Here is a 122,791-nt window from a genome sequence, read left to right as displayed (position 1 = left end):
GTGTCGAGCGCCAGTGCATTGCAGTCTGCCAGTGTCCGGTGCCCCCATCTACGAGCCACCGTCCACTGCCAGTGTCTGCAAAGACACATCCCAAGGACACTCATGCGCCTGGCAGTGCAGCTTGCGGCTGCACTACAACCGGCTACACTGAGTACACATGCGTGCAATGGCGAAGGACTATACCAAGGACTGTATGCACAAGGACATCGTTGGCTGTGCGCTGCCAAGATGGTGTACTCAAACGAGAGTGCATTTATCTAGAGTTTAGTATTGACTTATTTGCTATTTGTATACTAATCTACTTTTGCGGTACAGCGGGTGTTTCTGGCGGAGGCTGCTCAACACTTTGCGTTTTGACGCCTGCCGCTCATCAGAGAGCAGCAAGAGAAGAGCAGCCTCGCCAGACACCGCAGTCCTGTCGCGGCCTTTTGCCCGGCACTTACGTGTTTACGTTACTTCCTAATTAGTTTCCTAAAGTTGACATTTAAGTGTATTTACATTTAAATGGCTCCTACTCTTAGAAGCGATCGACACATGGAGAACAATCCCCCCGTGACGAACCCTACGTCACCACTGGTTATGAGCCCAATCAGCGACTGACGTGGCTGCTGGCGTTCCAGACACAAGTTCTGGAATTTCGACCAATCAAGATCAAGCTTCAACCCCATTGGCAGGAAATTCAAGCTTGAACAATGACGCAACACTGTCGCACAGTGATGCAGAACGACTAATTCGTTCATTGGCTGGAATCCCGGGAGGCCGCCCGTTATTCCAAATGTTACTCGAAAGTATGCATAAACTTTCGTCGACGAACACGGAAGAATCCGTGCCAGTTGACAATCCTCCCCAGTCGCCGCTAAACCAACAAAACGGCGACCGAGACCCTGACGATCCGTGGCGCCCTCTAGACAACATGAACCCTACTGGCCGCTACAACGACGGCGAGCTGGCTGAGTACACCAAGGTCCTTATCAACTCGCCTCCGATCAAGCTGCCCAAGCTACATCTGAAAGGCGACTACAAGGCCTGGAAGAGCGAGGTGCCGTTGCACTTCGAGCCGAAGATGCTGGGAGACATCACCTATGGCCCTGAACGTTACGATGCAGTAGAAGGCATGCGTCGTGACAAATATCGCGTGTGGTATAAGTCGCGCAAGAACAAGGCATTCTCAGCACTCGCGTTGTCGCTGTCTGTTGACCTACGTACGACGTTCAAAATCGACGACATCCACGACAACATGGACGCCGCCGCTATGCTCTACGATGCGATTACGCAGCACTTTGAGGCTGGAGATGGTATTAATCCTGATTACCTACTGCAAGAGCTAGTGACGCGCCGGCTCAAGCCAAACGAGTCAGTATCGCAGTATGCTGACGACATTGCAAAGAAGGTGACACTTCTACATCAAGCTAATGGTGAGTTTGCTGAGTGGCAACATGCAAGCCTACTACTATCGAACAGCGTGGAAGCGTTTAAAGATCTCGCCCGTGAACACGGCGATTGGCTTAACAACCATGATCGTAAGACACTTACACTTGCTGAAGCTTTACAACGACTACGCGCTGCTGAACACCAGCGTGACCAGCTGCGTGCACAGACCAGACAACCGGTCGCGCATTCAATGCAAATTGCTCATGTCGGAACGGACCAAGGACAAGGTCAAGCCCGAGGACGCAAGCGCAACAAGCAACAGCGCAAGCGATCTAAGGGCGTTGCAGATAAGAAGCAGCGCACAAACTGCGCGAACTGTCAAGGAGAAGGACATTGGTATGCCGAGTGTACGGCTCTCACTGGCCAGCAACTGAAGCCAGAGCTCGCGAGAAAGCTGCAAGAGAGACAACTAAGGGCTCCCGTGTCGCTGGTGAACTCTGTACGTCGTGTGGATGCGGTAGCGTCGGAAGAAGATGGCCAAGGACTGTTTGCTGGCCTATCACTATGCGATGCGAATGCGATTGACCTTACGGATGGTGCTGCCCTATCGTCTACGGCTACGCAATCACCTGCATGGTCACTAACGTCTCCTGCAGAAAGTGAAGAAGGAGGAGAGCGTCGTGTTGTTGAAGGGGTGCGGGCAAGTACGCAACGAACTCAATCGTCGGTTGCGCAAGCAACGCAGCGACTGCAGCTGCAAGTTGGAGTTCCTGTTCAACACATACAAGTTGGAGGACAAGGACTACAACAACGACAATCAACCTCACTGCCTACACTGCAAGCACCAGCTGTAGCTGTGCAAACTGCCATACAATCTGCGATACAACCTGAAGTGCAACCTACTGGACAACCTGCTGTTCAACAGGGTGTACAAGCTACTGTACTGCAAAACATGCAACCTACTGTATCGAGTACTGCGCAGACTCAGTGGGAGGGCAATCGGTCTACAGCTGGATTGGTGCCTACGTGGGAATCAGTCATCTACTACTTGGGGCAAGGACTGTCGAGTAACTCGAAAGGGCCTACACTTGAGCCATGGCGCAATCAAGCTGAACCACAAGGGGGTTCGGCTGTGCCGGGGGATAGCTGTCGAGGTCCTGATGTCGGGTTTAACAGACGCCAAGAATCAGGGATGCGCAATGATTGCAGACCTAACTTGGAGAGTGCGTACGAGAGAGGACTCTGGAGTCAAGATGTTGGACACTTTGACCCTCCTATTCAAGGACGAGGACGAAGTCGTTCACCACCCCGATTCTTCAATCGAGAACGAACTCCACCAAGAGGAAGAGGCCGTTCTCCGTCAATGCGAGGGTGTGAACCAAGAGGAAATCCAGGGCGTTATCGATCTCCACCGCGTCAGCAGCAGTGGCGTAACGAGAGACCGAGTCGCTATGAGCCGCCACCTCAACGTGATGATCGACTGAGTCGCTATGGACCGTCGTCTCCGCAGCAGCAGTAGCGTGACAATCCTTCGAGAGGACGAGGACCTTCACCTCGACGTGACAATTTCCAAGGGCGGAACATGTCTCCGCGTCGATTTGAAGACCGTCGTGAGAACAGACCACCCAACTCTCGTCAAGTCAACGCTGTGAACCAGAACCAAGGTATGCAATCAGCTCAGTCTGAGTTTGTGGAGTGGATACTTGATTCAGGATCCCAGGCAAATGTCTGTGGTGACCTGTCATTGTTTACTACCATAAGGGAAGACCAAGCTAGTCGACTTGACTTTGCGAATGGCACAACTGAACACACTTCTGTTTGTGGGTCTGTGCTATTGCGTGTTGTTAACCAGGCAACTGGCCAGCTCGAGGACCGTCTCCTGGACGACGTGGTGTACACACCGAACGCGAAGGTGAACATCATTAGTTTGGGCTACCTACAAACGAAGGGCAACTTCAAGTTGACATGCTCAGAGGACCAACAGACTGCTTGGATCTCCAAGCCAAGCACATCACTCAAGTTCATGATGCGTGACAGTATCTACCGACTACGTGCAGAAAAAGTGACTGGAGTAATGGTGATGGCGGCTCTAAAAGAGGACATGGACAGCAAGAAAGCCATGGAGCTGCTTCACCAACGATTTGGTCATATGAGCATGGAGACGGTGAAAGTGTTGGCAAACAAACTCGATGTTGGAGTTAAGATGAATGCAAAAGGTCTGACTTCCTACGAGTGCGTTGCTTGTGCTGCCAGTAAGGCAAAACGAATGTCTTATAAACGGATTCCATCGCGGAAGTCCGAACCTCTGGAAACTCTCATGATGGACATTTGCTCTGTGAACGAACAGTCTGTGGATGGAGCTACAATGTTTCTCTTTATCATAGATGAGTCTACAAGGTACAAGTGGCCGTTCCTACTCAAGAAGAAGAGTGAAGCAACGTTTCACATCAAGGTCCTACTGAACAGGCTGCGAACTCGTTTTCCTGAGAAGAAGGTGCGACGACTACACTCTGACCAAGGAGGTGAATTTGCAAGCAAGGAGCTAAGTGACTACTGCGTCGACCAAGGGATTGAGCAGCAGTTTACGAACGCCTATTCTCCTCAAGAGAACGGCATTGTGGAGCGTGCTAATGGTGTGGTTCTACCAAGAATCAGAGCGATGCTGATGGCTACACACATGCCCAACTCCTTGTGGGGAGAAGCCTTCCTGCATGTGGTGACGACGTTAAACTGGCTACCCACCAAGCCTTTAGGATTGGTGTCCCCGCACCAGAAACTGTACGAATCGGAACCCATGCTGGATGATTTGCGTACTTGGGGCTGTCTGGCACACGTGCGTATTCCCCCTGAGTCAAGACAAGCGAAAGAAAAGCTGGAAGCAAGGGCAAGACTGTGTTTATTACTGGGTTATAGCGAATCGACCCTAGGCTACAAGTTCATTGACCTGGTGACAGCTCAAGTGGTGACAGCTCGTAGTGGGAATGTGAAGTTCCATGAAGAGTTCACAACCGATGGCATCTACATGAAGCATCTATTAGAGAACGCATTCTTTGATGGTGATCATACTCTACGCGAGACTGTACCTGTGGCGCGCATCAAGACCAACATGGAGACGTACCTTCCAGGTTGGAGTGACGGCATCTCTAATGCGGAGAAGCCACTTGAGGCGGTACCACTTGCTGACGAGCCTGCAGAAACTGAGTTAAGTTCAAGTGGAAGTTTGTCAATCGTTGACGCACCTGTGAGCAAGGACAGTGCGGAGACTGCTGGTGTTGCAGCACCAGCCATGTTGCAGGATCCTACTGAAGAAACCGAGGAAGGTTTGGAAGTGAGGAAGCGCAAGAGACGCAGAACAAAGAAGAAACCTGCAATGGTGGAGAAGGAGACAAGTGGCTTCGAGATTCAATCTCCATCAAGAGAGCCCTGCCTAAAGCGACCAAGAAGGAAGCAGAAGGCGAACGTTCGATTGTCGGATTACGTGGTAGGCCTAGTGCAGGCTATGACTACGGATGTGCAGATTCCGACGACGTACAAACAAGCACGTGCAAGCAAGTACTGGCAGCAGTGGAGAGCTGCAATGTTGGTGGAACTTCAATCGTTGAAGGGTCACAAGACCTGGAAACTTGTACCCCGCAAAGATGCCAAGAAAGTGAAGGTGATAACGTGTAGGTGGGTCTTTGCTGTGAAGCGAGATGAGCGTGGACGAATCAAACGTTTCAAGGCGCGACTAGTGATCCATGGATTCAAACAACAACTTGGGATTAACTACTCTGAGACCTATGCACCTGTGATCCGGTTCGAAACCATACGTGCGGCTATCTACTACGCTGTACAAAGAGGTTGGGAGGTGTTGCAATTTGACGTGAAGACGGCTTTTCTGTATGGAGACTTGGACGAGACTATCTTCATGGAGCAGCCTCCTGGCTTCCAGGTGGATGGACCTGGGTCCATTTGCAGATTGTTGAAGAGCCTGTACGGACTGAAGCAAGCACCGAACGTTTGGAATCGCACGCTTCATACGAAGCTTGTTGCGATGGGGTTTACTAGGACGGACTCTGACTACGGCCTATATGCATTGAGGAAGGATGGTGAAGTCAAGTTGCTATTGACTGTATACGTGGACGATCTACTGCTGATGGGTTCACGTGACCTGTGTGCCACAATCGCTGCCTCACTGCAAGAGACATTCGAGCTCACGACGATGGGCACAGTCAAATATCTCTTAGGCGTCGAGATCCTGATTGACCGGCCGCGCCGGCAAATAGTGTACTGCCAGAAGCAGTACGTACTGGAGGTGTTGAAGCGTTTTCATATGGAGAACTGTAATGGCTGCGCTACACCAGAAGCTACGACGCCCTCGAAGACAGACGTGCCTGCTTCGAAGGAGTATCTTCCCTACAGAGAACTGGTGGGTGCTCTCCAGTACCTCGTTAGTGCATCGAGACCTGACATAGCTCATGCTACCCGACACCTGGGCAAGTATCTTGCGAGCTATGATCATATGCATTTCGCACAAGCCAAGAGGGTACTGCGTTACCTGAAGGCTACATGTGACTACGGACTAGTGATGAATGTGAAGCTACAGACTGATGTGCAAGTTAGTGGCTACTCTGATGCTGATTATGCGAACGACCCTGTGGATCGACGGAGTATCAGTGGCTACATCACTATGCTGGACGACAACGTCATCTCCTACGCATCTCGCAAGCAAGAGATCAACGCGCTTAGTACCTGTGAAGCTGAGTACGTAGCAATGGCAGAGGCGACCAAGGACTTGTTGTGGCTTGCTGGCCTATGCAAAGAGTTGAGCTGGAAGCATCCAGTACCTCAACTACTGGGAGACAATCAAGGAGCTATTGCCTTAACTGCGAAACCTGGCAAACATTCGAAATCGAAACATATCGATAACAAGTACCACATGATCAGACGCCACGTGGAGTTGAAGCAACTTACAACCCAACACATCGGAACTGATGATATGGTGGCCGATATAATGACAAAGGCACTTGCAGTGGTGAAGTTCACACACTTTCGCAAGGCTATGAAAGTCTTACCTATTGTGTCGAGCGATGACAACGTATCCGAGGACATGGCTACAACTACGACTACTGCTACTGCGTTGACTACTACTGTTGATGCGGAGGCTGTACCTGAGCGACATTGATGAAGACGAGGGCGATCGAGTGGGAGTACTGTTACTGAGTGGACTGCTATTGTCTTTGAGCTGCGACTACGCTACTACTAGGACTATGGCAGCAACTAGGATGCGCGTGTGTGATCGCGTCGACTTCCAAGTGCGTCGCCGAGATCAAGTGGGAGTGTGAGCTATAAAACTTACCTGCGTGTCGAGCGCCAGTGCATTGCAGTCTGCCAGTGTCCGGTGCCCCCATCTACGAGCCACCGTCCACTGCCAGTGTCTGCAAAGACACATCCCAAGGACACTCATGCGCCTGGCAGTGCAGCTTGCGGCTGCACTACAACCGGCTACACTGAGTACACATGCGTGCAATGGCGAAGGACTATACCAAGGACTGTATGCACAAGGACATCGTTGGCTGTGCGCTGCCAAGATGGTGTACTCAAACGAGAGTGCATTTATCTAGAGTTTAGTATTGACTTATTTGCTATTTGTATACTAATCTACTTTTGCGGTACAGCGGTGTTCTGGCGGAGGCTGCTCAACACTTTGCGTTTTGACGCCTGCCGCTCATCAGAGAGCAGCAGAGAAGAGCAGCCTCGCCAGACACCGCAGTCCTGTCGCGGCCTTTTGCCCGGCACTTACGTGTTTACGTTACTTCCTGATTAGTTTCCTAAAGTTGACATTTAAGTGTATTTACATTTAAATGGCTCCTACTCTTAGAAGCGATCGACACATGGAGAACAATCCCCCCGTGACGAACCCTACGTCACCACTCGCAGGTGTCCGGGAGGAATCGTGAGGTCGAAAATTGGCATCTCAGCGACACAAGACTTGTCCATTTTCTTCAGATTGCCGCCACTTTGCACGTACGACAGGAGCAGCTTCGTCCCGCACGTTACACTGCTCGGATCACCCGCCACCAAATGTGTGGACGAAGTGATGCCGCGAGGAGCGTAGTCGAACGAGATCAGCTCCTTATTGTCGCCCTTCAATGCTTTAATAAGGCCGTCCGCGTACTTGTGGTGCGTCTGGGGGTCTAGTTTCCCACTAAGAAGTAACACGCTGGCTTGACTCGGAATCGTAGCACTCTTGTTCCAGTACTGGTCACGCTCGTACATAATGGGATTCGCGTCGTAGCTACTGAGCCCGAACTCAGCGCACGTCTTCGACTTTTCCTTCGAGAATGCACAGTACATTGGGTCCATCGGGTACGTCGGGTCATCCGAAAGTTTAGCGTTGACGAATCGCGCCTTCATTTCTGCCTTGGAAGGGTCGGGATCTCCCCCATTTCCGAGAATACGATCAGGTAAAAGAGCAAATTAGAGAGATACGTTTCTCTTCGCTCTTGCCACCCAAGACACTTGTAGTTAGAGTAGTCACGAACTTTGTAACGACGCGCCAACGTCACAGCCAGCGATGCGTCCTACTTTCTTCTATTTCTTTCCTACATGTCTTTGCTTAAGTTGCCAATGAGCGGCCAGGCAGACACACGCCTGACCGGAAGGCAATCACCATGTTTGGATGAGTATTGCCAAACATGGAACTTCAATGACAGTCATTCTTTTTCATTTGAATTCACTATGGAGATTCTGACCCGGTTCAAATGAGCCGCGGTTCACTACTACGCTACGCTACTTCAAGATTCGACTCAACGACTACTTAGAACATAGTATAGAGAAATGCATATACTTACATAGGATACCAAGGGAATGCTAACAAGCACTTCCTCGTAGCCGACAAACAACTAACCATTTCAATCTCACTTTCCAATTTACCTTCTTCGAGGCACATCAACTGCCTCCTACGCCTTACCTTCGAGTCCCCATCGTTGGACTCTCGCCGCCCTCCTCCGCTTCGCTCCTCGCCGCTGTTCCTCTGCGCCGTGCTCTCACCAGTCGTCACATCTGGTAGCACTTGCTGTTTTTCGTCCGGGAGTATTCTATATTCGCTACGCGACACGTGGAAAGCCGCTCGTTGAGCGTGTGCCGTCGTTCTTCGTCTCCACATTCGTCGAATTTCTTCGCTGCGACCTTATTTCATACGGCTTGCCGTGTTGAAATTTTGCGTGTGTACTGCACTAAGCGTCTGGTCTATAAGAACCGGATCAAGTTAGTACCCGTACCTAACGTCGCATCCTTCATCAGCGTTATCGTTGATTGCGTGTGTACTGTAAGTGTCTGGTCTATAAGAACCGGATCAATCAGTACCTGCACCCCTCGTCGCTGTCCACCTGTACCCGACTACCTTTTTGGCACTTCATCGCTGAATTTTACAACAATCAACCATGACTTCCTTGAATCCTCAAGGATGGTCTACTGACGCTATCACGCAGAAACTCATCGAAATGGTTGACAAGCAGCAACAACTGCTTGAAGCCATGAGTAAGCGTGAAGTGAAAGTGGAAGGTATCCGTCTGCCTGAATTTCATGGCACGATGGGAGAATCTGTTAATTTGTACTTCGAGCAACTTGCTCAGTACTTTGATGCCAAAAACATCGATTGGCAAAACGACAAACAAAGTTCTCGAATTTTGGCCATTACTACTGCGAACCTTAAAGGAGTACAAGCTAAACAAGCGTGATATCAAGGACATGCAGGACCTTATGGCCCGGTTGACCGATGAATTTGTGCCTCCGGATTTGCAAGAGCGTTTGCGTGATCAATTGTACGCGCTCAAGCAGCAATTTTGCTCTAGCTTGGAAGATTACATCTCTCGCTTCCGTGAAGCCATCATGCAAGTGACAGACAGGAGTGAGTTGGACAAGATCACTTACTTCACACGTGGACTAGTCAGTCCTACGCGCGAAGAGGTGCAATATCGTCGCTGTACAACAGTGTCGCAAGCAATGAAGATTGCTTTGGCGTATGATCGATCGCATCATGTCCGCGGTAAGAACTATCGTCCACCGTTCTTTTCGCAGGACCGATCACGCTCTCAGGTCAACAACAATTCACACCAAAAGCAAGCCACGCCTATGCGTGCTCAGGAGAACGAACCCGAGCCAATGGAAATTGACTCAGGTAGTACTAGAAATCGCCGTTCTGCTTCTTCTTCGTCGTCTAACAAGCGATGTCGTTACTGCAAGAAGTCTGGTCATGTCATTTAGCAGTGCTTCAAGTTGAAGAACAAGGAGAAGTATGCTTGAAAGAACCGTCACGAGCAATCTGCCGCGAACTTTAATTCTTCTCCTCATACAACTGCTGCTGCTGCTGAACGAGCGCCTATGACCCGTTCCGATGACGAGGTTGAGGTTGTTGAAGTGGAAGAGATTTCCACGTCCACCTTGTCGTCCATGCATCGTGAGAACGAGCTCATTCGTAAACAAGGGACCTGTGATGGGAAACCTGTCGTCATCATGTTCGACAGTGGTGCTACGTGCAATGTTGCTCGCCCAGGTTTAGTCGCTAACACCGCTACGTCTGGTATCTCACAAGTCACGCGGTTCGATGGAACTTCTACGAAAGTGCGTTCTGTGAAGAAAGGTCAAGCGACTATTGAATTCGGTCGCTACCGTTTCCGCAAACTTCAAGTCATGGAATGGTCACTTGGATCTGCCCATGATGTCATCTTGGGAAAACCTTGGTTTACCAAGTTTCAGCCATGTATCAATTGGCGTTCGCATGAGATTTCGTTTCCAAGTGTGTCTTGTGCACCTCCATCAACGGTTGCTAGTCAAGCAGCTGTGGAGATTGCTGCTGTTGCCTTTAAATGTAACGTGAAGAAACATGTGTACAAGGAAGTGTACCGTGTCAAGATTTGTGCGGTCACGCCAGTTAGTGAGTCGACTCCTGTTCCGATCACTCACTTATTGAAGCGTTTTACTGACGTCTTTCCGGAAACTTTACCGGATGATTTACCGCCTTCACGTCGTGTAGATTTCGAACTCCACAAGAAACCTGATGCTGTTCCAAGTAGCCGTGCTCCGTTCCGCCTGTCTAAGGTTGAGCAGGATGCACTAGATTTTTTCGTTGCAGAGAAGCTGAAGAAAGGATGGATCGAAGTTTCTGATTCTCCTTGGGTGTCCAACATCTTTGGGATTCCAAAGAAAGATCCTACTTCTGGACATCAGCTGTCTCGCTCTGAGTGGGTACGCTCTGGAAACTCGACTTTGCCTATCCGTTGGGTCATCGACTATCGCTATGTGAACTCGCAGTCGATCGTTCCAAAGATTTTACTGCCTCGCATCGACGAACTCTTCGATCAGATGTCTGGTTGTGCCGTCTTTTCAGTTCTAGATTTGGCTCAAGGATATCACCAGATGCGTATCGCGCTCAAGAGTCGCAAGTATACCGCCTTTCGCACGCACGCTGAAACTTACCAGTGGTGTGTAGCTCCTATGGGATTGACCGGTATGCCTGGTGTTTGGACTCGCCTTATGAGGGTACTCTTTGCGAAGTACCGATTCATTGTTGTCTACTTGGATGACATTTGTGTCTTTTCCACCAGTCTGGAAGAGCATGTTGAGCATCTTCAAACTCTCTTCGAGGTTCTACGTCGTGAGAATTTGTTCTGTCATCTCTCGAAGTGTCACTTTGGTCAGTCCGAAGTTAAGTTTCTCGGCTATACGATTTCTGCCAAAAGACTTGCTGTTGATACTCGCAAGACTGAAGCAATTGCAAAGTGGCCTACGCCACTAAACCAAAAGCAACTACAAAGTTTTTTGGGTCTCGTAGGTTATTACCGTCGCTTTATCCGTGATTACGCCATTATTGCGTTGCCTCTTGGTTCTCTTGTCAAGAAAAAACATGTCTGGAGCTGGGGGCCAGAACAGACGCGATCGTTTGAGGAAATCAAATCCGCTCTTCAAGAAGCACCCGTGTTGCAGTTACCGGATTACGAGAAACGTTTCATCGTGACAACAGATGCCTCTGGCTACTGTGTTGGTGGCGTTATCTCTCAAGTTCGTTTCGGTCAAGATCATCCGATCGCCTTCTTCTCGAAGAAACTTGGTCCTCACGAGATTAATTGGCCAACACACGAGAAAGAACTCTTCGCTATTAAATTAGCGTTAGACAAGTGGCGTCACTACCTATATGGTCGTGAATTTGATATCTACACAGACAACACTGCTTGCAAATGGTTTTTGCACCACCCGAAGGTTTCAGCGAAATTAGCTCGCTATTTGACGTTTTTCGCACAGTTTACGTTCAAGTTGCATCACATTAAGGGACACCTCAATGGGGTTGCCGATGCGTTGTCGCGTCAATCTTCGGAGCATGCGATCAATACGGTTTCGTTTCATCAGTGTACCACGCGCTGCCACACCCGTGCAGCTCGAAACCTGACGAATCGACGCGTTACTACCGACTACCGCAGTCTTAACCAACATTTGGTTCGACCACCCTCTCGCCCTCAATTTCGTGGGGAGGATGTTGCTGCTGGTTACTACACGCGCCTTGTTCCAACCTTAGCTCAAGCTTACCGACATGTACCAGTGGAAACTCCACGTACCGTCGCTGCGGCTGAGAATATTGTTGTGGCCACCAATGTGACCCAACAAGCTCAAAATTGGAGTTCGCTCGGTTGGTCTGATTCGGTTAGCAGAGAGTTCGCTGCTGGATATCGCAATTGCCCAGACTACGGAGATCGTTTTAAGCATCCGGAACAACCATTTGTCAAACAAAATGGTTTACTTTTCCGCAAGTATCAGACGATGATGCGCTTGTGTGTTCCGTTTACTCGGGACAATCATCTTCGAACTTCCATCATCTCTTGTTTTCATGACTCCAATATTGCTGCTCATCCTGGAGCTCATCAAACGTACCTTCGCATTTCGCAATGGTATCATTGGCCCACCTTAATCCAAGACGCTCGCGATTATGTGCAAAGTTGTGAAACTTGCACTCGCTGGAAACACAGCAATGCTCGCAAGAATGGCAAGATGATTCCCATTCCGATTCCTGAGGAATGCTGGTCTGTCGTCTCTATGGACTTTATCACTGGATTACCTGATTCCAATGGTTTTGATGCAATCTTGACTGTTGTCGACAAGTTGTCCAAGCGCCCGAAGTATCGTGCGTGCAACCGGACTGATGATGCACAGAAGACTGCGTATCACTTCTTTGATTGCGTTGTTCGCCATCACGGTTTACCATCGATCATCATCAGCGATCAAGATTCCAAGTTCGTCGCCAAGTTCTGGTCATCCTTGGCTAAGCTAATGGGAATTCGTCTGCACACGACAACTTCCTATCGTGCCCAAGACGATGGACAAACCGAACGCCAGAATCTGATTCTGGAAGACGCTCTACGCTGCATGATATCATACCACGGACGTGATTGGTCAGATAATCTCGGAACGATTGAGTATGCTCACGCTACTCTCGTCAGCGCATCTACCGGTATGTCGCCCTTTAAAGCTGATACTGGACGCAAGGAACGGAATCCGTTGAATCCTTTGAGCAATCCCAGTACCATGACTCAAGTTCAGCGTGGAATTGTTGAATATGCGAAACAGTTCCAAGACAAACGTCAAGAGATCATTAAACTGGCAAAGAAGCATCTTCTTCAAGCCCAAGAACGTCATAAGAAGTACTATGACAAGAAGCGATCATCGATCACGTTCAAGGAAGGAGATTTAGTCATGCTGGATACACGTCGCATTCCTTCCGCCCATGTGACTCAAGACATTGATGGGAAACGAGCTAAGCTCGCTGCTCGCAAGATTGGACCATTCGAGATTGTGAAAATGATCAAGCCAAATGTGGTCAAGTTGAATCTTCCGCGAAGCATGAGTCGTCTGAACTCCACGTTCAATGTGGACGTGTTGAGTCATTACGTTGAAAACCCGTCGCGTTTTAAGACGCGGCCTATCTCAAAGGCCTCAAGACTGATTATTGACGACGACACTGGCGCAACGATGCACATCATCGAGAAGCTTCTTCGCAAGCGTCAATTCAATCGCAAACCTGAATGCCTTGTGAAATGGCACAGATTGCCAGATCACGAAGCAACCTGGGAGCGCGAAAAACACATCCGCAATGTGTCGCATTGGAAGGTTCTCGTTTCAGACTTCTACAAGCGTCAACGAGAAGTCAAGTCCGGAAGGATGTAACGACGCACCAACGTCACAGCCAGCGATGGCCATGGCGTTGGTACCAATGCGTCCTACTTTCTTCTATTTCTTTCCTACTTGTCTTCGCTGACTGCCAACTGTCTTCTTAAGTTGCCATGAGCGTTCAGGCAGACACACGCCTGACCGGAAGGCAATCACCATGTTTGGATGAGTATTGCCAAACATTAAACTTCAATAAAAGTCATTCTTTTTCATTTGAATTCACTATGGAGATTCTGACCCGGTTCAAATGAACCGCGGTTCACTACTACGCTACGCTACTTTAAGATTCGACTCAACGACTACTTAGAATATAGTATAGTGAAATGCATATACTTACATAGGATACCAAGGGAATGCTAACAAGCACTTCCTCGTAGCCGACAAACAACTAACCATTTCAATCTCACTTTCCAATTTACCTTCTTCGAGGCACATCAACTGCCTCCTACGCCTTACCTTCGAGTCCCCATCGTTGGACTCTCGCCGCCCTCCTCCGCTTCGCTCTTGGCCACGCGACTCGTTCCTCGTCGCTGTTCCTCTGCGCTGTGCTCTCACTAGTCGTCACAAACTTCTTCAGCACGTTGATATCCTTCGGTCCGCATTGGTTTAGACGATACACCACGGGTAGGATCAGAGTGCGCATGTACGAGCCCTGAAGAAGTATACCTAGAGTATAGCGTAGAGACGACGAAGGTTTACCGTCGACGGCGTCGAGACCTTTCGACTTGACGTTACTTATCAGCGCAGCACAGATGAGGAGGGCTCCTTGTCAAAGCTACTGATTAAAGCTTGCACCGTGTCATTGAGTCTCTTGGTCTGGAAATGAGCCTTACAGCTCTTGTCTTCGTCACATAGAGCGAAAAAGGCTTCGCCAATTTCCCCGTAATTTGTGTCCCAGTCCGAATAGTACGCGGCTTGACTCCCAGAGGCAGTGCTGACGCTGTCTAACACTAACCCGATTACTTCGGGTGGAGCCAAGTGGATCAGTCGTTCCACCAACATGGTACCGTAGCTGACACCGTAAATGATCGTGCTCACCCCATTCGTGTGCTTAGAGATGAACGTCTTGACGTCAGTAGCGGCGCTCGTAACGGAGAATGCTGCAAGGTCGCCACCGTATTTGAACTGTAGATCCTTAGCGCACGTAGGCACTTCAGACGCGATAAAGTCATTCCCCCAAGGAGAACCTGACGCGGTCACTTGAGCTGTCACACAGTTGAGAAGAGTGCTGCGTCCAGTACCACGCTGGTCCATTGTGTACACATTTCACGGCGCCTTTCAGTTGTTGATGGAGACTAACCATGTCACTCTCCACTGTTAAAAAAATAGAGAGTCAGTTGAATGTTACATTGTGGAAGGGAAGTTTGAGGAGGAGCTTACTCGCAGTAGACGAGTAGCCAGGACCACCTTGGAGCAGCCAGAGAGTTGAAGCCGTCTCGGGGTTGCCTGAAGTGGCTAGCAGGCGCTTCACGAAAATCTCGACTTTGGTCGACTCGATGTTATCTGGAGTCTCAAAGATTCCAGAATAGCAGAGAGGTGCGATGTACAGAGCACATTCTGTGTCTTCTCATGGTGAGGATCCCTCGTCAGCAAAAGTAAAGTCATTGCAGGGATACCAGCCATTCAAGTCGCCTTTAGATGAAGTGTTGGAAACCGCAGAGACTTGAGCCGCAGCTACCGCGAGAGTGGCGAAGAGGTAAGACCTCATCCGTTTTCCTGCCGCTTTCGGGGCTTTTACTGTTGCTGGTTGCCAATGAATCCGTAAATGAGGCTCGGTTAGCCACGGAGCCATACGGAGACCGGGACACAGATCTGTCGTCACGACACATGAGCACATCACTAGGATGCGGAGGGCACTGGTTGTTTATGGGTGATTATATAATCGAGATGGTGGTACCTGAAGAAGTTCTAGTACCAAAGCTAAGGCATGACAGCCCCTTAGATGCATACAGTTCAGCGCAATCGTGAACTTACTTCGTGTTTGGTGTTTATTTAAGCTCTTAGCTCTTTTGAGAGCTTATTGCTGATATCCAAAGTATTACTGTACATTCAGTAAAAAACCTAAATTGACGTTGACCACATACTGTACGCAGCAACGTTGTTGACCACATACTGTACGCGGCAACGTTGTTGACGTTGACATGTTATCGACATCGAACGTCAACAGCGATGCCGCGTAAAACTTTGGTTTACGTTGTCCACATCAACGTCAACAACGGTGCCGCGTAATCAATACGCAGGCTCCAATGATGTACAATAACACCCATTTACCAATGCATGTACCGGTAGTCTATCTGGGCAAGAATACACATACATATGAGACCACCCAAAACAAAATGATACTTATGAACCTAAGTACGAATCGCAATTTAAGCACTCGAAACGAAAACGGGGCGCTCCTCTATCTTTTGAGCCCTAATAAGCTACAGAATGCTTAAAACTGAAGAAGTTGTGGTCGCTCAAAAATGTTATCCCCATTTATGGGCCCTCGAAATGACGATACATTTGGGTGAGCCGCCACTTGACTTTTAAAGAGGCAGGCCGCGTAGGAGGACCTACCCAGTAGGAACCACATTATGTTGATAAGGTCTGCATCGTTGTAGTCATCATCCGTCTCCACGAGCTTGTACACCGCTGTGACTAGCGCTAAATTCTTTTTCATGCAAGTTCGTACTAGTTGCGTGAACTCGGTGCCTCGTTTAGCACAGTACTTGTCCAGAATAGAAGCAATCTTCTGCAGTCGCCGTCCTACAAGACTGCCTTGAACCGGGAACAGCTCCAGAAGATGGCTCTTAACATTCTTAAAGGAGCTAGGTACAGTATTTTTTGACGGCAGAGATCCCTTTGACGTTTCCTGGAAAGCCAAAAACATCGCAAACTTGTCAAATATGGTATACAGAGCGCTACCAGCGTCATCGGATTCTACAAATGAGCATTTCTGTTTCACTTTCATCTCTTGTGACACAGCGAATCGCTCAAATACCTTAAGTGCGGTCAGTCTCGCTCGCTGGGAGTTCCCTGGGATCAGAGCCTTCGTTGACATCGTCGATATATCACTGGTAGGGATGTATCATCTGCCATTCCATACACCCTCTCTAAATCGTTTAGTTGTCCGAAAAGACGCGATATTTTGGAAATATTAGAATGAAATAGTTTTGGTAAGGACATATAAAATATTTGTAGATTGATCGGACACCATATGCTCGACTTGTTCAAACCAAATACAGAAATATTTGAGGTGCGCTCATTGATTTAAAGTGTAACTTCGATACATTCAATAGGTCCATTGCTACTGTAATATTTGCTGTTACAATCATCGTGTCCAAACTTTGCTGCTATTCTACCATCTTGGGAGTTTGAGATTCAATTAGGCTTTCCAAAACACAAGATACGCAATTCTTCTACTTATGTAAGTATCGGTATAGTAAACGAGTGCGCTGAAAATCCTGCTCACAGCACGACTGGTCGCTTTGAGGGACGATCTCGTGCCTCACAAGTATTAATAATATGAAGACGACTGCGCGACACTTGATACTGGCTTGAAAGCCTAAAAGCAAAGCTGTACTCGTTATCCATTGAAACCAACAAATCATGTTCTTGATCGGATTCTTACTTTACTTTTACTTAACCCCTTGAACTGTTTTTGGAATCAGGGATTCTTACTTCGACAGATCCCTAAGTGGCAATATAATTTTTCATTAATGTCTGATGTAGTATGCCTTTCTTTAAATCTTTCGCCTCTCTCAGTGCCACGCTTTTTAACCAGACGCTTGTTGCACTTGCAGATGGTACATTGAATACGAAGTTGCAGATTCCGTTTTGCATTTTGGACAACGGCTACAGTAATCTGTCAATACTTTTTAGCAACAGTAATATGTTCGCTTGAATACACTGTAGAAAACGGTAGTGATGATGAAAGCTGAAGATTCAAAGCTATTATCACCCTTCTATTAATATATTTCAATTATATTTTCTTCACATTTGAGCGTGTGTCGGATATCGGTAATGTCACTTGTCACGATGGGAAGCAACGTGTGCGAGTACAATCTCTACATTGCAACCGGCGCTCCGTAGATTCTCCTCAAGATGACATCAACGTTGTTTTGTCGTGATTGCCCATGATCATGTACTGTGCCAGAATATAGGTACAGTACATGACTGTAATCTGCTGCGAGTGAATCCAACTTTGAGCCGGGAAGGTAAGTCATCCAGGGATGCGTTATGTTTGTTCACCCAGCAAAGTAATACATATAATATATGTATTACTAAGTGAGGCTGCGTCAAACAAAATGATACTTACGAACCATTTAGAGATAATCGAGCTTAAAGTTGGCCGATTTAGTTTCGCACTTAACCGAAACAGTGACATTTATTGTAAACTTCTATCGAAAAAACTGTAAAACTACCCTTATTCATTTGCTTTTAACAAGAACTTTTAAATAAAACTTGAATTTTTTTAAAATTGAAAAAATATTGAGCTCACACCACTCCTGGTAATTGTGCTTAATATATGTACCGTAAAACACGGATCCAATGCTACACACGGATCGAGTGCAACAAAGATTAAAAATGCAGATCACACGATGTGCAAAAACAAAAAGGCGAATCTTTAAAGGTTTCACCCCTCCTACTCAGTGTGTCCATTTTATTCTTCTTGATCTACTTCTAGAATCGGTGCTTCTTCTTCTGCATAAGTTGGTACTCTGAAGCGGTCTTCTATATCGCGAGGCCCAGTAGGTAGTATCCCGCTCTTGGCAAAGCCCTTTCGAATCGTCGCCGGCGAGATTGAAGCCCACCCTTCTGCTACAAAGCGCGAAATAAGCTGACGCTTCTCTTGTGGGGTCTTTAAGAACTCATGACCAATGTGGTAAGCCAAGTAGGTATTTCTGCATTTTAATAACAATTAGAAAATATTTATAATAAAGCAAAACGAAAACTTACCGCACATAATCCTTGAATGGCTTCATCACAGCAACGTCCATCGGCTGCGCCAGCCCTGTTATCCCCGGCGGAACAAACTTAACCTGCGTGCAGCAGTCTTCTTCGAGCACGGTACGAACAGAATTCATCTTGTGGACTTTCAAGCTGTCCAACAGGAGTAACCTACAGCCATCTACTGAGGGTTTCAAGATCTGGTACCATAACAATTTAGAAACTCATAATTACAATAAAATAAACCGATATTGTACGTACGCGTTGAATCCACTCTTGCATCACAGCTTCGTTGCAAAACGCTTTCTTTTGAACAGTGTGCTCGCATGATGAGTGTCCAAAGGACGGATTCCAAACGTCCTGTGACACCGGGCCGCCTGGAATGCCCGCAAAAACTACGAGGGGGGGGGCTATTTAACTCCCGTGGCTGATGCAGCTAGAAATACAGAACAGCAAACCCCATTCACCTCGCTTCCTACAATACGCACAGTTAATAAAATATTAATAAAATATTCATAAGTTTGAATATTTTTAGTAATTGAAAAAATACCTTGTCTGACGTCCACAGTTGGAGTTCCAACGAAGTCGATTGTTGTCTTGCCAGTCATGTCAATGTAAATTGAAGTTTGATCCATGTTGAACACAGAGCCGTATTTGGACGGGCCCGTAGCATATGAAAGAGCTCCACACTCTTCAATTGCGTACTGAATTGAGTGACTAAACTTTGAAGCATCAAGCTGAAACACAAAATAAGAAATAGAAGTAAGAAAATAAACAGTATTACGAGCATTACCTCCATGTCAAATCTTATCTTGCGGCCTTTATGAGTAATGCGTCTGATAGAAAGCCTGTTACGTTTGAGAAAGCGGCGCAAAAACTCGATATTTGCACCGCGGGAACGACTCGCAAAGAGCTCTCCATCAAACCTAGAATGCATTAGAAGCAGACATTGCATCGAAACACAGAGAGATCGATTTTTGCGCATTTCTGTAGTCCACGACAACAGTCTCAATCATACACTTTTAGAACAATTACTAGTATTCGGAATTTAATGCATAAATAATAATACCTTTGCTCGAGATTCGGGTGTTTAACGTAGAGGTTTTGGCGGCTTGGTACTGAGGCGTAGTACTTGTTTGGTGCGGCACTGGCAAGGGCATTTTTTTGCCGCATCCACCGGTACATTGTCGTTCGGTGAACGCCTAGCTCAGCAGCCAAGGCGACGACTGAGCTGGCCTCTCCGAGGCGTAAAAGCCCTCGCAGCTTGGACTTGTTTTTGTTCTTCGGGCGCCGTGTCATTTGCACAATGGGGGCGGGTGTCATTTTGGCGCGAAAGTGAGATTGTTGGTGCGCAGTGAACACAAGTTTTTACGGGTGTAAGAAGTGCACACGCCTCTATGCAATTTATACTAGAATTGAACTTTTTACCAGTGTAGCATTGAATCCGTGTTTTACGGTAAGTCTTGTGATATATATCTAATTTATGCTTTGATATGCAGCGATAAGGTGGGTGTTTATACATTCATTTCAAGCGAATGAAGTCTGCATCGTACCAAGGTGCTTCTCTCGTTTACGATTTTAGGAGCTTCATCACGTATCGTGGCACGCGTTGGTTGTCGCGACAATAATACATACAGCCCCAGTGAATTCCTACTGGACCAGGTGCCCCGAGATGCTGATACAACCTAGATAACACTTGTCACTACACGACCTGTCCTCGAGCTACTCGAATCACTGGATCAAACTACGGTGGATAGTGGAGCTCATTGTGAGTTCCATCACGAGCGAACCGGAACTATTGCAGTACCTCGTATACAGGCATATGTCAGCCGACTTCTGCCCAAGTGGGTTGTCGTATGCTTAGCAGGAAGTGTTAGCGTTACTAAAGGTCTATCATCGCACTCGTTTCGGCGTGGAGCAGCGCAGAATGCAAACGGCAACAGCAGTGTCAGCACTCCTTGGATTTTGGATCGTGCTGGTTGGAGTTTGGCGTATATTAGTAAGGCGTTTAACTACATTGTCAGTACGACGCAAGAAGGCCAGCAAGTTGGTAAGGTTTTGTCGGGATGGGACTCGGAAGCCGAGCCCTTGCTTACCTACGCTTCACGCATTTGGCCGCATTGTACTACGAAAGGTTCACCAGCCACAACACAGCCTCTTTCCATGTGCGTTTGGTTTCACCGAAACGCTCAACCTTCGCGATGATGTGCTAGAAGGGCTTACGGCCGTTGTGATTCTTCATTACCAAGATATGCAACATCTCGCACCTCGAGGTCCCTACATCATTAGATTTAGAAGATCACTTGATAAATCGAGTATCACCGAATCAGAGCTTTCTAGCTGGGCACCTACCATTTAGAGTGACTTAGTAAGGAAAAGAAGGCGCCTTGACATCACAAAGCCGGACGCTGTACCGACGGTCGACCACGAAGTTGACAAGCAGACGGCTCTTATTCAGTAGCAAATGAGTTTGATTGATAACTCTCTGCGCAAATTGACCAGTTAAAGCAGCGTGTCACGTCGCTAGAGGATCCCACGGCGAGACCACCGCGAATCAACAATTTCCAGCTCAACTGTGACGAACCTTTTGTAGAATCATCGGCGAAGAAAGCGACACCAGTCAGACGTTCTCGTGCGAAATCTCTATGTGCTGTGTGGTACGAGTGGTTCTCTAACCTATCCTTGATGCGAAGTCAAAACAGGAGATGTTATCACGAGGCGAAAGTTATGGTTGCCGCTCATGCGTCTATTCTTACCTGAAGGATACGACGTAACGGGGGATGGCGCTTTGGCCAAGACTCATATACTGAAGGTTGGACAGGATGCGGAAGAGCAGATGCTTGCTTTTCTGAAAGAAAATCATATACAAACAAAGTCATACGGACCTGTGGTCAAAATTCGAAAGAAGATGCACGCACAGAGAAAGCTGAACGACTAGATTGTACAGTACCAAGCGCGATGTGCTGAAGGTCCTGTGGTGGACGCATCTCCTGATTCTGTTGAAACAAAAACTTCTGCCAAAGCATCCACACCAAACAGTGTGAGCAAAGTAAGTGTGGCGACGGGGAGCATCAAGCTTTAGCGATGCATTATTAAAGCACAAAGCAAAACGATTTGGTTCATTGTATTAAAAGCTTTCAGCGTTAGGAATTTTATCTACACTCTTTTTTTTTTTTACCTATCCATCGCTTTCATCTGATCGTGTTACCCCCCCCCCCTCAGCAGACGTTCGTCTTCGGAGTCCTTCCGTACGGCTGTTACGCGGTGACCGTCGTCCGCTGTCTGCTGCTGGACGCTACTTCCCCGGAGCCACTGCACCGCACCGCCCGTCGTTCGCTGTCATCTGCCGGTCTCGAAGGACACCACTTTTCCGGAGTCACTGGACCGGTATTAGATCACGCTAATAAATAGGTGTCACGAAGAGGCAATGGTGGAAAACAAGCTCCCTTTAGCTATAGCTGCGCATATTTTCTCTTTTCAATAAACTAGGTGGCTGCAATAAAAAGAGATCAAGCCTTTACAGACAACGACAGTGAAATCCGCCATAGTTGTTTTTGTCTGAACGCGTCTGGGTCCATATATGGTCTTCCCACAAAAGAAAACAGTTCAGCCCATCCGTATTCGGGTGTTTTTGCGCATTTAACTCTGGATCTGTTGGTTTCTATATTGTTGCTGTTCTATTTTGAATTGTTGTTGTACTTTGTGTTCAGCTGAAACTACTAGTTTTAGCCAATCAAAACTGTGAGCGGGTCTTCCTGTCGCGCGTAATACTTTTATATGAAGGATATTGTTCTGACACCGGTCTGTATAAGTAATTGTATAAACGTTGGTTAATGGCTTACAGTTGGTCATACATATTGCTATCGTTAAGCTTGCAATCAACCCAAGGTTATTTAAGGTAGCCAATAACGCTTGTATATTTATAAAATCAAGTTAGAATAGCAGGTTGTCCTGCTGAAAAATAAATAGTTTTGATATCTACTGCAGTAGAACTGAGCTTAATACTCGATAAGTGACTCATCGACTTCTAGAAGTCGGCAGACATGGGTAGGCTCTGCAACGGAGCCGAAGCGTGTCCTGAGGGTTTCACCAGCCGACGTGTTTCACATGTCTACACGTACATGGTGACCCATTTGTACATGTGTGTCCACCATAAGACCTGGGAGGCCGACTAGTAGGTCTTCTCATGGTCCAAGTGGCCACTGGAGGGCGCATCAAGCGCCTCCCCGAGGATGTTGAACTTCACATCCTCGTCGCTGGGCACGATAATTGGGGAATATTGCCAGGATCCACCCGACAATAAACTCATATCGGTGGGGACGGGAGCGCTGCCGGGCTCAAAACCATTCGGACTTGGCCTCCGTGTCGGCAGTCAGGAACTGATCGACAGGCGACACAGCCTCGTCGTCCCGATACGCCATGCCAATCCGATCGTTAATATCCGTAGTCGCCCGTGTGATGTGGGCCAGCTCATTGTTTGGACACCGCGACAGGGCGTCGGTAAGCACGTCAAACTTGCCCGGCTGGTTTTGTTTTACGCGGAAGCTGTACTCCGCGAAGATGGAAAGCCATATCGCCATTCGTTGCGAGAGAGGATGCGTGGTCGGTGTAGATCACAAAGGACATGGGGCCCAAACTATGTACCCGAAACTTTACAAGGGCATACTTTATAGCAAGAAGCTCCTTGTCGCGAACGGGGTAGCTTTGTTCGGCGGCTTGAGCTGCCTTGACTGGAGCGAGATGAATCACTCTTGTTCGTCCGCATCGTTCTGCAGCAATGCGCAACCGATCGCATAGCCGGAAGTATCACAGACGACGCTGAACGGCTTCGTCTCGTCCCGGAAACCAGGACAGGCGCTTCTTACAGAGGCTCGGAGGGTTCTTGGTGCTCCTGCTCCAAGTGCCAGGCAGCGTCTTTATTAAGGAGAGCCCACAAAGCTTTGCGAGTCCCGCGTGCCCTGCGCAGTACCTGCGGAGGTAGTTGTCTAAGCCAAACCACTTCCCAAGCTTTTTCTGGGATCAGGGCGTTGCATGCCGCAATGACCTTGACCTTGTCTGGGTCAGCCCGAGCACCGACATTGCTAACGAAGCAGCCAACTTTGGTGACGCGGAGAAGAAACTCCTATTTTGGCGCAGAGCTTGTTAGTACTTACCGGAGGTGCTCTCGAGATATACCTTCATGGCCGTATTGCGCCTTCGGCATAGCTATGAGCGAATATGTCGGCGAAGTCCGTCTGTGCGAACGCACGCATCGGTCTGAAAAGCTGTGTAGCCAAGCGATTGAATGTCGCTTGGGTCTTAGACAGGCCCATTTTGTGGCATGACGAGCCACTTCCAAAGCATGTCGCTTAGAGTGCTCACTGCGGTGACCGCGATGCTGCTCTCGCGCATCAGAATCTGGTTGAAGCCGTCCACCAGGCCAGCGCTGATTGCTCAACTCCTCTCAGGCGCCATCGTCCAAAATAGAGGAGGCATTTAACACTTCCTGAGTGTCCTTTTGTCTGATGAGTACCATTTCGGCAATCTCCTCCAGCTTTGTGATTGCGATTGATCCTTCGCGGGTATTTCCTCGACGGCCAATACCTCTGACACTTCAGGCAGCGGCTCTAAGTGGATGTCATATGTCTTGATCGGTAAACCGGTCTCGCTCTCGAGGATGTGATAGCACTCTTGCACCATCCGCGTCAGAGGCGCATGGGTCCTGAACTCCAAGTCACTTAAAGCGACGTCGATCTTAATAAGGTTCAGCTCCGACTTGCGGTGCGGCAGCGCCTTCGATACCCATGCCGTGTGATGTTGTCGAAACGACATTGGAGGCTCTCATGACCTCGTGTGGAACTGTCTTCGACATCATCTTTGGACTACCCGTCGATGACCACTGAAACACCGGCATCAGGCTGTTCGGGTGTCGGTTGAGCAAGATTGCGCATCTTGCACCGGTGTTCGCTACGGCCACAGATGAACACGTCGCGAGGCGATTCATGGATGGCGTGTTTCTCTATCACGACCTCCCGGAGACGATCGTCTCGGACAGAGATCCGCGTTCGCCGCTTCGCTATGGGAGGCGCTGCTCCTCTTGATTAGAACTCGTCTGGCGGTGTCCACTGCTGATCGTCCACAGGCGGACGGCCAGACTGTGACGGGGTCACACAGCACCTTACACAGAGGAAGTGCTTAAGGGTATTTACTACCCGAGTGAACGTTAGTCCACGTGTTCCCGGTCTGAGTGGGAACGATTTGCTACTTGATAGAGTAGATGCACGACTGATGTATTTATAAGTAAGCTTAGCTTGGGGTCTTTACAAACTATAGGTCACCTATAGTGGAGCTAAGTAGTCATGCCCTGACTGGCTGTTTATGCACCTGGTACCGTGTACCATGTGTTCACAATAGTGACGGGTCACTATTTATGTAACCTAGGGTACAATGGAATGTACCCCGCTACATCTCCCCCACTTAACTGGGAATCACCTGATTCTCCAATCAGAAGTGAGAGAATTAAAACACCCAAAGGTGAATTTTCACACTGAGCAGCCACGAGACTGTTGCGGCTCGGAGTCACACCCACAGTGACTTGTGCTCCCAAAGCTCTCACGGAATTTGCATCCCTATGCTAACAACTGTGTTGGCCGCAAAGCCTACACTCAGAGCTGTTTTAGATCCTGCGCTAGCGCGCGTACAGTTCTTTGGCACATGGTGCAATAGCATCCGAACGTGTGGTATTCGCCCACTGTTTGCACCAGAGGACACGACAGTCCTCACGAACGCGTCCGGAACATGGTGTCTCCGCGAGGGACGACACCGAGAAGGGCAACACCTTCCTCCGCACTAGAGGGGGCTCTCATCTCACCTCGAACCGGTCCTTTGGCTCCATCAAGGATCCATCCTTGCGGGTGGAGCTTCTGCCACGCTTGCTTCGCGTCTTGGCCGTCATTCCAACGGCGCGTGGGTGTCACCGTGTACCGTGATGGCACTCAGTCGTAGTGCAGGTGTCTCTCATCGACACCATGCACATTCTGGTACTAGCCTTTGGTGCGGCACGTCCACCACAAGGTGGCCATGTTTGGCGGCAACAGCTTCTGCTGTGCTGTGACCGGAACTGATTCATGGCCAGTGTTCGCACCATGCACGACGCATGTGCAAGCACAGTGTACATGTCCATGGGCCCGTACACCAGGTGCGCTGTGAGCGACATGTACCACAACAGCCATAAGAGTTCCGTGCACTTCATGTGTGTCATGCACGGCGAGGTAATAGCGCGGAACTCCCGGCAGGCTTCTCGATAGCAGCCTGTGTCGATGCACGGTATGTACGCTGACTCATAGTGTATACGTCCAGAGCAGCATCGGGTCGTGGTATGATGCATATCCTTTGCACCCATATCAGTGTTTGTCATAGACACCATGTACCTTGATGGTACTCGACCGTGGTGAGGCATATCTCACCACCATGTCACTGCGGCGTTGGTGTCTGGCACTGACACCGAGTACCCATGCGGTACCGAACCATGGTGAGGCAAGCAGTCATCACCACGGTGTCATGATCGGCGCGGCACCAGCTACGACTGGGTGCGCTGCCTCGACCACCACCTGGTCAGTTGTGTGTGCACTCGTTCACCACACTGAAGGTTATGACCACACGGTCCATTTTACCCGGCGCGTTGCGTACATCTCGTACCGCAACCGCTTTGTCAGCGGGTGAGACTTTCCGTTGACCCCGCTCGACAGGTCGTTAATGACCTAGAGGCCTGTGCGGTGATCGCACCAGGTCCACGCTTCGCCTCGTGTGTGGTTGCATGCACCACAACACTGCTAATTTGCTCAGCGATTCCAAGGCACCTAACACCAGTACCACTATGGCTTGTTTGGCTAGCGCTACCGCAGCTCTAGCCCGGCTGCTCGCCTCCAGCCTGCATTCGATGTACATCGACGCCTGGTTCCGTAAGGAACTTGGTCTTACCACAAGACCAGGGACGAAAGGTATTTCCGAGCCTCTTCCCCACTTAAACTTGATAGCATTGAGTCTCTCGTGGCTTGTGATAGCCACTGGCAGCACGACGGCTACCTGCCTCGTGGAAAGTCAGGGAGGAAAGGTATTTTCGAGCCTCTCTTCTCTTAGCCTTAATACTACTGAGTCTCTCATGGCTTGTGATGGCCACTGGCTGTCACGACAGGTAACCACCTCGTGCACGGCGCCGGTATGGATGACCACGTCGGCCGTGCCGACCGAAGGCATCCAGCCTTCGCGTCAGTAGCTTGAGTCTGCGCGACTTGACGTCGAGCGAGTTGCTCACGTCTGGCAAGGCCAAGACAGCCTCGCGTCTCGAGCCAATGGATCTGTGTGAGGAATTGCGTTACACGCCTTGGTTGTGTGGAACTATGTTACCACCTTGGCTGCGGAACTATATTACCCGCCTTAATGTATGGAACTATGTTACTCACACCGGAAGCGCATACAGCGACTTCCTTATCAGCTATAGTATAAGTGACCTTGCGTGGAACTCTGTTACCCGCGATCAGAGCATCGAATGTCGGTCTCCTTAAGCAGCTTTGCTGCTTGCGGAGCCTGTTACCCGCAATGTTGACTTATGTTACCCACCTGGTAAATACCCGTCGGTACCACCACTTTCGACGCTCATAAGGCGCGACGACCTTCGGTGTTGGGATCGGCCAGTGTGGCAGACCCGCACACACAATGGACAGAGTTAGTGTCCACCGACCGGGTCTGAGGAGTCTGGGCCCTGGCCTCCGAGTCGCTTGAAGCGACGTTGTCCTGAACAAGGTTCAGACCCGACTTGCGGCTGTTAACGTGACGTGACACCTTGCTACCAACATCGTGATGTTTCATTGACGACATCATAGGCACTTAGGACCTCGAGTGGCACTGTATTACCCACACAGGAAGCGCACCCAGCGGCTTTTTCTTCCGTTAAGGTCGGGGCGACCGTGTGGGCCTAAGTTGCCCACCTAGTTAGTGCTAATAGGCATAAACACTGTCGAAGACCGTACGGCTTCGGCGTTGGACGCTGCTAGTGTAGCAGGTCCACACGCCGGGCAAAAGACCCATGCCCTTGGCATTGCCGCAGCGGAGCATGGTCTTACTGTACACAGATCTATCGGCGCGTTGACAGCTCCGTGACGCTTCTGCATTCTGGCGGTCTGTATCAGGCGCCCAATGTAAGACGGAGGTGGGAGCATGACTCATCAATTCTCCGCCATAGACCTGGACTGGCGGGCCTTTCCCAGCCATGCCACACCAAAGTCCGGGCTATGCCTTATGTTCGGCACAACCATGTTGTTCCTGGCTAGAACTGTGTGACGGGGTCACACAGCACCTTGCGCTAGAGGAAGTTATCTTCCGAGAGTATCCAAACTCTCAGTGAACGGCAGTTCACAGGTCCCCTCTTTAATTAAAGAGAGCGAAGTGACCTAGATAAGGTAGATTGTAAACTGAGTATATTTATAGGTAGGTTAAGTTTGGGTTTAATACAAACTATTAGTTACCTATAGAAATACAATGTCGTTTAACCAATGGTTGGCTTTGAACGACCTTGGTACCTTGTACCAAATATCCTGGAGTATGACGTGTCATACTCCTGAAGTGTGAAGTGTCACACTTCATGTAACCAGGGTACACTTAAGGCTACGTACCCCGTTACATCCTCCCCCACTTAGGTTCGGTTTACCGACCAATCAGAATGAAGAGGTGTTCGTCACAAACTCTCATTCTCAAAGTCGAAAACCATCAACTTGGCCGCGCGAGCGTGGCGGAGGCTCACTTCACAGTTAGAGCCTCGAGCAGCAGCCTGTGCGCTCTTCGTCTAGGTCCCCACTTCGACCGTTATCGTGCCTCGTGGCACTGCAAAGAGCGGTGCTAAGACACGCTCCAAGGCTGCTGCCGGTAAAGCGCAAGCCAAGAGCACTAAGCCTCACGGCAAAGGCTCTGCACTCAAGGAGGCTACATAGGTGGCCTCCGAGGCGATCGGCTCCTCGGGTGACGCGGCTGTGGACAAGCGCGCAAGCAAGCGCCGCAGCCCGTCGCCCTCATCTTCGGACAATCGTCCGAACCCTCGGTTCGTGGAACGTGAGCTCAACTCTGGCAGTGAGGATGAAGCCGAGTCCGGAGCACTCACGACGCTCCTGCGGGCTCTGTGGGAGGACACAGCCCAGTGCCCAGTGAGCACAAAGATGACAGCGTGCAGTCGCTCGCTAGTGATCAAGGTGATCACAGTCCCAGGACCTCTGTGCGCTCTGAGAGTCCGGCCGTCAAGGCTAAGGGCGCTCCCAAAGCCGGTGGCGATGAGAAAGAAAATCCTCGCAAACGTCTTTCGCTTGCCGAGGGTCTTGCAAGCGCTAAGGCTTCTCTAGGCCGAAGGCGCCAAGCCCTCAAAGAAGCGTACCGCCTCTAAGTCTTCACTCCGCGAGGAGAAGGAGACTCGTCGCTCCTATCGGAGTATCTTCGACTCCTCGGATGAAGAGGAGGAGAAGGAGGAAGAAGAGGAAGAGGAGGGTGCTATCGTTGAGCACCGGGAGGTCTTGAATGACCTCGACCAGCAGCAGGAGGATTTCCAAGCTGCCCAGCGTGTGCGTGGGGGCTCGGTGGCGGCACCCGTCAGCCAGGGAGCTGCCATCAACTCAAGAGGGTATTGGCCTGCCGAGGAGAGCTCTGGGGCTGACCTCTTCTTAGAGCTTCTTGTCGCTCCTCGTGGCCTTGTGGGCGGCCACACTTCTAGGGGCATCTATGAGCGAGCCCTTGTTCAGAAAGAACAGTTGTTCGTCGACAACTTGGAGGCTGCTCGGTGTGTGCTTCTCGCGCCACACCGCAGGTTCGGCAATGCGGAGCGCATACAAGGGGCGAATGGCCACGTTCCGATCTGGTTAATCTCTGATCCAGATCGACACATTCATATGTGTCGATCTGGATCAGAGATTAACCTCAAGGACTTTACGACTTGTCGTAAGAAGCCCGAGACCCGGGGTGGTCTCTATCCTCTTTGGGGATACCCCTGGGTGATGCCCGAGAACTGTCCCACGTGGAGTTCTTGTGAGGACTTGTTCTGGGCATGGATGGAGACTCTTAAGTACTCACCCACGGAGTTACGGGAACTCCATGAAGATCAGCTGCTGTCCCGCATCCTGGACCAGCGTGATCTTCGTGTGAGGATTGCCCACTTGTTTAGCAAGCGTATGCTGCCAAGGGACATCCTGAAGCGCGCGGCTTCTAGCGCTCACGATGAGCGCGGTATGTATTCATCGTCCGTACCCCGTTCGGGCAAGAAGCCCCGGACTACTTATGAAGCTGCCGCCGCTTCTGTTCCCAGATTGCGACAGCCTTCGGGCAGTCAATCAAGAGCCGTTCAATCGGCTCCCACGAGTTCTCGGAGTGGGCATAACCCCTCCACTTCACGAGGAGCTGTCGCTTACCGCGACACCGTTGCTCCTGGAGGATCCGCTCCACGTGGAAGTGGACTTCTCCATTCCGGTCAAGCAGGGGCGGAGGTGCCCTCATACGAGTACGAGTACTCGGCGCCTCCCGAGAGCCACTCTCGTCCGAGTGCTCCGACTGCGGGTCCGACACAGGACCCTGAGGTTGACCGCCTCCGTCAACGTGTCCTCGTGCTTGAGATTGCACTTGGCCTTGGGACTGGCGGTAATGCTGCCGCCCAGGCCGGGAATCAGGGCGAGCTCGCTCGTCTTGCGGGTCGCCTGGACCTGGTGGAGCGAGAGGTCGCGAGCCTGCACCTGCGGGTGGATCGCCGGGCCTCTTCGTCCGATCTGGACGAGGCCTTTCGACGGATCGAGGCTTTGTTGCTACGTCCGGAGCCGCCTGCGGCATACTCCCAGACGTACGCGTATGGTGCGTACCCGGCGTACTCAGCGTACTCGGCGTATGGCGCCGGGGTCCGTTCGTATGGAGCCCCTCCGGCGTACGGTCTTGACCGCAGCCTTGCCGTCCCGACAGAGGCTTAGGTGCCTGCTCCGACGCCCTCGTCGACGACTGTGACCGGCCCTCGCTTCGAGGAGCTGGGTCAAGGGGAGACTGCGAGTCAGCAACCCCCTGCGGGTCAAAATACCGCTTAAGACGTCCGACATAGAACGTCGGGTGCGTCGGCATTGACTTTGGAAGGTCGATGGTGTACGACGCACCATGTCTGGCCAGGACTGCAAAAGGTCCGATGAAGCGGTGCTTCAGTTTGTTGCTGCCGACAGAGCTGACAGTGTCTAGAGGTAGGTTCCTCGTGTCTAGCAACACTAAGTCCTCAACCTCAAATATACTTAAGTTTTCTCTTCCTTGTTTGTCTGAGTACTCCTTTTGTTTATCTTGGGCCGCTGCCATGGCATCGCGGACCCTGCTGACAATGTTCAGCTTGGTATCCATAAAAGATTCCACCTGTTTCCGCAGCGAAATTGGTCTCACATCCGAGACCTGGGAGGAAAGGGCTTTCCGAGCCTCTCCCCCACTTAGAATAGAGGAGTCAGTGTCTCCTCGAAGAGTGAGAGGCACTATGGGGTGGCCGAAGCCGTTCAAGTAGAACGGCGTGATCCCCGTGGACGCGTGCACCGCGTTGTTGAGCGCAAACTCAACAACTGGAAGCTGCGTCGACCACGTACGTGGTGCTGCCGCGCACACACTGCGCAGAGTGTCCTCGAGCACTCGATTGACGCGCTCTGTTTGGCCGTCTGTCTGCGGATGGTCCGCAGTGGACATCTGTAGACGAGTTCCAAGTAAAGGTAGCAGCGTTTTCCAAAACGCAGCAGTGAACCGCGGGTCTCGGTCCGAGACAATCGTCTCCGGGAGACCGTGATAGCGGAACACGCCATCGACGAACAACCTTGCGGTTTGTTCGCCCGTAACAGTGACGGGAACAGGAGCAAGATGTACCATCTTGCTCAGCCGACACACGAACATCAAAATTTCGGTGTTGCCGTGTCCGTCGGCGGGAAGCCCAACGATGAAGTCAAGACTCATCGACTTCCAACAATCAGCCGGGACGGGCAGGCTCTGTAGTGGAGCCGAAGAGTGCCCTGCGGGTTTGACCCGCTGACATGTTTCACATGTCTTGACGTACCGGGCGACCCACTTATACATGTGGGCTCACCAGAAGGACTGAGAGACCGACAGAAAGGTCTTATCCCGGCCCAAGTGGCCGCTGGAGGGCGCGTCATGCGCCTCAGCGAGGATGTCGAACTTCAGATCCTCGTCGTTGGGTACGACCACCCGTGGAGGATCAGTGGGCTCCACCCGATAATAGAGGAGGCCCTCCTTCAACTCATATCGGTGGAGCCGTGAGCGCTGTCGCGACGAGAGCCAGTCGGACTTCGCGCTCGTTCCGGCCTTAAGGAACTTGACGATAGGCGCGACAGCCTCATCGTCCTGATACGCCATGCGTATCCGATCATATAGGTCCGTTGTCACCCGCGTGATGTGGGCCAACTCATAGTCGGGACGCCGAGAGAGGGCGTCCGCAAGCACGTTGAGCTTGCCCGGCTTGTACTCGACGCGGAAGTTGTATTCCGCGAAGAAGGACAGCCACCTCGCCATTCTCTGGGAGAGGAGGCGAATTAGTCGCCGTCGTCAAGGACGCGTGGTCTGTGTAGATCACAAAGGGCCTAGAGCCCAGAAGGTGAACACGGAACTTCACAAGGGCATATTTCATTACCAGGAGCTCCTTGTCATGGACAGGGTAGTTCCGCTCGGCGGCTTTGAGCTGCCTGGACTGGAACGAGTGGACTCGTTCGTGTCCAGCCGTGTCGGCCTGCAGCAATGCACATCCGATGGCGTAATCGGAGGCATCGCAGACGACGCTAAACGGCTTCGGCTCGTCCGGCAGGGCCAGGACAGGGGCCTCTTAGAGACTGGCCTTGATGCTGTCAAAAGCATCCTGGTGCTCTTGCTCCCAGCGCCAGTCGACGTCCTTCTGAAGGAGACTCGACAAGGGATTAGCGAAGCCCGCGTACCATGCGCTGTACTTGTGAAGGTAGTTGGCCAAGCCCAACCACTTTCGAAGATCCTTCTGGGATCGGGGCGTCGGCCATGCCGCTATGGCCTTGACCTTGTCTGGGTCAGCCCGAGCGCCCACGTTGCTTACGAAGCAACCGAGAGCTTTAATCTCTGGTGACGCGAAAACGCACTTGTCGATGTTGGCGTAGAGCTTGTTCGCTCGCATTACGTCCAACACTCGACGGAGGTGTCCTAGATGCACCTCCATGGCCGTCGTGCCTCCCTCGGCACGGCTATGAACGAAAATGTCGTCGAAGTACGTCTGTACGAAAGTACGCAAAGGGCGGAACAATTGCGTCACCAGGCGATTGAACGTCGCCGGGGCGTTAGACAAGCCCTGCGGCATGACGAGCCACTCCCAAAGCATGCCGCTTAGAGTGCTTACCGCGGTGAGCGGGATGTCACTCTCTCACATCAGGATTTGGTAGTATCCGTCTACCAAATCCAGCGCACTGTACAGTACGCTCCCGGCCATGTTGTTCAACAACACATCCTTTCGTGGGATTGGTGTTTGGGCCGGCACCGTTGCGTTGTTCAGCTTGTTATAAGCGTGAACCAGACGCCACTTTCCGTTCGGCTTACGAACACAGAAAGTCGGCGTCGAGTGCGGGGATTTCGACTCCCGCACCATGCCTGCCTTCGCTTTCGCGGCGAAGAAGGCATCAATGACCTCGCACTGTTCGCGCGGGAGAGGCCATTGCCTCGTGACACAATACTTTGTGCCGGGCACGAGATCAATCTCGTGCCGTACGCCTCGATCCGGTGGGAGTTGGGTCGGTGGGTGTTTGTTCACCACGTCCGCATACTCCGTCACCAATGGATACACCGGATCCTTAGGGTTCTTGAGAATCTCAGAACCCAAGCGCGCCTGACGCTGTTTGTTCATGTCTTCCAGGACGTTCTCGTCCAAGACAGAGGATGAGTTCAGCTCCTCCTGAGTGGTCTCAGGTCTCATGAGTACCATCTCAGCAATCTCTCCAGCCTCGAGGTTGGTCAGGAAAGACTCAGCAGTCATTTCCTCGAGGTGCAGTATCTCTGCGACCTCTGGCAACGGTTCCAAGTGGACACCAGATGCCTTGACGGGTAACCCGGTCTCGACATCGAAGATGTGATAACACGCTTCCACCGGCCTTGTCGGAGGAGCCCGGGCCCTGGACTCCGAGTCGCTTGAAGCGACGTCGATCGGAACGAAGTTCGGATCCGACTTGAGGCGGCGGCGGCGTCTTTGCCGACGGCGTCTGTGACGGGGAGATTTGCTGCCCACGTCTGGGGATGTCGTCGCTACGACATCCGAGGCACTCGCGGCCTCGTGTGGTACTGTTGTACCCACACAGGAAGCGTGTTCAACGCCTTCCTCTTCAGTTAAGGTCTGGGCGACCGTGAGTGGAACTCTGTTACCCACTCTGAACACGCTGTTCTCAGTGTTCATGACAGCTGCAGCTGTCTGCGGAACTAAGTTACCCGCCTGTGGACCTAAGTTAGCCACTTGGCCGGCGCCTCTTCTGGGCGCGGCCACCATCAAAACATCCTCGGAGTCGTCATATACGTCGACGACTCCCAAGCATCTGCCGGATGCTTTGGTACCCTGGCAGCCCTCGCGGGCGCCCCGGGTCCTGACAGAGGTGGGAACATGACTCACCAAATGCTCTGTCGGACTGCGCAGGGTGGCTGGCACCGATTGCATTACCTCGCCAGTCGATCCAGGGCTCGTGCTTTTCAAGCCAGGGCATGCCCAGGATCATATCATATGGATCCATATCAAGAACAGTGAGCTGTTCGAGGCTGTCAAAGTCTTCAAACTTGACGACCAGATCCACTTGGACGTTGGGGACAGTGACGACACCGTCCCGTTGCCCTTGCTTTCTCTCAAAGCATCGGACAGCTTGTTGCTGTTACGAGCAACCGTCTGGCGGCGTGCGAAATTCTTCGACGCCCCAGAGTCAATCAAGATTCTAAAGGGATGATCGTATCCCCGTACACATCCGTTTACTACGAGCAACCCGCCACTGCTCTTCGCCGACTCGAGAGTGCGAAGACTCTCAGGGGCTAAGTCCCCGTGGTACGCGCCACCCGCGCACCCATCACGAAGACTTAGTTCTTCCCCAGTAGGGCGCCCCGCCCCTACTGGTTCCCGGCGTTCCCCTGTCCCCGGGATCCTGGCTTCTGCCAGCGACCCTTGAGGACGGGCTTGGGGAAGGACCGTCTGCGGAGTCTTTCCGCGGGGCAGTCGCGCTTGAAGTGGCCCATCTTTCCACAGCCGAAGCAGCGGATGTCACGCTGCTCGGCGGACCCGAGTTCCATGGGAACTGGTCCGTTGGGGCTTGTTCGACCGGGAGCCGACAAGGAAGTCCCAGGCCACGCTGAGGCCGGCGTACGCGCCTGGCGATGGCTGTACTCTTCTTGAAGAGCCACTTGAATCGCCTCTTCAAGGGTGCTTGACTGCACCCGGAACAGCTGAGTGCGTGCGGGGCCCGTCCACGAACACAGTCATCTTGATGTGTTCATTGAGTGGGTTTCCCACTGGGGACGCCGTGAGCTCCCGTATCTCTTGCACATACTCGTGCAGTTCGCGCCTTCCTTGCTTACACGCGAGGAAGCGCGAACGCTGGCGGTACTCGTAGTTCGCCGGGAGGAACGCGGCTCGGAGCTGTTCGCACAGCTGAGCCCAGGATGTGAAACATCCAGGGGATGTTGCTTCCCGTGTGTACACCCAACTCTTAGCACGGCCGCTAAGGTTGGAGAGTGCAAAAGCAACACGCAGTTGCTCGGTCGAGATCAGAGCCGCGTCCATCGCGAGCTCTACTTCTCGGACCCAGAAGTGAAGGTTCTCGCCTTCCTTCCCTTCATACGGCTTAAACTTCAGCCGTATTGGCTTCGGGTGAGGCGGATTTGCTTCCGCCGCCGGAGCCTGCAGGTTCTCCCGCACATGCGCGATGAGGCCCTGCTCGTACGCGTCGAATGCATTGAGCCGCTCGAGCTGCTCAGCCGGTGTTGATACCACCAGGCTCTGCAGGGCATCCATCCCGAAGATGCCTGCCATCTTCCGAACCGACTCGAACTGAGAGTCGTTCATATGGGATAAGTCGTTCCTATCCATGACAACGAACTTCGGAGAGGTTCAGGTAGTCTACCCGCGGTGGCGTGGATTGACTACTAGTGCTACCAAGTGTGACGGGGTCACACAGCACCTTGCGCTAGAGGAAGTTATCTTCCGGGAGTATCCAAACTCTCAGTGAACGGCAGTTCACAGGTCCCCTCTTTAATTAAAGAGAGCGAAGTGACCTAGATAAGGTAGATTGTAAACTGAGTATATTTATAGGTAGGTTAAGTTTGGGTTTAATACAAACTATTAGTTACCTATAGAAATGCAATGTCATTTAACCAATGGTTGGCTTTGAACGACCTTGGTACCTTGTACCAAATATCTCGGAGTATGACGTGTCATACTCCTGAAGTGTGAAGTGTCACCCTTCATGTAACCAGGGTACACTTAGGGCTACGTACCCCGTTACAAACTGCGAGCGACACCGCTGTACGCGAGTTCATCGACCTTAAACGTTTAGGTCCGTTGAGGACCACTGGTACTCCCTTTACCGTACCAAAGGCTAGTCCATCAAGCACCAGCCCACGACTGCCACTCTGACGTAGAGTGCGGTCGGGTGTCGCGGTGCCAAGCAACGTTCCGGCGTCGTATCATCTTCCCAGAACTTATCAAACATTCAAGGGGTACCGTACCCCCGTACACCGAGTGTACTACCAGCAGCCCATCACTGCTCCTTACCGGTTTGAGAGAACAACTTCTCTCTGGGCTAAGTCCCGTGGTGTGCACAGCCTGCACACCCATCACAAGAATTTGGCGCTCTTACGTAGGGCATATTGTCTCTACTGGTGGTCGGGGAGTCTTCGTCCACCTGGCCGTGGCCTCCGCCACCGGAATTGGGGTCCACGGGCTGGCTTCTTCCCGAAGACTGGTGGGGGACGTCCACGCTGGTAGTGTCCATGTCTGCTGCCTCCGTAGCAGCGGACCAAGTTCTCGGCTGAGCTTAAGTCCATAGGTTCGGGCTCGCAGTACGCACCAGTATCAACGGGCTGCGTGACAGCAGAAGCAACAACTTCATTGCTGTGATACTCCGCCTCTCGAGGAACGCCATCCTTATCGTCGCGATGTTCCTCTTCCCGAGGAGTCTAGGCCTGCTGGTGGCTGTACGCTTCGTGGAGGGCGATTCGAATCACCTCCTCCGTAGCTGTCGCTTGAACCCGTAATAGCAGGGTGCGAGTAGGACCGACCTTCAGGCCGTCCATGACGACTGTTGTCTTGATGTTTTCAGGCAAGAATTGCCTGCCAGAGATGCCACCAACGTGCCCATCTCTTGCACGTACTCCTACAGCTCACGTTTACCTTGCTTACACGCGAGAAAGCGTGAGCCCTGGCGGAACTCGTTTTTCGCCGGTTAGGACGCGGATCGAGGCTATTCAAAGAGATAAGCTCAGGATGCAAAGCATCTAAATAATATCGTCTCCCAGGTGTATGCTTAGTGCTTGGCACGTCCACTGAGGTTGGTCGGGGAAAAAGCCACCCGAATTGGCTCGTCCGAGAGGAGGACCGCCTTCATGGCGATCTCCATCTCACAGACCCATAAGTGAAGGTTCTTTCCTTCCTTCCCCTCAAACGCGGGGACCTCCAGCCTTATCGGCTTAGACCTGGTTGCCTGGGGAGCGATCATCGAGGGCTCCAAACTCCCGCGAACGTGAGCGATGAGATCACGCTCGTAGGTATCAAACGCCGCCACGCGTTTGTATTGCTCGGCAGGTGTCACTGCCGTCAAGCTGCGGAGGACATCAAGTCCAAAGATGCCTTTCAGCTTCCGAACAGACTCGTACTGTGAGTCGTTCGAGCGAGGAAACTCACTTCGGTTCATCGTGCCTCTAACGTTGAGCGCACAAAGGATTCAGGTAGCTCAATCTACCCGCGAAGGCGTAGAATTGACTACGAGTGCTACCAAGTGTGACGGGTCACACAACACCTTGCACAGAGGAAGTGCTTAACCCCTTGGTTTCCGGAAAAGTGTATCGAAAACTCTCAAATATATGTCGTATAATACGACATAACAATGCCACTTGTGATTTGTATACAGTAGACTTTCCACTTGCGGGAAGGTGAATCAAGTTTAAGCAGGTTGTTTTAGCAATGTCGTAAATTATACACCTTTCCAATCACCAGATTGCACTTAATGTACCATACCACAGCAGAGACGGTGGAAGGTGGTACAAAGAGCTGCCTTTGAATTCTTTTTCAATAGTAAAAGGTGAATCAAAAGGTACATCAATTCAAAGAAGCAAGCATTACGATTTGACATATGCTAACGCTCATCAGCAAGTCTGCAGGACGGATCACTCCGGCTCGCTCTTATTCTCATTATCGACGTCTTCAGCAGCAGCACGAAGGTGTAGCTTCGGCGCGTTCTCTTTCGTGCTTCAGCTTCCCGACCTGGACGCCGCAAGGCGATACGCTTCCCCAAGGTACGTGGAATGGTTTGACCGCAGTCGAAGTCGTCGTGCCAAATCTCGAAGCATGTCTTTGCAGTTCCCTTGTACTGAGGACGGACCATGTTACACAGCCAGCATTTTGCTTCGCCGACGGAGCAGCGCTCGCAGAAGAAGGTCGTCACAAACGACTTCTTCTTTCTGTCCAGTCATAGAAGAGCGCAGACCTTGAAAGACCTTTGACGACGCTTCTGAACTCCGCTGACGGTTACCCAGTCCTCGGACTGCTGAACCGTGTGCGTAATACAGACAGGTGCACGCCTGCGAGTCTGACCTGTGGGTGGTGGCGTTACAGCCATACCGGCGAAGTCCCCAGCTTTTAGCTGAAGGAGCTGGTTCTGGAGGACACCAAACCACTCTCCGCGCGTCATCACTGCTGTTTCCTTCATTGTTGCAGCTTCTTTGTGCGAAATTTAAGAATTCACCAATACTAAATCGAGAAAGCCTAAGAATAAGATTTTGTAGTTTTTTTTTGACAGTTGTAGAGAGTAATTTTAAAGGCGGAGTTGATCGTGCACATCACCTCCGCCCACCCAGCGCTGGTAGTCGCTCACAGCGGCCGGACACGGTACTGTGATAGGTCCCACCTGCTTCACTTTCCGGTTGATTGTCGAAGGTGTCATTACAGAGCCTGTGCACAAGTAGTGCACAGGCTTGCGGTTCCACCAGAGAAACGCGATCATGCTAGGTACCGCAACGGACCGAGAGAAGGTGAAGGACCCACGAGGAATCCTAGCCGGCCGCCTCTGTCACTTCTCAAAGATGTTCTTATCCAAACCCAACCGGTTGATCATGACAGTGCCAATTACGTAGAGGCTCATGCCGAGAAGCTCGATGGCAAGTAAGACGCCGAGTAGAGCCGATCGACAACCACTGCATGCCACGAGTGTCGCGAGTTCGTGCCAAGCACAATCTTCAGATTTCGGATGACCGCTGCAGCACCAGTCTTATGATCAGCTGAGTTGTCAGCGCCGTCACTGACATCGCGTTTTCCAGCGTAAACTTCGAATCTAAAAAGGATACGACATACACAGTTATATTTAGCAAAACACGTCATCAGTTATGACATAGATAAAAGAGTGAGTGCACCTGTGGCAATAAGAAGTTCTTGAGTCGCAGACCATGAGCATCTTGGACCCGTAGCGGTGAGGCTTGTCCGGCATAAACATGCGGGTTGTGTTCCGATTTGAAGTGGCAGGCAAAACACCTTTATCAAAAGAAAGCACGGCTGGGAGAGACCATCCCGTAAGAAATCGTTGCTGTATCTTGTCGACAACAGGCCTGAGCTTCCATAGCTTGTCACGCGTTCGATCGGTCTTGTTGTCAACAAAGTGTAGGTCGCGCATCATGTCTTGGCATCGATTGCGAGCCATGAAACGGCCAAAGGTGCCTGCTGGAACCGCACCGTCCTCGACCATAGACCAATGCGCTGCAAAGCGGCGCTTTTGCGGACACAACATCCGTACCACAAGAAGCCCAATAACGTGCAGAATCTCGTGTGTTTGATAGCCAGGCTTTGACTTCAAACGCCGTCGTATTTGCTTAACTGTCTCGCGACGACTGCCCACGTGCTTGGCTTGAATAGCCTGAGCACGTCTGTCAACTTGCTGAAGGCCGTACCTGTTAGTCTCCACGTTAATATTGACCCACAGTGACTTGAGCATGAGGCAGAAAAAGGTTTGAATAGTGACTGAGGTCACATAGCTCGCGAAGTGGATGAGCGTCTTCATAACTGAGCCCCGAGTACGCGGCCACGCCTTCTTCTAACAACGACGACACAGGCGTCCACGCTATGGCACGTAGCCGCTCCTCGCGCTGCTTTATAGTACGCTTGTCAAGCGCATTTTTACCAATCTGGAGCGAAGCCACGAAAGCTTCGTCCATATACACAGCATCGTCTTCGGAGAAGACGTCATCATCTGCATCTTGCTTACCGCGATCAGCAGGTTCTGCTATCTCGTCTTCATCAAGTGCTCCTCCATCGCTCTCACCGGTACTGAAACTCTCGTAGAAGCTCATCTTCTCGTCCTCCGGGACGAAGTTGATGTCCTTCTTCACATGAACGCGTGGCCGCAAGACGCGGTCTGCAGTAGCAGGTACAAAGTCTTGCTCTGTCTCGCTCTCTACCCCAGGCGCCTCCGACAGCATATGCAAGCTTGCAGCCGCATCTCGATGTGATTCATCCGCGTGAAGGTCGCTAAGCTGCAAGCCGAATGCCCTTGTCACCGCTGACTGAGAGAGATCATCGTCCGACTCGCTCGACGAACCGAGCAACGCATTCAGCATTTCGCTAGAAAACAAAGAGCTCGTGTCAATCTGCGACACTCAAATGTCCTCTCCCATCGAGGCTTGTGTAGCTGGTACAGGACACGTGAGCGGAGCACTAGATTGGCTTACCGTCTCTTCGTACGCTCCCGCCTCCTCGACATCTCCCACCTCCTTACTCGCCGGACTCTCATCCACAACGCTCTTGTCTCCGATGTCTACGTCGTTTACGCTCTCACTCTCGCCCAGCATTCTCGACTTCAGAGCGTATGCGACTAGCGCGCTCTCGCCGATGAGCACGCTGGCTCCATCGGGGCTTGTGTAGCTCCACTCTCTCGCGAGGTCGCTTATTATTTTTGATGTCAAGCCTACCGCCTTTAGCTGCCTCCAGAAATGGCTAATGTCGATATCCCGAGCGACGGTGGCAACGGCTGCGGTCTTTCCGCGTTTGCTGGACCGGATGCGCGCCATCCGGCAAATTCTGGAATGAGTGATTTTACAGGTGGGCGCGGGAAAACATCCAGTGGGAGCTGATTTTCTGCACCCCCTTCCCTATCTTGTTTCTGGATTAACCCCAGCTACCTCTTGAACCTTATTGGATTCAAATGATTTGGTTGAAGTATTGCTTGAGCCATTTCCTAAGGTAAGTCTCATTATATCGTAACATACTTTCCTTGGTCTACCGGGGCTTTTCTTGGTTCCATACGCTTCTGGATCCTTTAGAAAGTTGTTTACTACCTTCCAGGAGCGTCCCACACGCGTAGCAATTGCGTTAGTGGACATGTTTGCCTCCTTGTAGGCCAAAATACTTCGCTTCTCCATGTCCGACAGCGATGCCCCTGTACCCATCGCTAAACAGCACACTATGACACAACAAATGCATAACGACTTCTGTTAGGCCATACTTATTCACTACAAGCCAGGTGGTCCTTGTAAGTTGTCTCCCAACAAGCAGAATTTAGCACTTAGGCTAAAAACTTTTCGCGCAGGGGGTTCCAACACAACAGTAGATTTTAAGGTGTTTCTCAGCCGTTACTTAACGGATTACAACGAGCAGTACCTTAAAAGAACCGTAATGGTGTTCTCCTGATTGGATATGAATCCCAAATTCATTGCTTTTGATTTGACAAAAATCGGCTCGAAATCGAGTTTTCGTCTATCATTTCCGCGCGCACTATACGACATAGCAATTTCGTAATGTCGTAAGTTACGCCGTTGGGAGCCAAGGCGTTAAGGGTATGTACTACCTGAGTGAATGATGGTCCATTCCCGGCCTCAGTGAGAACGGTTTGCTACTTGAAAAAGTAGATGTACGACTAATGTATTCATAAGTAAGCTTAGCTTGGGGTCTTTACAAGCTAGAGGTCACGTTTAGTGGAGCTAAGTAGTCATGCCCTGACTGGCTGTTAGAGCCCCTGGTACCGTGAGCCAGGTGTCAAGAGTGATGAATCATACTTTATGTAACCTGGGGTACACTGGATTGTACCCCGGTATACTGACGGTGTAGATGATTCAACAAGATCAGGTTGCTGTCGTGGCGCTGAGCAGAATCGCTGTCGGACAGCAGTTGTAAGATGAGGACACCGCGCCAGATGCAGCAGGTGCTGATAGTTTCTTTGGGATCTAACTTTTAGCCTTTTTGTCACTTTGAAATACTACTTAAAAGCACTGGTAGCTCCGAGCCATCACTATTCACGGCAGTACGACATGTCCATAAAAAAAACAATTCATTGACGAAGCATTTTTATTTAAAAGAAAGAAACCGATTCGTTCCAAATGATTTTCTTTACTTAAGTAAGAAATTTCCTTACCAGCCGCGATGACGTCGGAATCTCTCGTCTTGATCAAGAATATCCCACACTGACTCCTTCAATGCGATGTTGGCATCAATACTCCCAGTCGTAACTCCAGTTGAACTAACCGACTGGTTTAGCTGGTCCTCTGTTGCCATAAAGTAAGTCAGTCCGTCGTGGAGTGAAGCATTCGTGAAGGGATGAGCCACGAGTGCTGGTGGTACTTCGAATCTGGTGCTCTGGTACATGTCGAACTTGTTCCATTGAGTCACGTACACGCCTTCTTTCTCATAGTCGCAGCAAGGCTGTACACGCCTCTTGTCAGGCTGTGCAGCAATCCACCGCAACGTCTTCAGCATTTCTGTCACTTCTTGCGGCTGGATACCGTCGCGAATCAACGCAGCGGCTGTGGACAGTGAAGTATCCCTAGTTTGGCACCAGGGGGCGATAAAACCTGAGAGAACACTGCATTGGGGAAGTATTTTGGTGGCACATCGAGTTGGTTTCGGCTGCGCAAGTTAACTGATAGCAGTATCTGAGACGATGCTTTGCTTGTTGGCACCATGCCAGTCTCATGCAGACGTGTACGGGCGCGGTAGATGCTCTGCCAGATATGAGCAGCCAAGGCGGAGAAGGTTGAGACTCGTTCACCAATGTTGCTCGCGTTCACCTCATCTTTCAGCGCTGCAAGTTCGTTTGACGAGAAGCGTAGCACACGGCCTACCGCGGGTGTAGGTAGCAGCTCACTAGCCTCACTCGCCGCTTCTGGTGAAAGCTTAAACCCAACAGGCTGGCACTTTAAAGCTTCTTAGCGTTCCTTAAGCGTCATATCGTGCAGCTCCGCCATGCACGACTGGAAATGTGGTACTTTCGACAGCTCGACGCTGCTGTTATTGTTCATGAGCCCATTGTCGAGATCTCCAAAAGCTCGATACAGTTCGGCGAGGTCGCGTACGAGCTGAAAGAACCCAGCAGCATCACAAAAAATATGCCGGATGCAGAGTCCAATCGCCACTCCGCCACACCCAAACCGCGTGTGCTGCACTGTATCAGATATGATAGGTGTAGAGTTTCAGCCAATCAGAGACATGCTCAGTTTAACATAGATTCAGTATGTAGTACAAAAAGGCATATGTAGGGCGGCCGTGGAACCTTCTAGAAGGTTCTAGAAGGTTCCATCCGCCTGAACTGCGGGGGTGGCACTTCTCGTTTCGCGCGCCCTCCCCGAAGCTAGCGTTTCCTGAAATACTGGTAGCACTTGTTGGTCCCAGCAACCTGACCAGAAGGAGCCCATGCCAACAATCGCCCAGCTACGCGCCGAGATCGATCGGCTGAACCAAGCGATGGCCGACCGCACGAAAGTGCCGGGCCATCTGCCTAAGTTCACGGGCAAGAGGGGGGAAGACGTCCGCGAATGGCTGTTCCAGATCGAGAACGTCTGCCGCATCAACAACATTCCAATCGAAGACACGAGCACGCGTCTTCCTGGAATTGCCGGATCGGCAATGGAAAAGCCGGCATCCGGATGGTTCCTGCACTGGTCGTCGACAGCTCGAGCGGAGGAGCACACGTGGAGGATTGTCCGTGAGCATGTGCTCCAACACTTCGAAGCGTCGAATTACCAGTCTGTCCTGAGCGAGAAGCTTCAACGCCTCAAGCAGACAGCGGACATCGAGACCTACAATGGTGAGTATTCAGCCTTGATCTTCAGAGTTGAAGGAATGAGCGTGCTTGACCAAGTACTATACTACGCGAACGGTCTCAAGCCGCGCACGCGTAGCTGTGTCAAGCTCGAGAGCCCAGAAACCCTGAGCGACGCAATGGACCTTGCTGTCAAGTATGAGGTGACACACTTCGTCGACGAGTCGCGCGAACGTCACACTCGCCAAGACAAGCGGAAGCCGTCCACTGAGCACGCGCCGAGTCATGACAAGTCGCTCAAGGAAAAAACGTTTCGTGGTAAAGGGCGTTTCAAGGCGAAGACTAGCTCGAAACGAGCCCAAAGTCGTACCTGTTTCCACTGCAAGAAACCTGGCCACATCAAGACCAACTGCTTCCTTTGGAAGAAAGAGCAAGAGGAGCAGGGAAACGGGCAGCCACGTCAGTGAATGAGGGTCCTGTCGTGGAAGAGAACGTAGCCGGATCAGTTAAGTTTGAGAATGTCAGCCGTAACGTTCTGAGCGAAAACCCTCTCGTCTACAAGTCGCGTCCACTGTTCTCCGTAGAGGGGGAAATCATCGTTAGTGGCGCGACCATTTCGACCCAAAGGATGCTGTTGGACTGTGGAGCAACCACAATCTACGTGTCCAGACAGTGGGTCGAGAAACATCGACTCAAGGCCACGAAGTTCATTGGTAGGAACATTCGTGTGAAACTTGGAGACAACCAGATTGTCGAGACGGAACTGAAGGTACTTCCCCTCGAAATCCTGGTGTCTGGGTTGGGCAAGGCATACAAGTGTATCGCTGTCGTCTACGCCATACCCGACGAATTCGACTGCATCCTTGGAATCCCATTCTTCGAGGATATGCAGCCGCAGATCGACTGGAGAGGTCGATGTATCGAAGGAACGCAAGTGAGGACTCTGCATTGGAAGCGAACAGGGGAAACCAGTGGACCGATCGAGGAAGGCGGACCGGTGATTGCCTCCGGGCTTCGGAGATCTGTCGAGGCGAAAGGCCTATCGGCGAAAAGACCCGCTTCCTGTCGAGGTGCCGCGCTGGAAACGGTTGTGAAGTCCGCGGCTGAAACTGTTTGCGACGCAACGCATAAAGAGAGCCCAGGAGTTGTTTGCGAACAACCAGAAGACGCGTCAGCCGGCAAGGGTTCGGCGGTGAAGGACAACTGGGAATTGTTGAAACGCGGCGGTACTGTACGAGAGGCTGGAGATAGCAGCAGTACTGGGGGCAGAGGCACTGTCGTGGAAAATATGCTCACGATGGGTGTCGTTGACGAGGCTGGTGTCCAGACGAAGCTCATCACTCGCAAGAAGCTACGAAAGTTCCTGAGAATCAAGACCAAGTCGATCGATGAACCTGACTTTATGTTGGTTCTGACGAACGTGACGATCAAGCAAGTTGCTCGCTCACTGCAACGGCAAGATCAACCAAGTACACGGCGACACGTGGTATTGGCAGACCAACCTTCGACAACGTCGGAAGTGCGAAAGCACAACGGTATCTGGATACGGACTGGGATAGCTTCAAGGGGAATCCCGCGTACCAGTTACTCATGGAGTACATGGACAATGTGTTTCGTCCTCAGCTCCCAGAAGGTTTACCCGAGAAACGCGAGATTGAGCATAGGATTGACGTGGAGGATCCGAATCTTGCAATGTATCGGCAACAATGGCGTCAATCACCAGAGCAGCAACACGAGATTGTGCGTTGGGTTGTAGACATGGTGAAGAAGAAGCTCATCCGTCCAAGCATCAGTCCACATGCTGCTCCAACCTTCTGTGTACGAAAACCAGTTGGCTGGAGGATTGTACACGACTACCGGTACTTGAACTCCAACACTGTACGTCAAAGTATCCCAATGACGAGAAAGGAGGACATTCTTGACGCGATGTCCGGAGCGTACTGGTTTTCCACTATGGATTTGATGTCCGCGTACTATCAAGTACGTATGCGTGAAGAGGATATCAAGTTCACAGCATTTCAAGCGCCAAACGGACTCTGGGCGTATCTTGTTCTGCCCATGGGAGTCTGTAATGCGCCAGCGACGATGCATCGTTTAACGTCAAAGCTGTTCCGAGGTTTGGAAACACCAAATCGTTTTATGATGACATCTACGTTTTCGCGAAGTCTCAGAGCATCGATGACCACTTGAAGGCGTTGCGCAAGACATTAAATATCCTGCGTGACAACAAGCTGTACGTCAAGCTTGCCAAGTGTGTCTTCTGTGCCGACGAGATTCCGTGTCTCGGGGACTTCGTAGGACGCAACGGTGTACGGATGGATCCGGACAAGGTACAAACCATCAAGGACTGGCCAGTACCACGAACACAAGAGGAACTTCACAGCTTTCTTGGGTTGACTGGTTACGTCCAACGATTTTGTCCAGACTACGCAGCATTTACTGCAACAATGTTCACTCTCTTGAAGTGAAGACCAAGAGGAGCGCGAAGATCCAATTCAATGATGAGCAGTTGAAGAATTTCAAGGAGCTGAAGAGGCGACTGTGTAATCCTCCAGTGTTGCACTTCCCTAACTTCAGCCAGTCCATGCATCTGCGCACTGATGCGAGCAAATTCGCTGTTGGTGGAGTAATATTCCAGGTCGTGGACGGAGTTGAGCGACCCATTGCGTATACCAGTCGAAAGATGAAATCCGCGAAGCTCAACTATCCAACACAGCAGCAGGAGCTACTTGCTATCGTACACGCGCTAGCAGCTTTTCGAATTTACTGCTTGGACGAACCACCGATCGTCGAGACGGATCACAAAAGTCTCGAAGGGTTGTTCACACAGAAGATGGCGAACCGCCGATTGGCTAGGTGGTACGACATTCTAGCTGAGTACCAGCTAACGTTCTCGTATCTTCCAGGTGCGAAGAACGGTATCGCGGATGCATTGAGTCGCAGACCTGACTTGCAGCCAGATACGAAGTATTTCCATGACCTGAGTGTGTCCAGCTTCAACGACACTTCCTTCAGTCTTGCTCTTAGTCAAGTGTCTACAGATTCAGAGCTGCTGAAGAGGATCAAGGGTGCTTACGTCAAAGATCGAGATGTCCAGACAATCCGGGCAGCAATCCAGCGACGTACAAGCACCTCAAAGTCGTAGGAAAAACACCAGCACCACAAGCTATACCGATACTATTCGGAGGCAAACGGCTTGCTGTGGTACCAGTCTCCGGTGGATGACCATCCTCGAATCGCTGTTCCCAACAATGTGAAGTTGAGACGATCGATAATCAAGGAGAGTCATGACACCAACTACAGTGGCCATCCTGGTGCCGAGCGAACGTACTTAACGTTAGCATGACGCTGGTACTGGTCCAAGATGCTCACGTCGATCCAAACGTTCATTGCTGACTGCGAACCATGTCGACGAAACAAGCCAAGGCTGACAAAGCCTCCTGGCTTACTCGAGCCATTGAGTATTCCCGATGAGCGCTGGAGATCGATCTCCATGGACTTCATAACGGATTTGCCTAGAACGAAGCGTGACGTTGATTCGATTTGGGTCGTCGTCGACCGACTGACCAAGAGATGCCACTTTGTGCCGACAACGAAGAAGGTAACAGCCGAAGGCGTTGCCCGTCTCTTCATTAACAACATTTGGAAACTTCACGGTATGCCGACGAATATTGTATCCGACCGAGATAGAAAATTCGTGTCTGCGTTTTGGCAACACGTCTTCAAGTCTATCGGCACGTCACTCAGCATGACAGTAGCACACCGGGCCCAAGGCGACGGACAAACTGAGCGAATGAATCGATCGCTCGAAGAGTATCTTCGATGCTTCGTCAGTCCACGTCAAGACGACTGGGACATTCACTTAGCGAACGCTGAGTTTGCTATCAACTCAAAGGTGAACTCCAGTACTAAGCTCGCACCGTTCGAGGCGGATCTAGGGTATATTCCGCTGAATCTGCTACAGCTTGCAGCGGAGCAGCTCGATACGGTTGCGAAGAGTCGTCGAGGCGCTGAGTTTCACGAGCGACAAGCAGCTATTCTTCTTCGCTGCCGTGAAACACTTGCTCAAACGCAAGAGCGAATGCGTGATGTTTACGGCAAGAACCGAAAAGAACAAGTCTTTGAGGTTGGCGACTGTGTGTACTTGAGCACCAAACACTTGGACCCCCGGCACACTGGTCTGCCAGCATCCACTAAGTTCGGTCCGAAGTGGCTTGGACCTTACTCTGTTGTGCGGAAGATACATAACCATGCTTACGAACTTAACATTCAAGCTGGCAACAAGCTTCACCCAGTATTCAATACGGGCTCGCTGAAACCGCACAACGAGTCGACACGCTTGTCGCGACCCAACGAGGTTGTACTGGCTGATGGAAGTATCGGCCAGATCGTCAAACGCTTGGTGAAGAAGAGGACACACAAGCGACGGACCCAATTCCTTGTGGAGTGGGTGGGAGAAGAGAAGCAGACCTGGTAACCGGTTGAAAACTTGTCACAAGTCCCAGATCTAATCGTAGAGTTTGAGACTGCAAGGCGTAAGAAACGAAAGAGAAGATGAAGTAAAATCAACTTAAGGGGGGCTCAAAGACCTACATGTATTCCCGTACTACATCCCCTCCAAGTTGAAGCTACTGCTGCATCAAGCGTCTCTTCCGGTTACGCGCCGTCTTCGAAGTGCGTTTACCGTGGCGACACACGTACCCAAGTTGAAGCTGAACACGACTAATCCACTTTACACTCTCAATCCAAAGGTAGTTCGAGAGAGGAGACACTTCCATCGGTGGATTGTGGTCAGCCGAGTACCCATCAAGCACGACCAGGCGAGCATTGGGACCAGTCTTCACCACGACGAAACAGTGACCGATGTCATCCTGTCCCGCGCTCACCAAGTACGTACCCGGAACCAAGGCTTCAAAGAAGTGGTTCAGAGTCGCAACACTCCCGATGGATTCATGAAGAATATTGGGAAGCATGATGCCGTAGTCCAACGGAACACTTTGGCGCTGAAGCGTTTTCCAGAACTCCGTGACGTCTTCGCGAGATACGCCAAACGCAATCGCCTCGGGACGGGTTTTTTCATACTTATCCCACATCTCCATGGTAACCAGATTGGGCCGACCAAGATGGTACAGCGCGCAGCGGAGCGCATCCATGAAACACGTACCAGCTTCGGAAGCACTAGCATGAACGTCGTACCATTTCATGAATGTTATTTCAGAACCCGAAGCCTTCCACTTGTCGACATTTTGCATCATGTACCGCGTCGATTCCTTGTCCAGCAACTCCATCCAGACCCAGCTCATCTGCAGCGGACGACCCTTCCACTGAACAAGATAGCAGCGGTGCGGAGATTCCCCTTCGACGTCAAGCAAGCGTGTAATTCCAGCCGAGTTCGCATAATCCCAAGGAGCATCCGGATTATAGTGGTTGCGATGGCTCGTAGTTGGATGTCTCTCCGGAGCTTTCGGAAGCGGAAATGGATGCCAGTCCGACGTCTCATCGCCACGACGAAGCCGAGCGCGCTTCGTCCGTTGGGTGTCCTCCTCATCTTCGTCGTTAAACAATCTAACCTCTTGAAGAGGAACATCCTCAGCTGCAACGCTATCATCACCATCATCATCAGCCGCAACATCACCACCAACGTCATCTCCACACAACCCTTCGATCGTGATCTCGTAGATGAGTTGCTGGAGCACGGTGGGCGGCGACGACGCAGAGGCATCGTGAGGCGCAGCCAAAGAGGAGCCAACAGGAGACGAAGGCGAACGGGAAGGCATGAAACTTGAGCCAGGAGCTCAGCAGCCGCGTCGTTTGGGGATGGAGCAACAGGAGCCCGTACAGGCGACGATGGAGCAACAGAAGCCCGTACAGGCGACGAGGGAACAACGGGAGCCCGTACAGGTGACGGTGGAGTTACAGCACCAGCAGGAGCATCGACCATGGCAGCCGGAACAGCAGGGCCTGCAGCAGAAGCAGGCGGCGTCGGCGAGCGAGGCGAGGGAGCGGCGGAAGGCGAGCTAGTGGCAGCAGCAGACGCAGGAGGCACAGCCATCCCCCAGGACGGACCTATCCAAGCCCCAAGTAAACAGGCCCGCACAAGGCAGGCGTGGGTAAACGCGGAGTCGGACTAATCCGTCAGGGAACGGCACCTCTGGCCTTCAGCGCAATTTCGGGAATGACAAGACTGAGGGGACGCGCACGCCAGAGGGAGGGTGAGTGTATCAGATATGATAGGTGTAGAGTTTCAGCCAATCAGAGACATGCTCAGTTTAACATAGATTCAGTATGTAATACAAAAAGGCAGATGTAGGGCGGCCGTGGAACCTTCTAGAAGGTTCTAGAAGGTTCCATCCGCCTGAACTGCGGGGGCGGCACTTCTCGTTTCGCGCGCTCTCCCCGAAGCTAGCGTTTCCTGAAATATGCACTTTCAGTATCGGCTCATCCGAATCGATGGGTGGTAACAACTCGTTCCCTCCCTCAGGAAGATTCGTAACGATTAGTCGAGGTTTCGATCCAGGCTCGTCGTCTTCTGCTACCGCCTCAAACGCTTCAAGTGGTTCGCTGCATTCCGCTGAGTACAACTTTCCGCCAGTACCAAGTTGCTCGATCCGAGGCGCGTTGTCTTTGTCGTCCATCACCACTCGACCCGTAAGGTGCGGGTAATAGTCCAGCAATCGCTCCAAGGCACGTCGAAGTCTCTCGATCGGTATCAGGTTTCCTGTTAAAGTCTCCTTCCGAAGATACACAAACACAACCGAAACTGGCGTAAAGTTTTGTGCAATGTTATCCAGCGGACCAAGCAGCACTGGCGACTCCAGCGTTTCAATCAAGCTCTTGTCCGAACAAAGCAACAGATACTCCTTCACCAGATTTACTTTGTCCAAACCACTTGCCATCTTGATACCGAATTGTAAAATGATCGATCTCCCTTGCTCTCGATCTTACCAAATCCTACCAGGACCCCTGGTCCAGGTGAGTTCTGTGTGGTGAGTGACCACTAAGAATGTTCTTTGCGGCGATTCACCATTTCGCAACTTCTGTGGAGTCCACAAATCGGTGATTTGTGGACTGCAGTGGCGACAAAACAAAATGGTCTTCTAATTAGCTCTTGCCACATTCTGAAAAGAAGTGGATGAACCTGGTGTTTCACTAAAAAATACCAATTTTACTATTTCCGGAGCTAGCAATAAATTATTTAGCTCGGCTCACAATAACTTTTTACTGGAATTTTGCTCCGGCCACTGGAAGTACTATTTATCTGGACTGGAAAATCGAATTCTTTCGAAATTATCCATCAAAACTGTTGCCTTTTCGGCCCCAAGCACCCTCGGCACTGTGCGTCAAACCTTTCGGCCATGAGTGGCAACGCGAAGGTGGCGGTGCCCGAGGCGCTCGAGTCCCCCACACAGCTGGCGACGGATATGGCAACGCAGTGGCTGGCGTCTATGGACGAGATGCACGACGACGACGACGAGACAGAGACGCCGAGTGACATTTCACCCAGTGCAGACTCGAGCCCTGTGTGCAAGAAGCGTGAACTGAATGAGTCGCAGAAAGACAACGAAGACGAAACACCGGGAGCTCAGAACAAAAGGCCCAAGCGGAAGTACCGCAAGTCCACCATCAACGTGCGCAAGGTAAGCAAAAAAGGAAACATTGTGTGGGAATTGGGTTTTATCAACGACTAAATTGGGTTTTATCAGGAGGAGAAGGCACATTTGCTAGAGGAGCTGGCAGAGCTTCACACCAAGATGGAGCAGATCAAGGCACGTGCATTTGCCACGTGTGTGGGCGTGGAGGCACGAACGCCAAGCGAAATGCAGAGCGCCAATAGGGTGCTGAGACGGGCGATCCAGAAGCAACAACTGGAATGCACCAAAATCCACGCACTCATGTCCGAGTACTCTTTATTTGTAAGGTTTTTCAACATTTCTATTTTTATAGGTACATTTCTAACTAAATTTTGCCCTGACAGAGCATTCGAGTGGGCAGTCCAATTCATCATCCAATTCACTTAGAGAAGGACACGCATGCACGACGAGCAACTTTGTTGGCCTTAAAGAGCAAAGTATTGGCGGATGGAGCCATGTTTCTAAACGACCGACGACCCCGCGTAGACCCTTTGAAACCTATGCGAGAAGATCATGGCTACGAAGCCTCAAACGGAGATTTTTACGCGACTTACATTTCTACGATGCAATTCGAGAACACAGTGAAGCAAGTGTACGATATCTTACTGGGATATTTCAGTAGTATCGAGATTAGTGTGTCGGAGAAGCTGGGGAACATCACAATTCGAGAAGACGACGACAATATGGCTCCAGGAATCACACAGAATCGCCTGGTGTCGACTACCATTGGAGGTCTACGGATGGAGTCGAACACCGTGTATTTCTCACGGTACGAGCCGGGAGACGAGGACGCAGGACATCAAAATGGCTACGGTATCTTTGTGGCGGATTACGTAGACCACGACGAGTTAAACCCGTATCATCCGCATGAACGTATTCGTCGTGACTTCACCGCAGTGCTGGAGCTCACGTCGTATCCGATTAGACATGGGGTGCGTACGAGATCTAAGAACACGAGCGAAGGACGCGTTGTTGTGCTCACAAGATGGGTACACAGCAAGGTGTACCACCCTGAATACGAGATCCCGCAGTCTGGGTGGCATGAGATGCGTGACAATACTGAGCGATGGATACAAACACTGCACCATACCATGATGGAGCGGTTGTCCCCCGTAGTCTGCTGTAGAAGGTAAAAAGACAGATGGCTACAATAAACTCTCTGATGGCTACACGATTTTGGTCTCATCAGTCGCCCCAGATTGTAGCTCAACTGTACCATATATCAGGTACATTTGGCCCGTCACCATCACTTGCTTGTTTGCGAGCCATTTGACAAGATGTCGATGAATGACCACGTTGAGCGACGCAATGGTGACGCCACCGAGCGGCAAGGACGACCGACGCGTATTATGGGTGACCGTCATCCAGTAGTCGCAAGCTGCCGCTTGACGCCGAGCTTCCCGCAGGCGCAGACGCCGTTCCAGACGCTGAACGCAATGTCCAACCCGGCTCTGCTACGTGGCGCAGCGGTCTTTAATGCGCGTACCTCAGCTGTAAGTGGTGCGAGCATGACGAATCCCTGGGTGGCACATATATCAGAAACAGAAGCAGCGATAATAACGAGGGTGGAGCCATTTAATCGAGGCTACGAGGTGAGCTACACGACGAAAAAGAGAAGCATCGACGAGGTACCAAAGCTGCTGAGCACGAGTAGTGATGAGGGAGAGACTTGCAGCTCAGTAGCGACTGCGGAGAAACCCAAGCGAAAGCGAAAGTACCGCAAGGCGACACACACGTTAGACATAAAAACGCAGGATTAATTCTGCATGCTATCTGTTAATTTAATTGTGGGTTTTATTCTGGACGGTGCAGGAGGAGATAGAGAAGTTGGAGAAAGAGGTGGAAGCTCTCGAAGCTCAGATCGCAGACTTGCGTAGTCAAAAGAATGATCCATTGGACGAGAACGAGGAGTTTGTTAAGAGGAAGCTCGAGACCACAAGAGTTCTGCGCCATAACGTTCACCAGCGTCAACAAACGTTCACTCAGCTCTCCTCTATTATGTCGGAGTACACCTTAAGCGTACTACTGTCTCGGGGTATCAATTGCTGACAGTACTATTTTATTTGCAGACCATCCAATCCGGGAGTCCCCTGCAAGACTTTATACACCTAAAGACCGATGAGCAGTCCAGACGTGAGACGTATCAAAGTCAAGAAGATGGAGAAGGCACAGAGATTCATGGCAATGCGTCGTCCCAACCTCGATCCATGTAACACGCTGGGCGAGGAACGTCGCTACGAGGCAGAAAATGGCGATTTCTGCTCCACTCGCTTCACAGTTACGCAGTTCGAAGACGCAACGAGTGTCAAGCAAGTCTTCGATTTGTTGCTCTATTATTTCTGCAATATTGAGATCAGTATCTCGGAAAAGATCGGCCACATTACCATACGAGAAGTTGACGGAGGTGGCGATGAAGCAGAATAGATTGGTGTCGACCACACAAACACGTCAAGGTGGAGTCACATTACAGTCCTGTTCTCACAGTACTATGGCCACAGTACGGACAAGAGACACGGCTCAGCAGACGGTAGATACGGGATAATCGTCGCTGACTTCGTAGACGAAGATGAGAGACATCCATATGTTCCTAGTCAACGTGTACGTCGAGATGTGAATGCTGTGCTGGAGATACGCGAGTTTAAGCAGCAACGATCGAAGAACGTGACGGGTGATGCGTCACGTAAGTCGGTGGCTGTGCTGTGTCGATGGGTGCAGAATCGAATGCATTACCCAAAGTTCCTTGTATGCACGGACGGGTGGTACGAGCTTCGAGATAATATGGATCTGTGGGGGCGCGCACTTCATCGAACGATAGCAGAGAATCTTCGTGGCCGACCATAGCCTTGGTAAATGTAATTTAAATCTGCATTGTGTTGCTGTTGCCTTTGACAGTGCATTTATCCCAAGTGTACAACTCGTAGAGGCATAAGTTATGCCATAACGGGGGAAATGTTTCGCTAGTCGTTCTCGAATCGTACTTAGATGAGAATCGGCGCGCAATCATTTGATCCATGATTACATGACACGCACAAACAAATTCTGGTTCTTTAGTACCGAAGTATACAGCAGGTGTTGTAGCATTCCTACCGCACAAGACGAGCGTGTAATGGTGGAGAAAGCCACAGACACAGCTACTAGTGTAGCATCTCCACGAGCTCTGGGGAAGAGACACGCAGCGACTGCCCCCGTGGGGCACGACGAAGAGCTGAAGTTGAGCGGACAAAGCTCGAAGATAGGTGAACACGATGCAGTTAGCTATAACAAGTCATGCTCATTGAAAGAAACTACTGTAAACTCTCACGTCCGCGGAAGCACCGGAAGTCGACGCACGTTGCTCGAAAGGTAAGACAATCTTTGCATAGATGAAGAAAGGTGCAGGTTCTGATGAAGCTGTAATAATACGTTGAAGGAGGAGAAGGAGCGACTTCTAAAGGAACTGACCAAACTGAATACGCAGTTGGAGGGTTTGAAACAGCAACATGGCAGGGATGGGTCATGCGGACCAAGTGATGGCCAGAAGTCTTCAGGTCGGACAAGAATTGCGCCGTAATATACACAAAAATCAGCAGAAGTTCGGTCAAGCTGCGTCCATTATGGCCGAGTTTTCGATATGTGTACGCACGTCCATTGAACTCATCCCTAGTACGTAGGTCGCTAAATTGTCTTGATTTGTGCTATCCAGAACGCACAAGCTGGGTCACCAATGCATGACCCTATCTTCTTAAAAAGAGACCAGAAATCTCGACGGAAGGTACTGAGAGAGATGAAAACAAGCAAACTATCAAAGGCCGAGCACTTCTTACGACTACGTCGACCCAACTTCAACCTACGAAGCAACTGCGATGAAGGCCGCCGCTTCGAAATGGACAACGGTGATTTTTTCTCCGAGCGCTTATCGATAACTCAGTTCAAAGATGCTCGCAGTGTCAAGCAGATCTACGATCTACTGCTCTTCTACTACAGCAACATTGAGATCAGCATCTCCGAGAAAATCGGTCATCTTACCATCCGCTTGGACGACGACGCTGGCAGTAGAAGTATCATCCAGAATCGACTCATGTCTACGACGGTAGAAGACCTAAAAGTGGAGTCGAACACCATTACTTTTGCCCAATTTTACGAGCATCAAGACGGCGACTATGGGGTCATCGTGATGGACTACGCAGACGAGGATGAGAAGTATCCGTATCAGCCAAGTGAGTGCATTCGAAAGGACGTGGTCGCTGTGATGGAAGTCCGCGAGTGCCCACGATCCGCCAAAGACGAAGGCAAAAGGACAGTCGTACTCACTAGATGGGTTCAAAGCAAGTTGCACCGCCCAGAATTTCCGGTTACGCTCAAGCTCTGGAGCGAACTGCGCGAAAAGATGGAGCTCTTTGGTAAGACTATGCAACGGAGCTTGGCAAAAGATCTGAACATTGAAGCACTCGGTCTAAGAGTGCCAGGCAATACCTGACAGTAATTGGACTGGCCAAGTAATCAATACATGTAATATGATCCTGAGTTGGGGCGCTTAAAAATTGCAATGACATACCAGCCAAAAAAAAATGCTTTAAAATGCACCGTTTACGGAGTCCATTATATGAGACGGCGTCAAACGAACTGATCCTTACAAACCATTTGGAGTTATCGAGAAAAACGGCTTTAAAGATTGGCCAGTTAAATTCAAACTTAAGTGATATTTTGCAAACAGGGCCTTTTCCCACACAGACCCATTTTCTCGAGGTGTATCGAAGGCGATCTTGTACTCAACTGAGCAATGGACACGCGTCCGGCCCCCTCCTCCACTCCGACACCCACCAGCAGTCATGCAAGCCCCAGTGCGTCGTCCGAGCAGGGCGTCGCAGTTTTCGGTGAAAGACGGCTGCTTGGGTCGCTAAGACCGGATCCAGAAGGCAACAGTGAAATGGATTCCGACGACAGTGTGTGGGAGCCTGTCTCGGATGAGACGAGCGCAGCGTCAAGTGCTGAAGAGGCTCAAGAAGGACTTTCGGACGTGGAGTCACTGGATGAGTTCGCTGAGGACAGAGGCATCAATTTGTTTGGCGAGGACTTTCACGACACAGTGGTCGACTTAATCCAGCACGACAAGTGCGACGATCATTGCCTCCAGGGGAAGGCTGCTGAACTTGAAGATTTCCTGCGCTCGACATCAATCATGACTGCCCGGGAGATGAAGCAGAGCGTCCTGACTTCGTTGGCGATGCTCATGAAGACAGACACCGCAGTGCGGCGTCGGGGTACTGGGGAAAGGCAAGTTTTCACGTTCTACCTGCCACTGATAGGGCGTGTTTGCAGAGATGCATGGTGTGCTGTCTACGGCGTTTCTACGGCAACTATCACTCGCTACCGCCGTCAAATTCAACGTGGCGCCTTCTCCGTCAAGGTACACAAGGGTCTACTGAACATGAACGCTACAAAGATCGACATTCGCTGGTTGGTGAGCTGGTTTCGGTCGTTTGCTTCGACCCTAGGCGATGTTGTTCCCGTGAGAGTCCGCACACAGAAAACGATAGCCGGTGACGTACGCAAGCAGTACACGGACGAAAACTACACGCTGCTGCCTGCATACTTTACTTGGGATCAGCTCAGCTCTGAGATGAATGCCTATGTGCTTGAAAACGACCTGGACGTGCGTGAACCCCGCCCTTCGACGTTTCGAAAGCTCCTACAGCAGTATTGTCCGACGATTCGGATCAGGTCTTCTCGTAGCAACGTGTGTGACTTGTGTACTATCCTGCACACTCGCATGCGGTCGTGTATCACGACGGAGCTTACTGAGGAGCTAGGCGTCCATACTGAAGCCGCGAAGGAGATGAGGTACGGATACAAGAATCATTTTTGTTTAGATAGGATGCAAAGATCATTTTGTTTAACTGTGAACTTTTTGTATAGGCTGGAGTACAAGAAAGACCTGGCATCCGTGTCGGAGGATCTTGCAGTGATCGTCATGGATTTCAGTCAAAATCTGACCCTTCCTAGTGTTACCAGCACGCCGTCTCAGTGGTATTTCTTGTCTCTGGTGACCGTTCACGTCTTTGGAATTTACTACGCTAACAAGGGTATTCAGTACAACTACGTCTACGAAGAATCGGTTGCCGGCAAAGGAACGGACGAGGTCAACAGCATGCTGTACCACTTCATCAAGCGGATCGTGCAGGCGAACGGCCACCGAAAACTCACTATCGACGCTGACAATTGTGGGGGGCAAAACAAGAATAACTTCGTTATTAAGATGCTGCTGGCTTTAGCTCAAACTGGAGAGCTTGATGTCGTTTCGCTCAAGTTTTTCGTCAAAGGTCACACCAAGAACGCTGTTGACCGTGGCTTCGGCCTTATGAGAAAGAAGTTTGCTAAAGAGGACGTGTGGACGGCTGACCAGCTACTCGAGATTATCAACGACTCCTCGTCTAGCTCAGCTATTGTCCATATCCCGAAAGAGAACACGATGATGAAAGTGTTCCGAACGCCGGTCACAGAGGCCTATAAGGATCTTAAGGGGGTGCAGCGCTACCAGATCTTCTCAATGAGCGAGGAGAAGCCGGGGGTTGTCAGCTGCCGTGTTGGACCTGCAGACGAGCCTATGGACCAAGACCTTCGCCGGTCGTTTGACGGCATACAGACAGACGCCGCAAAAGTGCAAACTCTGCTAGCTGCGTACTTAGAGCCTCTACAACCACCGCCTCAGAATTTCGAGAAAAAGCAGCAAATGTACAACAAGGTAAGACCGTACGTCCCTTCCGAGTTTGCGTCGGATCCCCTGTACGCAGCTCCTACGGATGAGGAAGAGCGCCTCGCGAAGGAGGCTAAGCAGGCACGTCGAAACGCAAGTGCCAAAAAAAAAAGAGAGACGCTGCAGTTTCTGATGAGGCGAAGGTTGCCCCGGTTGAAAGTGAAGAAGGGAATGAAGGCCGTGCAAACGTGTTGAAAGCTACACCAGCGCAGCCCAAGACTGGAACCCGAAGCCGAAAGCGCGCAAAGAAAGATAATTAGGTCAATTCGTGAGTGAAATGTTAGCAATACATCAGAATGATCCTTCCATCCTATACCCAAATACCCCAAAAAATAAAAATGATGTACCCAAAAATTCAAAATATACCCTTCAAAATTGAGATCTCCAACTTCAAACACATATTTAAAAAGGAAGTAATGCAAACTAGATACTGGGACCAGGTGCAATCGATTCAGTAAGAAAAATTGTTTCCAGGGGTCTACGAACATTTTTTCCGAAAAATGTTTTTTTCAAGGAGACATGTTTTTCTGAGGATCGTCGCTCAGTGAGTTTTGTACTTTTTGTAGATCTGAATGCACCAATCAAAAGAGGAGATCATCCTCTTTCCAATGATGTGCCTAAATCGCGATTCGTACTTAGGTTTGTAAGCACCTTTTCGTTTGACGCCGTCTCATATTAGATCTCATTTTTTTCGTAAGTACTTTGTTGCTGTACATTCTCTGCATCACTTTTTCCGATTAATATGATATTAAAAAGGTACCAGTAAGCTGGTCAAAAAGAAAAGTCACACAGAACCAAATAACAAAGCACGAGATGTGAAGTCGGGCAGTCTTTCATTGCATTAAAAATCTACTATCGCTTTGCATGCACGCAATCTAACACTGTGTCCAGTACCAGTGAGTATACTGATCATTTGTGTCGAGATTCTCTTCATGAAATTCTCTATTCTTTTACAAGTGCACTGCCAACTATCAGACAGATGTCTTCGGAGTCGACAAGTACTGGTAAATATCGTTGGTAGCAAACATTTCAAGGGCCATAACTGGTAGGTAGTGAGCGAGGGGGCACTGTAAAACAAAACAGCGATGCTACTCATTTCACAGCCAATTTTCCCACCGAAGCAGCACCGCTCATCTCCCACCGCACCCAAAGATGGACCCTCGCAGCGCTCAGCAAAAGCACCAGCAGTCCATGCTGGCCATGCTCGGCGACCGAGAGGTCGAGCGCCTCGCCAAGTTTTGGGAATTATCTCGCCAACTGCCCCACGATGACGACACAAACGACCAAGACTCCCCCTGCCCCATCCTCGACTCTTGATCCAATGAAGGTGGGGCTGAGGCTGTTCGTCGTCTAACGAGCTACTCTTCTCAAGAGTTTAACCGTCTATGCAGCGTGCGACCACACGTGACCCAATACTAGAACGTGGGCCGTGATCGACGCTGTGCATTGACTGGTAAGGACGCGCTCTTCATGACGCTGTCCGTTCTAAAGCACTACGGTACTTGGGACATGAATGTAGACGTCTTTCGCATCAAGACGCCCACGTTCATCAATACAATTACGGATTTTCTGCATGTGATTACACCCCAGCTGTACGAGGACTGGATGCGTGCCAGGACCGACGAGCGCACGATGGGAAACTTGGTCACACCGGCCGCATTTTTCAGCATGCTCCATGCGCCCTTTACACGACCGACGTGACTTTTCAACAGTCAAATCGGCCTGCCGGAAATATGTCGGAGGTGATGCTACACTACAGTGGCAATCATAAGCTGTATGGGCTAAAAGTTGAGGTTTCAGCCAACCCGCGAGGGTTCGCTATCAATTGCAGCGACCAAGCTCGCGGAAACACGCCGGATATCACTACGTTCAGAACCAATATTGAGTTTCACGACTCGCTTCGATTGAAACCCGAATCTGGCCGAAAGCTGGTTGATAATGGGCCGCTAGTGGCTAATTTGGCGGATGAGGGGGGGTGACTGACAATCAAGGGCTGTTAAGGCCTCGCTGAACGGAAGCGTTGCATTCATCCAGAGAAAGAAAGGGGTCTCTCGCGCGTTGATCAAGAGTTCAACGACGACGTCTCTAGTGATCGTGTTCTGGTAGAGACCCGTTTTGGGCGATTGTGTACACTGTGGCGTGTCTGTTCCGACAAGTACCACTGGGGGGGGGTATGTGCAACGACATCTTTCAGGTCTGCGGCAGTCTCACGAACTTCCATAATGAAGGCAATCCGCTGCGTGATGACAGTGTAGAAGCGTATCAGTGAGAGCACCGTCTACTTGCTATTGGGAAGGAAAGAGCAAAGAAGCATCGACTCCCTCAAGAGAATTATCGCCGTCTCAAACAAATGCGCCATCGTATGACTCTCGATGGTCTGTCGCGCCACAACAATGCTGACGAGGACTCAGATGTAGTCCGCTAGCAGTAACCGCGTTAGTAGGCAGAACATAGCGACACAGTCTAAAGTCCTGCTAGTCAAGAAGTCATCCTGGAAATTAGCATTTCGTTGGCCTCACTCATTATTTTCTGTACTTGATTTTCTATCCTACAGTTTGAGATGAATCGATGAACTAATGTGCTATTAATTAACCGGTTTAGCAACTAAATGGTGTACAGGATTATCTTTCGTTATAACGGTGAAACAATTCACGATTGTCATTACAGGCTCGGTCCAGGATTGTCAACCCTCTCAATCGTGATAAATTTCGGAGAAGATTCTTCGAGGACAACGCAGATACGGGGCGATACGGGACGTGCGGTGAATAACCGGTGACGCTTGGCGCACCGCATTAATCCAGGATTGTTAAATGACGCTAGCATGATTCTATTTGATGCTTCTGGAATATAGTTGCGTCGCGGCGGTCACCATGTGGAACCGTTGTCCTTTAGATACACTTATATTTCTTTCGCAGCCCGTGTGTAAGGCGCCAGTTTGAGCGAATCGTAGCAGAAAATTATGCTGGTAGACACCTTCAAAATGATACAGCGCCAATGTGCGCTGTAAAGCTTGAGTGGAATCAACATGGCGTTCACGCCACACCATCTTCTTCCGTTTGAATAATAACTCGAGCAAGAAGATCACTTGAGACCAACTCGTTACTGAGAGGTTTTGCGCGTGCTGCTTTAATTGCCGCAGGCAGAAATCCAGCAAATCTGCACTATGGGTAATCGGCCACAAGACGTTCGCACAAAGCGCGGATTGATGCATGCATCGACCACGCAGGCGGGACCAGATGATACAAAATTGAAAGCACGTAGTCTGGGGATTCAGCAAGACCACCGACTTGCTTGTATGGGTACGAGCTAATCACTGCACTTGCAGCTTCGTTGGCGATATCATGATATTTCGCAAGAAGCGATGAGAGCCCTTCTTGTAAAATCCATTTGTGTGCATCGATGCCGAGCTGTACGGTGTCCTTCAGGTTTTTACCAACTGCACATCAGCTCGATGTGTTTTTCGAGAAAGAACCCACGTCCTTGACTCGAACACCTCAACAACACCAGAATTAACATGACTCGCTCTCTCGTCGAGCTCGATTAGCACTGAATTATCCCTGGTATTACTGATGTGGTGGTGGTGGGGGTGGGGGGGGCTTAATACAGTTGCTTATCAGCTTGGACGGGATAATGTAGAAGGGGTCCTGGATTAAAACAGGATTCCGCATTTTCCGGAATACAGGCTTCTTATTGTTGGATTGAGTATACTTTACGAGAGCCCCCGACAGTCGTTTCTGGGTCACTAGTATGCCAGGTTTATCGCAGGCCAGGCACGCCATTAACTTATCGAGAGCGTCCGCCTTAGCCAATAATCGACCAGCCTCAGATGCCTTGTACCACTTTCGATTGATTATTTCCGTCGCAACAGTCATCTTTCGCTGCTTCTGAGGTCAACCCACCTTGCGCGTCTTCGGATTGATGCGCACCTTTGGCTTGACAGCAGAGAGGTGAGTATTTTCAATATTTTCAGTGCTGTCGCTACTACCAATGTTGACCGATTCATCCGTCTTGAGATCTTGCTTCTTAGGGACATCAGCTTTTTATTTAGTTTGTTTAGCACCTGGTGTTGATTTGAAGCCTTGGCGAGCATTAATTCACTGAAATAATACGAGCTGTAGCATCTCCGCATATTCTTGGTCGTCAGATAGGTCCGCTAGCTCAGATGCATTGAGATGCGTCGCTCTCACAGCTTCTTTATATCTCTCTGCATGAGCTTAAGCTCTCTTTTTGCCAGCCGATAATCCGTCTACGTTGAATGTCGTATACTGCAGTTAATTCACCGGTCGCAGTTTAGCTATCGGACTGGTCGATTTATAACAAATTTGATAAATCATGAATTAATCCCGATATGATTCTGTATCCATTAATTGGTTGGACTCGCCTTTCGTCTACCGCATCGCCTCTATCCTAAGCGAAGTTCTGTCCTAAGCACACTTTGATTATGACCAATGACAGCGCTTTATTTAAAACAGATGACTGCACGTTAATGTGTCCTTCAGCGAGCTAATTTTAGGAGGGGTTGAAAAAGAGGCAAAATGAAGAGCGACACCGTACAAATAGGTAAAGCTGATAGACCGAAATGCTATTAGCAGATCTCACACGTGGACCACTGTGGCGTTAATGGAGGCAGGTCATTGACAAACGGAATAATTAACTGGATCACCTTGGGGTAATATTTAATTTTTAGCGCTAATCATGAGATTTGTTAGTAATCTTACTCGTAAACGTCGAGCATGGGCGTTCGCTTAGGACAGGGGCGATGCGGTATACAGCTTCAAGGAATCGCAGAGCTAACGATACGGTTATGGCTTCTGTACGCAATTATGCGACGACACGGAAGCCGCATAGATATGGTGAAGTCATTCACACGCATCTCCAATCCTTCACATTAAACTGGTGATATTGCGTCATTCTACGGACAACGACGATTCTCGGTATCACAAGTACTTTGTTCAGACTTGTAGGGGTTTGTCTTCGATAGCACTGCTGCATATTGAGGCTCGATCTACTCAGCTACATAGTGAGTCGTAAATCTCAAGATGTTGGACATCTCTTCGTCATTGTTAGTGTTCACAAACTGCCCAACACGAGACAAACGGTACTTGTAGTCATTTTTTGTGCCTGGCGATCACTTGCGACTGAGGCTTGCACACTGTGACATGCTCATGTTGCTGTTGATGACGTTCTACAGTTTCCCAAAATAACTCTCCAAGTGGTTATCGATGCGATTCTTGAAGTGGGGCAGTTTGGCTCGATGATGCATAGCCCACATCTCCTGGCACGAATCCCAGTTACGAGTGAAGTAATTATCAATTTCTGTTAATCCAATCCTGATTCACAATCGTTTGAGAGAATCACGTGTGAAACCATACTCTTCTTGAATAGTTGAGTAGACCATTTTGCTAACCGCTGCATCTAACTGAGATGCATCATCAGCTGCTAGTTTCACAAATTCTGGCTGGGAACGCTTCTCTTTAAGGTATTTGATAACGTAAAAATGGCAAACTAAGACACGTTTCCTCAGCAAAGTGAGATTGCAACACTCGCACTTCGTTCAAATCCTTGTTTACGGTGATCACTCGCTGCATTTTGATACCATCCGGGTGAGCTCACTTGAATGCTCGATAGCACGGTTCATATGCCAGTGGCCGCTTGCTTCCAAAAGAGAATGCTGCGCAACAACGCCTTCGTCAGACTCATTCACTCTCATAAAGTTCATAAGTTGATAGTTATATCTGCTCAGAAATAAATTCTGGATTAATTTTGCAATACGCTTATGTAAGTCCTGGACTATTACCTGTTCATTTTGTGAGTGCAGTCCACCAACAAAACTTCCCCAAACCGACTGAATATATTCTTCATCTACGAAGATGATAGCGACAACACGTCAGTCTCCCCGCTCTCAGCTTCAGAAAATGCTCGTGCAATTCATGGGATCTGCAGACGCTAGAGCGGCTACTTCTGCGGCAGTAGCATCATTATCTTTGGGGGATGACACCGTCTTCCCGAAGTCTTGCACCATGTTGTCGACGTCAGCTCTTATCACGTTCTGATCATATTCCAGCAAATAGTCGTACATCCTGGACCACATGACTACGTGCGAGGCAGAAAACGAGATCCAAGGGCAGACACGGAAGTAAATATGGCATTTCGGCAAAAATATCTGGCAAACAAAACGTCAAATCTTACAGCACGCATATATCCTAAAGTAACTGAAGTCTATTTAGACGAGAGTTATTGTGATTTGAATCACGTCGCAGGCGCAACATAGATACTCAAGAACTCAGCTCGGTACGTGGCATGTGGAGCAGGATAACGATATTGAATCGTTGGCGCTGGAGCTGTCATGGTGAAGAATGGCGGGCTGCCACAGAATGGGTGCGTGTTCAATTCAGACATGGCCCTTGCACTTGAAGGCGGACGGAAACTCGGACTACCACGGTAACTTCACGGGTGAGCTTTTCGATAGGTGGCTCGAAGAACGCTGCTGTCTATTACAGCATTGGTACGGACCGCGCCGTATCCACATGGATGTCGCGGCGTACCACAAGGTCATAACAGACCCTGCTCCTTCGAGTTTCATGTCCAAAACCGCCATGGTAGCGGGGCTGCATGGTCAAGGCGTGACAGTTTCTAAAGATGACTACACCAAGAAGCAGCTGAAGCGTCTCATTGCCCAGGTAAGTAGGACATGAATACTCTTCAGATTTTTGAACTGATTGCTCTGTGCTATTAATAGGCAAAACCTCCCACTACGTATAAAGCCGTACTATAGCTCGACGATACACACATGAGGTCCTGTACACGCCCCCATATCATCCCGAGTTGCAGCCAATCGCGATGATGGGGGGGGGGCTCAAGAATAGGAAACCCATGGAACCAGCGTCCTCGGTGGCCGACCTGGGGAACAAGATCGCTGCTGGTTTGGAGGCCATTACGTCTAAAAAATGGCGGGGGGCTTACAAGAAGGTGATAACGCAAGAGAAAACGTCCATGAATCTGGTGCCACCTCCTCAAACAACCCCTGTACCGTCGGTTCAGGAGCTGCAAGACTTGAGCACCGCTGACGTGACAGACACGCAGAATACGGTAAGCATCGAAAAGCTGGAGGAGTACCGCATTTCTCTTACATATTTATAGAGGTGTTTACATTGGCCAGAATATTAAATATGCGAGATCTTGTAAATTACAACAGAAAGCCTTTACAAGCAGCTGTTTGTACATAGTCTTGACAAGATTGTTTCAGTACCAATCGATTTCGGGACACGTGTGTTTTGCTTAAGTATATCTCCATCAGGCCACCACATCACACGCACATCCAGGTTTTCCAGATACCATTTAGCTACTCTGGCCGTATGGATCCACGCATTATCGTGCTGAAATTCAAAATCCAAGCCGTGGTAAAGGTGCGCAGACGGGAATAGGTAGTCACCCAACGTGTCAATGTACTTTCGAAGGCAGAGCCTACAGTGCACGAGTCGAAAAATCGTTTTTCACCATTTTTTCTTCCAATCTCAAGCTCTATCCAAATGAATTTAAGCCAATAAATAGCTCGTTAAAACGATTCGTTTGCGGTGCTTCTTGCCTCTATCCGACAACTGACACTCGAGATTCTCTCAAAAAGTTGCCTTTGGCTGCGTAGGTGCAGCGCGGAAAACATAGACGAAGTGGGTTAGGAAGACATTTATATCTCTTTGAAGGGGTCTGGGGGAGTGCAGCTCAATGCACACCAGAGAGAGGGCATTGACAAACCTCTACATGTTTTTATTTGCCAAAACGTTTATTTATTTAGATGGGGCGAGGCAAGCCACTGACAGACTTCGAGAAAGGTCAAATTTTGGCGCTGAAGGAGGAAACAAAAAGGAAAATGCTTTTGCGAAGCGCATCGGTCGCTCGTGGAAGGTTGTACACGGCCTTTTTAAGCAACCCAGAGACGTACGGCACGAAAAAAAGTCCTGGGAGGCCGAAGAAGCTGACGCCTACGGCCGAGCGTCGACTGCTTCGTGAGGCATCTAAGACTGGAGTAAGCGCTAGAGCTCTAAAAGATTCGTTGCAGCTACCTATATCTGTTCGTAGGGTTCAGAAAGTGCTGCACGACTCAGAGAATATGGTGCATGAGAAGCGGATTGCATGTCCAGTGCTCAAACCCGGGTGAAAGTAAGGAGGGCCATTCCGCGGAGGGCCATGGGACAGACTAGACTGTGCGCAGAGACGACACAAAAAAAATCTTTTGTAGCAGCAGTTTTTCATATAATAAAATCGAGTTATTACAAGCCGTGTCCGTCTCTAAGCGGCGTGTCCGTTGCAATATTTCAGTACCGTATCGTCTTAGTAATAGGCGACGTTTGGTCCTAAGCGACAGCCCTCTTTAGCCAATAGGATGATCTAAAAAAACAGAAGGTGAAAATTAACGGTCAGCTAATTTTAAGTATTTAGGAAACCAATTCGTTCCTGCACACTTGAACCAGGATGGCACGGCCAACCATCAAGGGCACGAAAAAGAAGCGCAAACAATACAAGCGAGTTCGTGTTGAGTATGGCCACAAGCAAGAGATTATCACCTACTTAGAAGCAGGCCATACGCCTAGTGAAGCTTTGGACTACTTCTACGGTACTTTGATCGGCAAGGAGCGACGATCAAAGCAGCAACTTATAAGTAAATGGCGCGGTAATGATGCGACGATTAAATCGGCTTGCGAAAGCGGGCATTCACGCCACCTCAATCTTCGTAAGCGTGGTACAGCAACAGTGCTATCTAAAGAGGCTGAAGAAGAAATTGTTCTGTGGATCAACTCTCTTAGAAAGGACGGCGCGCCGGTGTCGCGCACGATGATGAAACTTAAGGGTTTGGAGGTGGCAGAGGACTGTGGGCTTACGGAAGATCAGTTTTCGGCGTCCCCATCGTGGATAAAGCTGTTCATGCGCCGCCAGAAGCTTTCTCTACGATCCAAGACGCGCCAAGGGCAAACAACCCCTGAAGACGCAGCACAAGTCTCCAAAGAATTTAAGTCAAAGGTACTGCAAACAATTGTTGAACAAAAATGTGTCCAGGTATTTAATGAAGACCAAACGGGTAAGTTAAAACTTGTATTTTTCTTATTTTTTGTCTTATAATATAATAACGTTTTCGCTTAATGTAGCCGTTATTTTCGAGTACGTTCCTAAGCGAACAATTACAGATAAAGGTACGAAGACGGTTTGGATTCGTTGCGGAAATAAGGACAAACAAAGGGCGACAGCTATGTTACTTGGCGATTCAAGTGGAAACAAATTTGACACTTTTGTTTTGTTTAAAGCCGCACCGTCCAAAACAAAAAGCAAGCAGAAAGAAAATGACACCTTGCGAAACGGGTTTGGTACAGCAGTTTGGCGCGAAATCAAAAAACTTCAGGATAAGTATCCGTGTAGAATTTACGGCAACAACACGGCATGGTGGAAGGAGAAACTTTCGATCAATTTTCTGGAGTATCATTTCGCTTACCGTGAAAATCGTCACGAAAATGTGCTTTTACTATGGGACGACTTTAGCGCACATTGGACCCAGACCGTTCGTGATTTTGCAGCCTCTCTAAATGTTGCTCTGCTCAAGGTGCCCTCTAAGTATACATATGGGTGTCAGCCTGCTGACATCTCGTGGAATAAACCTTTTAAAGGTGAGCTTCGCGCACTGTGGATTGATTCTATGAGACAGCAACTTCGTACATACAACAGCGGTGAACAAGAGCGACTTCAGCGCAAAAAACAAATCGAAGATGAAATTTTGCTTGCTCAAACAAAACTTGATCAAGAAAATGCGAGTCGGAAAGTGGCTACCCTTAGAAAAAAACTCGATGTGGAAAAGTTCTCGCTGGTCGCTCCATCAAGACCTGTGATGACGGAATGGATCACTTCTTGCTGGTCGAAGCTGTCATCTAAGACAATAATAAGTGGTTTTGCGAGGGCAGGCTTCCTTACTGATGTTCGGGAGGTCGACATAGAAGAAGACATCGTCGAGCAACTTGACACTATTGCTATCGAATTAGAGCGCTACATAATTGCAGAGGAAGAAATCACTTCTGACGATGATATAGGAAGCGAATACAGCGGGGCTGAGGACGATATTGATATTGAGGACAAATGATAAATACATTTGCATTTAATATGTTTATCGTGTGCTTACCCATGATCTAAATCGTCACTTTGTTTATCTTAAATCTTGGGATTTGAATTACTAGCTCGTTACAATCTATGTCTGCCCATTGTCGCCAACGACTAAGACGATACGGTATACAAAATCTAATACTAATTTGGCCGTGTCCGTCCCAATATTTAAAACTTCTTGTCCTTACCGGTGGGTAAGAACGTAAGGAAAAGATATCTACATGGAGGACGATCCTTCTAAACTATCATGTCCTCATCACTTTCCAAAACACATTCCAGCACTCAATAAAACACTCTTACGCAATCCAATACAAGCTCTCCAGCAGTTCAGAGGCATCTAAGATGACAGACAACGTGAATTCTCTAGCTGTGACTTTAAGTTTATCTGCTACGATCCCTGCCGAGACCACTTTTTCCGCGTCTTCCAGTGACTCCGTTCAGGCTCAATACAACCTCAGTGAAGGTCGTTCGCGCAGTACAGGATGCGATGACGAGGGATTGTTGTGCTTGGATGCAGTCGACGAATTGGGTCGATCTTAATCATCCAGCAACACCGCCTATGGTAGCCACCAACCACGACCCTGCAGTCACAGTACTTCCTCCACTTTCAAATTCGATCGGTACAAATATACAAGACAGCTCGACCTATCACGAGCACAATATCCCACCCAGATATTGGGGATACGCGAGCTTTAGTTAAATTAACAAGAAGATATTTCCGAAAAAGCGCCCAAACTTTTTTATTCACTTCTCTCTACGAATCAGCCTTACGCTTCTTGAGATGACCACGACTCACATGTGTCCTGTAGGAGCTGTCATTAATAAACATTTTCCCGCACACATTACATGTCCATTGCAGAGCCGTTTTAGGCAGAGCACGACGTGTCAACTCGTTTTTTGAGGCGTCTGGGTTTTTAGAGCAATACCGACGATGTTGTCGAATGAGATTCGATTCTGGTTGCTTAACCCCACAGTACTGGCACAGGAAATGAGGAGGAAGAACATTTGTCACGATATCCGGCTCCCATTTGAGCCACTTGTAGGTAAGGTAGCAATGAATGCGATAATTCGCGGTGCTGTACGGCATTCCGTTGTGAATTAAATCGCCACGGAATATAACACAAAAGCCGACAGGAATCGTAAGAACACGGGAAGCCCCGTCGTCTCTTGTCTCGGTACATCCGTCGTAAACGCGAAGCTTTGTACCTTCGTCAATAGCAAAAAGCATGCTTGCTGGAAACTTCTTCTTTTTTTTTGCTTCATCAATTACTCGAGCTGGATAATCCTGATGACTATCTTGTTCATTCCCCCCTGGGGCTGAATGCATAAACGAAAAAATCGTTGGCATCCACCCCTGATCCAGACAAGATGTGACCGAAGTTAAAGCAATCTTGAGGTCGCTAACTGCACCGGAAGCTCTCTTCACACGCGATTGCTTGCGGTATGCATCGTGGCATTCCCCGCCCACCATCTCAAACACGGGTGTGTACTCTCGAGCCATTGCCTCGGTTTTCAGAGCTGTAAGAGTCTCGTCTGAAAGGCCCAGATAGACGACTATGTAGCCGCAGGCGGGAAGCGCAAGTTTGGGCTTGGGCGCCATCTTGAAAGTGAGACACAGACCCAAATATCTCGCGTCTCTGGGACGGACACGCCTCTGTGGGACGGACACGGCCAAATTAGTATTAGATTTTGTATACTGAAATATTGCAACGGACACGCCGCTTAGAGACGGACACGGCTTGTAATAACTCGATTTTATTATATGAAAAACTGCTGCTACAAAAGTTTTTTTTTGTGTCGTCTCTGCGCACAGTCTAGTCTGTCCCATGGCCCTCCGCGGAATGGCCCTCCTTACTTCTACCCCTCAAACCCGAGCACATTACGAACAGACTGAAGTGGGCCGAACAGCATGTGGAGCATTGCCGCAACTGGAACTCTGTGGTGTTCTCAGATGAGAAAGTTTAATTTAGACGGACCCGATGGATACCAGTACTATTGGAGAGATCTAAGAAAAGAGAAGCAAATTTATTCGAGCCGTCAGTCCGGTGGGGGCAGCGTGTTCGTTTGTGGCGCCTTTAGTGTCAAAGCTGGAGGGTTAGCAGAACGCAGAGCGTCGTTTTGATTTTTTTTTACATTTTTCGCCAAAAGCAAAAAAAATGGTCCTCTTGAGCTTTGCCCGTCGACCTGCATTCTGCATGACCTACTCACCTCGCACCGACGCTGGCGAGTCATCGACGTCCGTCCCCCCTTTGGGCTCTACATATACAAAGTCTCTTCCCTCGTCACTACCAGCAACCGATAGCCCCTCGATCGGCCTGCCAGGCATACGTGCCAATACGCGTACCGGCGTTGCTGCGACATTGTCGATGAGTCCCCGTTCAGAGCGCACATGGCCTCAGCCGAGTCACGATAAGCGATCAAGAAACAGAACGCAAAGAATGGCGACTAGGGACGCAACTTGGGAGACAATGGAGTCGACCAGGGTGCGACGTAGCAAGAGAACGCAAGCGCAAGATGAGCGAGAAAGTAGCTACAGTGACCACCATGACGACGATACTGCGAGTACCCAATCGACGGTAGAAGAGGAGGTGGCGCCCGTTGCCAAGCGCAAGAGAAAACGTGGATACCGCAAGGCCACGCACGCCATCCGAAAGGTACGAACCGCGAAGCCTTGTCTTCATAGATGAGTGTCATCGTTTAATTAACCCATTCATTTGACTTTTATAATAGGAGGAAATTGAACACCTTCGAGCTGAGTTTATATCGGAGCTCCAGGCTCGGATGGCTGAGCTGCAGCGAAAGGCATTTGCCCCGAGTCGTGATGATCGGAATGCTGAGGATAATCAGCTGTACACGAACGTACTGCACAACGCAGTGAAGAAACACCAGGAGACTTTTGTAGAGATCCAGTCGGCCATGACCGGCTACGCAGCTTGTGTACGTGTTGCAATCTTACCCAGATACTTTTTATCTTTTTTCTTATGTTCACGTTTGTACGTACATGTACATATTTTACAGAATATCCAAGCTGGAAGTATTATTCAGCGAACGATCATCTTAGACAAAGACGAGCAGTCCAGACGACACACGTTACGTGCTATGAAAGCTCTAAAGCTACAAGATGCACGTGACTTCCTCAATAGAAGACTCTCCCATTTAAACCCGCTCAAGTCGATGTCAGAAGACTATCGATTTGAGAACGAGAGTGGCGATTACTGGGCTGTCCGCTTCGCCACGTCCCAATTCGAACCTGCGAAAAGCGCTAAGCAAGTGTTCGATCTGGTGGTGTATAGCTTGTGCAACATCGAGATCAGTGTCTCCGAGAAAATCGGCCACCTCACAGTTCGCGAGGACGACGACAACGGAGAGGAAGGGATCACTCAAAACCGTCTGTCATCCATGACTGGCAAAGGGCTGCACATGGAGTCCAACACTGTCGTCTTCTCCGAGTATGTCAGTGCAGGCCCAGAGGATCAAGATGGCCGTGGACTTATCGTCGCTGACTTTGTGGACGAAGACGAGCGTCACCCGTACAGACCATCAGAACGTATTCGTAAGGACGTGAATACTGTCATGGAAGTGCGAGCGTACACTCAGCCACGATCCCAGCAGGATGGAGGGACAGACAAGGAGCAAGAGAAAGTTGTGGTACTTACGCGATGGTCGCACTCTCGTCTCCGTCATCCGAGCTTCCGTGTCCGGAAGGATGGATGGCACGAGCTGCGTGAGAATATGGACCGCTGGAGTCAGAATATGCACGAGACGATCAGAGAGAGCTTGGATCCAAACAATGGCTGCTCACCGACATGGAGACTCTAAAACTTAGCGAAATATATCCCCGACTTGAAAATTTAGCCTCATTTCAGTGGTCGCTTTGCATGGGTTAAATTAATTATCCCAAACGGCTTTTAAAATCCAACTTCTGTTCACCCGTCTCATTTCGCTTTCGCTGTATTCGCCAAATAGTGTCGATGGCGTTGAACGCTTCTCGAGAGGAGATTCGAGACGATCGCTACTATCGCTCGCTGCTGCTTGGGCCCCGCATGTCCTCAGCTACGCCCTCGACGTCCTCTTCAGCCAGTAGTCCGTCACACAGCGTCGAAGATGGGTCCGCGCACACGCTTTTAGCGCTAAAAACGTCCGGATCAAACCCATTTGCCACCCAATTAGACGAGAAAACCCCATCATGGAATTCGACGGAGCCCCTGGAGCTAAAGAAGCGCAAACGCAAATACCGCAAAGCCACCCACACCATTCGGAAGGAGGAAAAAGAGCGGCTTCAAATTGAGCTGGCGACTCTGCAAGCCCGCATGGAAGAGCTCAAACAACAAGCAATGGACTCTTTCGGCAAACCGGGACAGATCGACAAGGACAGAGTCATTACCAGCAAAGTTCTACGCGACGCTGTCCAGCGACAGCAACTTGAATTCGCCACTATCCAAGGAATCATGTCGGAATACGCACTTTCAGTAAGTTTGTTTATTTTTAAAGATTTTATTTTGTTTTTATTAAAATTAACAAATTTCTTAGACGATTCAAGCAGGTAGTCCCTTGCAGAGATTTATTCATTTAAGTCGAGACGAAGGCTCTAGGAGAGATACACTGCTGGCATTGAAGCCGTTGAAGCTGAAGGATGCGGATTATTTCTTAACCCAACGACGACCCAATGTGGATCCGTGCAAACCCATGTGTGAAGACCGTCGCTACGAATTGCCGAACGGAGATTTCTGCTCCACACGCTTCACCACAATCCAATTTCACGGTGTGGAAAGTGTGAAACAAGTCTTTGATACGCTGGTGGAGTACTTTTGTAACATCGAAATTAGTATCTCAGAGAAACTGGGTCATATTACGATCCGCGAAGACGACGACAGTGGCGACAAAGGGGTGACGCAGAATCGATTGGTGTCGACGACCATTAACGGGCTACTAATGGAGTCGAATACAGTGCTTTTCTCGCAGTTTTTCGAGCCCGACAAGGAGCCAGGCCACGAGAGAGGACGAGGATTGATCGTGGCGGACTTTGTGGACGAGGATGAACGACATCCCTATCGCCCGTATGAACGTATTAGACGTAACATCAACGCTATACTGGAGCTGACGTCGTACACTCGTAAGGTTACGCCTATTGGAGTACACGCTATTGAGGGTACTTTTGGTGAAGAAATTGATGCAAGAGAAGAGAGCGTCGTCGTGCTAACCCGATGGGTCTTTTCCCAATTGAATCGACCTTCGTTTGCGATATCGACGGACAATTGGGACGAATTGCGAGATAACATGGATCGATGGGGCGAAACTATGCACCGCTCGATGATTGAAAGTCTCAAGCCGAGAGGTTGAGATCAAGAGTTTGCGTTGACTTACACACCCCTCCCGTCGACGACTACTATAGGGAAGCCACGATGTGCTACCGTTTACCTAAGTATTGCGCTGGCGATAAAGCAGCACGAATACCATGTTGATGAAAAAAATATACAATCTCGCTCCGACTTTTATTAAGCAAGGCCGCATAATTTTTGGCTGAGCCCACAGAGTATCAGCAACATGCAGCTACTAACAAGACGCTACCAGTAAATCACACGAGACATGACAAATGGGTCGCACTTTACAGCACTCAAAGAAACAATGAAGGGCTTGCAGGCCATACAAACTCAAGAACACAGCGCCGATGCTGGTACACAAAGGCAGCGACAGAGAGGAGATGCAGCGATTAGGATGAATAATTTTAGATTGAGCTGCAGTAGAAGATTCAGGTGGGACAGCTTTTTTGCGGATCAGTGTGAGCTAACACGTTGAACAGTGTACAACGTGTTTGCTCACGCTCTCGCTAACGCACATCCTCTCAGCTCCCATTGGGACATGCTGTAGAAGAGTTATAGGAAGTTGCGTAACGAGAGCGCGTCCAAACACTGGGGCCAGTTATTAAAAAGAATTCAGCGATTCGATCCGGTACTTCCACTTTACCATCATTCTGGTTCAGGCAGTCATTTGCCAACATGCCGCCGGCTAAGAAACGTAAGGCCACGAACACGGTGCGACGTGAGGAAGCCGAGGCGCTCAGGAAGCAGATCGTCGTCCTACAACACCAAGTGCAGGAGCTGCAAGCTCAAGCCGAGCAAGCCTCCATGACTCCACGCGACCACTTGCAGCTGCTCACGCGAACTAAAATTGTGCTCCAGGAACTACTTCAGGACCAAAAATTGGTTTTTGCCGGCGCTCAATCCGAACTCATGGATTACCAGGTAATTAAAGCTAAGTTTCTTTTTTGATATTTGTTTTACAATTGTATTATTACTATTGACCGTAGGAGAAGCAAGTTCTGAATCCGCTGTACACGTACATTCACCTACCCAAGTGCTGGGAGAAAAGGAAGCAAATATTGGTGGAGCTCAAAGACGACAAGCTGACTACTACACTCCAGTACATCCTCGCGCGATCACAGAATATGAACTTGGAGAACAGAAACAACTCGGAGCATCGCTTCGAAGACGTCGACGGCAACTTCTGCTGTACTCGGTTTGAGGTGAACCACTTGGTTGGTGTCAAATCGCTGAAGGAGGTTTACGAGGCAGCCAAATTCTTCTTGACAAACTTGGAGATCAGCACGACGGAGGCGCTGGGGAACATCACGGTGAGAGAAGACTACGATACAGTCGGAGATGACGAATCGATTGCCAGCTTTCGATTGATCTCAGCACGTCAGGGTGGGATCGTTACGGAGTCCAACAAGGTGCTGTATGACAAGTACTATGACCACCACAGCCTTCTGGGTGGTCGGCCGTGTGTGGTTATGGCGACAGACACTGTGGATAGAGATGACTTGCACCCATACGACCCCAAATCGAGAGTTCGACTGGATGTGAGCGCGGTCTTAATCTTCATGCTGGAAACGAGGCAGAAGAAAGAGTTTATGAGCAGGGAGGAAGACGTCGGGAGCGGCCAAGACTCTGACGATAAAGACGTGAATGTGGTCATGCAATCTGCAGTCTTCATGAAGGCTCAAACTCCAGAGTTCAACGTCCCCGCAGATGCACTTAGTGCAATCGGAGACGGAACGACGAACTGGATCCGAGTCATGCGCCAATCGATACGCGAGTTTATTGACGCGTTGTAGGGCGTACATGTTAAAACGAGTGAACTACTGCATTTGAGCGTCAATTATATCTCGAATGGTCTGGATCATCACCTTCGGCCACTGGGTGATGCGCTCGCTCATATCGCTCAGAGCGTTCTCCGGAGCTTCGAATTTCGGATTATGAATTTTCATGAACGCGACTCGACGCATAACGACCACTCTTTCCTCTTCCTCTTCGTCTTCGTCTTGACTTTCCTCTTGACTCCAATCGCTGCTATTTCGTTTTGGGCGCTCTTCAGTCAATAATACAGCAGCAGAGACGTCACGGCGGATGAATTCCTGGGAGTTGTACGGGTGCAGGTCGTCCTCATCGACAGCATCTGTCGCTAACATTGCACACGAGGAGCTGTGGAATGGGTTCGGACCTTCGAAATACTGAGCAAACGAGACGGTGTTGACCTCCGATGTCACGAACTCGTGGTTCGATACAAACCGATGGTTCGAGATATACGCGCCATTATCGACGCTGTCATAGTCCTCTCGAACTGTGATATCACCCAGCGTCTCCGAGACGCTGATCTCCAGATTAAACATAAAGAACACGAGTGCGTCGTAGACCTGTCTAAGCGACTTCACCCCACGGAAGTGAGTCACGTCGAACGGTTGCCAGATGAGGTTCCCGCTTGCGTCCTCGTATTGATCACTGGCAAAGTGTTTCTTGGTCAGATCCAAGTTGCGGCTTCGTGCGCTTAAGTACGCAAAGCATTGGCGGAACTTGTCATCCTTCATGTTGACGAGTGTCTCTCGTCTTCCTGCCCATTGTTTGGGCAAATGGATGTGCGTTTTAATGGGGTTATCTGGTTGACTGGAGAGATGGTTGAATATCATAGCGCTAGTGGACGCAATTGCGAGCTCTTGTGCTCGCAGATGTTCTCTCAACTTTTGATTGTTGGCAGCGACAAGTGTGACGCTGGCATCGTCCTTGGCGTCTTGGAGAGCTGCGAGCTGTTTCTGTAGCGTTTGCACTTCCTTCTTCAAAGCGCGGGTTTCGGCTTTACGTACGATGTAGGTCGGGACCCTCTTCTTGGGGCGAGGGTTGTCGTCACGGCTTGGACTTCGTTGGTGACTCGCCATGGGAGTTGACGCAAGACACTCGAGGCCTAACGACACAAATGCCGACTGCAGACTTTTATAGTCGAACAAAAAACCCCAGCAAACGGCATCAACATTGCGTGTCAAAGCCAGGGATTACACCACAATGGTAACTTACCCAAGAAGTTATTACAAAACTTCGTAAGGTATTATATTTTACGACTATTTTTTACTTTCCATATGTACAATCATCACCTTGTTTTACGCGTTTACTGCCCCTCGAATCGACTGCACCTCGACTTCTCCCCAGCTCGCGATGCCTTCCTTCAGCGACCTCATGGCACTTTTCGAGATGTCAAACTCAGGTTTGTGCATCTTCATAAAAGCCGCACGCTGCATCACAACCACGAGCTCTTCATCGTCCAATGCCTCATCTCCATCGGAGACTTTCTCTTCGTCATCACCAGATTCCTTAGCTCCTTCACTCTCCGTCGACATGGACCGCTTGTGTTTCTTGCGTCTCATTTCCGTCAACACAGTCGTGGCACTGATATCTCTCCGTACACGCTCTTTTGGGTTATAAGGATACAAGTCGTCGACGTCGACGCTATCTGTGACCACCACAGCGCACGGCTCTCCTCCCATCTGCACGGACTGATCGAAGAACTCTGTCAGCACCACTTTGTTCACCTCTGATGTGATCCCATGACTATCTGTGGATAGCAACCGATAGTTCCAGAGTGACGTCCCGTCGTCCACCGTATCGTAGTCTTCCCGAACTGTCGTATGCCCTAGAGCTTCTGAGATAGTGATTTCCATATTAAGCATGAAATATTTAATAGCTTCGAACACTTGCTTGATGGACTGGACGCCTGTGAAGTGGAAGAACTCGAACCTCTCGCAGCAGAAATTGCCCTGGGCGTCCTCGTATCGATGGTCCATGAGCTGGGGCTTCATTAGGTCTAGATGCTGACTACGAGCCACTACGTACTGGTAGCCTCTTGTGATCATGTCACTCTTGAGACTCAGCAGCACTTGACGTCGTTCCCACCACTCTCGAGGCAGGTGGATGTGTCTGCACAAGGGACTTCCACTCTGTCGCTCCTAACAAGCAGTTCACGAGACGTTATTTAGTTGGATAAGAGCACAATATAAAGACAAATATATTATGGTAGTACCATTACCTGCATCCCGGCCAACATGGACCGAGCTCCTGCCACAGCTAGCTGCTGACCGTGTATTACATCTCGGAGGGAATTGTTGGCGCCCACAATATCCTGGATCTGGGCCTTCGCACTCCGTGGACGAGCCTGTAGACGTCTAAGCTGCATATCAAGAACTTGCAGCTGCGTCTGGAGCCGCTTCATCTCGTCCTGCCGCACCAGGTATGACGGTCTGCGGCCACCTCGACGCTCATGCCTCTCTGTCATCGTTTCAAACTAGGGTTCGTTACGAATTGTAATCATCTTTCAAAAATGACCCAGTGCAATCGTGGGTGTTTTTAGGATCAAAAGCTCGGCCAGCCCACTATCACAAAGAACAAAACCAAATTCATCAGGACCAAAACCAAATGCACCCAATCCCAATTCAAATGCATAAAGTGCAAACTCAAATGCACAAACCTAAGAAACATGATGACCACATTTTATTCATTAAGGTAGGATGTAAGGCTTGGAAAGATTCCCGCCACCGCGCGCCAAACTGAGCGGTACAGTGCAATGCTACTCACAAGCTTTCCTTGTTCATCTTTAACCCTTTGCTTTAAGCTAAATTAATGGGGTTAAATATAACTTCCGCCTTTTAGAAACTTTTTTCAATAAGATTGTAATTGAACATTTATTTGAAAAAAAGCAAATAAAAAGAGATGGACACGACGCAAAAGACGCTGACCGAGGCGACAAGCGCCACCGTTGGTAGCGTATCTTACAGTAAGGCACCGAAGCCGACACCGAGACGCAAGAGAAAATCCACGGTGACTCGACGTAAGGTGTGTACCAATACAATCTCATTGATGCATGCACTGCCATTGGGGCTCTAATAACATGTGATAAATAGGAGGAAATCGAGGAACTGGAACGGGAAGTGAAGGTGTTGCAAGCTCAAATTGCTGCCTATCAGAAGAATGCGCAGACAGCAGCCAGACGCTCCGAATTAGAGCAGGATCTACTCGAAACGAGCTTCATTCGACAGTCAGTACTACAACAACAAGCGTCGCTAGTAAATGTCCAGTCCGCTCTATCCCGACTGACAGTACGCGCTACAATCAGTGTTTATTTTTGCTATTTGCCAATGCTGAAACGCAGTGTTAAGTAGATGACACAACCAGTTGCCCCTCACGCGTCGAGTATCCGTCTTGGAACGGACCTCGAAGCGCGCTGGAAGACGTTGACGGAGATGAAGTCAATCATACTGCAAGCAGCGCAGTATTACCTTTAAGAAAGAGGGCGTTATGTAGACGATACGAGTGCATTCTCGTACTCTACGCGCTTCGTAGAGCAGAGCGGCTGCTACTGCGTGTCGGAAGTTGACACTTGGAGGAATGAGGGTTGCGGAGAGGCGGAAAGGCGCTTGTACTCGTCATGGTGTTTTGGAAAGCGATTGAGCTGGTGGGTCTTTAAAATGCAAAACTAACTGACACTACATGCAGACGGAGTCCCCTTTGCCCGAGCTGCCTGCCCAAGCCTTCTCATCGCTCACGTTGAAATACCCACGTCGCTCCCATTGATGTCGCTAGAGCTGGAGCCACTCTGTCGCCCGTGTTCATCGCACTGTGACCTGTGTCCACTTGACACAGTGGGCCAACGAGTAGTACGTACCAGATTCTCCCTGATGACACTAGATCTGTTCGTCGATGTCAACGACGTTGACGCTCCAACACGCCCACTCGACGAACGGCGAGACGGTCACGAAAGTACTGGAACTTGGTTGCTCCCACAGCCTTGGTGAAGTGGTCGGCGATCATCTCCGCAGTGGGACAGTACTCGATGCGAATGTGGCCCTCCTTCACCTTCTCACGAAGCCAGTGATACTTCGTGTCGATGTGGCGCGAGCGTTGCGTCACGGCCTTGCTCTCCGCCAGGTGTTGGGCCCCTTGGTTGTCTTCGAACATAGTGATCTGGTCAGCTTCCAGTCCCAAATCCTTCAAGACCAAGTTGATCCCAATACACTCCTGAACACCGCTCCCCATCGCAATGTACTCAGCCTCGATGGAGGACAGCGTCACCATCGACTGCTTCTTCGATCCCCACTCGATCAGGCAGCCGTCGTAGAAGATAGCGTACCCCGTCGCCGACTTAGCATTGCGCTCCACTGCGAATGCAGCGTCGCAGTATACAACGAGTCCTTTTACAGCACTGCTCTTGTATACCAGCCCAAAATCTTGAGTGTTGCGCAGGTACCGAAAGACGTGCTCCACACCGTGCTTGAGGCAGTCGGTCGGAGTCTCGATCTCTTGAGCAAGAATCCGCACCGCAGTAGCCATATCCGGTCTCGTGTTTACCGCCAGATATAGCAGCGCTCCGATGGCAGGACGGGGACGAAAGTTGATCACCTCCTGCGCCTTGAAGAGTTGATCACGCAAACGTCCCTCCATCGGAGTGCGTGCTGGCATCGTTTTATCCATGTTGAACCGCTCGAGGTTCGACTTCGCATACTTCTGCTGCCCGATAGTCACTTCGTCACCACTTGGTGACCACTGCAGCTCCAATCCAAGGAAGTAGCTGGCATCCTCGAAGTCGTTCACGTCGTATGTCGTTTCCATAGCAGCCTTGAACGAGGCCAGGTCCTCATCGTGCGTTGCGAACACCAACATGTCGTCAACGTAAACGAGTATTATCATCAGATTGTCGTCATCCGCGCTGCCCTTCGAGAACAGGCAGTAGTCGGCTTCTCCTTGATAGAAGCCTTGACTCTCCAGAAAGAGACGCAGGTTCTCGTACCAGGATCTTGACGCTTGCTTTAGCCCGTAGAGTGCCTTGCGCAGACGCCATACGTGTTCATCAGCATTCTTGTAGCCTTCAGCTGGTTCCAGGTAGATCTCTTCGTCCAAGGCTGAGTTGAGGAACGCGGCCTTCATATCCAGCTGCATGCGCTTCATGCGTCTCGCCACCACAATGACCAGCACAAGACGAAGAGTGCTGTGGCGCACAACCGGGCTGAACGTCTCAGTGTAGTCCACTCCGAACCGCTGGCTGTACCCCTTAGCGACGACACGTGCTTTGTACTTGTCCAAGCTGCCATCCGCAAGAGTTTTCTTTTTGAACACCCATTTTGACTTCACAGCAGTGCGGCCTAGAGGCAATGGTACTTCTTCGAACGTCCCGTTGTCCAGAAGACTCTGGATCTCGTCGTCCATTGCACGCTCTCACTCGCTTCGATCATCAGACGCGTCGACTTCTTCAATGTTGAGCGGCTCAACACCCAGAGCCCAATTCGTAATGTCACTTGGTGTTAGCTTGCTGTAGATGTAGCCGTCTCGAACACTCCTACCATCAACTGCTGCTGGAAAAACACGCTCTTCAACCATCGCGCAGACCTTTACCATGGACAAGTGCGACTCGTCGTAGTCCAGCTTGCGCTGACTTGGCCTTGGGATCCTGCTGGACTTGCGAAAAAGATTCTTTGCCTTCTCTAGACGCGAATCACCTCGAAGCCGGGCTTGCATACGAGCGGCTCCCACTGGTTGAGAACCTCCACTCGTTGATTGATCCGGTGTTTCTAAATTGCTGCTTACTGCGCTCGGTGTCGGCGCCATTGCCACGTCCTCCTCACCGGGTGTCAGGGCCATGGACACATCTTGCTTTTCTTTTTCAACTGTCTCGAGACGTGATAAAAGCGTGCTGTTAACCACATCCAACTGCAAGAGATCCAGCTGCGAGCTTATCGTGATCTCGTCTCCATCTTCGGCAGGAAGGAACTGGTCTTCGTAGAATACAACGGTGCGCGCCGTGATTGCTTCACCAGTCCCATGGTGCGGAATGTACACCAAGTACGCACCACCTGTAGCATACCCGATGAAGATGCCGTTGCGTGTCTTGGAGTCCAGCTTTTTACGGTGCTCCTTCGGCCTTCGGGACCAGTGCTTGCACCTTACATCCAAAGACTCGTAAGTTGCTGATGTCAGGAGCTTTCCCAAACAAGGCCTCCATCGGCGTCTTCCCATCAAGCACCTTCGTTGGACAGCGATTCCGCACATACCCAGCGCACACGACTGCGTCAGCCCAGTACACAGTTGGCAAGTTGGCTCCAAGCATCATGGACCGAGCCATCTCGACAATTACGCGATTGCCACGCTCGACCTTCCCATTCTGCTGTGGACTGTACGGAGTCGAGAACTCCTGTACAATGTCGTTCTTCTCACAATAGGCAGCAAACACACCACCTGTGTACTCTGCAGCGTTGTCTGACTTGACGAACGCCACACGATACGTCGGAGCATACGCCTTCATCTTCGCGATGCAGCCCTTGATAGCATCCAGTTGAGCTTGAGAGCTCTTCACACGAAGTGGATACACCATATCTAGATGAAATGGCTCCACAACAACGTTCGCCATACCAGTAAAACCTTCACGAGACGTCACCTACATTGGCCCCACGTAGTCGACTGCGAGCAGGATCTGGTTTTTCTTGAGGACGCGCTTGTCCTTTACGGCAAATGGCTTCTGTGACAGCTTGCCACTCACGTACGTTGGGCACGCTTGCTTCACAGCACCTTTCCATGGTACTTTCAGCTCTCCCAGTAGCTGTTGAACACTTTGCACATTTAAGTGTCCAAAGCGGCGATGCCACGTCTCCACATGAGGCGCTTTGCTCGTCATCATCGCGACATCTTCGACGGGCTTGCTGGCAGCATCCAGCACGTACAATTGGTTGTGTGCTCTCGATGCTTGTATGGTCACTCCATTCGACGCGCGAATAGCGCAACCAACTCCCTTAAACTCCACCTCCCGCGACGCGATGCCGCCCCAACAGACACGAGGTTGCGGGCTAGTCCCTTCACATAGAGCACAAATCCCCCCGAGCGTTCTGGGCGTGCTTATAGGACATCTTGGAGGACGCATACCTCTTTCCCGTTCTTGTACAGTGGTGCTTGCCCCATGGCGGTTGCCACCAAGCTGTCCACGATCCACTCTCGCTTGCACTCGTCGGTCACGTCGTGGACCGAGAACGCCACACTAGCGGCCTCGCCGCCCTTGCCCTTCGGTAGCACTCGCTCCTTCGAGCAGTCTCGCGCGAAGTGCCCCATTTCTTGGCAGCTGTAACACTTGACCTTGGTCATGTCACGTTTATTCTTCCCCTTCTTGCCAGCCACTTGTTCAGCAGAGAAGGCTCCATTCGATGCATTCGACTTACCACTGCCATTCGTCGAGCGACGATTCTTCTGCTGGTCTCGACGAATTGCCTCAGCTTGGCACCGCGTCACCATCGCCTCGAATGTCTGGCACATCTCGAGAACGCCGACAAAACCGTTCCACGCAGGTCCCAGACTCTGCATGAAGCTCTGGCGCTTCTCTTCGTCCGCCAAGTACACACGCTGCTCTTGGAGGTCCCCAATCACCCTCTTGGTGGTCTTGATGTGCTCCGTCATGGAGTCACCATCAGCGAGGTACAGACTCATGTACTCTCGTTTCGCAGCACCGACGCTGGCACTACACTTCACGTTGTAGGTCAGCCGCAGGTGGCGCAGCATGGCCAGCGGGTGATCAAACAGATACGCCTCCGCTGCCAGTTTCTCCGTCAGCGCCGACAGGATGATCGGTGACGCCATCTTCAGCCGCATAACTTGTTCATGTAGTGGTGTTCTCGGAGCCACCGTCCCGGACGTTCCAGCGGCGACAGCCGCATCGTACACCTTCAGCGCTTCAGCCTCCGCTGCAAGCCTGTCAGCCGGTGGCGCATCCTTCTCGACGTCAGCCCAGAGTCCCTTGATCTCGAGGACCAGCTTCACCTGGGCGCCCCACGCTGGGAACCCAGTACCGTTGAACTGCTTCAGCTTCGTCGCGAACGCCGTGGCCGTAGTTGCGGACGTCATAACCTGTCGAAAGTTGACACTTGGAGGAAGGAGGGTTGCGGAGAGGCGGAAAGGCGCTTGTACTCGTCGTGGTGTTTTGGAAAGTGATTGAGCTGGTGGGTCTTTAAAATGCAAAACTAACTGACACTACATGCAGACGGAGTCCCCTTTGCCCGAGCCGCCTGCCCAAGCCTTCTCATCGCTCACGTCGAAATACCCACGTCGCTCCCATTGATGTCGCTAGAGCTGGAGCCACTCTGTCGCCCGTGTTCATCGCACTGTGACCGTGTCCACTTGACACAGTGGGCCAACGAGTAGTACGTACCAGATTCTCCCTGATGACACTAGATCTGTTCGTCGATGTCAACGACGTTGACGCTCCAACACTGCGGTTAGATCTACGACGTCGTGCCGTTTGAAGGCGTCAGCTCCGTTAAACAGGTGTTCGACGCTCTGCATGACTATTTTTCCAACATGGAAATCCGTGTTACAGAGAGTCTGGGAGATATTACTATTCGAGAAGATGACGGTAGCTCCGAGCCGGGGATTTCGCAGTGCCGCTTTGTGTCGTACTTGACTAGCGGCCCGTTGCTCGAGATGAACAGCGTCATTTGCTCAGAGTATAGAGAGACAGACGACGAGTACGGCGACGGCGGCCCAGTGGGGATTTTTACGGAGGACTTTGTGGACCAGGACGATCTGTATCCATATTTCCCAGAAGAGCGGGTTCGGCAAGATGCCACAGTCATGACGCAGGTTCGGTCACATAAGACGAAGTTCAAAAACGCTGAAGGAGTCGAAGAGGAACGATCGATTGTCGTGATGCAACGCTGGGCCCATTGCCGAGTCCACAAGCCTAAATTTCCCGCCTCCTAAACTTGCATTCTGTCCGTCTGTCAATAAGTCCGTCCGGTTCCTTTCTTGCTGCTTTTTCCTGCCTTTTCGCATGGCTACACTGGACCTGGCTAATACAGTTTCGTCCCATCCTATCGACCGCGCCTACCTTTCTGACTTGACCTAGCTATGCTAAAATTACAATTATATCCAAAAGCGGACACAATTAACTCGCGCCCTGATTGGGCAATACCTGCCGACCTGTGACACTGACTGGATCTGTCGCACGATCAGACCGCCTCTCGCCCTCGCGATTGGACGTAAGGTAAACATTTCTGCCGAGCACGAAACGCATCGATTGGTTGCAAACAGCCAGGCGAGCCTTGATTATTGACATTCAGCTGCGCAAAACCTGTCGTATGTACTGCAAATCGGGCACACTAACCACTTTATTTTCTAAGAGCTCTGCACACATCTCACATAGAGATATTTATTATTATTAATGTAGACTTCACAGACCAGTATTTTGTAAGAGCTCAGGGATGTTATTTTCCACACACTTTTCAAAGTAAAGACATTATTAATAGTATTAATATTACTAATATAAGCTTCACAGGCCGCATTTGTAAGAGCTCGGCGATGCTATTTTCCACACACTTTTCAAAGTAGAGACGATAGTATTTTTTAATATTAAAGTAGGCTTCACGACCAGCGCTTTTTGTAGGGACTTTGCGAATATATATCTTTTTTACGTCACCTGGCACTCACCACTGCCACCGTGCAATGAAGGCGCGCGGCTGCACGGTCATTGCACTATCTGCTCCCGTGCACCGCATCTGATGGATGCATGCGCGCACGGTACATAGTGTTTTTAGTCACTTTTATTGCATGTAAAGTATGTATTTGTTTAAATATCTGACAGTATTACTATTAAAGCAAAATATTAAATATCAACTTTTGAATATTTTGCTAAAAAATAAATTCCACTCTTACAGTACCGTGCTACTGGCTAATATTTGGACGCAAGTAATTGGTTAAAACAATATAATTTGCTAACATACTCACAATTTGCAAAATGGCGGGCCCTATGTGCAAGCAATGCGAGGCGAAGATTGACCCGCTTCTGCTGAACCCGCAGCGGTCTACGACGGATACCCGGGCGCGTTGCGTCGGTTGCGGGAAGCTGCAGTACGGTTACGCGCTCCGTACAATCAGCGGACGGGGCAGCGTGCGGCACTGTATTGCGTGCAAGAACAGCCCAAAAGCGGTTGAGTTCTGGGAGGAATAGCCCCCACCACCTGATTCGGGCAAAGTGCGCCGCCAGGAAAGCCTGGCGAACGTCAAGAAGGCGATGGGTCCTGACTGGTACCCCAAGAAGAAAAAGAGACGCAGCCGCCCTCGCAAGCTGACCGCCCGAAACGCCAAGTACATCGAGCAAAAGAAGCAGCAGAAGAGCAGGTATTTTGGATATACATCCTTATAGCCCCTTACCTCGCATAGTTTTGTATACTGGCTAACGGTGCAAGGCTTGGGGTCGCACATACTGTAAGCTGACTGTGGCGCTACCAAGCGTGTTGACGCACCTATAGAGCGTAGCGCTTTCATAAAATAACTAGCACGAGGTATGTACTGTGTACCTCTGCAAGCTGGCCGTCCCTATCTGCATACGCGTCACCGTAGATGGCACGTACACTCGCTCACGTGGGCACACGCAAAACCATGTTATCTGTACCATCAGCTCTTATAGCGTATATTGCACTAATTGGCGCTCACAATTTAAACCACAGTATTGAGTGGGAACTACGTGCGACGAATAAGCTGCTGTTTAGATAGATACTACCACTGCATGACAGTGCAGACCGTACAGATGGACGTGGCAAGTCGATGTGGCTGTACGCAGTACTGTACTTTAGTGCCCTGCCCATAATGACCGAGATAAGAGCTCGGTTGAGTCGCGGACGACTATAAGGTGTGCCCGCCTCGCGCGTATATATCGCATTGGCTACTGCTAACAGACGCGCGTTCAGCATACCTGTATCGCTGCAGTATGACCTGTGTCCAGTTAGTGACCTGCTTGGTCATATAGACTGACACATCAGAAGCGTAAGCACCGTAAGCCAGCACGACGACGCAAATGCACCGAGAAAGCGACAGTGGCCCTATGCATAGGTTGGGTATCACGAGCGCGTGGCAAATACACTCATTTACGACCTCGCGATAAATGCACGGACACATCAAATAGCACGCCGAGCTGATAAGTAGGCAGCGAAAGTACTCCACCTAATGTACATGAACTATTATTCAATTCAAGTCTAACCATCACTGCGATCTGATACTCTGCCTACAGCCATATATCTTCGTATGTTGCAGCGGTCAAAAGAATGTGCACGCAGTGGTGCCTCTTCGTCCGATCTGGACGAGGCCTTTTGTCGTTCATATCGAACTCAGTATAATGTCAGTCGGAAAGGATTTACGCCACTCTGTCAGTCAGTAGCTATACAAATAAGTCAGAAAGTACGTCAGCTATGCAAGTAAGATAAATGCATGCGGAAGATAGTGGAAATACCCTTCAGTAATATCACAAAGAGCTCAGCAGAATAATTTCAAAGCATAATATTGATGTTTGTGGCGACCATCGGCAAATACTACCTATCCTAAAAGATACTTCGCACGCGGAGCTGATTAACATTGCTCTATTTGGCCGTCGCAATCGATGATATGTGTCGACTGCCTCACGGCGATGACGTGCAGATGGGTAATATGTGTGAGTAGGCGTATTTATTCTAGCTACACTGGGATTCCTCACCGATCTACGCATATTTCGTAGCATCATTGATACAGACCCGTCTTCCGTACAGCATATATTAGCTTTGCAACCACGCGCGCCTCCGATTCGTGTCATTTTGGGAGCAATGCGCTCAAACAAGATTATAGACAAAAACTTCCCGGGTAAGACGGTGCTCTTCTTGCAGATCACGTTAAACCCTGGTCATGTCTACAATAACATGTGAGCACTACGGATACAGTGTGCGGTGCTGTTTTGGAGCAAAATATACGTAGATCACAGTATACATGTACTATATGTTGCTTCGCTTTAAGTAGAAATTCTAAGCCCACCGCAGCGCAGCGGAGGTGGTCGGCCCTCTCTACACCAACCAACCATGCCCTAGCGTCCGCGGAGCGGGCGTCCAGAGCGCTAGTTGCCATTGTCACCTAAAACCCTTCACGAGATCCGAGAAAAGAGTTCGCATTGGGGCGACGTCAAGCTGATTGCTGTCAGGGAGATGATTTACCGCGCCACAACGTCAACTCATTCCTGATAAACATGACACGAGGTACCTTACTGAGCGCAGTACACACGGACTATGAATGTATGCGCTGAGTATTGATACTTCGAAGTATAAAGTTGCTGAAACCGGTACAGTACAACCCATAGCCGAATGTCGTAAGACCACCCGCAATAATAGCAGTATTCCATTGACCCCCCGAAAGCGAAGCCTGTACACGATTACACCGCGGGTTTCCAGTGAGTCGTAAAATGCTTTTGCCACTCTACTTGAGCATGCTCACCTCGGTTACTGCTGCAAAAAAAAACATCAAGCGTGGTGTTGCTCAAGGTATCGTCAGACGCGTTGCCATTTCCACCACGTTGACGACTAACGGACTCATAATTTCGACTCTGTGGATATGCCGTTGTTTGTATAGTACATATGATCTAGTACAGCACACGTCGGTCACTAGTTTTCCCAATTTCATCTTTGCTATCATCGTCTTAGAACTTGTGTCAACTACCTTCGCCTCGCTTCAGGAGCACTGTGATGTGTTAGAGCTTCACCTCAAAGCTCACGACTATCTGATGTAGCTGCAGCACGGACTTCAATTGCTGATGAAGACCTATCAGCTTCAAGTACTCGAGTCAGTGTCACACTCAAAACTTGAAGCATGGCTCTGAGGGCTGACACATCGCGCTATCACTGGAATCGCTTAATGGTCAAGATCAGCACCAGTACCAGGCCAAACGAGTACCGCATATGCACGTTCCCTAGAATTTCTCAGAGTAGACCGCTTTCGTCGCTGCGAGTATCTCTACATTGGCTCAAATCTAAAGACTGCTGCATTCGACTTGGAGGATTAAATTAGCACGATTTGATGTTATCCACAACGAAAAGCAATAAAACGCAGTTATATTTGTCTCTGTTCCGCAGATGTAAAACTAATCTAGTCACCGACGTCGTAAGATCCCAGCTTCAGCGAGAGTTTTGTCCATTTCGGCGAAAACCTATTTAAGCTTAACCGTGTCATTCGTGCATTGTTCGCGAGTCAATACATCATTCAATGCCCTACTCAATTGAAGGTTCATAGTATACACCTTAATCATTTCGGAATCCGTGTTGCGCATGCGCTGTTCAATCCATGCCTGGCCCACTTGAGCAAGAAATATCGCCTCACTATCAAGAGCTAGTTTCTCGACAAGCGCCTCGTCTCGATTTTTCTTGACTTGATCGCTCCAGCGATGTTTGAAGTCTCTGTCAAGTGTATACAACTCTCAACGAATACGTCCATTCTTGCCGGTGCGAGCTGGCACTGATGCTTTAGCGGAGTCTGAATGCCACATAGGGCACCTTTGCTGGCGCCGTAAGCAGCAGCGCACAGGGTGTGACCCTTAATAATATACTTTTGATGAACCTCAATTTTTGCTCCTTCGATATTTTGCTCGGAAAACTTATCTGGGAGCTTGTCCAGTCTTTGAATCCACTCATTGCTTTTGGATGCTGTTCTCATTGATTCCGCAAAGCTAGTCCATAATTTGACTAGTGCAGCAGGGCTAGATCTTTTACAAGGATCATAAGACCCAGCCTTGTGCGCTTCGTAGAATCGCTTCTGGAAGAATAGATCTACAAGATAAGACGCTCGGATCTTGCTCGAAGGACACATAATATGCCTCAGTTTAGAGCAGTCATACAGTATTGTTTGCGCTCCGTTCGGCTTGTATCCAATCATCCATGGATGAAAGTCGCTGAGACAGGGACAGCGTGTGTGCGTTAGCACGTTGCAAGTCATTTAGAGCAGCACAACTAGCGAGGATGGAGTTATCTGCAGCAACCGCTGCGTTTGAAACAGTGCTTGCAGCTTCCCCATCACTCGATACATTTCGCATGCTTGCGTTGATTGGTCGTCCTTTCGGCTTGGTCGATGAAGCTCTGGGCTGCGTCTTCCTTTGTTGCTGTGATATTGTCACGATATCTGCTTCGTTCTCTGTGTGCCGATGGGGATACTGGTCCCGAAGTACGTGCCTTAGCGTAGTAAGCATGAAAGAGCTTATTCTACCGTGAAATGAGCAATACATGACACTTGCCTTTTTCTCCTTTCATCCCGTTTGCTCTCTAGTTATGTTGTAGCCGATTTATAACTCCGGAGTATAATTTGCTACATAGTAGTACGGATAAACGTTTCTGGATTTACCGTGTGTGCGCAGCTCCTTCAGTAACGCAAGTTGTATTTACGATCAGCATGGGCTAGCTCTAAATGAGCTGCGGCGTACAGCACGATGGAGAAGCTAAACGCGTTATCCTTACGACGGACAGCGCTCTGGAGCCAATCGTGGTGCTCCTTGGTAGAAGCAATTATCTTTAGAAAGTGGATCTGGTAGCATGACTAGGGCAATGCAACATACCCACAGTTAGTCTCTTACCGCAGTATTGTCCGCATCCGCCTCTTACGTCCGACATCGTCACGCTCATCATGTTTTGGAGTTGATATCCACAGTTTCCAATGCGGTCGTGATCGCGGTAGCTTAATAATAATCCGTAGATCAGCATAGGCCGGTGTCAAGCACTGACTTAATTTACCTCTCCCTTGTAATATCGATTTTGTTTTACCAAAAATGACTGCTCTGGGGTACTTAACTATAGGAAGGTCACTATTGTGCAGGACGTCCGATCCTTTTGAAAACCACGAGATTTTTTTTCAATATAATAAGGAGTCGACCGTCTGCGTTGCACGTAAATGCAATCGGCGTCCGTGTGCTGTCCCTCTATTCGCCGGACATGCCCTCTCCGGCGGGGGTAAGCACAGAGAGCAACAAACAGGTAATTACTATTTGGAATATCAATACAGAGAGGATCGTCTGTTTGCGAAAGCTAAAGAAGTACGAGCTGCGCAACATGTTTAACATGGACGAGATCGCCAATTATAGTGGTTGAGAGCTCTCGATGGCCGTTAGCTTACAAACTTTAGATAAACTGACCTCTATCCTCTCGTTAGTGAATAGTAATACAAAAATGTTTATGCGGAGGTAGTTAACTATTTATTTTGTCCGTTCTGTAAAAGGTGACATAACAGTGGCATCTGCTGTTTCCTCCTTTATTTCCCCACAAAAATGGTGGCAAACGTTCAGATCCGTATTGCATGTAAATTCAATCGTTTTTAAAACAAACACGTGCCAGCCAGCCGACCCAATTTGTGGGCTCTGAGTCAAACTCGGGAAAGCAAACCGAACTTTGCGACTTTGTTGTCAGAGCTTGCAATGTTATGGCTTCGAGTAGGGGTTCCTGCTTCAGTATGTTTCTAATCGTTTCCTGTGATAAAGAGCGCAGTAGCTGAAACACGTTTTGAGCCGACTACCCAAGCTGGACCTGGATCAAGAATGTATTGTCAGCAATGTGGCGGCCGATCTGTCGTCGCTGTGCATTTGTCAGCCTGTTTTGCGACGTAGGTGGGGTCTTAACGGGCGAAGGTGTAAGCGGCATTGCAATATAGGGTTAGAAACTGATAAATGCCGCCGAAAGCCGGCACCAGTCGAGCCACTTCGTAATTAACCAACCGCAACGCCGGCCGACCAATGCTGTGTGTACCGTATATTGTGTACAACTCTGAATAATGGTTCCTCTAAATACTAATAAATGCGACCATCCGGCGTTATCAATACAGAGAGGATCGTCTGTAATGTCGACCACTAGAATATCAACTACCGGTACCACTAGGTGAGTCTGAATCGTCATGAATTTTGATGTTGAGTCTATGTGTTTAGTTGGAAAAAATATGGGACTTCTCGTATACACTCAAGAAATCGAACAAGAATGACGAACTACCCGATCCGATCTGAGCTCTACGCGTTAGCAACCGGGGAAGAATGGGGCTGTTACTACTTTTGGTTGGAGGCATCGAATAGGCTTCAACAGCTTTTTATCGACATTTTAATATTTCTAGAGACAACGTTTGCGAGATGCTTAGATTTTTTTTGTCTCTAAAACGCAGAGGTACGTCGACTCTGCTCGTGGTGACACCGAGTTTCGGAGGGCTGCGTTGCAATTAGACCTCAGTACTAAAGCTCCTTCAGGAAATGTATGAAGATGGTGCAGATAACGAGGTTCTTGCCTCCGGACGTGAAAAGAGAGGCGACGCTTACGAACATGAATATGGAGCTGTGGTAGATGGGTCACAACTTTCTGGTCGAGAGGAGGCAACGCAAGATCACGTTCCGCAAGCTGAAACGAAGATGATCAAGCGGACGCGCCACTACAAGGTAGAAGCGATAGCCGATCGCCACTTTTTGCGCACGCCCAAGACATGGTACGACCATTAGTAGATGGATTGCCACTTTCAGACCACGAAGATGGTGCACTATTTCCAGAGGCATGGTAGACGACGTGACGAGCAACACACCGCCACTCGCTTTCGAATTTGCCGAAGAAGATGCTCTCGATGACCTCCACTTAGAACATGGCGAGTATGCATGCACTTTATTAGACATGCGCTACAGCTTTGAAGGATGGCTTATGCCCGTTGCTCATTAGCAGCGGACAGGTGTACCACTCAGCCAGCTGCGACTTGGAGAATCAACACATACCGACGAAATGGTGCTAGATCAATTTTTAGCAGTGAGCACGAGATCTGCCCTGACACAGTTACGCTACTAGACGGATCTCAATATGCTGGAGCAGCAGATGACGACAATAATGCTGAGTGGGCCCGAGCGAGAGTCCATGCCGATCAGATTCGGCGAGGGTACAGGATTGCAAATGATGCAGCACGACGCGATGAGCGGTCTGCGCGCAGAGCAAATGTGCAGCAGATGTGCTGCTGCAGCCAAAATAAATGCCTTATGTCCGATCCGGACGTCGATGTGGCAACGTCTTGCGCTCAGGTTTATCAATCGAATACTTGTTGATGCAGCACAATGTCAAAGCTTCTCCGGCCTCATCGGCGACGGCAGACTGAAAAAAGACCAGAAGCTGAGTCTACATCAGCGCAAGATTCATCAAGCTGGGATCTCAGTGCTTCCAGCTCGTCGGTAGTACATAACAGCGTTACCAGTACCTCCAGTTTCTCGGTAGCAGATAAAACAAAACCCGGTACATATGTTGCACACTCAACTTGGCCAGCAAGCGTTGCTTCGACATAAGTGTAGTGTCCGGAACAGCGTCAATCTCATTGCAGATCACACAGACGTCAATGATGTTGCTGTCAGCAGGTACTTCTACGAAATGCAGCGTGGTGACGTAAGTTTAGCTAAGACGCTGCCTGGTCGACCCGAGCACGCAGTACACATTCAAGGATATTTTCCTCGACTGAACGCCCTGCGTGGCAATGGGCTATCCTATATCGTCGCCAATGGTACTACCGGTGGTATAAAGGCGTGCGGGAAAAGTTTATTTTAAATGAGCAACAAGGCTATTTTTTATTTAGGGGGATCAATTATTTTCAAGAGGCTTCTTTGTATTATCGACATATGCGTTCTATGGAATAAACTTATTTGCCCTCTATTGTTTTGTATTGCCAACTAGGGGCTGACAATATTTGCAGTAATAGGGTCGTGACATGTGGTTTCGTATTGCTGACCTTAATAAGCTGACATTATTTTCAGAGAAAGAGCAGGTATTGCTCTATGTAATGTATTGACGACATTAATTAGACGGTATTTGCGGTAATAGAGGAGATAGCGCTATATGTAGTGCACTGTCTACTATGATCTGACGTTATTTTCAGTATTAGAGTAGGTGGCGCTCTATTTCAGACGTTAAAACTTAGAAAATTAAAAATCTAGAAAAACTAAGCCTGTCGTACGGAGTTTTCTAAGCCTTCCCGCATAGCGTAATCTTTAATTTGTCTTCGATGCGCCTGTTCAAGCATCTTCGGGTCTCTTTAAACCGTGCAGCACTCACAATTGACCGCGTTAGGGCCGAGCTAGAAGCCGCAGAGCGCATGCTCGCCGTCACGACATTCAGATGGGCATCGTTCGTCATCCCCCGATCTTTTTTTTCCTCGGAATCTGAGTCCAAATTCGATTAAGAGGCGGAAGGGACATCGACTCCGGCCAAGGTCCAAAAAATGTCTGACAACAGTTCAAGTTCGATAAAGGAATTCGCCAGATCGGCTTCCGATGCTCCCTAATGTCAAGCAACTGAAGAATCGGTCACAGAGACTAAGCATACCTGAAGGTTTTTCGATCATGAAATACGCCGACATGATGGAGTGGGCCTCTCCAAGAATGTGCACAGCGCTTGAGCAATTAGACTAGCTAGTAGGATATGGGCACTGATGAATTGTGGTTTTGTCAGTAGTCTTTGAGCTTTCAGCACGAGCTACTTGTACTGTATTGCTTTACAGATCCTCTATAGAATAAAGAGGTTTCTGTCGGGATTATCTTCACGTCCAGGCGATTGTTCAGGACTGCTCCTAGGCAAGTACTAGGCCAACGTTTGATCAAAAGATTCCCGGAAGGCCTTGGTGTGACGGATGGTACTTATAAAATCCATTTTGGCGGATGGACACTAGTTTTGTTCGGTACCGTTGGGGTGCGTTACTCGGCACTGAACAAGAATCAACGGAAGCTCTACCCAATGGCGTTCATGTTCACTCGGACGGAAACAGCCTTCGCGTATACACGGCTCTTTACTGTCCGCAGGGACAAATGTGATTCGGTTTTTAGTGGAGCTTTGGAGCTTAACTACGGATCCATGGATTACTCTGCCGCTATCGCAAGTGCCTTTCGCCAAGCCTGGCCTAACATTAAACGTTTGAGCTACTGGCCACATTGGTATCGCAATTTCAGAGGCAAAAATGGTTTAGTGACACTGCTGGAGTGCTGCCAAATCAACCAAAATCCGATTGAATCCCATGTTGAACAATCAAGACCACGGTAGTAAGCAATCTTCGAGCAGCGACGGGGCACGTTCTGGCTGGAACGTTGCCTAAACGCTTGGTCGGATGTGCTATGGACATCAACGCTGAGCCTATCAGGCATTAAACATCTGGACCAGTGAGCGCACAAGGTTTGCAGATGGCTGTATCTCTATGCGAAGAAGACAATCACTACCCTACTCACAGACGAAAGTCCAGACGGGCGATTAACAGCATCCAAGAATGCGTTTAAACGCCGACCACTACATCGTACGCGATGACAACCTCCACGGCCTTAAGCTTAACGACAATCGAACCATAAACGCACAAAGCCTCGCACAGAGGTAAGCTCAAGCAAAACGAGACGGTGGAGAACATCCAGCTGCGCTATTTGTCGATTCACGTCGTGAAAATGTTTAGAGCGAATTCCTTTCGAGCACGATTGGGACAACCCTCCTCGGGCAACACCAAGAACACAATGATTCGCCGTAAGTTCAAGTGCGACTGTAAGCAGGTTTACCAAACCGGCTGGATCTGCGCTCACGCTTTGACATGTCTATATCTCGTAGCCTCCCTAGACCTACAGGTTATGCTACGAAACCTACCGGCTCGAAAGCCACCTGGACGACCTCGGAAAAAGACAAGATGCCTGGATCGTGACAGAACTCGAAAGTCGCAATATGCTGTGTACTCGCTGATCAAGAGGTCGGTGGATAAGCCCGCTAGTGTTATCTGCTGAAGCATTCTGATGGCCGATCATATAACTAACGACAAAGACGGAGGAACAGAGCTCACCACGTTGAGACAGTCAGGCCACCTTTCATGAAAGACTGTAAACGATACTGGGCCATCGAATTCGAGGAAGGAGAGGAAGCCAGTGCCTTAAATGATCTGGCAAGAGCGATTAACTATTCGTACCAGATGGGACACAATATTGTACCCAACTAGAAGCAGCTGCTTGTATTATGCATATTTAGTCTAGAAATATCAAACAGAAAAACTATATAATCACCCAAAAAAACAGAAAACCCTTGTAAGGGAACATCCTTCATACGTTTGGCCAAAAATAGCATTAAAAAAATCCGCCCCCAAGGCGTGCAGGTGCTTCTTGCGGCGACATTTCTGACACATTCGCCAGTTGAGGGACTATCTGAGCAGCGACGCTGTCCCTGAACGCCAAAGCGATCGAGCTCGACGGTGTAGCCAAGGACGGCTCCATCCTCAACTACGCCATGTCGGAGCACATGGAGAACGCCTGCCAAGGTGATTGCACCACAGCAACCCAACTTTCGCTTTTGACGTGATCCGTGTACCTCGCTAGATCCCGCGAGGCTGGATGAAACGTGAAGAAACGGATCGTGGGGGAGGCTTTCTGAATCCGTTACAGATGCGCCGCGTGTGAAGGGATCGCTGGACGATGAAACGGAACTATCATGCGGTCAACTTGTATATATAGCCGGCGGTACGCTCTTACACAGCATGAATTTTATTGTACGGTACCTTTCCAACGTATTATCGTGTATCGGGCGACTGAAAGAACACGACTAAGCGCACCGTTTTTATGTGGGATTGCAACCTGCACGCAGTGGGGTTAGTGGCCCTCGTCCGAAGCCACAATCGTACCAGCATCCGACAAAACGCAGCTGAGACGGACTAGCCCGTGGTACTGCGCCTCCTGCACGAACTCAAGAGCGTAGTTCAGGTCCTTGACCTCCGCCCAACACGACTTGTCCACGCTCAGTGTGGCCAGCATGGCAGAGAATTTATTGCGGTCCTCTCACTGGTCGACGCTCTCCGGCGACGTGCTCAGAAGATTTGACGCCGGCCTGGGACAGCGGCATGACCAGGTTGTTCGGGATCTGGCCACCTACAGACACGATCACACCCTCCGGGCTCTTGCGGCCCCAGATGTCCGGCTGAGAGCGCGCTCTAGACTTGGCTCGTCGAAGTACACAGACGGTCACTCTCGTCGTGGGCCTTGCTCACGGTCTCCGGGGTATTGCTGACCACAATCGCCGCCTTGTCCACCTCACGCATTTGCGCACAGCACGGACGCAAAACAGTTATGCATAAAACATTCACCTCTTCCTCCTGATCCACACCCTTTCTGTGGATCCTTCTTATCGTTTTCTCTAATGTGATCAGCTCACACCATTCAACCTCCGCATACGAGCCGATGCTGTTCGCGCCGCACCACGATGGCTCCTCCGAAGCCGCTGTTCGTCATGTACTGTACAGGTTGTTGGTCTGAGCCGGGAACTCATCAGCCAACGTATGGATCTGTTTGACACACGGCACAACGCCCGACCACTACGTACCTGCATGCCCGTGGCGTTGGCAGATTGGAGACTGTTCACCTTCAATGTACACCCGAAGCTCTCTATCGGCGTGTCTAACGTGAATCGGGGGTGTACCGACTAGCGCAGTGACGAGATGCGCGGCAGCTTGGACAGGAACCAATTGTCGATCTTGGTCAGCTCGTGCACGCGGTTGATCGTGTAGCCGGCGTCAAGAGCAGAAATGACGTTGAACAGGCGCTCATCCATCGGGGGAGCTAAGCCGCGCGTCCCGCACCTCCGGCGACGCAGCCGTCCAGACCGGCCAGGTTTGGGCTCAGCATTGCACTGTCTTCTAGATGCACACCCCGAAGCTGCAGCCGACAGACATAAACTCGCCCACGGACAGCACGTAGCCGCTCAGTTCGTTGGACATACGTCTTCAGGTCCCAACGAGGCAGCTTGACCACACAGTTGTTCAGACTTTGCGCCACAGTAGGCCGTGTCGCCTTGGTCACGCTGTTCTTGGGCTAATGCCTAGCGAGATCTTGGTGGCTATGTAGTCAAGCCCGTGGCGGTGGAGGCGAGAGCATTGGAACAAGACAAACGAGCGCTCACCGCGATGATGCAGTTACGCTCCGGGATATTAAACTCGCCCATAATGCCAAAGTGACGCACAAACTTTTGCGCTGTCGAGCGGAGCTTGAAGTAGTTGCTGTTCTCCGTGATACAATTATCCTTGGTGTCACGCACTACCTCGTACTCGACCTGTGCAGATTCAGATCGGCCCGAATCTGTTTGATCTGGCCGTCGACGTCGAGCCGTGCAGCGCCTTGTGGCCAGCACACGCTGCTCGTCGTCATTGGCAGCGAAAATCAAATCGAGGAAGCCAAGAACGATAGCAGAACGCACCAGCACAGAAGCCGATCTGCAGCCCTTCGACTGACTCGGAGCGATCGTCTCGCCAATCTCCGCCAGCTTGGCCGCCAACTTCTCGCGATCCTCTGTGTCGACGACCGCGCGCCCGTGACGCGAACGTTGTGACGCTCTATGTCGTCGTTCAGGTACAGCCCAATGCCGACGACCAGAGCCGTCTGCGACATACTCACCAGGATTTCATCCGCCTTCTCCTTATCGATGATCTCCAGCACCGCCTTGGCACGCACAGGCACGAAGTACACCTTGTAGAACGGAAGTTTGGACGTCTGCACCGTGGCGATGTACGGGTTTCACCAGCGCGACATGCACGCCTTCTTCCGAAGAAGGCGTGCATGTCGGGGGGGGGAAACTGTGGGGGAGAGCATGAGGTGGCACCGGTGTACCACTATGGCTAATATACCTGTCACGCTACGTTATCCCAGAAAAGGAGATATTAAATATGAACCAAGAATTTGTTCCCACAGGCAATTGCATGACGGATCTCACGGTAAATCTGCAAAATCGCTGTTGATTAGCGAAAGCTAAAAATAATCACACCAAATCACGCACTCGGAACGCATACATTGGGAGCGTACAGTAGGCCCCAATTTAGTCTTGCCTTTCCTATTAGAATACTTTAATGACTCCCGTTACGGGAGTCCCGTAGGCGAACTCCAGCCAGGTCGATAATGGTTTGCTGCTCTGTTCTGGTGGTCTCATCTTGGAGAACGTCGATCGGACGTACAGAGTCGTGTCCGCGGCTGTGAGATGTTGACTTGTTCCTGGAGTGTTTCGAAGAGGAAGGGTTTTAGGGTTTCCGTGAGACGACCGCAGGCCTCCGGGTGGAGCTGCTTCGAGAACCTCGACAAGAAGAAAGACTGGTGTTCGTGTATACATGTTATGCCCTTGTTCGACTTATCGTTGGCGTCCATGAAGCAGGGCCTCCATCCTCAGGCAGAGGGCTCGAGTCCGGTGCGTATCCGTGATTATGCTGCGTAGTGTAGCAGCGGGTAGTGCGTATGTCAAAGTACGCCTGGTTCGTACCGCGGTTGCCGTACTTCATCTTGTATGTGGTGGCACTGACGGCCGGAGCCAGGATCTGGTTACCCACCGAAGATAGGCCTGGAGTTGTTCTGGCTGAAGCAACCGTTGATGCACCAGCGGATGCTCTCGACGGTCGTGGTGGGTCACCAGAGCCGTTACAGATAAATATACCGACGTACGACAGCTCACTGTTGGGCAAGTCGTGGTCGCAGAACACAAGCGTGAGATCCTCGTTTTGGGGGACAAGTACTGCACGATGTTGCTTGAAGCACTGCTACATACCGAAGTGAAAGTTTACGATCTTAGGAGACACGCCCTTGTTGTACACGGTCACTTCCTTGACGGTCCCTTCGGCCACGAGGTTCATCTTGTTTGGCCACGAGCTCAGTGGTTTGGCACGCAAACTCTATCTCGCACCGAGTGACGGTCGGGGCGAGTGAGTTACTGGCCGCCAATCTTTATCGGCCCCGTTGATGTGTGATGCTGCATCAGTTCTGTTTTGCATCTGTTTGCGTCACGAAGCTTGCTCATCTCCGCCTCCGAGCGTTATTTCTGCTATTTTGAAGCATGTTTTGCAGCTTGTGTGAAAACCGCACCGTCAAATAATTAAATTTGACTGAGTTATGGGCTCTCGACGAGTTGGTCGTATCATTGTGTCCAGGAGTGTACATCCGATTGCTTAAAATCATAATTTTAATTTGCTGTGATTGGCTGGTGATTTTTCTGACAGGTAATTGGCAGTATCTACCCATACAAATTTCAAGTATGGTCCTATAAATCATCATGTTTATCCATAAATATATAAAACCACAGACTTGAACACGACAATACAGCGAATTGAGATACCAGAAGCTTTTTTGCTACTTTACTAACAAATTTCCAGCAATTGGGGCAAATAAGTGGGAATTGAGTCTTGAGTTTGCAGGCTGTTTGGAGTCGAACCTTACTCGCGGCTTTGTACGGACTGTATCTTTTCCTTACGGGCTTTAAGCTCGCGCCAAAATTGCAGTTCAAAACACAAACACCATAAGCGTAAAGTCAGCCTGAGTTTTGACAACCACTCTGGAATTTTGACAGGGTTTCCGAACGCAATGCGGGATGTTGGCGTACAAGTCATCACCGTGGACGTATACCCTGTCGAGAGGGAGCATTACGCTGCCTGCGTGATGAAATCTCTGCTTCGACGATTTACCCCGGTCTAAGATATCGTAGTCGCGCTTCAGTAGAGAGGCAACGGCTGCGTCATTCGCGGCAAAGACGCGGGAAAGTTCCTGGGCTGAAGCCCTCCGTTTTGGTTTTTTTCTCGTCTTCTGATGAGGAAGCCAAGATACCACTAAGCCGGTCAAGTCTGCTGATCTGGTTGGGGTTGGTCGCACTGTGGTGACGGGTTTTTTTCCAGCTCTTTCCGGCTGCATTTCGCGCCAAAATGAATGAATCGATTTCGCACTTCCCGATGATACAATTTGGAGGTTTGCAGCTAAAAAATGTCGCTATTGCGCCTGGCGCAAGATCGCACACACTTTTTATTTTACTTTTCGGCTTCATTCAAAATCGCACTTGTTTGCCACATTATGTGGTGCTGTGCTGTACATGTATTGTGAACATAGTGCGTCTTTTTCTTCCTCCGTGCGGAAAATAAATCACCTTGCCGATCATTTTACAGTCTACGCAAATTAAAATCACCTCTAACTGTGCTACATGTAATCTCGTGCACATACACATAAACATTGTAGCACAGCAGCGGAGGCCATAGTGAACGATGCGTTGAAGAAACAAATGGGGGAAGAGGGCTTCGATTGTTCTAGAAGGATGACAATGTACGCTCGCGAGAGTGATGGTATAGCGCACATACAAAAGATACACGGGAGACGTTGATATTGGCTCGTGACTAAATGAAAGCAACACCCCTAATATTGTTCTCGAAGGCGGATCTGGCAGTAGCTTCGTATTGTGGTGTCCACGCTTTCTTCGACAAGCTGACTCCGCACGGGCACCCAAACAATCCCAGGATTAAAAACAAATCATTTGACTAGCCGATGTTATGGATGACCTACCGAATGTATTTAGTAATGACATTCAGAAAAGTGTTCGCACACAGACCAGATATTGCATGTACTGTCTTTACAAAGAGTTAATCCAAAAAAAATCTATTGTTGTAAATTAATATCTGCAACGTCTCGGAAGCCGAGCGTCGCCGCTACGCGGCGGTAGTTTACTTTTAGTTTTATAAATATTTGCTTTGCGCTTCGGCAGGATAATTATTAAAAAACCTGCTGAACCCCTGTGTGCCTAAATCGTGTTTTTGATTTATTAATCTGGGTTATCATTTCATATTCCTGATTGAAATAATTGTACTAATCAATATTCGTGATAATATATTTTAATTATTGTTAGCTATCACTGTATCTGCATCTTCCACCCAAAACCACCTGCACTTCAAAAAACATTTATACAAACGCTACACAATATGTTTACTTTAACGTCGTGCTCGATATCACGGACCATTTTTGAGCTCACATGATAGTAATGGTCTGCCCAGGTTGCACTTCTTACCCGCTTGTACTGCCTATTTGAGCCAAGTAACTAAATACTGTTCACTTCTCACACAAAACTCAATGACAGCTAGAAAATATTAAAATTGAAATCTATTTTATGCATGCAGCGTTCATTTTGTGCTGATTCAGAATTAGTCATTAGACACTCGATTCTGTGCCAGTTATGATTAAAGCATTTGGATATTGTGTCGCAATGCGCCGTGTTGTTGTCGGGGTTGTTGACGGCAGTGTTTTTATTCAATGGTTTAACGAAGATTTCAGGATGGTTAAACGTCATTGAGGCACCAAGAGTTATCAACGGGGTCTACTTAACCAGTTATAATTTACACCTCTCGTTTTTGTTGTTGTCTTGCCGCTTCATTTAAAATCGTCATCTACGCCCTTGACGACGACACGTCCGCCCGCTATGTAGGATCGGATTTTGCTGTCTAACAACTCTGAAAAAAACAATGGCTTACAGCAGTAGAACAAATGTGTTTTTTTTGCTTAATTTAAAACTTTCTATCGTTATGGCTCAAGTGAGAACGTCTATTAGCGCAGCGATGTTTCTACGGCCTGCTTCTGCTGTACATGTACTACTATTTGGCAGCTCAGTCAGTTGCATCACCTTCAGACATATTCTTAATATTTCTACAGAAAAAACAGTTCTTTTAGTCATTGTTTCTAGCACAAACTATTAAGAACATAGTATAACGTGTATTAATAGTATGACCTCGAAACACGCATTGCTTCGTGTACGCTATACATCTTGCAGCATTGGAAGCGTCGTTAGCGCTATTCCATTTGAGAATAAGTAGCACTCAAATCTTAAAAGCAACATGCAATACTTAAAGTATTAAAATTTATAAATATTATAATATTCGTAGTATTAAACTGACTCGAATTATGGATAGTATTGTGCAAATCTTCTCTGTGAACCACGTAAATTTACTATGTAAGCTACATAATTCAGTTTAACCAATTAGAGCCGCCTTCGCTCCGCTCGACAGCCAATGATAAAGCTCAACAACCTGAGCGTTTTGTGTGACGGACGGACCGACACCGTGCTAGTCTTGATAGTTTAGGATACACACTAGCGCTGTGGGCGCCCGCTCCGCGGACGCTAGAGCCGAGTTGGCTGGTGTAGTGTGGGTAGACCACCTTCGCTGCGCTGCCGTGGGCTTAGTGATTCTACGTAGAGCGAAGATACATATAATATAAATGTATACTATCTACTAATGTTAGATTTCAAAAAAAACACCGCACATAAAATTCTTAGTGTTCACATGTAGTGGTAGGCATGTCCAGGGTTTAACGTGATCTGCAAGATGAGCACCAACTTACCCGGGAAGGTCTTGTCTATCTTCTCAGCTGAGCGCATGGCTACCCAAATGACACGAATCGGAGACGCTCGTGGTTGCAAAGTTTATATGTACTGTTCAGAAGACGTGTCGGTATCAATGATGACTTTATATTGGCATAAATCGGTGAGGAATCCCAGTTTAGCTGGCGTAAATACGCCTACTCAAACATAATACCATCTGTCACGTCATCTCCGGGAGGCAGTCGACATCATTAATTGGGACGATCTATTAGAGCAAGATTTGGCCAGCTCCTCGCACGAAGTATCTTTAGGACAGGAAGGTTTTGCCGATGGTCGCCGCAAACACCAATAGTATGTCTTGAAACCGTTCCGCTGAGCTCTTTATGATATTACTCATGGGTCTTTCCACTATCTTCTGCATGCGTTGATCTTACTTGCATCGTTGACGAACTTACTGACTTATTTGCATAGCTACTGACTGACAGAGTGGCGTAGAACCTTTCGAGTGACATTTACTGGCTCCGTCATGTATGACGAACATACGAAGCCACATGGCTGTAGGTAGATTATCGTAGTGGTGTTAAGACGTGACTCGAATAGTAGTTCATGTACATAAGGTGACGTACTTTCGCTGCCAACTTATCCGCTCGGCGTGTATTTTGATGTATCCATGCATATCCGGCAATGTATCGAGTTGGTGTGTGTCACGTGGCCTTGATAACCAACACCCATGCATTGGATGACTACTGCGTTATCGGAGTTTTGCATCGTGGTGCTAGCTTACTGCGCCTACGCTTCTTATGGATCAGTCTGTATGGCCAAGCGCGTCACTAACTGGGCATAGGTCATTTAGCGGTGTTACAGGCAAGATGACCGCGCGTGTGTAGGTAGTAGACAACGCGATATTACGAGCGCAGCGGGTATACCTTAGAACCTTATGGTCGTTCGCGACTTTACCGAGCTCTAATCTCGATCATTATGCGCAGGGCACTAAAGTACAGTACTGCGTACGGCCACTTCGACTTGCGACGTGCTTGGGTCTATATAGACAGCAACTTATTCGTCGCGCATAGTGCTCAATCAATACTGTAGTTTACATTCGTGAGCAGACGTGCTTGGGTCTATGTAGACAGCAACTTATTCGTCGCGCATAGTGCTCACTTAATAATGTAGTTTACATTCGTGAGCGCACATTAGTGAATATACGCTGTAAGCGCTGACGGTACGTATAGCGTGTTCTTGCCTTTGTATAAGTGAGCGAGTGTACGTGTGACACGATAGGGACGGCCAGTTTGTGGCGGCCAACAGTAGATATCATGTGTTAATTATTAAATGAAACGCGCTACGCTCTGTAGGTGCGTCAGCACTCTTTACAGCGCATAGGCAGCTTATAGTATGTGCAACCCCAAGCCTCACACTGTCCGCCAGCATTAAAAACACAACGATATGCGAAGTAAGGGGTTATAAGGATGTATTATCCAAATTAGCTGCTCTGCTGCTGCTTTTTTGCTTGATGTACTTGGCGTTTCGGGCGGTCAGCTTGCGGGGGCGGCTGCGCTTATTCTTCATCTCTTTGGGGCACCAGTCATGACCTATTGCCTTCTTGACGTTTGCCAGGCTTTCCTGGCGTCGCACTCGACGGAAGCACGTTGTGGGGCCTTTCCTCCCAGAACACAACCGCTTTTGAGCTGTTCTAGCAGGCAATATAGCGCCGCACGATGTCCCGCCCGCGGATAGTCCGGAACGCGTAATTGTACTGTAGCTCCCCGCACCAGATACAACGCGCCCCTGGGTCCGTCGTAGACCGCTGCCAATTCAGCAGAAGCAGTTCAATATTGGTCTTGTACGTGGGCCTCGCCCCGTTGCACACTGTGAAGAAACCATTAAAACTAACCTGCGTAAAAATATTGTGATGCCTCGAGCCTTGTTGGTGCTGTGCACGGCGGTGGTTCTTTTGCCCGACATTCCGTGTGAGGTATTCTAACGGATATTTACTGCTGGGTGTATTTTATCAAACGAAATAATATATTGTATGATTATATTTTAAACATGATATTGTTTTAACCAAAAATACGTAGCAATATTAGCCAATACACGACCATTTAATACTAGTTTTCATTATTAATCAAAGATATTATTTATAATATTTTGCAATTGCTTAAACAATGTTTTTTCTAAAACACTTTCGGGCAAACATACAAACACATACTTTAAAGTAATAACAATGACTTTAAACACACTACCGCGAAGTACCGTGAGCGCATGCAGCTCGATGCCCGGATGCTGCTAGCGCAAAAAGGTCGTGAAGCCTTCTTTAATAATAATATAATCATATTGATAATATTATCGTCTCTACTCTAAAAAGTGTGTGGAAAATAACATCGCAGAGCTCTTTGAAAATAAAGTGGGTACTGTGCGCGATTCGCAATACATACGAAAGGTTTTGCGTAGCTAAATGTAAACACGCAATCGTCAGCACAGCTCGCCTTGGTGTTTACATCCAATCGGTGTGCTTAATGCGCGGCAGAAATGTTTTCCTTACGTACAATCACGAGGGCGAAAGACGGTCTCATCGTGCGACAGATCCAGTAAGTGTCGCAGGTCGGCAAAATTGACCAATGCGCGCGCGAGTTAATTGTGTAACGCTTTTGGATATTTGTAATTTTTAGGTCGAGTCAGAATGTTAGGCGCGGTCGGTAAATGTATTAGCCATGCCGAGTGTAGCCATGAGAAATAGAAGAAAAATTTAGCAAGAAAGGAAAAGGACGGACTGATTGACAAACGGACAGGTTACAAGGTTAGGAGGCGGGAACATGCAATATTAAAAATAGTAAATTTAATAATAAATATGTAGTATTAGAATGATGCCGCCTTCAGATAAGGGATAGACTTGCGCAAATACTCATATGTGCTCTGTGAACCACATAAATTTACTGATGTAAGCTGGATAATTCAATTGGAGCCGCCATCGCTCCGCTCGACAGCCAATTATAAGCTTAAAAACCTGAGCTTTTCGTGTGACGGATGGACAGACACCGTGCTAGCGTTGATAGTTTAGGACTAGCCAGAGTGGCATGGTTTGTTGTCGATAAGGGGGCCGCAAATCTAAGTGCTTCTTAGTGTCGCGTGCTTTGTGAGCGTCACCCATCCCAGTACGTCGTGGCTTCGTGTACTACACCACTTACCATTCCGTAGTCTCATGTGGACCCGTACAATATCGTGGTTTGGTTCGGTTCTGTTACCCCGTACTACAGGTTTTCGTGGCTGTTGGCATCCCATCGCCGGTTCTCTAACCGAAGGGTGCTATTCTGTTGTTTGGTGTCTCCACGCAATCGTGTTGCTGCGTCGCCCATGTAGTGTGCTCTTCTGGTGAAGTATAATCGACCGCGTTATCACGCTATCATGCAATCGCGGAGTGGCTCTGCTGTCATATGCTATCGTGCTCGCGTAGTCTATCTGCTTTGCCCGCGTATCGTGTTCAACAATGATCTCGTGCTCCGCGGTGTGCAATCGGGAGATCCCGAATCGTTCCCCTGTGATTTCGTGGCTGGTACGCGTCCGTGCAATCGTGCTATAATGTACTACGGTCCTCCGTGGCTCGGTAAGCTCGTAGTTTACACTGGTATCGTAATACGTGGCTCGGTGATCCCGTCTAAAGCTCGAGTGTCTGCTTGTTTTTCATTGTTTAGTGGTTGGGCCACCGTCCGTGGCATCGTGTATCCTGTGGTGTCGCCGTCGACCGTCGTCCGTTCAATCGTGAGCTACCGTAATATCGTGCAGCCTGGATCGGTGATATCCGGGTCTACCCTGGTATCGTGTTCCAATGCTCGGCGGTCTCCCGCTTATTGTAATGGGCCCAACTCCAATTACATAAGTAGGTAGATATTTCTTTAGTTATTACATAAGTAGGTAAAGTGGCACACGGGTAGCGTGTGCCAAGGTGTCATGATCTGATTGGTTGATAGTGAGGAGCCAGACTCACTTATTGACCAATCAGATATAGACATGTGTTTGAGTGGTTCACACGAGGCCAGGGGTAGCCGCCCTGGTCCTAAATAAATCAGAGTTGAATTTGACAAAAACCTAAGACTTGGTTTTATTAGTGCGAGCTTCCTCCGCACTATAGTGTAAGCTAGTAACGGTATCTCTTACCCCGTTACACCTGGTAGCACTTAGTAGTCCTTCCAACGACCAAGTCTACGATGAGCCAAGTCCAGATCTCCGGGACGACCCTGGAGCATGCTGCATTCCCCCATCTCACTCGCGTGGAGTGGGAAGCGCTTCACCGCCTCGTGGCGGTGTCCGGAGACGCTGTCGTCGCATCTCTGCTGAGCTCAGCGACGCCCGACCGGCAACGTCTTGCAGCACAAGGGTTCATGGAACGCGAGCTCGCCGATGCGAATCGGCGGGTGTCAACTCCCTCGCGTCCATCCCAGAATGACGTCGTCAAGATGGAGACGTCTACGTATTCTGGCGCCGGTGAAAACCGGCTTCCGCTAAACCGGTGGTTCCGCGAGATCGACATCGCTATCGCCTCGCGACGCATCGAGGCGTCATCGGCCAAGATGAACTTCCTCCTCTCCCGGTAAACCGGGAAGGCCAAAGAATGGGCCCTCGGGAAGCTGGTTGTCGACCCCGAGGCTTTCCCGACTCTGAAAACTCTCCAGAGCGACTTGCGCCTCGCGTTCGAGCCCCCGCAAGATGAGTCTCGCGTTCGCGCAGAGTTCTTCGCTCTGCGGCAAGGGCAGATGTCCATGCGTGATTACGTCCAGAAGACGCGACATCTGGCGTCATGCATCGTGACCAAGCCAATCGACATGGCCTCGCAAGTCCACGTATTTGTGTTCGGCATGCGCGAGGGTATGACCCGCTACTGCCTCACCAGAGCTGAGCCCTCCTCTCTCGAGGAGGCGTTTGCACTCGCGGTTCGCGAGGATTACATGGTCGCTGCATCGTACGCCGCAGCCATACCTGCGGAAGCCCGAGAGTCTACCCCCGAGCCCATGGAGATCGACGCCATCAACGCGTCGAGCAATCGACGTCGCGGGTCCTACCGCGGCAGCGCTGGGCGAAGCAATCGCTCTCTCATTTGCTTCCGCTGTGGGAAGAAGGGTCATCGCGCGGCGGAGTGCCGCGCGCCAGCTCCCGTCGTCTCTCACGTCGACGCGGAACACTCCTCGGTCGCTCATTCAAAAAACGACCAGGACCAGTAGGTGCGGGGCGCCCTACTGGTTTTAACGAAGGACCGGGCCCTCCAGTGGCAGCCCAACCTTCGAGCCCTCTTGTGCTCCAAGCACACACCAATGCCACCACTACGCCGGGCGACTCAAGACTGATCATTGTCAGCCTCCACGTCACCGGTGCCCGGCGACCACTGCGCGCGCTCCTTGACTCAGGAGCGACCAACAACGTTTTTGCGCGTCGTGTTTGTCGGTACTACCCAAGAACGTCCGCGTCCGGAATGGTCCGGGCGAGATCCAAGTCAAACTCGCAGATGGTAAGGCTCGCCGCGTTGCGCGGCGTGACGTGTCTTTGTCGTACACGTTCGACGGCTTCCGTAGCAAGGACGACTTCTTGGTGATCGAGATGAACTACGCGTTTGACTGCATCCTGGGCATCCCTTGGCTTGCGCGATATCAGCCAGAGATTGACTGGCTGGCCCAATCAGTCAAGCGTCGACGTGGATTCGACGTGAGCGAGGTCTTCACACACCTCTTGGTGGCGCCAAGAGACTGGCCCCACGTCACAGTCGTCGACAAAACAGCAACGACACAAGCAGTGCACAGAGCGAGCGATGGCCCTCTCTGCATGGCTGGTGCTACGTTGTTGGACGAAGAGCCCTCGCGGTTTCGCGAGGTAGATGATGAGGTAGTTGAGCAGCGGCTCCCACAGTACAAGACGGTGGTCGAGCAGGGGCTCCCACAACACGAGATGATGGTCGGGCAGGGGCTCCCACAACACGAGACAGTGGTCGAGCAGGGGCTCCCACACAACGAGACGGCGGTAGAGCAGAGGTTCCCGCCGAACGATTCAGCGGTCGAGCAGATTGGGCTCCCGTCAAACGATGCCGCGGTTGAGCATGGGCTCCCGCGTTTTGCCGGCCCGGTCGAGTACAGTCTCCCGCGCCTAGATGAGGGTGATGCATCGTCGAGTAGCAGTGCGTCTGACTCGAGCGTAAGCTCGAGGAAGTCGAAGAAGAAGTCGAAGCGACGACGCCTGAAACCTCGTCGAGACTACACGACCAGCGATAGCCCGCCGATGGAATCGGTCAGCGCGCTGGAGTACGTGGAAGGAGGCCCGAATCGGTCGCGCAGCATCGCAATCGCGAGCTCGCCGCGCGAAGCGGCGGCGACCACACGCCTTCCAGGCTTGTCCTGGAAGAACTTTCTTCGGGACCTCAAGACTGGAGACGTAGAGCAAGTATGCTTGGTCACCGAGGCAGTCTCGGTGGATGAGGCAGCAAATGCGGTCGCAACGGACAGTGAACGTTCACGTCCGCTAGGTGCTGAACCTAAGTCTGCTCGAGAGGAACGATTCCTAACGCAGTCTTGGGAGGTCTTGCGGGAGTCAGCGAATCCCGTATACGACACCGCCTGCGAGTACGCCGACGTCTTCCCGGATGAGATCCCCGTCGAGCTACCGGCGGATCGTGGGGTTCAGCATGAGATCGACCTCGCGCCAGGTACGAAGTACTGCGTTACCAGACAATGGCCACTTCCGCGTGATCAAGTGAAAGCGATCGATGACTTCTTCGAGGGCCGCCGAAAGGCGGGTCACGTGCGTGAGAGTACCTCTCCCCATTCCAGTCCAACGTTCTGAGTGAAGAAAGCTACAGGGGGATGGCGTATCGTTCACGCATTCAGCAGGTTGAATGACGCCACCATCCCCGCGCAGACTCCGATCCCTCGGAAGGACATGGTACTGGACTCCATGGCTGGCAGCGTCATCTACAGCGCCATCGACCTGACCGATGGATTCTATCAGATCCTGATGAGAACATCTGATGTGCCTCTCACCGCCGTAAGTACACCGAGCGGGATGCCCTGGGAGAGGCTCGTGATGCCACAGGGCCTCAAGAACGCGCCTGCCACCTTCAATCGCATGGTCTCCCATGTGCTTCGCCCGCTTCGAGACTTCGCGCCAAGCTACTTCGACGACATCTTCGTGCACAGCCGCGCTGGGGGCAACCTCAGTGCCGTGGACGTACATCTGAAACACCTGAGACAAGTCTTCCAGGTGATGCGAGAGAACAAGCTCTACGCAAACCTGAAGAAATGTGTCTTCTGCGCACCGGAGATTCCGGTGTTGGGATGCTACGTGAGCAAGAACGGTGTGCGCGGATCCCGAGAAGGTATCGTCTATCTGTGCTTGGCCAACGCCGACAAGCCCCACTGAGTTGCGTCAGTGGCTTGGCATGGCCAATTACTTGCACAAGTACACGAAGAATTACGCTGGGTTGATCCAGCCGCTGTCCTCGCTGCTGAAGAAGGACGTGATCTGGGAGTGGAAATCGGACCATTAAACTGCATTCGACTCGGTGAAGAATAGCTTGGCGTCTGCGCCGATACTGAAGCTTGCTGATGACTCAAAGCCATTCCACGTCGTCTGCGACCCGAGCGGTTTTGCCATCGGCTGTGCGCTGATGCAGTTCGATGATGACGAACACGAACGCGTTATCAGCTATCAGTCGCGCCAACTGAAGCCAGCCGAAAAGAATTATCCAGTCCACGACAAGGAGCTCCTGGCAATGCGGTACGCTCTGATCAAATCAGAGTGTACCTGCTCGGTGAACAGTCATTTGCGGTTTACACTGACCACGCATCGCTGCGGACAGCAATGAAGAGCCCTCACTTGTCGCAACGGATGGCCCGTTGGCTGTCATTCTTCTCCGAGTACAACTTCGTTGTTCACTACAAGCCGGGCAAGAATAACATTCTCGCCGACGCGCTGTCTCGGCGTCCGGACTACGATCCCCGTGAAGCGCTAGGACATCAGCTCGCTGATGAGGACGACGACGAATGTGCGGTCTACGTGTCGTCAGGCATCAACTTGACGTTGACCACGCCCACGCTCCCGCTGGGCGACGAGATTGCTACAGCGTACGATGATGACCCTATATACGGCGCCATCATGAAGCACCTGCGTGCTCCTAGTAGTGACACGCTAAGTGCCCTGTCAAAGACCACGCGGAATCAGATCGATCGATATCGACTGGACGGTAATCTGCTCAAGTACAGCATCGACAGGTTCGATGGACCTCGAGTCGTCGTCCCAAACGACGCTGATCTACGTGCGCGCATAATCCACGAGTATCATGACACCCCGACTGGAGGACATCTCGGTCGCGAGAAGACGTACGCGGCTCTGTCGAGAGACTTCTATTGGCCGCACATGTACAAGTGGGTACGCAAGTGGGTCCGCACATGTGAAACTTGCCAGCGAGTCAAACCGTCTTCGACGTCTCAGGCGCCATTGCGCCCTCTTCCGGTCGCCAAAAAAGCCTGGCGCTCCATTTCGATGGACTTCATCTTCGGTCTTCCGCCCGATACAGCCGGGCGCACAGGTGTACTTGTGTTCGTCGATCGTTTCAGCAAGATGGTCCATCTCGTTCCGGTGGCGGCCTCAATCACCGCGGAAGAGTCCGCGGCCCACTTCGTCGACGGGATTTTTCGTCACCACGGCCTGCCGGAGTCTATCGTGTCCGACCGCGACCCGCGGTTTACATCCGCGTTCTGGTCACGCCTCTTCGAGCTCTTGGGAACCAAATTGCTGATGTCAACTGCGGCACATCCGGAGACGGATGGACAAACAGAACGCGTCAACCGCGTCCTTGAAGACGTTCTCCGCAGCTATGCAACTTCGTACACGAGCTGGAGCTCGTTTCTACCGCTAGCCGAGTTCGCACTCAACAACGCCGAGCACTCCTCGACGGGTATGACGCCGTTCTTCGTGAACAACGCTCGCCACCCACGTGTTCCGGCACTTCTCGCCGTGGGTCACCCCACGGATGCTGGCGGCTCCACCCTTGGTGGGGGAGAACCTTCTTCGGTCGACATGGATGCTGAAGCTGCGCTCAGCTCTAGGGACAACGTGTCCGTGTCGTGGTCATCACCGGTACGTGATCCGGTGTCTCAGCACGCACCGGTAGCCTCACCGGTGTCAACAAGCCTGCCGGCGCACTCGACTTCAGAGTTATCTTCGGGTGTAGCCAGTGCGAGCGCCCTGACTCGTTCTCCGTCCAAGCAGTCCATCGAGCCTCCTCGGCATACTGCATCTCCGATAACGAGATGGACGTCGCAGAACTTGATCGATCCAGGCAGCAAGATTCGTGAGCAAGACGTTACCACGGCAAACTATACACCGAAACCCTCGGTGCTTCCTGCCGATCGCTCGGCAGTTGCGGAATTCGTCATGCAAAGGCAATCCATCGCAAGGTTCGTCCGCGACGCACTGCAGAACGCAGTGGACAAGCAAAAGGAGCAAGCTGATAAGCACGGTCGAAAGAACGTGAATGTATTCAAGATAGGAGATCGCGTTCTCCTATCGACCGAGGGAATCCGCACTTCCGCCGTGACCAACCTCGGCGCCAACAAACTTGCCCCACGCTTCATCGGTCCTTTTCGTGTAACCAAGGCTGTGGGCGACGCCTACACCTTGGACATCCCGTCATCACTTAGACTCCACCCGGCGTTTTACGTCGGGCGACTCAATCGGTACTTCCCTGCGATGATTCCTGATTCGAGCCAGCAGACGGAGCATGCGTCGGGCGACCAGCCCGACGAGCCTGACGCGCCAGAAAGCCGTCAGCCCCTGGTGCCCGCTCTCGCGGACGATCTCCCTGCTAGGCAGAGCCAAGCACATGCGTCTCCAATACCCGTAGGCGAGATAACAGCTCCCAATTCGACTGACGAAGCTCCGACGCGATCTGCTCAGCCCGCCAGGCACGATCTTCCGCCCGCTCAGCCCCAACCGGAGCGTCCAACGCGCGGTTCGAAGCTGCCTCCACCTCGCCCTGAACGTACAGGGCGTACGCCGTATCATCGGGAAGGCCCACCACCGATAATTGACTCGGTGGGTGATGCGCGCTGGATTGTGGAGCGTATCGTTGACCACGAAGATCCCCACAGCTCGACCGCTCAACGAAACGTCCGTAGTCGTGTTCCTCGCGCGCTCCGACCGCGCGCCGCTACTTGGTACGTTGGCTCGGTTATCCCCCAGAACATGATACGTGGGAGCCCCGCGCCGAACTTCTCCGCGACGTTCCGGACGTGGTCCACGAGTATGAGACCATGCTGCTTGAGAAGAAGAATTCCGCGGGTCACCCCGCGGAGACCGTGAACGAGATCGAGAAAGGCCACGAGAACGACCCGCACGAGGAGGCGACAACGACGCCGCGCTCCGACGCGTGCAACGTCGGCGTGAGCCGCCGCGATTAGCCGCCTGATCCATACTGGACAGGGTGTGCTCGTACTTCCCGATCCATCCCGACTCCTCGCCGCTGAGTGGCCGCTCAGCGAGATGTTCCCTCCATTCGCGTTGAGTCGGACGGGTTGAAGTACCACAGGACTCGCACCCCTCTCTCACGTGCACGAAGCAGAGTCGATCCAAATCCCACGCGTTGTTGCAGACCTTCACGCGCAGCTCTCCAATCGAATGATCCGCGAGGATCTCCTCGCGATACGCCAACCAGTCGACAAAGCTTTCTCCAGCACGCGACATCCGGTTCCATCGCCGGATGAAGGCACACCAGGAGCGACGAAGTCCCTCACGATCAGCGCCTCCAATGTATTTCTTTCGCGTCGCGCGGAAGCGACGAAAGTGGTTCTTCATAGTGTCTAGCGTATCCGAATTTCCCGCTCCTGACAAGTCGTACAGGTCCCAGGAAACCAGGGCGTCGTCCATCACGCGCGACCGCGTGCTTCCGGCACTGAACCTCGTGACTGTCGGCTCCGCCGGTGTCTCGGCTGTCTGGGTTACCGCCGCCGTTAGTGTGTCGATGTTTGCTGCTGTCACCAGCATCGCGCTGGTGCTAACGTCCGTTGACTGCGTCGTGTTGTCCTCGTCCATCTTCGCTCCGTTGGGTTATCGAGTTTTCTTCAAATGTGTTCCGTGCGCTTATGTTGCGTAAGCGCAACTTAGAGAGGAGGGTGATGTAATGGGCCCAACTCCAATTAGGTAGATATTTCTTTAGTTATTACATAAGTAGGTAAAGTGGCACACGGGTAGCGTGTGCCAAGGTGTCATGATCTGATTGGTTGATAGTGAGGAGCCAGACTCACTTATTGACCAATCAGATATAGACATGTGTTTGAGTGGTTCACACGAGGCCAGGGGTAGCCGCCCTGGTCCTAAATAAATCAGAGTTGAATTTGACACAAACCTTAGACTTGGTTTTATTATTGCGAGCTTCCTCCGCACTATAGTGTAAGCTAGTAACGGTATCTCTTACCCCGTTACACTTATGGCCTCCCGCGGATTAATGTTTGGTCCTTTGACTGTGCTGTTCTACCGTGGTGTTTTTGGAGAACTGTTTTCATGCCCTCTTACGTTTTCCCATGGCTTCAAACGTGCGCGCTCTTTCGTATTTCAGCTTGCTGGGGTGTCAATATTTCAGCTCCCTGCCGTGGCCCGTACGCTTTCGTCATATTCCTATCATCCCAGTTATTTATGGTAGCGTGTTCGTCCATGGATCGTATTCTTTAAAATCGCTAGATGCCTTCACTGATTTAGTCCTCTTTCATCGTTTGTGGCCTACCGTGCTTCGTATCGCTCCTTCAATCCCATCGTGAATATAGCCTGTCTTGGTGTTCCTCCGTGTTTTGTACTCTCGTTTAATCACGTGCCGCCGTGCCAATCTAATAACAAACACTGCTCCCAGAGCCTTGAATCCACGCTACATATCGAGTTGGAAAGTGCGCACATTCTCTAAGGGTCGCCCACGACGCACAAAATACAAAGAATGGCGTTCTATGATTTGCGTAAATACCATTTTATAGTGTGTGTTGGTGTAGAGAACCCCCTATTATCAAAATTTAAAAGGTTTCTAGTAGTTAATAATATTTATTAAATTTCCCGCCACCTAAACTTGCGGTCTGTCCGTCCGTCTGTCAATAAGTCCGTCCGTTTCCATTCGTGCTGCTTTTTCTTGCCTTTTCACATGGCTACACCTGGCCTTGCTAATACATTTTCGTCCCATCTTACCGACCGCGCCTATCTTTCTGACTCAACCTAGCTATGCCGAAATTACAATTATACTCAACAGCGTCACACAATTAACTCGCGCCCTGGCAACATTTGCTGACTCATTTTTCATTCAAACACAAAATTGGATTTTCTAGCGACGGCGCGGCGAGGTCAAGGTGCGATGGCAGTATAATAGCAGCAGGGTAGTTTTAGATGTATATACATGTATGTACGGGCGTGGGGCTCCTTGCCCTACTTTATATTCAAGAGAGACCTCTCAGGATACAGTCTGAGGCTTGCTCCGGTACTCCACAGTGGTATGGCAGCTGGTAGCGATAGCAATCAGGTTGGGGCGGGTGTGACCGGGAGCATCATGCACGCGCCTAGGGGCCCTAGACCCACAGCGAGTGTCCTCCAAAAGCGAGTGGCGCGTGCTGCCAATCGGCCAAACCGAAGTTGCAGTCACATGCGGAAGAGTCGTTACGGGCCCGCAATACAGAGGTGCTCTTAAAGTGTGAGCTCCCACATCAAAACACCCTTTGTGAGAGCACTTCTGGCGGGACGAAAAGGAATGCAGCAGTCGGTCTCACAAGAGCAAGGAGCCCAAGACCAAGTGCAATAACAGCTCAAGAACAAGAGATAAAAAAAGTTCACTTTAAGAGCGTGGGTGAGCCCCGCGCCTGTACACTTAAATAGCATAACATCAGAATAGACAGTTGTAGAGCATTTTCGGAACTGTGGGGGCCTCGTGAGGGACTGGGTTGTTCTCGGACACCCTGCGCATACTACTGACATGACCTGAAGGGCTGGACGGTATCGAACAGGCCTGGGCAACCACTCGACAGGGCTGAGGCACCAGCTTTTTGACGTTTCCAAGAGGCAACAGCGCGATGCGGCGTCTAAATTACCATTTACTGCTGCTTGGCCCACAGCCGTGCAAGGTAATTTGAACCCGCGCAACGTGAGCTGAGGGCTGTAACTCGTCGGCAAGGGAGGGGGGATGGGGGGAGGGGGTCAAAGCAAAAGCTGACTGGGCCAACAAGCCGCTGGAGTGACGATACCCCTAAGTTGTTTGTAATCCGAGGAGCCGGGATGGAAATGACAGTGGTGTGTTCTATTTACAGAGGGCTTCTGGATTAGTACTGGAAAAGAAAGTTCGGGGTTCTATTCGAATACCACGTTGCTTAAGCTGCCGTGTCCATGTTCTGGCGCTTATATTCATGAAATAGCTGTAGAATAGTTCCCAGTGTACTTAAACGTTCGAGTCTAACAGCCAATGTGATTTTGTTCTATCTAAATCAGGCGACAGTCCAGTTCAAGATTCGAGGAGATGGCAAGAGCCCCGAGGAAAATAAAAAAGGTTTCCCAACAACTGACTTACTAGGCTTTGCTGTAGAATTAACTCGACTAACTATGTCCAACGATTAGAATTACCTGCGAGGAACTAGATGATCGCGTTCAACGAGCCCGGTGTGAGAACGCATCCCAGTCCCACGAAGAGTCGCGTAAGGAAGGACAACTCCGTAAACAGAGGCTTCATAAAGCAGAGGCCCGCTACCGCAAGGCAATCCAACAATTGGAGCGGCTCGAGTTAGTTGAAACCCCAGCACCAACTGGATCCGAACAGATGAGACTTTCTGGTCCGGCGGTAAAGTGTGGGGAGAAGACAGAAGAAGCTGGCCTTGCGGAGCATCAACGATGATTCAAGGAGGAGACGCGTCATGAGGGGCAACACGATACCCACGAATTATAAATTGGAATGTCAGGAACTTTGGTCGATGATAGCCCAGCAGCTACATGTGCGCGTGATGCAGAAAGAGCCCGCATCAGGCGAGCTGCTTTGACGGGTTCACAAAAACAACAGGGACGAGATAAAGACGCGGAGAGGAAGCGCATATACAGAGCTAATAGAGAAAAATCCCAGGTTATTTGAGACCGAGGCCGAAATGCCGAACAAGCGAGGGTCCGATGGGTTCGACTGGAGCCAGAAGACCTCTCAGTTAATCAAGCATATAACCGCGACGCGCAAGCCAACCACAGAGCCACAAGACCAGAGGATGCCAGTCAAAATGCAAGGATTCGGGATGCCGTGGAACACGAAGTTCGCGGGGAAGGCATGTCAGATGAGCAGCGTCAATCTGAGCGCGATCAAAATACGGCTTCACGGAAAAACCACAGATGGGACATGACGGATGAGCAGCGTCAAGCAGAGGGTGAGATGAGCGCAGCCGCTCACAGCGCTTGCAGAGAAGTCTTGACGGAAGAACAAAGGGAGTATCGAAAAGAAAAAGAGCGGTTCCGCCGGCGACCGCGGCAGTATAAGAAGGGCCTCGCACACCACAAAATTTTTGACCCTTCCAGAGTTTCCGGGGCCGTCACTACGTCACGCGCTACACGGACGCCAATCATGATAACGTGCGGGTTTGTCACTACTGCAACGCTCCAAAGAGACAGATGGATGCTGCTGTCGTTACGGACTGAAGCTCGGTCCATTCTCGCTAACCGCTCCTGATGCTCTTATAACTCTTTTCGAAAACCCGACCTTCATGCGGTCAATCCGAGCCTACAACAACGTATTCGCGTTTACGTACATGGGAGCTTCACAGTCTCGGCCTCTTAATGTCGACGAAAGCATGACACGAAATGGTGTCTACAACTTCCGTGTACAAGGGTCAGTGTGCCACCGCATGGGACCGTTACTACCTCCTACCTTCGGTCGCGCCATGTATGCCCAAGTTTACGTTAACGATCCAGACATGGATGCACGTGTGCGAAGCCGTATGAACATGACAAAAGGCCTAGATCGCGCCATTATGGAAACGATTGACCAGCTCATGGTGGCGCACAACCCATACACAAGAATTTATCAACGCGCGTAGGATTTAGGTACAGCACGGTTGGGAGGCGTATGCAGCCGCCATCATGGAGCACGCTCGACGCCGAGCGGAAGGGGAAAAATGTTGATGACCATGATCCGTCGATAGCCTTGAGTAAATTTCTTCCGGAGGGGAATCACCTTAAGCTGCGTCTGCACGTCACACGGAGTGCGAATCCGGGTACGCATAACACCCCAACTGCATCAGAGGTGGCGGCCGTTGTGATCGACACAAACGCGGCTGAGCATCGGTATATTATCCTACACACGACAGGAGGAGGTTTCAAGCGCAGCTTTGAGACTATCATTACCTACGGCCCGCTGCAGTACCCTTTACTCCTTCCGTACGGGGAGAATGGCTGGACTTACGATATCCCCTACGTTGGTAATCCCGTCGATCGCCACGGTGACCATTTAGCCATGTACGTTCGGGAATATGAGGCGTATCTGCTTTACGGCCGGACGATTAGTAATTCTCTCATCCTGCGCGGTGGCCGACTGACTCAGCAATACTGCGTTGACAATGGGCCAAATGCGAACAAGAACGCCTGCGCTTCATCAAGAAGAACCAGCTCCAGTATCGTTTGGAAACTCTCCAGGGGCTCACGGACGCGTTGCGTGGCGAGTCTGTTGAAATCCACAGAATGGCAGCCGGCGCCGAGACGGCCATTCGTAGGACTCGGCGTGGGAGTAATACGGAGCAGGCGTCCGCGGAGCCAGATGCGGGTGGTCTTGGACGCAAGATCATCATACCTCCAAAGTTTACAAGTGGTCCTCGCTACATGTACCAACGCCTCTTGGATGCCATGGCTATCGTCCGTAAAACAGGAGCCTCTAACCTGTTCATTACGATGCCATGCAACCCCAACTGGCCTGAGATCAGGGATAATTAATGTAGTAGGGAGAAGGCGTCCGACGGACCCGACATTGTGGCTCGAGTGTTCATGGAAGAACTAAAAGCTCTTAACAAGGATCTCGATGAGGGTGTGCTGGGGATTCAAGCCGCTCGAGTCCGTATAGTGGAATATCAGAAGCCTGGTCTTCCCCACGTCCACATACTCCTTATCCTGCGTCCGGAGGACAAGCCGACTACCAAGGAAGATGTCGATAAGCTGGTGGTCCGGGGTTGCTCCCGGATAAAGAGGAGTACCCCGAGCTGTACGATACGGTGATTCCCAATATGCTGCATGGACCCTGTGGTCTACAGAACCCGAACTGCCCGTGCATAGAAACGGAAGGTGTTCCAACAGGTTTCCAAAGGCGCTTGCGGACGAAACGGTGATGACCCCCGACAAATACCCCACGTACAAGCGTGGTCGTCGTCCGGATGGAATTTTGTGCCATAAGGTGAAAGTATGGGACAACGACCATCAATCAATGGGCGGTCCTGTACAATCCGTTCCTGTCGCAGAAGTACAGCTGCCACATCAACGTCGAAGTTTGTGCCACAAACAAAGCCATCAAGTACATCTTCAAGTACGTCTATAAGGGATCGAACATGACGACAATCACGATTGAAGGCGAAGAGATTCGGGCGAACGAAATGCTTCTGTATCTCCTCGGGAGGTATATTTCGCCAGTAGAAGCTTGCATGCGGCTATCCATGCATCCAACATTAGGATCAACACATTATGTTGTGACGCTACCTATCCATTTGGAAGGAATGAGCATGGTTGCTTATCGCGACCAAGCGACAACCCCCCAGCTTTACAACTTGATTAACCGCGGGGACAGATAAATGCTGACGGAGTTATTCAAGGTGTGCGCGCGTAACCCAGTGGCTACGGTCAATCTACTGTACAAGGATGTACTACGGAAATACAGGTGAACGGAACACAAGACGTGGGAACCGTACAAGAAGTACGTTGCTTTTCTGGGACGCTTGGAACACGTATCTCCGCAGGACCCGGAACGCTTCTACTTGCGACTTCTCCTGTGTAACCGACGCTCGCATAAGTTCTTAGCGGATCTTCGAACGGTTGATGGTACGGAACATCCTACATATCAGCAAGCCGCTTTGGCGCTTGGATATTTGGAAAGTGACGACGAGTGGATACATTGCTCACGCGAAGCCGCCGAGGCCAAGATGCCGCACCAGCTACGCCAACGCTTCGGCATCATTTGGTTTACTCGATGCCTGGCAATGCTAAAGATCTATGGAACAGGTTTATGAAGGATTTGTCAGAGGATTACGCACGAAGCATTGAGGTAAGAGACACAGAGGTGCATAATGTACGCGAAGAGGAGGTACATCGTCGAATGGCGGAGTACAAGGCGTTAAAGAACTTGGATGATTACTTGGCTTCAAACCAAAAGTCCCTCAATACGTACGGCCTTTCACCGCTAGCCGATTACGATGCTCACGTGGGCGTCCAGGCTACAGCGTCTGTCGACGTTGTCCGGCAAGATATTGACGCGTACACCCAAAACGAGCTGGAGCATGTTGTGGAGCAGGCGGACCACTTAAACAGCAAGCCGAGGAATAGTTTTGACCAAGTTATCGCTGCTGTGAGCAGACCGGTTGGAGGGGAGAAACTATTATTTTTGGATGGTCCGGGTGGAACAGGAAAGTCGGTTCTACTCGAGCAAATACTCGCTCACGTTCGAAGGCAACGTAAGGTTGCCATCGCGGTTGCATCGAGTGGGATTGCAGGCACTCTGTTAAGGAGAGGCCATACCGCGCATTCGACGTTCCGGATTCCCTTCAAACTTTCAGAGACGTCGACGTGCAGCCTTTTCTGGCAGAGCCAGAAAGTGGAATTGATTCGTAGCGCGAGTTGGGTCATTTGGGACAAAGCGCCGATACTGAACCGAGCTTGCTTTGATGTTGTTGACAGGTCGCTTCTGAATATTATGAAGAACGAGTCGGCGGAAAGGTAAAGGCATTCAGCTGTGATCACCACCAGAAGCTACCTGTACTGAAGGATGGTACGCGTACGGAGACGATTCAAGCTTGCTACAAATGTTCGCCGCTATGGGAGCATTTGCGTCAAGTGCAGCTGACCGAGGACTTTGGTGTCCGCACCGCCCCAGATACGGCAAGCTGATTTAGCAGAATTCTCTGATTGTTTACTTCAAATCGGAGAAGGCCGTTATCCGGTCAACCATGAGATCAGTGATGGCGACATATGCCTTTCACGCGACATATGTATCATTCCAGAACGACGGGTACAACACATGACCGCTGATGAAGAAGACGCGGATATGGAGCCTCCTCCAAGGTTCAAGTAACTCCCCCCGGTGTACGAGGAACACGAGCGAGACTTAGACGAAGTTGAAGAAGACAGACGAGTCCGCAACGTCAACACACTCATAGATACGGTGTACCCGTGATACTGAGAATTTACTAGATGAATACTTCGTTGAGCGAGCCATACTAACGCCCACAAATGGAAGTGTTCGGCGTATCAACGACATGGTTGCGGAACGACTGTCAGGTGAAACGAAGGAGTATATCTCGGTGGACAGTCTCGAAGGGGTCGCGGATGCAAATATGTTTGAGCAGGAGTTCTTGAACTCTCTTAACTTCTCCGGCATCCTTCCGCACAGGATTGTTCTGAAGGTCGGAACACCTATCATCCTGATTAGAAACCTGAACAGCGACGCAGGACTTTGCAACCGAACGCGGCCGCGGGTTGTGTCACTGTGCGAGAGAAGCATCGAGGCCAGCATCATGTCCGGGCCGTTCAAGGGTAAGAATGTGTTCATTCCTCGGGTCGTCGTTTTTAGTTAGGACGACGACAAGAAGTTCTCGTTCAAATTCAAGCGTAAGCAGTTCCCCGTGGTTCCAGCATTCGCCATGACTATCAACAAGGCCCAAGGCCAACCGATCCACCACGTGAGTATCTACTTGGAACCACCGGTCTTCGCACATGGCGTTGTCGAGCGTGACTTCAAGGAAGGCAATCAAGATTGCTGTGGATCCAGAGGCCATTGATGAGGACGGGAACGTACACACCAGCCATATTGTGTACAGTGAGATCTTTGGGACGCGGACTTGGTAGGGCACGTAATACATATAATACATGTAGCTTTAATTTCATAATGTTCTTTAATCCGCCACAGCGCAGCGGAGGCGGCCAGCCCACACTACACCAACCAACCATAACCTAGCGTCCGCGGAGCGGGCGCACAGAGCGCTAGCGTGTATCCTAAACTATCAACTCTAGCACGGTGTCTCTTCGTCCGTCACACGAAACGCTCAGGTTTTTGAGCTTTATTATCGGCTGTCGAGTGGGGCAAAGGCGGTTCCTATTGGTTAAAACTGAATTATGTAGCTTACATTAGTAAATACATGTGGTTTACAGAGCACATATGGAGATTTGCACAAGAATGTCCATTATCCGAGTCGTTTTAATACTACGAATATTGTTATAAATTTACTATTTAATATTGCATGCTACTTTTAATATTTGAGTGCTACTTATTCTCAAATGAAAGAGCACCTAAAGACTCTTCTTCTGCTGAAAGGTGCTTAGCGTACACGTAGGAATGCGAGTTTCGATGCCATACTATAATATACGTAATACGCTGTAGTTATAGTTTCTGCAAGCTACAATGACCATAATACCTACGACTGTTCTGATGTAGAAATATTAATAAATTGTCTGAGAGTGAGGTAACTGACTGAGCTGCGAAATCGTAGTACATGTAGAAGTAAGTACAACGCTGCTAAAAAACGTTGTTACTTGAGCCATCAAGATAGATAGTTTTATATTGAATAAAATGAACTCATATGTGTTACTGCTGTAAACCATTGTTTTTTAGAGTTGTTTAGACAGCAAAATCCGATACTACTTAACTGGCGGACGTGTCGTCGACAGGGGAGTAGGATACGATTTTAAATGGAGCGGCAACACAACAACAAAACACGAGAGGAGTGAATTATAGTTGGTTAAGCAGCACAATATTCAAATGTTTCAATCATAACTGGCACAGATTCGAGTGCTAATTCTGAATCAGCACAATTTGAACGCTACATACATTAAAAATAGTACAATTTTAGTAAAACAAATTACTTTCAAAGAGTTTGATATGACAAGTGAATAATCTTAAGTGATTTACAAAATTAAACATTAAGTACATGTTGTTGCTGAACAACAACACGTAGGTGTTGATGAGGTTGAACTCACCAACACCAACACGTTACTAAAGAAATTGAGAATCAACTGCAAGGTGCAAGCACGGAATGTGGAACGTTATCCAACCGCGTACCTGCAGCAACCATGGACCGTTATACCACTGCGGATAGCGGTC

The 122,791-nt window shown here is 50.1% G+C and overlaps 11 protein-coding genes across 11 annotated transcripts; 6 read left to right on the top strand and 5 right to left on the bottom strand.

The window, feature by feature from the left end:
* Positions 1-7,272: 7,272 nt before the first annotated feature.
* On the bottom strand, positions 7,273-7,819 carry PITG_06046 (uncharacterized protein; the record flags this gene model as incomplete). The annotated part of the gene is made up of 1 exon (XM_002998205.1): positions 7,273-7,819. The coding sequence occupies one exon, from the start codon at positions 7,765-7,767 to the stop codon at positions 7,273-7,275; it is 495 nt and encodes a 164-aa protein (XP_002998251.1).
* A 40,732-nt stretch (positions 7,820-48,551) lies between these two features.
* On the bottom strand, positions 48,552-50,641 carry PITG_06041 (uncharacterized protein; the record flags this gene model as incomplete). Its single annotated transcript, XM_002998204.1, has 4 exons — positions 48,552-48,583; positions 48,643-49,432; positions 49,585-49,811; positions 50,341-50,641. The coding sequence occupies 4 exons, from the start codon at positions 50,639-50,641 to the stop codon at positions 48,552-48,554; spliced, it is 1,350 nt and encodes a 449-aa protein (XP_002998250.1).
* A 415-nt stretch (positions 50,642-51,056) lies between these two features.
* Positions 51,057-53,136, top strand: PITG_06040 (uncharacterized protein; the record flags this gene model as incomplete). Its single annotated transcript, XM_002998203.1, has 4 exons — positions 51,057-51,382; positions 51,449-51,658; positions 51,721-52,308; positions 52,603-53,136. The coding sequence occupies 4 exons, from the start codon at positions 51,101-51,103 to the stop codon at positions 53,134-53,136; spliced, it is 1,614 nt and encodes a 537-aa protein (XP_002998249.1).
* Positions 53,137-53,374: 238 nt separating this feature from the next.
* PITG_06039 (uncharacterized protein) lies at positions 53,375-54,217 on the top strand (the record flags this gene model as incomplete). The annotated part of the gene is made up of 4 exons (XM_002998202.1): positions 53,375-53,395; positions 53,446-53,461; positions 53,526-53,780; positions 53,847-54,217. The coding sequence occupies 4 exons, from the start codon at positions 53,375-53,377 to the stop codon at positions 54,215-54,217; spliced, it is 663 nt and encodes a 220-aa protein (XP_002998248.1).
* A 638-nt stretch (positions 54,218-54,855) lies between these two features.
* On the top strand, positions 54,856-55,832 carry PITG_06038 (uncharacterized protein; the record flags this gene model as incomplete). The annotated part of the gene is made up of 2 exons (XM_002998201.1): positions 54,856-54,990; positions 55,059-55,832. 2 exons carry the CDS (start codon positions 54,856-54,858, stop codon positions 55,830-55,832), a joined length of 909 nt encoding a protein of 302 aa, XP_002998247.1.
* A 1,995-nt stretch (positions 55,833-57,827) lies between these two features.
* On the top strand, positions 57,828-58,369 carry PITG_06037 (uncharacterized protein; the record flags this gene model as incomplete). Its single annotated transcript, XM_002998200.1, has 3 exons — positions 57,828-57,848; positions 57,912-58,206; positions 58,317-58,369. The coding sequence occupies 3 exons, from the start codon at positions 57,828-57,830 to the stop codon at positions 58,367-58,369; spliced, it is 369 nt and encodes a 122-aa protein (XP_002998246.1).
* Positions 58,370-71,030: 12,661 nt separating this feature from the next.
* Positions 71,031-72,068, top strand: PITG_06035 (uncharacterized protein; the record flags this gene model as incomplete). The annotated part of the gene is made up of 3 exons (XM_002998199.1): positions 71,031-71,192; positions 71,268-71,828; positions 71,889-72,068. 3 exons carry the CDS (start codon positions 71,031-71,033, stop codon positions 72,066-72,068), a joined length of 903 nt encoding a protein of 300 aa, XP_002998245.1.
* Positions 72,069-72,220: 152 nt separating this feature from the next.
* Positions 72,221-73,589, top strand: PITG_06034 (uncharacterized protein; the record flags this gene model as incomplete). Its single annotated transcript, XM_002998198.1, has 6 exons — positions 72,221-72,294; positions 72,354-72,387; positions 72,470-72,718; positions 72,780-73,051; positions 73,124-73,367; positions 73,434-73,589. 6 exons carry the CDS (start codon positions 72,221-72,223, stop codon positions 73,587-73,589), a joined length of 1,029 nt encoding a protein of 342 aa, XP_002998244.1.
* Positions 73,590-76,677: 3,088 nt separating this feature from the next.
* Positions 76,678-77,618, bottom strand: PITG_06033 (uncharacterized protein; the record flags this gene model as incomplete). Its single annotated transcript, XM_002998197.1, has 2 exons — positions 76,678-77,520; positions 77,601-77,618. 2 exons carry the CDS (start codon positions 77,616-77,618, stop codon positions 76,678-76,680), a joined length of 861 nt encoding a protein of 286 aa, XP_002998243.1.
* Positions 77,619-95,972: 18,354 nt separating this feature from the next.
* Positions 95,973-96,134, bottom strand: PITG_06032 (uncharacterized protein; the record flags this gene model as incomplete). The annotated part of the gene is made up of 1 exon (XM_002998196.1): positions 95,973-96,134. The coding sequence occupies one exon, from the start codon at positions 96,132-96,134 to the stop codon at positions 95,973-95,975; it is 162 nt and encodes a 53-aa protein (XP_002998242.1).
* A 664-nt stretch (positions 96,135-96,798) lies between these two features.
* On the bottom strand, positions 96,799-98,986 carry PITG_06031 (uncharacterized protein; the record flags this gene model as incomplete). The annotated part of the gene is made up of 6 exons (XM_002998195.1): positions 96,799-97,012; positions 97,096-97,187; positions 97,276-97,751; positions 98,321-98,524; positions 98,620-98,868; positions 98,902-98,986. 6 exons carry the CDS (start codon positions 98,984-98,986, stop codon positions 96,799-96,801), a joined length of 1,320 nt encoding a protein of 439 aa, XP_002998241.1.
* Between the last annotated feature and the right edge of the window lie 23,805 nt (positions 98,987-122,791).

Source organism: Phytophthora infestans, genomic scaffold (assembly GCF_000142945.1).
Source record: "Phytophthora infestans T30-4 supercont1.9 genomic scaffold, whole genome shotgun sequence".
Lineage (NCBI taxonomy): Eukaryota > Oomycota > Peronosporomycetes > Peronosporales > Peronosporaceae > Phytophthora > Phytophthora infestans.
This window is presented reverse-complemented; position numbering and strand designations above follow the sequence as displayed.